Below are 144179 nucleotides of genomic sequence, written 5' to 3'. Positions count from 1 at the left end.
ACTGTTAAGAGAAATGCTGAATATTGACAAACAAGAAAGGAAAAAAACACTGAAGGAGAAGGATGGAGGCTGTTTAATGAATATAAATGGGTTGAGTGTTCTTCCAATCAAATAATTAGAAGAATAGGATTTGTAACTAGAATATTATACTTTGTTATGAGATGGGAAATATGAATTCTATAAAGGTTTGAATAAGGAAAGCTTTTGGTTTCCCAAATATAATTTATTATGAGAAAATTATATGTGACAGAGATATTTTGAACATTGATGGGAAATTAATTTTTTTTAAAAAAGCAGGAAAAACAGGATATTTATTGACCAAATAGATTTTAAGTGCAAATGCAATTAAGATATTTTCTGGCTAGAAAAGATATTATAAACTGACATTATGTATAATACCAGAAAATGTGATGAAGATGTCTATATTTAATTGTATATGTATTAACAGTAACAAGAATTGTATTTGCCCACCAGAAGAAGAGAGGGTCAAGGAAGCACTGGATGATGTAGTATTGGAATTAGACTGAGAAAGTTAGTATCTACCACTGAATTACCAATGGATCCAGACAACATGTTGTTTATTAAGTACTCATGATTGTAAAATTAGAAAATTAATAAAATATGTGTATAAAAAAGGAAATTAGCTCTTCACTAAAGCAATATATTGAGAGTTGGAGAAGTTTGTTTTTTCATTATTCAGCTTTGAGAGATAGTGGAATAATAAATTAAAATAAGGATCTCGAGTAAAATACTTTAGCTTACCTGAATTGAAAGAATTATTAGAATAATAATCATAATAAATACTGTCACCAAAAAAGCCAACACCAAGTAAATAAGGTAGACTTTGCCATATTGTGGAATTTCCTGTCTTGCTGTCTGTAAGGTTAAACAAAGAGAAGCAAAAGCCTTCATGTATTGCAACATTTTCTTCATCCTGACTAATGACATAGTGGACAACTTGTACTCATCAGAATATATCAGACTGTTCTGTAACTGCTTAATTCTCAGATAATGCTGCTAGAATTTGCTTAATTTGAATGTTTTAGCCCATATTATCACACCTATAAAAATTTAGCAACAATTAATCTGTAAACCCATATCTTTAAGTTAGTTTACTAATCCATAATATGTTTTTATCAGGTTTTATTATCTTGAACTTAAGAGCCCTGGTTTATTATTGGTTTACACTTTGCTATACCAGAGGCCCTTACCAATTCATGGTAAACTCAAGGCAAGACAAAAGCAAGTTTCAGAATTTTTGTTCCCCTCCATGCAGTCTTGTAACTTTCCTTAGCAACTTTTCCCCATCAGTTTGGTCTGCTGAATACAAGACAGACGGAAGAGTCTGAGGTCTGTCTGCCAAATCATCCATTATCCCCACAAAACCTGACAAAATACCCATTGGATTATATCAGTCTTATAAATACAAGTTCATAATAAACCCACTTGGGAATTATTAAAATACAGTGAATACGCAAGTAATATATTTTATATAAAATTGTTTACAAAACATTAACTAAAGGCTGCATAAATCACTGACCAAATGTAGTCGTATAAATATAGATGGGAAAAGTACGTATTATTGCTGCTAGGACATGGCAGAAACCATATGTGTCAGGCTAACAAATATTTTTTAAAAGTACTCGACAATTAAGTAAACAAGCGATGATTATTTCTTTATGTGCAACACTGTGTATGGATTATTACAAAAATTTCAATTAAAGTAAGTCTTATTTGGTATTTTTTAAATATAGGTATCCATTGTATATTATTATCCAAGGTTAATTTTCCTATTGCTTAGGAAACCTTTGCCAAATTTAGTGCCAAAACAATTCTTTAGATATTTATTACAATATCCCTTTTGTCCTTTTAAAATAGTGTGTCAAATTTCAAAAGCAGAAATTGTTGATAAATCAGTCAGAGACAATTATTCTTCATCATCATTATCGTCATTGTCATCATCTTGTGCAGGAAACATTTAACTCTACCATTGTTCTGGAAATCCCTTTTCTTTAAAGACCAGTATAAAGATCTTTACACAAAAGAAATTGCAGACTCTTGTGGTTCTTCCAATCCATAAAAAAGCTCCCTTCTCCAGGGGGAGGGGGTAAAGTATATTTAGGCTCACTTACTCCTTTAAAAGCAGTTCTACCAATCCAGATTTTAAAAAACCACATCTTTATATCTGAAATCTCTGATTTAATTCTGATGAACCACGTAATGTTTTTCTTTGTTTACCTTTATGTTATATGCCACTCTCCCCAGATGCTGATCAGCATCTGCAACAACTTTATATATATATACACACGTCACTTTTGCTTGAGAACAGACATGGGAATCATAAGAGAAATGGTGTTCGCACATTACTATAAGCAATCTAAAAGGGCTTTTACTCTAAAAGAGTAACTGCTTTTATAGAAATGAATGTGCAAATAATTTACACCAATTTGGTCTCCTGGAAAAAAAGACACATCTAGGTAATCAAATCTTGGTAAAGCTCCTAAGAGTGCGCTTCTTATGACTACTTATCTAGGTTGCTTTTACCTCATCAGAAGGCTTCTCCATTTTTCTGGAGCTTGCTGTAGGCATATGGTTTACATTTTTAGCCAGCAACAAGTAGAACTTCCACAGAGCAGATAACCTCTCAATTTCTGCTGATTGAATGATTTCTTTCATGATAAGATCCACAGGACAAATTTGGATAGCGTGTTCTTTGCAGTGTGTTTTGATAAAATACATAAACAGGCCAATTATGTTCTTGGAAACCTCATCTGGAAAGATAGTTGCCAACGTTTTTTGCCACTCAGATTCAAAGTCATAATGCAGAAGAAGAAAATTATTAGTGGTTGACAAAAAATCAAATGAAGGGGGAGCAGAGGTGGTTTGTCTATGATGCTCCCAATGTGTCTCATTAAACAATAATATATCAGGTGAGAGTTCATCAGTAGGAATTTGGGAGTTGCTTCCTCCAATTATTGAGTGGCTGAGTGGATTTTCCTTTCTGGATTCCTCAGGCTCAACTTCTTTCTCAATAACTTTCTCTGAGTTTTGTTCACTTGGAGTATTTTCCTTTTTTGCCTGCCCTGTGATTATAATATGTTTTACATGGCTGGGCCTTGCTGATCTGTTGGTGGACTTCAGAACAAAGACCACCTTACCAGCCCCGTCCTTACCGCTATCCTCCACTACAATAGAAGAAGTCAAAGGAGGGAGCTCTGTTGGAAGATGTAAAATGGAGCGCTTTTGTAAGGAATGACCTGATTCTCGATGAAGCCTGTTAAGGGAAGAAATGTGCTGAGGCTTCCCTATTTCTTCAGCCATAGTATGGGAAGTAGGCTTTACTTGCTCTCCGGCCAAATTTCCAGTGGTTTTTGCAAATCCTCGCCTTTTTATTAGAAGCATAAGAAATACATCTTCTCCTGTTGGATATTTTCCAAGCCATTGACCTTTCTGTACTACTTTATAGTGGCTCTTTAACCTTTCCAGATGGCTTTTAATTTTCAAGCTGATTTCACCAGAGGTTTTTGAAATTTCTTTAGCCAATTCCTCTTGGATCGCCAACTCGTGAGTTTTCTCTTCATATTCTGTAATTTTTGCTTTGGGAGCCACCTGTAGCCACCTCTTATGGTTTGGAGGCACTAGTCCCCCTACCCGCTTCCCCCATTTTTCAACTGAAGCAGGTTTCCCTTGCTCTCTGGCAGGTTTTCCAGTGATTGTTGCAAATCCTCGCCTATTTGTTAATAACCTTTAAAAAAGGACTTCTTCCCTTGGATTTTTTCCAAGCAAATTATCTCTCTGTCCTTTTTTCTTATGGCTCTTTAACATTTCCAGACGTCTGTTAAACCTCAGGCTGATGTCACCTGAAGTTTCTGAAATTCCTGTGTCCATAATCAGCATATTATCCACACCTGCAGAATTGGTAGTGTTTCTGCAGTTAATATTTGAAGCTGGGCATGGATCTGTGACTCCATCCAACCTTTTAAGAGATACCAATAGGATCCCAACTAAGAAAAGAAAAGCAGAGATGGCAGCCATTCTATTCTACACATCTCCTTTTGCTCATTTGACCCCAAAATGGATGCCTTAGAGTATGGCAGCAAACATTAGCGGTCACTCTCTGTGGTTACTAAGCAACCACATGTTATTCCATATGGAGGCTGCAGGAGAAGGCCACGACATTTCAAGGGTTCTGTTTGGTTGTTACATCATTTTACCATAATTGCTGATATCATAGAATTGCCAGAACCATGGCAACAAAATAGGTAGTGATCTCTTTTTTAGATAATGAGTTGACTTTATGAGATCATTCAGATATTTGCAATTATTTTTGGGGGGTGAGCATCACAGTGGGAAATATCATACATTTCAATGGGAAATCAGATTGTAAGACCTGGTTGTCATTCTCCAGCTACTAAAACATATTATTGCAAATTACGTAAAGCTAGAAAAAAGGGGGATATTAGTGGAGGGAGGAGGGTAGGAGCACTTAGACTTATATACTGTCCCATAGTGCTTTACAGTACTCTCTGAGTAGTTTCCAATGTCAGCATATTGCCCCCAACAATCTGGCTCCTTGGTTTACTGACCTTGGAAGGATGGAAGGCCTTTGAGCCCTTTAGGATCAAACTCCCAGCTGTGGGCAGAATTAGCCTGCAATAGTGCATATAAGATAAGTAGAAGATAGCAGATAAATTATAAAGATATCTCTGTGCAGCATCCAGCTATCTTCCTTCCACTCAAATTTATTTATTGTCTTTGTGTTACATTACAAGCAGTGGAATTTCGCTTATATGAGTACCATCCCTGGGACAATTATCAACATTGAGAATATTAAAAATGACTACTCGGGAAAAAGAAGCTATAATAGCAAAAAATGACCCTAAATAAGTTAAAATGTTTTCCAGAACAGCTTGTTCTTTAGAATATTAATATTAATAAGGCTAAAACAAGTATGGAGTATTTTTTCTTTAGAAATGTAAGGGTAAAAGTCATGGTCTTAATTAACTACTTTTAAAATAATCTGTAGCCCTGTGTTGTGCTCTGGTGAATGGTTGAAATTTTCCAATTTTTATGAACCCCTGATTGGCTAGAAAAAGGGGTAAATGAATAAATAAATAAATAATATTCTTTGACCGCAAGAGGGAGCTACGAAGATGTTTAACTCTGAGCTGGAGTCTCTAGTCAAATCTTTGAAAAGGTTCATACAGAAAATAATATATCAGTTAGGGGCCAAAGATACTAATTATACAGAGGATATTAAAAAAAGAACAAGAGACACAATTAGGTATAGAAAATCACCATCCTACTGTGCCAACTCTACAAATGCTGTATAATGCAAATGTTGTTGTTAGTTGCGAAGTTGTGTCCGACCCATCACGACCCCATGGACAACATTCCTCCAGGCCTTCCTGTCCTCTACCCTCTTCTGGAGTCCATTTAAGCTCATGTCTACTGTTTCAGTGACTCCATCTAGCCACCTCATTCTCTGTCGTCCCCTTCTTCTCTTGCCCTCAATCTTTCCCAGCATTAGGCTCTTCTCCAGTGAGTCCTTCCTTCTCATTAGGTGGCCAAAGTATTTGAGTTTTAGCTTCAGGATCTGGCTTTCTAAAGAGCAGTCAGGGTTGATCTCCTCTAGGACTGACTGGTTTGATCGCCTTGCAGTCCAAAGGACTCGCAGGAGTTTTCTCCAGCACCATAGTTCAAAGGCCTCAATTCTTTGGCGCTCGGCCTTTCTTTTTTTTTATTGAAAAGTTTTATAAAAGTTACAAAAAATCCCCAAAACCAACCCCCCCTCTCCCTCCCCCACTTCCCAAAGCTGAGTACAGGGTTACAAATATAATAATCATAATCTAACTAACATTAACCAATTATATAAATAACCAAGTTCATAATGCGCTTTAACTCCCCTTTAACATAAATACAAGCAAAATAACAGTATACATAATAATAATAAAAACATAAACAAATTAAAATCCAAATTATTAAACAATACAATATCCAAATTATTAAACAATACTAATACTAAAAATAATAAAATACCATATACTTAAAACTAATAAAAATTCCACTATAATAAACTATTAATAATAATAACAATCTAAAATTTACTCATAGGCTAAATGGAACATTTTAGTCCCATATTTATTCTGAATAAAATCTATCCATCTTCTCCAGACTGAAATGTATCTTTCTTGTGAATGATCCTTCAAATAAGCAGAAATCTTAGCCATTTCTGCTAAATTTGACACTTTAAGTGTCCATTCTTCTATAGTAGGCAAGCAATCCTTCTTCCAATATTGCCCTACCAATAACCTTGCAGCTGTTATCAAATTCAACATTAAGTTAGTTTCTTTAGTATCACAATCTGTAATAACACCCAATAAAAATAATTGTGGAGTAAACTTTATCCTTCTCTTAAAAATCTTTTGAATGTTTGTTTGCATCAAGGAATATTAAAGCCATCTGTTTCCCTGAATGAATTTCTTTGTACTCTAACACATCAAGAATCATTCTTAAATTATTTTTTATCTGACTTTTAGGTAGAAAACCATTTTGGTCTGTATGTATAAATTTGATCAAAAATTTCTTTAGTTTTTCTGCCATTACTGAGGTGAATATTTTATAATCTACATTTAATAGTGATATTGGTCTATAACTTTTTATTTGTGTTAAATAAGAGTCTTTGTGTATTAAAGTAATGTTGGCTTCAGTCCATGTATTTGGTATTTTAGCCTCCAGAAGTATTTCATTACAGTTCTTTCAGGATTGGACTTAATACATCTTGTAATGATTTAGGTAATCCATCTGGGCCAAGAATTTTATCATTTTTTTGCCTTTTTATAGCCTCTATAATCTCCATTATTAATATTTTTCCATTTAATATGTTTTGAATATTCTCTGGAATTTTTGGTAAATCTGCTTTTTTAAAATACTGCTGTATTTTTTCTTTTGGAATTTCCTCTGCCTTATAAAGTATCTGATAATAATCTTTCATAATTTTTTTAATTGTATCATTTTGAAACTGTAATTCACCTTTTGGATCTTGCAGCTTGTTTATCAATTTTTTATCTTTTTCTTTTTTCAGTCTATATGCTAACCATATCCCCGGCTTGTTGGCATTTTCAAAAAAGTTCTGTTTAACCCTTTTAATCTGTTGAGCCATTATTTCCATCTTGGCTAGATTTAATTTATGTTTTATTACCCCCATTTGTTTCTTAAATATTTTCTTTTGTGGATCTATTGGTAATTCTGATTCTAACTTTCTGATTCTTCCTTCAACTTTAACTGTTGTTGTTTCTTTTCTTTATTCTTTTTAGCTATATAAGTTACAGCCAACCCTCTGAAATATGCTTTAGCTGTATCCCACACATTTTAGCTAAATCTATTTTAAAGCTACATTAGCCATATCTTGCAAGTCCAAAGTTACAATGCTCGCAATGCACTTTTAACCATTTGTAATTTCTGATTTTCTAATCTTTGCTTTACATGCAAAACACTCTAACTTTATTATAGAACTTACCTGAATTTTTTTCACTAGCCCTTTCTTTTTTTGTTTACTATCATTAAAGTTGTCTGGTAGAATCTGAGAAGAATAAAAATAAATATCATTAAAATTGTCTGGTACAATCTCAGAAGAATAAAAATAAATCTTGTATGAGAAGCGAAATGTCTTCAAGGAAAAACAAAGAAGTCTAGTTGCCTCTTGGAAAAGCATTTTTGGGGCAATCATGACCTGGATGACTGAGAATTTCCATAGACATCTTGGAGTCCTTGTTATTTAAATGTTGAATTCTGGTAGAGCAGGCATGTCACTCGCGACATCATGTGATGTTGCGTGACGTATCATGACTTTTTCCCCATTGCCGGCAATGGGGTGGACGCAGTTTTGGCATGACGTATCCGGCCCGCAGGCCAGCAGTTTGATATGCCTGTGGTAGAGGAATAATGGCTTCAAAAGTTTGCTAACAAGGGGAAAAGAAATTCCGTGCTCCCATTTCGTCTGTGAAGAGAAATGTTAACAAATATATTTAGAAATAAAGGCTTTAAAGAAGCTAACAATAAACTACTGATAAATATTGCTGAATTAGAAATAATTATTCTCTTTCCAGATCCTAAATATTTAAAAGGTTTCCCAGACCCTGCCCATTTGGAGCAAGGGTAGTAAAGGAAGTTTTGAGTTTTGAGCTCAACCTGCTTGGAAAGAAGATGAGTAGCTCTAAACTCGACCTTCGCTCCTTCCGGCGCGATCTAAAGATGTATCTTTTTGAACAAGCTGGCCTGGCCTGATGGGATGGGGTTGGGTTTTTATTACTTTTAAATGTGTTTGAACTTATTTAAGAGTTCCGAGCACTTTGTTTAATCTTTTTTAATTTTTGTATTCTGTCTTTTTAACATGTTTTGCCCTGTTCACCGCCCTGAGTCCTTCGGGAGAAGGGCGGTATACAAATAAACTTAATAATAATAATAATAACTTTTAAAGCCCAGGGGAGTGAGAGAAATGTCTGTATGCCTGTGTGTGAGAGCAAAAGGAACCTTCTTCCAATCACAGCTGGATCCTTCTCCTTGTATGTCTTTCCTAGCTGCAAAAAGATCTGTTCAACTGACAGACTCTGGAAAGGAAGGGGATTTGGCCAGAGCGTAGGATCTTTTGTTAGGGAAATGGTAGAGGCTGTGTGAAAATGGAACAGAAAAGTGAGAGAGAGAGTTGGACCTGGGCAACCAGCTGGGAAGTCACTGAGCAGGTCTATTGAGTAGGAGGTGTCTGTACTACTGCTGAGGACAGCAGAGGTCCTCCAGACTCTCCTGGGTCTGAAAACCATGAGGCAGGCTGAGAAGGAGGTGCCCATATTACTGTCCAGGAGCAGAGGTCCTCCCAGACTCCTTTTTGGTTTGAAAACCTTAGGCAGAGCGGAAGTTCATAAAAAGACTTAGTTGCCAAGGGACCCGGCAGGGCCAATTGGATCTCTACATCAGAAATAGACACATGGGAAGCTCTAGCTCAAGGGTCAAACCAGGCTCCCCACTAGGAGACTTGCTCATGTCTTGGGATGAGAGGAGAGTGCCTGTATGAAGAAGATACAAGCAAGGAAATTATGCAAAAGATGGAGTTTGCTCAGGGACAAAGCTGGAAAAATCAATTTGGCTAAATAAAGGTACTTAAAAAGAAAAGGAAATATATATAGGAACATTGATTTTTTTTACATCTCTCTCTCTTTTCTATGCAACTTAATATGTTTATTAAGATTTTTGCCTTCCCTAATTTCAGTTAACTGGGATTTATGGTGGGAATGAACAGGATGTGTAAACTTGAGAGTTCTGTTTTCCTTTCTTTTTGTCTTTCTCTTGTCTTTGTATGTATATGTGTGTTAAAGTATTTATCTGTTATATATTATTATTATTATTATTATTATTATTATTATTATTATTATTATTATTATTATTATTATTATTATTTTATTGGATTTATATACCGCCCATCTCCCGAAGGACTCGGGGCAGTGTACAGGGCAGTTAAAACACAATATACAATATACACTACACAAAGTTAAAAATAAATTAAATTAAATTAGCCCTAATAAATAAAACACATTCTAAAAGTTTAAAATTTAAAAATTTAAAATCCCAATCCCTCAGTCCAGGCCAGCAAGCTCAAATAACCAAGTTTTCAGGTCGCGGCAAAAGGAGCGAAGGTCGGGAGCCGTCCGGAGCTCAACAGGGAGTTGGTTCCAAAGGGCAGGCGTGCCCACAGAGAATGCTCTCCCCCTGGGAGCCACCGGTCGGCATTCCCTGACCGACGGCACCCTGATGAGGCCCTCTCTGTGGGAGCGCACAGGACGATGGGAAGTTGACGCTGGCAAAAGGTGCTCCTGTAAATAATCCAGACCCATGCCATTTAGGGCTTTATAGGTCATCACCAGCACCTTGAATCTCACCCAGAAGACAACTGGAAGCCAATGCAGCTCACGGAGCAGAGGTGTTACATGGGAGTATTGGGAAACCCCCATCACAACTCGCACGGCCGCATTCTGCACCAGTTGGAGCCTCCAAGTGGTCTTCAAGGGCAGCCCCATGTAGAGAGCATTGCAGTAGTCAATCCAAGAGGTCACGAGTACTGGGGAAATAAATACCAGAGAACTGGAAAAGAGCTGTTGTGTGGAAATGAATAGATTAACAATGATAATTAAAGATAAGAGTCAGAGTATTATGAAATTTGGGGGAAATTTTACGAGTGGGTGAAAAAGAGAATATGCTTAAAAGATGGCTAACACTAATTTAGATGGAAGAAAAATGAGGAGATAAGGAGGGAGACTCAGGCGACATAGTATTGCATAACCGGAGGTAGTATAAAAATCTATAGAAGTATATACTGAGAAGGTGGGATTTATAGAAATATTGATGTAATAGAAAATTAATGTTATCATACCTAATATAGATATTGAAAATCTAAGGAGAGGAGAGGCTCGGACATTACCCCTGAATTCTATCGGAAGAGGAATGGGAGGGAAGAAAGGAGAGGAGAGAGGGGAGAGAGTAGAGGAGGGGGAAGGAAGTAAAAAGGTTGGAGGAAAAGAGGAGGGGAAGTGGGGAGAAACGGGAGGGGAGTGGTGAGGGAAAGAGGAGAGGAGAGAAAGAAGAGGGAAGTAGGAAAGAAAGGAGAAAGGGCGAAAGAAAGTAGAGAAGAAAAAAGAGAGAGAAGGAGGGTGGATACAGTGAAAGGGAAAATGGACGAGCAGCACCCAAACATACATGTATGTATCTATGTATTGTGGTATATTTGTTGACTTGTTTGTGGAAGAAATGGAAAAATAAAATAAAAATGAATGTATATATATATATATATATATATATATATATATATATATATATATATATATATATATATATATATATATATATATATATATATATATATATATATATATATATATATATATATATATATATATATATATATATATATATATATATATATATATATATATATATATATATATATATATATATATACACAAATATACCGCAATACATAGATACATACATGTATGTTTGGGTGCTGCTCGTCCATTTTCCTGATACCTCCAATTCTACGTGGGGAAAAACCTGAATGACCAAAGATCTACATATAAATATATATGATATATATATGTAGATCTTTGGTCATTCAGGTTTTTTCCCATGTAGAAGTGGAGGTATCAGGGCAACATTTCGACGAAATCTCATCCGTCATCCTCAGGCTGGTGACTTCAGCTTCGTTCTTCTGGGAGAAGTGTGTGATAGTGGCTGTTTTTTCTTCTTTTTTAAACTGCCAGAGGGGGTGTGTTCTGTGAGTGGAGGCTTGGCTGTGTTCTGATGGGGTGGAGGTGTGCTCTGATTGGGTGGGGGCTTAGCTGTGTTCTGATTGGGTGGGAGTGTGTTTTGAATGGGAGCTGTGTTCTGATTGGGTGGGGGTGTGTTTTGAGTGGATGGGCTGGTCTCAGCTGCCAGCCTTAGACCTGAACTGGTGAGTTGTGCTGCTTTTGTTCGGCTCCGTATTTATGGTGGTGCCATGTTTTTATAGTGGGTGTCAGTTTGCTTATTGTGTGGTTTGGAGGGGTTTAAAGTGGCTAATGTTGCAGCTGTAGTTAGGTTTCTGTTTTGTGGTTGTGTGTCGGTATCATTGTGGGTTCGGATTTGCTTTTTGAATGGTTGTGTGGTGGTGATGTCATGTGATGTTATCATGAGTTTGGGTCTGGTATCATTCTTGGTGGTTGGGACTCGTCTGTCAATCAAGGCGGGTTTCCAAATGGCTGGTAGGCGAGAGGTATCATCTCATTTGTTCATGCTGTGGGGGCGTTTTTCTATCTTGATGGCTTCTCTGATTATTCTGTTGTTAAAATGTTCAATTTTGGTGATAGTTCTGGTTTCTTTAAAATCAATTTCGTGTCCCATGGCTTTAAAGTGTTGGAACAGGGATGAAGTTTGTTCTCCCTTTCTGAGTGAGTTCCTGTGCTCTTCAATGCATGCACTTATTCTTCTGTTGGTCTGTCCGATGTATGTGGTGGGGCAGGTGGTGCATGGGATTTCGTATACTCCTTGGTTTTCTAACCCAATTATGTCTTTGGGGTTTCTTAGGATGGTGGATATTTTTCTGTCTGTGCAGAATGCTGTTTTGATGTTGTGTTTTTGGAACCCTCGCTCTAGAAAAATCCAACCACAAACCCAAACTCTGGCTCAGATACGTAGATGACACCTTTGTAATCTGGCCACATGGCAAAGAAAAACTGGATGGCTTCCTCACACACCTCAACAGCCTACACCCCAAAATACAATTCACCATGGAAACAGAAGCTAACAATCAACTTCCCTTCCTTGATGTCTTAGTCTACAAGAAATCCAACGGCTCCCTAGGACACACTATCTACCATAAAAAAACACACACAAACTGCTACCTGAACGCACTCTCACACCACCACCCAGCACAGATCAACTCCATAGCCAAGACACTCATCTCCAGAACAAAACACCTAGCTGATGAACAACACCTAAAAACCGAACTACACACTCTCACTAATGTACTAACAGCCAACGGATTCCAAAGAAACATGATTACCAACTTAATACGAAGAGAGACACCCACAAAAATCCAAGACAGAGAACAAGAAAATGGCAAAGCCCTCCTCCCATACTTAAAAGGGACCACAGACAGAATCAGCAAGATCCTCCAAAAACACAACATCAAAACGGTCTTTGTTTTTCGCCTGGTTCAACTTTCGTGTGACCTACATCCCCAGCGGTCACAACCAGAGGGCAGATGCCCTGTCCCGCAAGCCGGAGTACCTCCGCACCAAGGACCCACTGCCCCCGGGGACGGTGCTGCCTGTGGAATCGTTGGCTGCAGTCCATGAGCCGGTGGACTTGCGGGCTCAGGTGCGTGAGGCACAGCGCCTGGATGAATGGTCGCAACAGAGGAAGGTTGAGGTTGGTCCCGCATTCCCGTGGACTTTGGAGGAGGGTTTGCTGAGATATCGTACCCACAGGGCCGCTCCGAACCCTTGTGATGACACAGTGTCATGACAACCCTGCGGTGGGGCACTTTGGGTTTTTCAAGACCCTCAATTTGGTGACGCGGACCTTTTGGTGGCCTTGGGTACGGCATGATGTACATTTATTTAATCCCATTTATATTTATTTATTTTTATTTATTTATTTAATTGGATTTGTATACCGCCCTTTCCCGAAGGACTCAGGGCGGTTTACAGGGAATTAAAACAAGAAATACAAAAATTAAAAACAATTAAAAAGATTATAACAGTCCCTGAAAGAATAAAAACCCCAATTAAAATTAAAATTAAAATTCTCAGCCTGGGCCAGAGAGCTCGAAGAGCCAGGTCTTCAGGTCCCGGCGGAATGAACGGAGGTCAGGGGCAGTCCTCAACTCCACGGGCAGCTGGTTCCAGAGGGCAGGCGCACCCACTGAGAAGGCCCTCCCCCTGGGCGTTACACAAACTCTTATCATTTATATGAAAGATGTATACCATTTCCCCAAAATAAGACCTACCCAGAAAATATTTATTTATTTTATTTTTATTTATTTTATTATATTTATATACCGCCCTTTCCCGAAGGACTCAGGGCGGTTTACAGGGTGATTAAAACAAAAAATACAAAAGTTAAAAACAATTAAAAATTATATCAATCCCTGAACAAATACAAACCCCAGTTAAAATTAAAATTAAAATTCTCAGCCTGGGCCAGAGAGCTCGAAGAGCCAGGTCTTCAGGTCCTGGCGGAATGAATGGAGGTCGGGGGCAGTCCTAAGCTCCACTGGCAGCTGGTTCCAAAGGGCAGGCGCACCCACTGAGAAGGCCCTCCCCCTGGGTGTTATCCGCTGGCAATCTTTTACCGGCGGCACCCTGAGAAGACCCTCCCTGTGGGAGCGCACTGGACGAAGGGAACTTGATGCTGGCAGCAGGTGTTCCCTCAGATATCCCAGACCCAAGCCATTTAGGGCTTTATAGGTCATTACCAGCACCTTGAATCTCACCCGGAGGGCAACCGGAAGCCAATGCAGCTCGCGGAGTAGAGGTGTTATATCACAACTCGTGTGGCTGCAATATCCCACCCTTCTCTGAAGACTCAGGGCGGCTTACAATCTAAGCACAAATCAATGCGTATGTGACGTCCTGCGTGCCATGCCAACAAGCAAAGGCCACCACGGGTGGCACCTCCTGGCCTCCTCCAACCCTTACCGACGCAAGAGAGACAATGGGGAGCAATCTCCATGGACTTCTTAACAGACTTGCCGCTGTCCTCAGGATTTACCACCGTCCTAGTGGTGGTTGACATGTTAACCAAAATGGCACACTTTATTCCATGTCGTGGGCTGCCAATGGCCTGGACGACTGCCCGGTTGTTCCTGCAGCACGTCTTCCATCTCCATGGCTTGCCAGACAGGGTAGTGTCGGATCGCGGTGTGCAATTCACGGCACAATTTTGGAAAAGCCTGATGGCCGCATTGGAGGTATAGGTGTGCTTGTCATCGGCACACCATCCCGAGACCGATGGGGGTACGGAGAAGGTAATCAGCATCCTGGAGCAGTACTTGCGCTGTTTTGTGAACCAGCAGCAGGACAACTGGGCCGATTACCTCTCCCTAGCGTAGTTTGCCTTTAACAACTCCCAACACACCTCCACCCAGACCACCCCATTCTATGACAACGTGGGGTACCATCCGCGGCTCTTCCCTCTGGCTCCCTCAGATTCCCTGGTTCCCAAGACCCAGGACTTCCTGTCAGAGTTGCATGCAGTCCAACAATTGGTATGTCACCAATTGATCCGGGCCAAGGAGGACTATAAATGGTTTGCCAACCGCTCCCGATGGGCAATGCCACCGCTGGCGGTCGGAGAGCAAGTGTGGTTATCCACGAGGCATCTCCCGACCGACCAACCAGTAAAGAAATTGGATCATCGATATGTCAGCCCATTCCCGATCGAAGCGGTCATCAACCCTGTGGCCTACTGGTTGACCCTGCCATGCTCCATGCGGATCCACCCAGTCTTCCACCGATCCCTGCTGGTCCCCGAAGCCCCTTCGTGTTACCTCCGACGCCCGACAATTCCTGCTCCACTGCCTACACCTGACCAGGACAGATCAGCAGAGTATGAGGTGGCCAGTATTCGGGACTCCCGTTGGCTTAAGGGGCATTTTCAATATTTGGTTGAGTGGAAGGGGTATGGGCCTGAGGACTTCTCCTGGGTCAACGCTTCCGCAGTTCGTGTCCCCGATCTTGTGCGGGCGTTTCACGAACAATTCCCATCTCGACCGCATCCCGACCGTCAGACACGGGGGAAGGGCCCTGCGGTGGGGGATAGTGTTGTGGCCCTGACCCCTGCGCCTGTCCTAACCGAGGAAGAGGACTCTGAGGATGATGGGGAAGAATTGGCAAGGCCTCCCTCACCAGGGCCCTCCTCTCTGGCAAGGCCTCTGTCTCCATCTGGAGGCCGAGAGAAGCAGACTGGGAGTAGCCAGGTTGGGAGGGAGTTCGAGCAGCTGCAGCAATCTAGCAAAGATGAGTCATGGCTAGACCCTCGAGAAAGACGCAGGGCCAAGTGTTTGCAGCAATGCAGGTTGGGTAGGAGGGTCAGGGAGTAGCTGCGTCATTGAGCCACACCCCATAAGGTATAAAGGGAGTGTGGCTGCTCTCAGAACTTTGTGACAAACAATAGTTTAAACAACTTCTGGTGACATCTTTGGAACTCTGCTTCTTGTTTGAAACCCTGGTCTGAATTCTTGGCAACGCTTCTGTACATCTGCTACTGGACTGTTTGCTTGGACGTTATCTCATTCCAGCTGATATTTGAGGTATATTTGCCCCTTTGGCAGCCTCTTCCACCATGACTTCCTTCAATGCATCTTGGAAAGTCAGTTTCTCCATGGCGAATAAGCGCTGCTGTAATTCTCTATTATGCAGGCCACAAACGAGCCTGTCTCTGAGATGGTCTTCCAGGTCAGGGAACTTGCATTGGCGTGAAGCTTGGCGAAGGGCTGCCACAAACTCTGCTGCAGATTCCCCAGATCTCTGCTCATGTTGCTCGAATGCATGGTGCCAGGCAATTACTGAGAGTTTCAGTTCAAAATGTTCCCTTAATTTTTTCTTGAGGTTTGTGTAGGCCACAGTCTCTACACTTGCCGGTGCTATCAGGTTTTCAGTGATATCAAACAAGGTTTGTACAGAGACACATAGTAAGGTTGCCACCTTCAGGCTATCATCTGTGATCTGGTTAGCTCGGAGATAGTTGTCTACTCGGGAGACGTATGAGCTCCACTGTTCCGGATGAGTAATATCGAACTTGTTGAGCCATCCCAATTTAGCCATTTTGGGGAGGCCTCTGAGGTGCTGGTTAATGCCTGTACTGCTGCGATTGGAGCTGTGCTGCACTTTGGGATCCTGGAGACAGATCCCTCAGGTATATCTGTGCCTCCAGTGTGTCTTACTGGCAGGCAGGGCGGGGAGCGTGGTCCCACCAGGCTCTTTACCTGGTCTGACACCCAGTGATTTCAGCGTGCCTCTATTGGTAGGCGGGGGGGTGAGAACTAGGCCTGCCGGGGCTCTTTATCCAGCCTATCACCCAGTGATTTCAGTCTCTTGGTTAGCAGCAGTTCTCTCCTCTGCAGCATCCCACCATCGTCACCACTATTGAGTAGTGGGCTTCAGTAGGCAAGGAGCACACCAGCATAGTTACAACATTATTTATTGACTCAAACTAGAACTGGAGAACTGCAGGCAATTGCCTGTAATGTATACTCTGAACCCACAGGGCCTTAACCAATCACAATACTTGAAAAAACCCACCCAAATATGAATGTTCAAAGTTTCCCTCCAAAACAGTTGGAGTTAACAGTCAGGGTCATCTAAAGGTTAGTTTCATTTTAGCTTCACAAGCAGTTGGAGTTAACTCTTAGTTTTACACATCCTGGTCATTCTCACCACAAATCTCAACTTAGGGGACTCAAATTAGGGAAGGCACAAATCTTAAACATATCACGTGGTTGCATAGAAAGAAAGAGAGAGAAAAATCACTATTCCTATATTTTAATTTCCTTTTAAGTACCTTTATTTAGCCAAATTGGTTTCTCAGCAAAGCCCTGAGCAAAGTCCAATTTTTTACACAAATCTTTCACTTTTTTCTTTTTCAAACCTGCCTAGACAGGGAATTGCCTCCTGTCCCAGGCATCAAGCAAGTCTTCCAATGGGGAGCCTACCATGACCCTCAAGCTAGAGCTTCCCATGTTTCCCTATTCCTGATGTAGGGATTCACTTTGTCTCCACTGGGCCCCAGTGAATTTTGGGCTTCCTAGTGAAGCCCCTTGCCCCCATCTACAGTTTTCAGACCAAAAGGAGTATTGGAGGACTCTGCTTCCCTTTACAGAGTATGGACCCCCTCTCTCCAAGGGAACCCTGCCATCAATTTTCAGATCAAAAAGGGATCTGGGAGGACTGCAGCTGCTCCCCACAGTGAGTATGGGCACCTCCTTCCCTGGCCTTTTCCTTTTCCTGTCTGTTTTTGGACTCACTAAAATCCGGGGGAACCTCTCCTTGCTTCCCAGAGGTATTGACCCCTCCTTTTTTTTCCAGGGCTTTGCTTAGGCCTTACCAGCTGGTTGCCCAAATCCTATTCTCTCATTCATTTTTCCTTTCTATCTCACACAGCCTCTCCCTTCTCCCTAACAAAAGGTCCTGTGCTCTAGCCAAACCTCCATGCTTTCCAGGGTCTATCACTTAAACAGATCCTTTCTGTGGTTAGGAAAATCCAGAGGGAGCATAATCCAACTGTGATTGGGAAAAGGTCTTCTCATTCTCACACACAGACATACACACATTTCCTTTGCTCCTCTGGTCTTCAAAAGTTAAAATTTAGAGGTACCCACATTCTTTCAAAGCAATCCTTGAGCTCAAACTCAGAATTCCCTTTTATTACCCTCGCTCCACATGGCCAGGGTATGGGAAACCCATCCACAGTCACAAGGGGTCTGCTGCTGTCAAGATGGGGCTTACCAGTCTCAGTTCATTGGAGAAGTTAGCTTGGAGCTCCCATCCTGGGTGCCAAATTGTTGAAGGAAAAGACTTCATCAGGGTCCAGTCCAAGCTGGGAATAAACAACATGGAGACTGGTTTAGAAAGAAGGTTGTAGTTTATTGAAGAGGAGAGCCAGACAGAAAGATGGCTCTGGAAGAAAAGAGAGAGCACATTTAGTAGGGAGTGGGTTTTATACCTTCTTGAGCTTTTGTTTGGAATTGTTCCTGTGGCATAAACTTTGACCTGAGTCTCAATGTGCCTTTCTGGTATTCTGATAGTGGATATATTTGTATACCATTTTTTGTTTTCCATAAATATTTAATAATATTTATATTTCAATAAAATATGGAAGAATTGGAAAGAAAACTATGCTTGTTGGCAATGTAAGAACTGATAAAGCAAAACCCCATTCCATGACAAAACCCTCAAATGATGCAACACAGCCTTTCCTGAACAGGTTGTCTTCAGATATGCTGAATTTCAACCCACATAATTTTTAGCTAATACAGCTTGATATTGTAGCTCCATTGCATGGGAAAGAGGCTTGGGGAAATTGGCCCTCCTTTTCATGGAAGCCCCTAGCCCTGGGGGCATTGTGCATCTGGAGGGGTGTATCAAGACTCCGATGCCATCCCAACCTTGGAATCCTCCTCACCTACACCCTATCAGGTTTTCCCTTCCAGGTTGACTCTTACTGCAGATCCTGTCTAATGTCAGGACCCACCCCAATCCACGTTTTAGGAAAGAAGAACTCTTGGAGACAGGATTGTCCAAGCAGGAGCTTTTACTAAAACATAATTGTCAGTGGAAAATTTAGACAGGATCTGGAAACTGTGTTGCAGATTGATACTTTTAAAGTGTTCCCAAGTAAAGCCCCCTCCCTTCAGTCCATTTGGTCAGTCCAGGATCAATTAAAGTTCAGGTGTCAAAACCTTCCATGGGAAGAGGGATCTTCCATGCCCTTACGACATTTACTTCCTCCCCTTCAGATTCTAATTGGAGATACAAACCAGAACCTCTTCCCCCCCTTTCTTTGTTCTTCTCTGTTCAAAGGTTTTTCCCCTGGTCTTTGATGATGGCCTCCAGGCAGGCTGAATAAACAACCTTGCATGGATAGGGATGGCCAATGGATAGGGATGGCCAATTAACATCTTTTCTTCTCCTCCTTGGGAATGGCAGAATCCAGTGAGGGGTGTGAGATTTGGGAGTATACAGATAGGGATTTAGGAATGCAAATCACATGCAGCATTTCCTATATTATTCTTTAATTCTGCTGGAATTGCCAAGTTTAAATCAAGACATGACTAATATTTTCTTTATAGTACAGGTAAAAAATAATATTCATTTTTTAAATTTTTATTTTATTTTATTGAAATCATCCACAACTACATCATAACAATACATCGCAGTGCTTATTAAAATTACAAAACACGATAATAAACATTCTAATGATTTAAACAAATTGCTATTACATTGTATATTCAATCCTTCCCATAACCATCCCTTTTTGTCAACCATTCATACCATGGTCTCCAAGATAGATAATAATCTGTATCCCCCTTATCTTTCAGCAGCATGGTCAGACGATCTGATTCCGCACAGTCAATAAATTTCTTAATTAACAGGTCCTCGGGAGGGCTAACAGAATTCTTCCAGTATTGAGCCCATAATATGCGTGCTGCCGTTAACAAATGCGACATCAAATACCAAGTAGATTTAGTCAAGTTGTCTGGTTTTAAGCCTAACAAAAACGTCTCAGGAGTCAATTTAACAGAATATCCTAAAATCTCATTCATCCATATATGAAGCCAATGCCAATACTTCCTCGCTTCGCCACAGGTCCACCATTGGTGGTAATAAGTGCCTTCTCTTTCTCCACACTTCCAACATGCTGGGGACACTCCCAGAAACATTTTATCCACAGAATTGACCTCTTTGATGTACGATCACTTTAGTGCTAGATGGAAGAGATATTTATTTAGTCATGTTATTTATCTCACAAAAACGCCTTCATCTTTAAGGAATTAGCCTATTAAGAAGGTACTGACATGATGTTTTCATGGACTTGAAAAGATAATTAAATCAGTCCTGCCTTTCCAGAAATATACTGCTGAGTTTTAAGATTATTATTACTGCTAATAATATCATGTTATACACTGATTACATTTAACAAATCACATAGGTCTAGTGCCCTCTTTGCAATTGTTTTGCATTTCTTTTCTTTTTTCTTTTACCTTACTCTTTGTGTTTTATGCTGATCATTGACCAAAATAAGGTTTGGACTGGATGCCTGTACATTTCATTTCTAAAATGCATTTGCATTTGTTTCTGATGTATGTATATTATTTTAATATTTTATTTCTGTCTTCTACCCCACTTGTGTCAAATGCAATGTTGTATTATCTTGGACATTGTCCAAAATCTTTTTTTTTAATAAAAAAGGTGAGCAGACCTGATTCTTGTGGCCTATCTTCACTGAAGAGATTTCCTACATAGAGAAAACTGAGCATAGAGACAGTGTTGGCTGGACTCCCACTCCTGATGATTTAGAACAAATGTTATGCAGAGCCATATGTTTCTTTTAAGTTACTTGACAAAAGAGATAGGAACTAACACAGATTGAAGACATTTTTAGAGAACTCTTAAGGTAAGACCTTGACCTAGTAATAAATGACAGGTAAAGCATTCAGTTAAATATTTCACCAAACTGACAGCACTTTATTTTTACTCTGATTTTTATTTACAACATATTGATTTATTGAAAGCAATACAGGCAGAGGCCAAGAAGTTAAATGCCCTATTCTCCAAGGACTATGCAAGGTTTACTTCCAGCTGCATGGATCAACCAAGTAAGAGCAGAGTGACCAACAGCAAAAATTGAACAGTACAGAAAAAACATGGGGGAAAAGAGAAGATACATAATACCAGTGCAAAGTAGCTTCAGGTCCTAAGAATAGCTATTCCCAGAACAGGAAGAGTCACTTTTCACAGAAGCAGACACCCAACAGTAGGTCAAGAACATGAAGAGCTGGCCCATATATGATGGACACCTACCAATTAAAGAAACTAACAGTACTGCATGAAGTCCTAGCAGCATACATGAACCACCTACTGGCAGCTGGCTCACATCCAAATTAGCTAACACAAGGAAGAACACTATTGATCATGTAAGACCCCCACAAAAGAACATAATTATCCAACTACTGATCATTAACTTGCCGCTCCACAAAATGGAAAGTTCTATCAGTACCAGGTCATAGGACCATAACAGGAAGTACATGACCACAGCTCAAATAAACATTGGGAAAAACATCATAGGTTGAAAGCACTATTTGCTCATAGAGTGGTCTGTCAAGATACATGCATATATGTTTATGCACACACGAATGCATACACACACACTTTAATATATATAATTATATATATATATATATATATATATATATATATATATATATATATATATATATATATATATATATATATATATATATATATATATATATATATATATATTTGTGTAAATTACTAACAAAGAATTTAAAGGGAAACTGAGATGCATTTCTGACTCTTTAGTCTTCATCAGTCAGCTATACCTATATATATAACATTCCTTCATCAATCTCGGATCCTCTATCAGAGGCCTGGGAGCTTGAGGACTCTGTGCAATATCTTAACTATTCCTAAGCACTTCACACTTCTGGACAGAGAGCTCTGTTGTTGTTCCTGGGATCTGTTGGAACCACTCTCCCAGCTAAGGAGTGCTCCTACCATCAATGTGACCATTTTGACTTTCCACATCCTCTGCATTCTCTATTTCTTCCTTCAGGCCCTGATATTTCTCCAGCTTAGAATCATACGGCTGGGAGGGATCTCAGAGATCTTCTAGTCCAATCCCTACTCAAGGCAGGAATCTTATATCATCCCAGTCAATGGTGGTTCAATCTATTTTTGAAAAACGTCCAGTGGTGGAGCACCTACAACCCCAGGAGACAAGTTTTTCCATTGGTCAATTGCTCTTACTATCAGAAAAATTCTCTTTACTTCTAAGTTGTATCTCTCTTTGACAAGCTTCTACCCATTAATTCTTGTCCTTCCATCTGAAGCCCTAGAAATAAGTCAATCTCCTTTTCTTTGTGACAGCTCCATAACTACTGGAAGATAATTATTATGTTCCCCTTGATCCTTATTTTTATAGGCTAGATATACCTAGGTCTTTCAGTCGTTTGTCATATAATTTGGTCTTCAGACCTCTTATCATCTTTGTTGCTCTTCTCTGCAACAAACCCCTTCCAGGGGTTTCAACATTTTTTTTACATTGTTATGACCAGAACCGGAGGCAGTATTCCAAGTGTCGTCTCATCAGTGTAAGGTGTTACTGTTCTGACACATCCACAGCAACAGATGTGAGTAATGTATGTTTATTGTACAACTCTACTTGTTATAGCAATATCCCCCAAAATCCCCCAAGTCATAAACTCTCCACCCAAGCAGTTCATTGAGTAAATCCAAGCACATATGGATGAAGCTAAAGCAGTACATTCTCAAGCAAACACCCCCATAGGGAAACTCCCTGAGGCAAGGTGAAATCCAGATGCAAATCCAAGTCTAGGAAAAGCCAACAAGACAAACCCAAGGATCACAGTGCAAAATTTGCATACAGGAAGCACAAAGTCGAAGATAATGCTCAGGGGGGAAAAAAGGTTGTCTTTGCCAACTGCTCCCTCCCCAATACCTGACTAAATAATCCACAACCTGGTGTTCCTGGTTAAGAGGGACAAGACTGCTTTCTCACAAGGAGCCTCTCTAACCATTTCTGAGCTTTCTGTCTTTCCACTATTTGTGTCTGTTGATCCAGAGGAGGCAGCAGCTGTTACTCATCGGAGGCAACCTTTTGCTGATTGTCAATTGGAGGGAGCCATGCCTCCTTCCTCTTCTTGAGTAGGTAACTGTCCATTGGGTTGATCAAGCCTCCTGTGCCAGATAGATCTGGGACTGCATCCTCACTCCCAAGGTCTCTGAGGACTACTGGGGAACCTAAGTCCCTGTGTTTGAAAACTCCAGTTCCAGCTCATCCTCCTCTCAATCAACATCCAATGGGGCCATCTTGATGCTATCCCTCTGTTGATTGTTATGACTCAGGTTGCTTAGGCAGAGATAGGCTTCAGTCCTTTATTGCTCTGTTGTTAAACTGCCCAGCAAATGGCTCTACAAGAGCCGGTAAGGCTCCACCACACAATTTCCTGAAGGCAGCCATCCACTGTCCAACAAACAAAAGCCAGTAAGCAACAAAACCAATTTGCAAAGGTGGAGAGGAAGTCCAAAGACAAGATGCAACCTCACCAGGCAAGCTCCAGTGTCAATGTCCACAGGGCAACGTAAGTGCACAAGTCCACAAAGCAAAGGCAAAGGCAGAAACAAGAGTCAAGGCTGTGTTTTTTTAAAGTTGGGGGAGTGTATGCCAAAGCAAACAATTATTCTGTCAACTCTACAAATGAGCATGGCTGCAGCCATTTTTCCTATTCATTTTCGGTTGCCACATAAAATGGAGGGAGGAGGGGTTGCCAGGTGTTTCGCTAGTCAAAATAATCTTTTCTCCCATGGGAACTAAGGTCATCAGATGCTCCTGAGACTGCAGGCTGGGCATTGTGTAAAAAGCCTACCAAGATGTATTGGGGAACGTAGTTTCATAGTTTTAGGAGTGGGATTTTTAACTTTGTGTTGGGGACTTGTTTACGGGTGTCTCCAGAGTTGGTTTCACTTTTGATGTGCCGATACTTTGTAACTAATAAACATGTCATGGTTCCAAAACATGAAACCCAGCAAAAGAACTTCAAAGCAAGATTCTTCCTCAAGGAATATTTTATTTAGGAAACAAAGTATCGGCACTACATAGTTAAACCCAAAAACTAAATTCCCTTCCCCAGATACAAAGTAACAAAGTGCAATTCCCACCACTAATAAGCTGTCATAAATCACATTTTCCACTTAGACTAAAGTGCAGGCTTTCTCCCCAGCTCCTCAGCCCACCAAAATGTTATTAGCTCATCCTTGGATTCCCACAAAGCAATGTTATTGTTATGGCTAGCTCAGTTCGAGCTTTCATCTCAGCCCCCTCTTTCTAACTACCAGAAAAAGCATGTTAAAAGAGAAAATGGCTACAATTTCATCAGTTGTCAGAACTGGAACATCCAATGTTTAAAGTCAGGATTGCATAAATGGCGAAAACTAAGATGGCGGACGTGTCGAGCTGAGCTCCGTGAGCTCCGTGAGTTTGGTGTGGTTTGGTGGTCTTGGGGGCGCCCTTGGAGTACATAATGCCTCCATGTTAGGGCTGGATGATCAGACTGACTTGTCATCCCTGTTTTTTGGGGCATCAGTGCCCTCCATATCGGCGAGAGGCAGCTGGAGGTCTGGCCGGGAGATCGTGGCCGTTTTGAAACGCCGCGTCTTGAAACGCCCGATCAGCTGATTTTCAGGCCGAAAGAGCCGTGGCTTGAACCTGCTTGCATCTGTCTGAATTAGACCGAAACGGCCTGAATTTGACCAGAACTGTCTTGTAATGGCTGGAGGAACTGCGGAGGAGGTCTTGCCGGGAGATTGTGGCCGTTTTGAAATGCCGCGGCTTGAAACGCCCGATCAGCTGATTTTCGGGGCAGAAAGAGCCGCGGCTTGAATTGCTTGTATTTGTTTGAACTTAACCAGAAACGGCTTGTAATGGCTGGAGAAACTGCGGAGGGAGTGAATGCTCCAGCCTGGAATATTTAGAATGGCTGGAGGAACCGGATGAACTGTAGCTTAAGTGAATGTTGCCGGAGGAGTCATGGCTTGAAACGCCCCAGTTTTGGGGCAGATAGAGCCACGGCTCCGAATGGCTGGATTAACCAGAGAAACCGCGGCATGGGTGAATGCTGCTGGAGGAGCTGGGATATTTCTATTGACTCCTCGCTTGCTCCTATCTGCTACCTGCTGCTATCTACCCCCCGCTGGTTAAAGCAGCCACTGGAGATCACCGAGGAGAAGATCAGGACGGTGTTGGTCTCCTATGTTGATTAAGATCTGCTGCCTTAAGAGATCTGAGGCAGCTTTCAATCATGGCCTGGAGTTACGGCTTCCATGTTGGGCTGGGCTTGCCTATCACCCATATGGAGTTGGACTTTTGCATGCTGTTTCTCTTGTCCCCCATAGACTCAGGAGGACCCGGGGTGGAGAGTCGCTGTGAGAGGGCGGCTCAGTTTCTTTTTCATCTACAACCTCTCCGGATGTGAGAGATCCGTGAGGGTATGTTCTTTCTCCCTGGATGGGGTTTCCATCTGCCTCCCAGATCAGCCTCGAGGTCGGGGTGAGAGATCGACTGCTGACTGTTCCTGGGGTACCCAGCACAAGTGAGAGTTGTGCTGGACTGGCGGTTTTAGACTCATATACTCCTCCTGATATGACATCATCTTTCAACATCTGACTGCCAATTACCAAACTTACATGGCCAGTCATGGCACGCTTACGTTATTCTGGCACGGACTTATATGACCTCAGGGGTACTCCCCCCTCCTGGGTGCGTCCCGCCTTCTTTTTTACCTTTCCTCTTGTTGGGACCCTGAGAGATGGTCAGGTATGGATTGGTCAGGTATGGATTGGGGTCTCCGGTTTATTGTTAGAAAGAGACCCCTGATCTGTTTTTTAGCAGAATTTTTTAAGGGGTTAAGGGGGAGGGCCAGGTCCGGGATTGATCGCGTAGGGGGGGAGCCGGGGTTAGCTGCCTCCGGAGCTCTGGAGCGGGTCGTGGGATTACCTATTCCCACGTTAGGGAATGGCAGCAGGTGTACAAACAGAGGGCCGTATCGACACCCGGGAGGGCATCTCCACTACTTACAAGCGGCAAGGCGCTCCGACCCTCTGGGTTCGGCCCGAGGTTCCGGGATCGGGGATGTGCAGCCACCTGAGCTCCGGCTGGTGTACTTGAATGCCAGGTCCGTTGTTAACAAGGCTCCTCTCATCCGGGATCTGGTTGAGGGTGAGCATGCGGACCTGGCTTGCATCCCGGAGACTTGGTTGGGCCCAGAGGGTGGTATCCCCCTGGTTGATCTTTGCCCACCAGGTTTCCGGGTACTGCACCAGCCTCGGGCTCAGGGTAGGGGCGGGGGAGTGGCGGTAGTTATGAGGGAGACCTTGTGTCCACAGGAGGCCACCGTTTTTCAGATAGTTGGGTTTGAGTCTCTCCTCCTGAGATGTGGTCCTAGGGCGCAGTTGGGCTTGCTGCTGGTGTACCTTTCACCTAGTCACGCAGCAGCAGCCCTGCCTGAGCTTCTCGATACCATCTCGGGGCTGGTGATTGAGTTCCCAAAACTTATGGTTTGGGGTGACTTCAATCTACCATCCCTGGGAGGATCTTCTGAGTTAGCTCGGGAGTTCATGGCTTCCATGATGGCCATGGATCTGACGCAAGTAATTCATGGACCGACTCATGTGGGAGGCCACACCCTTGATTTGGTTTTTCTATCTGGATGGTGGTTAGATGATCTTGGTGGGGGCTCTCCAATTGTCATGCCCCTGTCATGGACCGATCATCATCTCCTGCGGCTGGTCTTCCATTTTGCCGCTCCTCACCATGGGTGTGTTGAACCAACTAGATGGTTCTGCCCCAGGCGCTTAATGGACCCTGAGAGGTTCCAGGCAGCGCTGGGGTCCCCACCTGCCTCCTCTGCTCACAGCTCGGCGGATGCCTTAGTGGAAGCCTGGGAAAGGACGGCCATGGAGGCACTTGACCAAGTTGTACCCTTGCGGCCCCTGACCCGGTGCAGATCCCAGCGGGCTCCATGGTTTTCTGCGGAGCTCCGGGAGATGAAGCGTCGGAGACGGAGCCTAGAGAGCTGTTGGAGATCCAGCCGATCTGAGTCTGACCAATTGTGACTAAGAACCTATATTAGGTCTTATCTCGCGGCGATAAGGGTGGCGAGGTCTAATCACTTCGCTACCCTTATCGCGTCCACAGATAATTGCCCGGCCGCCCTGTTTAGGGTGACTCGCTCCCTCCTTAATCAGGAGGTGAGGGAGGAACCCTTGCAGGGACATGCCGAGGAGTTCAGTCAACATCTGTCGGACAAAATCGTTCGGATTCGGACCGGTTTGGACTCCGACTGGGCAGAGTCTGACGATCAGGACATGGGTGGTCTTGTCAATGTTATCTGGGAGGAGTTCGATCCTGTGACTCCGGAGGAAGTGGACAGGATTATGGGGAGGCTGAGCTCCACCACGTGTTTATTGGACCCGTGCCCTTCCTGGCTGGTTTATGCGGCCCGGGAGGGGACACGCAGCTGTTTCCAGGCGGTTATATCTGCATCTTTGAGTGAGGGTAGTTTCCTCGCCATCTTGAAGGAGGCGGTGGTGAGACCTCTCCTCAAGAAGCCTGCCTTGGACCCAGCTGTGTTAAATAACTTTCGTCCAGTCTCCAACCTTCACTTTCTTGCGAAGGTTGTTGAGAGCGTGGTGGCGCACCAGCTCCCTCTGGTTCTGGATGAAGCGTATTATCTAGACCCGTACCAATTGGGCTTCAGGCCCAGGTGCAGCACGGAGACAGCATTGGTCGCTCTGGTGAATGATCTCTGGAGGGCTCGGGACAGGGGATATTCCTCTGTCCTCATCCTATTAGACCTCTCAGAGGCTTTCGATACCATCGACCATGGTATCCTGCTGCAGCGTCTCAGGGGATTGGGAGTGGGAGGCACGGTTCTTCAGTGGTTCTCCTCCTATCTCCTGGGACGTTTGCAGTCGGTGTTGGCAGGGGGACAGAGGTCGACCTTGAGGCCTCTCGTTTGTGGAGTTCCTCAGGGGTCGGTCCTCTCGCCTCTCCTGTTCAACATCTATATGAAGCCGCTGGGTGAGATCATTCGTGGTTTTGGAGTTGGGTATCATCAGTATGCTGATGATGCCCAGCTTTTTATTTCGACCCCAAACCACCCCAGTGATGCCCTCGACGTGATGTCCCATTGCCTGGAGGCGGTTCGGGTCTAGATGGGGAGGAACAGGCTTCAACTCAACCCTGACAAGACTGAGTGGCTGTGCGTACCGGCATCTCGGGATATTCAGAATATTCCATCTCTTTCTATGGGGGGTGAGTTATTACCCCCCGTAGATAGGGCTCGCAACTTGGGAGTCCTCCTAGATTCACAGCTTTCTTTAGAAGACCATATAGCAAATGTGACTAGGGGGGCCTTCGCCCAGGTTTGCCTGGTGCGCCAGTTGCGGCCCTATCTAGACCGGGAGGCTTTGCACACGGTCACTCATGCGCTCGTGACCTCTCGTTTGGACTACTGCAATGCTCTCTACATGGGGCTGTCCTTGAGGACCACTCAGAGGCTCCAACTGGTACAGAATGCAGCCGCGAGAGTTGTGTTGGGAGTTTCCTGATACTCCCATGTTACACCCTTGCTCCGCAAGCTGCATTGGCTCCCAGTTGTCTTCCATGTGAGATTCCAGGTGCTGGTAATGACCTACAAAGCCCTTCATGGCATGGGTCCGGAATACCTCAGGGAGCACCTGCGGCCGGCATCAACTTCCCTCCGCCCAGTGCGCTCCCACAGAGAGGGCCTCCTCAGGGTGCCACCGGTCAAAGAATGCCGACTGGTGGCCCCCAGGGAGAGGGCGTTCTCTGTGGGCGCGCCGGATTTATGGAACCATCTTCCGGTTGAGCTCCGGATGGCACCTGACCTTCGCTCCTTCCGGCGCAATCTAAAGACCTACCTGTTTGAACAAGCCGGCCTGGCCTGATGGGTGATGGGTTTGGGTTTTATTGCTTTTTATGTATTTTAACTTATTGTTATAATTTTTGGGCATCTTGTTTAATCTCTTTTAATTTTTGTATTCTTGTCTTTTAACATGTATTGCCCTGTTCACCGCCCTGAGTCCTTCGGGAGAAGGGCGGTATACAAATAAAATTATTATTATTTTTTTATTATTATTATTATTATTATTATTATTATTATTATTATTATTATTATTATTATTATTATTATTATTATTATTATTATTATTATTATTATTATTATTATTATTATTATTATTAAAACATTGACATCCACCACCCCTTACAAAAAGAATAAATCTTGCAATTCAAACAATAGGTTAGGGGTCGCCCCTTGATTTATTAGGGTGCTTTTCATAGAATTTACTAATGAGCCAGTCAGCTTTTACATCACTAGATTTTACCCATGTGGCTTCAGAAAATGGATATCCTTTCCACTGCACTAAGTACTGTAACTTTCCCTTAAAAAGTCTAAAACCGAGAATATGCTTCACTTCATAATGAATCTGTCCAGCCAGAGGGCCAGGTACCTTCTTCGGGGGAGGTCGTAAGGTAGAACCCCAAAAAGGTTTCAGTAGGCTACAATGGAACACAGGGTGGACTTTCCCTAAGAGTCTGGGAAGCTTTAACTCCACCGTGACTGAGTTATTGATTCTTACAATGGGGAAGGGACCTAGGTACTTCGGTCCCAACTTCTTACTAGGCAACTTAAGTCATAAATATTTTGTGGATAAATAAACTTTTTCTCCAACCTGGAATGACCTTTGGGGAGCCCTCTTTTTATCTGCTTTTTGCATGTCTCAGAAGCCTTTTTCAAAGCAATTTTCATTTTGTCCCAAGCCTCCTCCCACCTCCTCACCCACTGATCAAACGTTTGGGAAGCAGAAGGTCCCTGAGGATATTAGGTATTGGGCTGAATTCTTTTCCTGTGGCAACTTTAAAAGGTGGAAAACCGGTGCTGCTGTGAACAGAGTTATTGTAAGCCACCTCTGCAAAAGGGAAGAGGTCAGTCCAGTTTGTTTGCTGATAATCCACAAAGCATCTGAGGTACTGCTCCACCATTGAGTTCGCTTTTTCAGCCACCCCATTCGTAGATGGGTGACAGTCCTTGTGATGAGCCAATTAACTTGAGGAAACCCCTCCAGAACTTGGCTGTAAATTGTACCCCTTGGTCGGTCTGAAAGTATCCACTTTGGCGTGCCATGCAGCCTGTAAATGTGCTTCAGAAATACCTTGGTTAGTTTCTGGGCTGATGGGAGTCCTTTACAGGCAATGAAATGAGCCTGCTTCGAAAAAAGATCTATCACAGTCCAAATTACCAGATTCCCCCTACTTTCAGGTAACTCCACTATAAAATCCATAGCAACCTCTTCCCATAGCTGGGAAGGGTCTGCAACCAGTTGCAATAGTCCAGGGGTTTTTCCTGGAATTTTTTTCATGGTGGCACACACAGCATAGCTCTTGACGTAGTTCTCTATGTCCCGTTTCAAACCCAGCCACCAGAATTGTCAAAGAACCAGATGCAGGGTTTTTAAATAGCCAAAGTGTCCAGCTTGTTTCACATCGTGACTGTACTGGAGAGCGTTGAGGTGGAGGGTTCTGGGCAAATACAACTTCTCCCCTTTGTAAGCCAATCTGTCCTTGCACGTCAAGGAGGTTTGATTGTCCCTGAACCATTGATCGTTGAGGAGTTCCTGTTAATTTCCTCGGCCCAGGGTCTTTGGGGTTTGGGACTCTTGAAAATGGGGTTCTTCATGGTGTTAGTTGAGTAGCAGCTTGTGTTGTAGATATGATTGCTTCATTAACCTCTTCACGCTGGCTCTTGTATTGAGGCAATCTGGATGAAGCATCAGCTAAAACATTTTTTACTCCTGGTATGTACTTCAGGGTGAAATTAAATTAGTGAAAATATTGCACCCACCATAATTGCTTTGGGGACAGCTTGGAGGGAGTTTTCAGTGCTTCTAGGTTTTTGTGATCACTCCATATCTCCAAAGGCACCTTACTCCCTTCCAGGTAGTGCCACCAGTTTAATAGAAACAGATGAATTGCAAAGGCTTCCTTCTCCCACACTGTCCACCTTCTCTCGCAGTCAGTAAACTTTTTCAAGGTGTAGGGACAGGGCTGTGGGACCCCGTCATGGTTCTTTTCCAATAGTACAGCTCCAGCACCAATGTTGCTGGCATTGGCTTGAATCACAAAGGGCTTCCCTGGGCAGGGATGCTTTAGGATTGCAAATAGCAAATAGCCTTTAGAGGTTTTTGAAAGCAGTTTGACAGTTCATAGTCCATGTCAGCGGCTGGCCCAGTCATGGCTTTCCCCAGTTTTCAACAGGTCTGTGAGGGGTAGAGCAATTTCAGCAAACGAGGGGATGAATTGTCGGTAAAAGTTGGCAAACCCCAGAAAGTTTTTGGGGGTTACCACTCGATTATGGCTCTTACTTTACTAGGGTCCATTTCAATGCCCTCACTGGAAACTCTGTAGCCTAAATAACCCAGTCAGGTCTGATTGAATTCACACTTTGAGAGTTTAACGTATAGTTTAGCATTCAACAATTTCTTTAACATTTCTAACACTAGTTTCACGTGGTCAGCCATATTCATGCTGCATATCAGGATATCATCAAGATACACCAAAAACCCCTTGTACATATGTTCGTGTAGCACCTGGTTGATCAGCTGCATGAAGACAGCTGGAGTCCCCTGGAGTCCAAATCGCATAACTTTGAATTGATAGCTCCCCATGGGACAGTTAAAAGCAGTCTTCAATTCAACTCTTTCTCTTATTTTTACTCATTAATATGCCTCTCTTAGGTCCAATTTAGTGAAGATGCTCCCCATTGCTAGGTGGGTTAGTAGGTCCTTCAGAAGGGGGAGGGGTTCTTGTTCTTTATGCTCACAGCGTTTAACCCTTTATAGTCTCCACAGAGATTAAGCAACCCATCCTTTTTCTCTTTAAATATACCGGGAGCCCCACTTGAGATTTGGCCGGCTCAATGAATCCTCTTGTTAGTTTTTTGTTCACATATTGCTGCAGCTCATCCATTTTGAGGGGGATCATGGTGTACATTCTCAGCTTTGAGAGTTTAGCGCCCGGTAATAGTTCTATAGCGCAGTAATTGGACCGATGGGGTGGCAGGACATTGCACTTTTTCTCGCTAAATACCTCCACTAGATCCCAGTATTCGCTGGGGATGAGTGGTTCGCCTGGCTGGGGCATGGTAGCTATCTTTGCTAACTCAGTGGATGGCCTAAACCAGGGGTAGGCAACCTTGGCTCTTTTATGACTCATGGACTTCAACACCCAGAACTCCTGAGCCAGCTGGCTCAGGAATTCTGGGAGTTGAAGTCCACAAGTCATAAAAGAGCCAAAGCTGCCTACTCCTGGCCTAGACCCTCCAGCAATGTCAGCTGAATCAAGAGGGGGTTTGGGCCCTATGGGTAATCTCACAGTCCTCATTCCCTTTTCCTACCAAATAAAAGATTTCCATTTGTCTAACCAGGCTAGACCTAAAGTCACATCCTCAGTCATCTTCGGAGCTACCATGAAGTGAATGAACTCCCAATGTTCACCTATTTCTAAGCGTATAGGCTCTGTCAGTTGTGTGACTAAAGTTCCTCCCATTAAAGAGCCATCTGTTTGTTCAAATCTCACAGGCTTGGAAAGCAGTCTTGCCCGTATACCCATCTTAAGGACAAATGGCAAGCTAATAACGCACCGGGAACATCCTGAGTCCACTAACACTCTCAGATCCACTTGCACACCCGACTTAGGGGCTATGAGTTTGGCAGTGAGAAAAAAAGGTGGAACGGATCGACTCACCATTGGATCATTCTCCCCTTCGTTGTCGCTGTGATAGAAGGGCAGAGTGGTAGCAGGCCCAGCTTGGGCCTTGGTGCTCTCCTGTGTGTGCGATGTGACCTGGGAAATGGGTTCTTGGGTGATCCAGTTTGATTTTTTTTCCACTGGCTGTTGGGCTGCTTTCTTCCTCACCGGTGGTCCTGAGCTGCTTCCCTCCCCCTCTCCTCATGTGCTAGCACTTTTTCTCTCTTTCTCTGCACCGGGTGTCAGGGAGCAGCTGCAACAACTGGGCGGGGAGAGGTCAAAAGCCAAAAGCGGTGCAGAGAAAGAGGTGTCAAGACCAGCTTAAGGGCCAGGGAGGGAATGGGGGAAAAGATCGCTTTTGCCATGATCTTCCTTCTTCTGGCCACTGAAAAGTTTGGCAGCATGGCTTGGCATGGCTACACCGGGAACCTCCAGCGCCCCAGACTTGCAAGTGAGTTTCGGTGCTCCCCAGGTTTTAGTGCAGCAATGGGACACCATCACCCCAGAGGGACACGGGGCCAGGCTGCTCCCCTCTGCCTCTCCACATGCACCAGTGCTTTCGCTCTGTTTCTCTGCACCAGGACTCAGGCAGCAGCTGCAAGAGCTGGGCAGGGAGAGGTGAGAAGCCAGAAGCAGCACAGAGAAAGAGGTGTCGGGATGAACTCAAGAACCAGGGTGGGAATGGGGAAAAAGTAAGCTCTTGCTGTGATCTCCCTTCTGCTGGCCACTGGGAACCCTGGCGGCATGGCTTGATGCAGCCTGCGGGGAAGAGCAGAGGGCTAGTACTAGTAGCGCCAGAAAGAATGAAGCAACTGGGCCAAAGCCGAAAGGATGCTCAGCTGTGGATGTGTCTGGTAGTGAAAGGAAAGTCCAATGAGATTTTTTCTCCATAGGAACCTGGAATGTAAGATCCATGAATCAAGGAAAGCTGGACGTGGTCAAACAAGAGATGACAAGAGTGAACATCGACATCTTAGGAATCAGCGAACTAAAATGGACAGGAATGGGTGAATTTAATTCAGATGACCATCAGGTATACTACTGCGGGCAAGAATCCCTAAGAAGAAATGGAGTAGCCTTCATAGTCAATAAAAGAGTAGGAAAAGCAATACTGGGATACAATCCCCAAAATGACAGAATGATCTCTGTTCGAATCCAAGGCAAACCATTCAATATCACAGTAGTCTATGCCCCAACCACCAGTGCTGAAGAGGATGAAATTGACCCTACAGCACCTTATAGAACTCACACCAAAAACTGATGTCCTTATCATCATGGGGGATTGGAATGCTAAAGTAGGAAGCTAAAAGATAACCGGAATAACACGCAACTTTGGCCTTGGAGTACAAAATGAAGCAGGGCACAGGCTGATAGAATTTTGTCAAGAGAATACGATGGTCATAGCAAAAACTCTTTTCCAATAACCCAAGAGATGGCTCTACACATGGACATCACCAGACGGTCAACACAGAAATCAGATTGACTATATGCTCTGCAGCCAAAGATGGAGAAGCTCTATACAGTCAGTAAAAACAAGGCCAGGAGCTGACTGTGGCTCAGACCATGAGCTTCTCCTTGCAAAGTTTAGGCTTAAACTGAAGAAAGTAGGGAAAAGCACTAGGCCAGTCAGGTATGAATTAAATCATATCCCTGTTGAATATACAGTAGAGGTGACAAATAGATTTAAGGAATTAGATCTGATAGACAGAGTGCCTGAAGAACTATGGACAGAGGTTCGCAACATTGTACAAGAGGTAGCAACTAAAACCATCCCAAAGAAAAAGAAATGCAAGAAAGCAAAATGGCTGTCTGAGGAAGCTTTGCAAATAGCTGAGGGAAGGAGGGAAGCGAAAGGCAAGGGAGACAAAGAAAGATACATCCAATCGAATGCAGAATTCCAGAGAATAGCTAGAAGAGATAAGAATGCCTTCTTTTTTTATTGAAAAGTTTTATAATACATTTTTTAACAAAGCAAAACCCCTCCCCACCCCCTCCCCTCTCCCCAACCCTCCCCAACACCTCCCTCCCTTCCCCCTCCCCCCTCCCCGACTTCCCAGAGCTCAATACAGGGTATAAAAATACAAACAATCATAATCTACCTTATGCAAACAACAATAAAATATTAAATCTAACGCACTTTAACTCTTATAAACTAACTACAAGCAATATTTTTTTTTGCCGGCTCCAAAGATGGTGGACGTGCTGGGGAGAGCTCCGTAGCCCCCAGTGGTAAGGCGTCCCCCCAGGAGCCCCCCAGGGATGTCATCTGACCCCTGGGGTGGGGTCAGAAGTTTGGGCAGATGAGCTGGGCAATTGTGCCACCCGCTGCCTCCCGAATCAGCTGTAGGGGCGCCAGGACATCTCCGCCCCGCCGCCTGGGCCGTTGGCAGCCGTTGTAAATGGGGCCAACGCCTCTGCCCTGCCTCAACTGCTTGATCTACTGCCGGGCGAGGGCGGCGTCTCCGCAGATCAGCTGTGAGGCGGAGACGCCGACAACGAGAACAACAACATCGGCAGCGACAGCTCTCCAGCCCCCAGTCGGATCATCTCTCCCAGGAGCCTAACAGCGATGGTGGCAGTGGCGGCGAGGCGTCTCCGGCCCGCCCCCTAAGCCACTACAGCCATTGCAGCCATCTGAGAGGGGCCGGCAGCTCTGCTCTGCCCCGGCCCCCTGATCGACTCCGGGCAACGGCGGCGTCTCCGAGCGATCAACGGAGGCGCCGCGGACCAGCTGGGTGGCGGAGGCAGCGGCATCGGCAACAACGGCGACGGTGAGAGCTCCGCGGGGCCCTAGTCGGACGTCTCCCCACGGGCCTGAACACCAGCAGAGGCAGTGGCGGTGTGGCGCCTCCGACCCACCCCTGAGCCGCTGCAGCTGCTGCAGCCATCTGGAGTGAGGCCGGCGTCTCCGCCCTTCCTCGGCTCCCTGATATGCCCCTGGGCAACGGCGGCGTCTCCGAAGATCAAGAAAGGCGCCGCGGATCAGCTGGATCAGCTGGGTGGCGGAAGTGGCAGCCGTTGCAGCTACCCTGAGCAGGACCGGAGTCGCTGCTCTGCCTCAGCCTCCTGGCCTGCTCCTAAATAGCGGCGGCGTCTCCATGGGATCAAGGAGACGCCGCAGACCGGCTATGCGGGCCCGATCGACCACCTCCGAGGGGCCTTTGACAGCGGCGCTAGCAGCAACGGCCTGGCGTCTCTGGCCCACCCCCCGAACCGCTGCAGCCGTCTTGAGTAAGGGCCAGCGCCTCGTCCTTCCTCGACCACCTTGACCTAGCCCTAGGCGGCGGCACTTCCGATCTACACCAAGGAGACGCCGTGGACCAGTGGATCAGGGGAGCAGCTATGCAACAGAGCAGCAGCGAAAGCGTCATCAGCGAAAGCTTCTCCAGACCCCGGTCGGCCACCTTTGCCAAGAACCCTCGACGGCAGCACTACTAGACGCGGCGTGGCGTCTCCGGACCACACCCTGGGTGCCGACGATGTCTCCGTGCCGACCTTCAACCAAAAGACGCCACGATGCAGCTGATCAGTGGAGACAGCGGCGACTGGACCACCGAGGCCATCATCATCTTGCCTCTACCAACTCTCAACCCCCCTGCCCACCCTCGCCCCACAGGACATGATGGGCCTGGGTGCAAGCCACGGTGGCAGAGTGGCTTGACCTTACACCTGCAGCCCCATAGAGGTGAGAGCTCTATGGGGTATGCTTCACCCAGAGTGGGTCCTGGACCACCCCCGGAAACAGAGTCACAACCCATCGTGAGAGGATGGGGAGTGGCCTGCTTCTGGGGTTCACCCAGCCAAGTGGCAGTGGCTGGGTGACGGTCCAGATACCCACCTACCCAACTCGACCCTCCTTCCAATTCTCCACCCAGGGGACCGCTTTCCCAAAAAAAAACCCTGTGACTCTATGCTTCTCCAATATTCGAGCACAGACCTACACGCCCTCAGGAGTTCCCCCCTCTCCTGGGTGCGTCCCGCCTACAATACATCGAATCTCGATGACGGGCCCAACCATTGGGCCTCTGAGAGATGGCCAGGCAGGGTCAGGGGCCTCCAGCACAAGTCCAACAAGAGGCCCCTGGTTAAGTTCCTAGCTAAGTTCTTTGTCGGGTTAGAGAGGGGGGCGGGAAAAGACTATGGTTGTTCGGCGAAGGGGGGCCTTCCAACTACCATAGCGCAGGCCAGTTCACGAAGGTGAAGAACGAGGACCAGTCGCCGACAAAGCCCAGTGGCGAGCTGACGAACAGCCAATTCCCAGGATGGTGGGGAACGGCAGAAGGTGCACAAGCAGAGGGCCGTATCGTCACCGGGAGAGTCATCTCCGCTCTGTACAAGCGGTGAGACGCTCCGACCCTCTGTACTTCCCCCGAGGACCCGGGAGCGAAGGTGTGCAGCCTCCTATGCTCAGGCTGGTCTACCTAAATGCCAGGTCCGTAGCTAACAAGGCTCACCTTGTTCGTGACCTAGTGGAGAGTGAGCACGCGGACCTGGCTTGCATCACGGAAACCTGGCTGGGCCCAGAGGGTGGTGTCCCCTCTGCCCGCCAGGTTTCCAGGTGCTGCACCAGCCTCGGGCCCATGGGAGGGGCGGAGGAGTGGCAGTAATCATCAGGGAGACCGTTAGCCCGCGAGAGACCACCGTCCCTCAGATAGCCGGGTGTGAGTCTCTCCTTCTGAGATACAGCCCAGGGGCGCAGTTGGGCCTGCTGCTGGTGTACCTACCACCTAATCGTGCAGCGGCAGCCCTGCCCAAGCTACTCGATGTCCTCTCAGGGTTGGTGGTTGAATTCCCAAAACTCATGGTCTTGGGCGACTTTAACCTACCATCCCTGGGAGGATCGTCCGAACAAGCTCGGGAGTTCATGGCTTCCATGGCGGCCATGGACCTGTCGCAAATAATTTCTGGACCGACTCATGAGGGAGGCCACACCCCCGACTTGGTCTTCTTGTCTGGATGGTGGCGTGATGATATCGGTGGGGGCGCCACAACCGTTACGCCCCTGTCATGGACCGATCATCACCTCCTACGGCTAGACTTCCCCTTTGCCACCCCCCGCCGTGGGTGCACGGTGCCAACCAGATGGTACCGCCCTAGGTGCCTAATGGACCCTGATAGGTTCCAGGCAGCGCTTGGGAACCCACATGCACTCCCTGCTCACAGCTCGGCAGACGCCTTAGTGGAAGCCTGGGAAAGGGCAGCCACGGAGGCTCTGGACCGAGTTGTACCCCTGCGGCCCCTGACCCGGCGCAGATCCCAGCGAGCCCCATGGTTCACCGCGGAGCTCCGGGAGATGAAGCGTCGGAGACGGGGCCTAGAGAGCCGTTGGAGATCCAGTCGATTCGAATCCGACCGATTGCGACTAAGAATCCTCACCAGGTCTTATCTCGCAGCGATAAGGGTGGCGAAATCCAACTACTTTTCCACCCTCATCGCGTCCGCAGATAATCGCCCGGCTGCCTTGTTCAGAGTGACTCGCTCCCTACTGAACCAAGAGGTGAGAGAGGAACCCTTACAGGGTCAAGCCGAGGAATTCGGTCAATATCTGTTGGATAAAATCGCTCGGATTCGAACCGGCCTGGACTCCAACTGGGCAGAGTTGGAGGAACAGGACATGGACAGTCTTGTCGACGTCATCTGGGAGGAATTTGATCCTGTGACTCCGAAGGAAGTGGACAGGATTATGAGGAGGTTGAGCTCCTCCACATGCTTACTGGACCCGTGCCCTTCCTGGCTGGCTTATGCAGCTCGAGAGGGGATACGAGGCTGGTTGCTGGCGGTCATCTCTGCTTCTCTGAGTGAGGGTCACTTCCCCACCGCCTTGAAGGAGGCGGTGGTGAGACCTCTCCTCAAGAAGCCCACCTTGGACCCAACCTCATTGAATAACTTTCGTCCAGTCTCCAACCTTCGCTTCCTTGCGAAGGTTGTTGAGAGCGTGGTGGCGCATCAGCTTCCTCAGGTCCTGGATGAAGCGGTTTATCTAGACCCGTGCCAATCGGGCTTCAGGCCGGGCTACAGCACGGAGACGGCATTGGTCGCTCTGATGAATGATCTCTGGAGAGCCCGGGACAGGGGCCATTCCTCTGTCCTAGTCTTATTAGACCTTTCGGCGCCTTTTGATACCATCGACCATGGTATCTTGCTGCGGCGCCTCAGGGGACTGGGAGTGGGAGGCACGGTTCTGCGGTGGTTCTCCTCCTTTCTCCAGGGTCGCTCGCAGTCGGTGCTGGCAGGGGGACAGAGGTCGACCCCGAGGCCTCTCGTTTGTGGAGTCCCTCAGGGGTCGGTCCTCTCGCCTCTCCTGTTCAACATCTACATGAAACCGCTGGGTGAGATCATTCGTGGTTTTGGAGTAGGGTACCATCAGTATGCTGATGACACCCAGCTTTTCATCTCAACTCCAAACAGTATCAGTGATGCCCTCGACGTGATGTCCCGCTGCCTGAAAGCGGTCCGGGAATGGATGGGGAGGAACAGGCTTCAACTCAACCCGGACAAGACTGAATGGCTGTACATACCGGCAAGCCAGGATACTCAGATCATTCCATCCCTTAACATCGGGGATGAGTTATTACCCCCTGTTAATAGGGCCCGCAACCTGGGTGTCCTCCTAGACTCACAGCTATCCTTGGAAGACCACATAGGAGCTGTGGCCAAGGGGGCCTTCACTCGGGTTCGACTGGTGCGTCAACTACGACCTTATCTGGACCTGGATGCCTTACGTACAGTCACCCATGCACTTGTGACCTCTCGCCTAGACTACTGTAACGCTCTCTACATGGGGCTGCCCTTGAGAGCCACTCGGAAGCTTCAACTGGTGCAAAGTGCAGCTGCACGGACACTTTTGGGGGCCTCCCGATACTCCCATATCACACCTCTCCTCCGTGAGCTGCACTGGCTTCCGGTTGCCTTCCGAGTGAAATTCAAGGTGCTAACAATGACATACAAAGCCCTACATGGCATGGGTCCGGACTACCTACGGGAGCACCTTCTGCCAACATCAACACCCCTCCGTCCTGTGCGCTCCCACATAGAGGGCCTCCTCAGGGTGCCACCGCTCAAGGAATGTCGGCTGGTGGCCCCCAGGGGGAGGGCATTCTCAGTGGGTGCGCCAGCCCTCTGGAACTGCTTGCCTACCAAAATCCGGATGGCCCCTGACCTCCGCACCTTCCGGCGCGATTTAAAAACTTACCTGTTCCAGCAGTCCGGCCTGGCCTGATAGCTCTTGGGGTCTCAGTTGTTTTTACTATTGTTTTTCACTATTGTTCAATCTGTATACCTACCTTACTCTGTACACCGCCCCGAGTCCCTCGGGAGAAGGGCGGTATATAAGAACGAACAAATAAATAAATAAATAAATAAATAAATAAATAAATAAATAAATATAAATATCACATCAATACTTATTCAAATGCTAGGTGAAACTTTTTAGTCCCATATTTATTCTGGATATAATCGATCCATCTTCTCCACTCCACAATATATCTCTGTTGTGACTGGTCTTTCAAATACGCTGAAATCTTTGCCATTTCCACCAGGTTGGAAACTTTTAAAGTCCATTCTTCTATAGTCGGCAGTTCTTCCTTCTTCCAATATTGCCCTATTAAAAGTCTCGCTGCCGTAATTAAATTCAAGATCAACTTAGTGTCCACAACAGTAGTATCCGTAATAATGCCCAGTAAAAACAGTTGCGGACAAAACTTTATCCTTTTCTTAAATATCTTTTGCATATTCCACCAAATTTTAATCCAAAAAGCTTTAACCTTTTTACAGGTCCACCATACCTGAAAATACGTTGCATCTTCACTACCACACCTCCAACATTTGGGCTGGCAGTTCGGATACATACTTGCTAATTTTTAGGATCTAAATGCCACCTATAAAACATCTTATAAAAATTCTCTCTTAAGTTTTGAGCTTGCGTAAATTTTACATTTCTCACCCAAATCTTTTCCCAAGTATCCATTGTAATGACTTCTTGAAAATTCTGAGCCCACTTTATCATACAGTCTTTAACAAGTTCTGTCTCTGAGTCAATTTCTATCAATGCAAGATATATCCTTTTAATATGTGCTTGGCCTTTATCTCTAATTTGCTTTACCAGATTTTCATCAGTCATTGAAAATCCAATTTTCTGGTCTTCTTTCCACCTGGCCTGTAATTTCCCATACTGAAACCAAGTTTGTACAACCTTTTCTTCTCTTAAAATATTATACGGCTTTAAATACCATACATTCCTTTCCAAACTTAAAATTTCCTTGTATGTAGTCACATCATGTTTAAACCCAACACTTATATTTTCTATTGCGTGTTTCGGTATTGCCCATATAGGTATCTTATAATTTAACTTATGTCTATACTTTTTCCAAACTCGCAACAGAGCATGTCTTAAAATATGTACCTTGAACACATTATCCACCTTCTTATCATACAATAAATATGCATGCCAACCAAATAACAAATCATGGCCTTCAAGATTTAGTAATCTCACTTGTGTTAAATTAAACCAATCACTTATCGCTGAAAAAGCAGCAGCATCATAGTATAGTTTAAGATTAGGCATTTTAAGACCACCTCTCTCACGCGTATCCTGCATAATCTTAAATTTAACTCGTGGCCTTTTCCCTGCCCAGACAAATTTATTAATACCCTTTTGCCATTCCTCCAAATTTGAATCCTTTTTAAGAATAGGTATCATTTGAAATAAAAATAAAAATTTTGGCAAAACATTCATTTTCACAGCTGCAATTCTTCCCAATACGGATAATTGTAGTTTTTTCCAACTATCCAATTCTTTTTGAACTTTTCCCCATAACTTTTCATAATTATTTTTACATAACTTTACATTTGAGGGTGACAAATATATCCCCAAATATTTAACCCTTTTAACAATTTCAAATCCCGTTAACTCTTCTAAAACAGCCTTTTGTGATACTGTCATATTCTTAGACATTTTAGTTTTTTGTATGTTAACCTTGAATCCAGAAACTTTCCCATATTGCATTATTATCTCCATCAGTTCTACAACTGAATCTTCAGGCTGAGTTACCGTAACAACCAGATCGTCTGCAAACGCCCTCAGTCTGTAATCCTGATCTCTTATTTGAATTCCCCTAATTTTTTCCGAATCCCATATTTTAATCAATAATATCTCCAATGTTAAAACAAATAATAAAGGTGACAACGGGCACCCCTGCCTTGTACCCTTTTCAATGTTACATACTTCCGTCAAACTATTATTAACTATTATGCGGGCTGTTTGCTTTTGATATAATGCCCTAATTGGTTGCAAAAATTTATCCCCAAAGTTCATTTTATCTAATACTTTTAACAAAAATTGCCAATCCAATTGATCAAAGGCTTTTTCAGCATCCAAAAAGATCAACGCTGCAGGGATCTGATTGTTTCTTTCCAAAAATTCCAACAAATCAACTACATGCCTCACATTATTCTTCATTTGTCTACCACTTATAAACCCAGTTTGGTCACCATGAATTACTTGTTGTAATACCCTCATTAATCTGTTAGCTAAAACCTTAGCAAATATCTTGTAGTCCGTATTCAAAAGTGATATTGGCGTATAATTTTTTGCTTGGGTGACATCCTGGTCTTCCTTCGGAATCAAAGAAATAAAAGCAGTTTTCCAAGACGGGGGCACCCCTCCTCCCATTTGAATTGTCTGAAACAATTCCCTTAATGGCTTTACCATCTCTAACTGTAAATTTTTGTAATACACAGCAGTCAATCCATCCGTACCTGGCGCCTTACCCACTTTCAATTGTTTAATTGCTGAAAAAATTTCTTCCTCAGTTATCAATTGATTCATCTCTTCCTTTTGTTCTTGTGTAAGAACAGGAATATTAGCGTTCATCAAATATTCATCAATATCTGCCTCACTAATCTTATCTCTAGCATATAACTTAGAATAAAAATCAACAAAAGTCTTCTTAATAAGACTCTGCTGATACACTACCTTACCCTTATGTTCTATTCTATCTATATTAGAAGCCCTTTGGTTCTTCCTTAACAAATAAGCTAACCATCTACCTGGTTTATTGGCATTGCAAAAAGTATCATGTCTAGCATACCGTAAGTTAGTTGCCACTTGATCAGCCATCAACTTGTTGAACTGTCTTCTTAATAAATTAATTACCTCTTTAATCTTCACATCCGATGGGTTCAAAATTAAAGCCTTTTCTTTTTCCCTAATTTCATTCTCTAATTCCTTCCTCCTGAATTCCAGATTGCGTCTATATTTGTTATTCAAATATATTAATACACCTCTCATATAAGCTTTACTAGCATCCCAGACCATTTCAATAGAAGTGCCTTTATGCATATTAATTTTTAAAAAAATCCTTCATCTGTTTTTTACATTCTTCCACATTTTCCTGATTTCTAAACAAATTCTCATTTAGACACCAGGAACGCCTATCTCTATTATCTTTTTCTATCTCTAACCAGACTGGACTATGATCAGACATAGTTCTTGGACAAATCTTAATCTTCTTAATCCTAGAAAAGAAATCATTAGTAATTAGTATAAAGTCAATCCTAGAAAAAGATTGATGTCTATCAGAAAAAAAAGTATACCGTATATACTTGAGTATAAGCCGACTCGAGTATAAGCCGAGACCCCCAATTTCACCCCCAAAAACTGGGAAAAGTTGTTGACTCGAGTATAAGCCGATCCGCCGTTCTGCATGCCTCGGAGGCTGGATCCGCGCTCTGCAAGCCTCTGGGATCCTGGGAGGCCTAATGCAAGCACCAGCCCGCCTGCCTCAGGTCTCCCCCACCCCCAGATACTGGGCTTCAGCACAGCTGGCTGTCTTGCCAAAGAGAAACATCTGGGAAGGAAAACCCTGTCTTACCTCTTTCCCAATTCTGCCTCTGCCCTTCCTCCTACCAAGGTGTTCTGGGACTAGTTCCCTAGCCTTTTGGAGCTTTTGGTGTTCGCCCATCAGCTGTCTACGGGGAGGCAACAAAGCTGCCTCTCTAGGCTTTGAGAAAAGGCCCCTTGCACAAAAGGCAGCTTCAGGACGAGCTTCCAAAAACCCTTTCCTTCCTTAACGCCCTCCCCACCTTCCCCCAGAAAGCCATATTTCTTTTTTTTTTATTGAAAATTTTTATTGAAGTTACAATATTATCCCCTCCCCAACCCACCCCAGAACCCCTCCCCCTCCCCCATATTTCTTCAATAACAAAAACATAAAAAGCTGGTTGGGATGTACTCGCTGATTTCCCCCCCCCTTTTTTTAGATGCTAAAACTAAACTCTCCCTCTGCCTTCCAACCAATATCCCTTTTTAAAATCTTACCTTGGCTCCAGATGGAAGAGTAGAGGAACTAAGCTAGTAAGGAGAGAATTTTTTTCTGCAACTTTTTACTCCTGAAGTAGTAGTAGTAGTAATAGTAGTAGTAGGAATAATAATAATAAATCCCTAAAAGTTGTGCCAGAAAATGGAGGACGCTGGGTCTTTGCAAGTTTTAGCTGTCTGTCAGACTGCCTGAAAAGGGCGGCCTTCAGGCAGCCAGGCGGACAGCTAAAGCTTGCAAAGACCCAGCGTCCTCCATTTTCTGGCATAACCTTCGGAGATTACTTTAAAAAAAAAAACAAAAAAAACCTTCAGAGGAAAAACAGCTGCAGAAACATTTTGTCTCCTTGCTGGCTTGGTTCATCTACTCTTCAGCCAGGAGGGAGTCCAAGGCCTAGAGAAGGAGAGCTTTGCAGCATCCCTATGGACAGCTGATGGGCAGACAGCTGAAAGAAGCAGGCAGGCAGGGCGCGGAGGAACGGAGACCTGCAGGTCTCGGACTGCGGTGGCTTGGGAGAGGTGCGCGCGATCCCGGAAGCACCAAAGCCTCGGCCGCGCACAAGTCCTCGGTAAGTTTTTTTGTTGACTGGAGTATAAGCCGAAGTGGAATTTTTCAGCCCAAAAAGTGGGCTGAAAAATTCGGCTTATACTCAAGTATATACGGTAGTCCTTCTCTTGCAAATTTCTTTCTCTCCAAATATCTTGCAATTCCAAATCGTCCTTCATTTCAAAAAAAGATTTAGGCAGTTTAGCATGACTTGGAATACTTTTAAAAAAAACCTCTTGTCCTTTTGTACATCCAAAACACCGTTCCAGTCCCCCATAAAAATGAAAGATTTATAATCCCACTGAGTAATCTTGCTGTGTAGTAAACTATAAAAGTCTGCTTGTTGTTGATTAGGAGCATATAATCCAACCAGAAGTGTTTTCTTGCCTTCTATTAACAGTTCAATTATAACATATCTTCCTTGTTTATCTGCTTCAATTAACTCCGCTGTCAAGGTATTCTTAACATAAACAACCACTCCATTTTTCTTATCCGTTGCGGAGGCAATAAATTGTGTACCCAGTCTTGAATTTAATAAGTACTTTTGATCACTCTAATATGTGTTTCTTGTAAACAAATAACATCATTCTTAAATTGTTTTAAATATTGAAAAACTTTCTTTCTCTTCTGTGGTGAATTTAAGCCATTAACATTCCAGGTTAGAAACTTTGTCGCCATCCTTCGCGACCCGAAGCTTTTGGAGCGCTTCTTCCAACATCACCTGCACTCTCTTAGGTCGCACTCCTCCCACAGCTTCACTATAAGTAAGTTTTGGAGGTGCCATCATGACTTTCTGCTGTTCTTGTTGTGCTCTCGTCTCATTCGTCTCGAAGCAGCATGCGTCATCCTCTGGTCTCTGGCCTCCTCTGATGATACTGAAATTTGATCCACTCCTATAGCTTTCTCATCTATCTGCGTTGTTCCTTCAGCACCTTGTAAATTCTCACTGTGTAATTGAGGCTCTCCCTCACCATTCTTCTTTGTAGATTCCAAAAGTGGTATGGGGACTGCTTTTAAAACATTACTATAAAAATCACGTGCCTGCAAGACTGTAGTAAGATGATGTCTCATGCCTTCATGCATCACCACCATACCCACTGGTATCTCCCATCTGAACTTAATATCACGTCGTCTTAATTCTTGTGCCAAAAAGGCAAATTCCTTCCTTCTCCTTAGGATTCTTGGAGGGATCTCTTTTAAAATCAAAACTTCTTGCTCAGCAATTGCAAATTTAGTATTGTAAAAGGCTTGAATAACCTCATTTCTAATTGCTCTCTTTGTAAAATAAACCACCACATCTCTGGATAATTTCCTTTGTCTTGCAATCCACGAATTAACACGGAAAATTTTGTCTATATCTTCCATAATTGCATCTGCTGGTCGCCCCAACACCCCTTCCAAAGCCTCGGAAACTATTTTCTTCAAATTTTCTTTAGAATCCTCTTTTAAGCCTCTAATTCTCACAGCAAACTCCATCTCATGGTACTGTACCAAGGTCAAGTCACTATCAATTTTATCCACCATATTTTCAGTCTCTGTCATTTTTGCATCTAATCTGATATTATTTTGGCTGAGATCTTCCACTCTCTCGTCCAAGCGCTCTATGCATATAGCCATGCCTTGAAATGCAAGTAAGATGTCTGCCCTTATTTCTGTTAACTTCTCATCCAGAAGCTCTGTAAGCTTCTCATCCATAAGCTCAACTAATTGTTGCGATTGCTTTTTCATAGCCTCTTGCAACACATCCTGCAAGTCTTTAACTGTAAAAGTTGGTACAGGTGCAGGTGCAGGTGCAGAGGGAGGGGGCATTAAAGCTTGTAACGAAGATTGCTGCACCGGAGAAGCCCCCGCGCTTCTAGGAACTTTAGAAGATTTGGCAGCCATTTTCACCCACTATTGCCTGCTACGCACTTTCACTTTCAAACTCCACAAAGTCCATTGAGTTAAAGATCATAAATTCACTTTCACCTGAATCTCCTGTATCGCTCTGCCTGCATCCAGGTTCTCTAAAGTTCTCTCTTGCTGGCAGGGATGGTTGCTGACGCCCTGCTCTGCTCCAAAAAGCCCAGAGCAGAGGCGCCCCGCAGTCCGGAGCAAACTTAGGCTTCGGGGGGCTCAATCCTTCAGCCACCAGAACTTTAGCTCTGGCGGCCCCGGAGAGCTCTACCCCTACCTGAGCGCTCACCCCCTCCTCTTCTCCTGAGGAGCGGGCTTCCGAGCCGTCAAAACAGCTGATCGGCGCTGTTTTCGGCGGCTCTATGAAGGCAGCGGGGCTGACAGCAAGAATGGCTGCCTGCGGCGACGCCTTGCCACCCGGAAGTCCCGAGATAAGAATGCCTTCTTAAATGAACAGTGCAAAGAAATAGAAGAAAACAATAGAACAGGGAGGACCAGAGATCTTTTCAAGAAAATTGAAGAGTTGAAGGGAACGTTTAATGCAAAAATGGGCATGATAAAGGACCAAAATGGCAGGGACCTAACAGAGGCAGAAGAGATTAAGAAGAGATGGCAAAATTACACAGAAGAACTATACAAGAATGAGCTTAATGTCCCTGATAATCACAATGAGGTGGTCACTGACCTCGAGCCAGACATCCTAGAATGTGAAGCGAAGTGGGCCTTTGAAAAGCTGAGCAACAACAAAGCTAGTGGAGGTGACAGTATTCCAGCTGAGCTATTCAAAATCTTAAAAGACAATGCAGTAAAAGTGCTACACTCAATTTGCCAGCAAATTTGGAAAACTCAACAGTGGCCAGAGGATTGGAAAAGATCAGTTTACATTCCAATTCCAAAGAAAGGCAGTGCCAAAGAATGTTCAAACTATCGCACCATTGCACTCATTTCTCATGCTAGTAAAATTATGCTTAAAATCCTACAAGCTAGACTCCAGCAGTATGTGGATCGAGAACTACCAGAAGTACAGGCAGGATGTCGAAGAGGCAGAGGAACTAGAGATCAAATTGCCAACATACGCTGGATCATGGAGAAAGCTAAAGAGTTCCAGAAAAACATCTACTTCTGCTTCATTGACTATGCTAAAGCCTTTGATTGTGTGAATCATAACAAACTGTAGCAAGTTCTTAAAGAGATGGGCGTACCAGACCATCTTGTCTCTTTATAAACCTATATGTGGGCCAAGAAGCAACAGTGAGAACTGGACACGGAACCACTGATTGGTTCAAAATTAGGTTAAGGAGTCTGGCAAGGCTGTATACTGTCATCCTGCCTATTTAACTTATATGCAGAGCACATCATAAGAAAGGCAGGGCTAGATGACTCAAAAGTTGGAATTAAGATTGCTGGAAGAAATATCAACAACCTAAGATATGCAGATGATACCACTCTAATGGCAGAAAGTGAAGAAGAACTAAAGAGCCTTGTGTTGCGGGTGAAGAAGGAGAGTGCAAAACTTGGGTTGAAACTTAATATTAAGAAAACCAAGATCATGGCATCCGGTCCTCTCAATTCCTGGCAAATAGATGGGGAAGAAATGGAGGTAGTGACGGATTTTATTTTCCTGAGTTCCAAGATCACTGCAGATGGGGACTGTAGCCAAGAAATTAAAAGATGCTTGCTCCTCGGGAGGAAAGCCATGGCAAATCTAGACAGCACACTAAAAAGCAGAGACATCACCCTGTCAACAAAAGTGCGTATAGTCAAGGCTATGGTCTTCCCAGTTGCAATGTATGGCAGTGAAAGTTGGACCATAAAAAAGGCTGAGCGCCAAAGAATTGAGGCCTTTGAACTCTGGTGCTGGAGAAGACTCCTGCAAGTCCCTTGGACTGCAAGGTGATCAAACCGGTCAGTCCTAGAGGAGACCAACCCTGACTGCTTTTTAGAAGGCCAGATCCTGAAGCTAAAACTCAAATACTTTGGCCACTTAATGAGAAGGAAGGACTCACTGGAGAAGAGCCTCATGCTGGGAAAGATTGAGGGCATGAGAAGAACGGGACGACAGAGAATGAGGTAGCTGGATGGAGTCACTGGAGCAGTAGGTGTGAGCTTAAATGGACTCCAGAAGAAGGTAGAGGACAGGAAGGCCTGGAGGAACGTTGTCCATAGGGTCGTGATGGGTCAGACACGACTTCGCAACTAACAACAACAATGGTTAATATACACAAATACACAAACACATATTTTTCTCAGGATTAAATAATGAGGCTTTAGAGATGTGTTTATAGATAGGTTATGAGAGGAAGAATATTTTGTATTTTAAGATTTAGGATGTTAAAAATAAGGAATTACAAAACATTTATTTGATTAATGTTAAAATATAGATATTTCTGATAAGTGTTTGACTGGTGAAGGAGTTTTTGGGAGGAGACAAAATGATTAATTTGTAGGACACCATTTGAAGAGATTAAAGATCAAGATTTGTAATATAGATTTGTTTTGTTTCTAATAGCTCTTTGCTATTTTTCTTGACAAAATTCAAATGACAAAGCTTTGAAGAGTTGCTTAAAGATAAGATATGGGAAGAATAGGTTTTTTCTTCTATTTTTAGAAAAGATACTGGGTTGAAAGGAAAGGAATATGAAATTGATTTATTTAAGGTTAAACTATGTATGTTCTTATTTCTGGTAACCATTAATAAACTTTTGCTGATTAAGACAATGTTGAGGGTTTACACAGTAATTTGTTTATAGGTAAGAGATGAAAGAAGAATAGATGTTCAAAATATTAGTAAACTTTTCATTTTCATAATTTTCTTTGTATTAGTTATCTTTGCAATTTTAAACTTTAATAAATTTTATTAAAAACAGTTTGAACAAAAATATGATTGAGCAAAACTGAAACAAATTGCCAATACTTCTGAATTCAAATATTCAATGGATAAAAACAGAGATGGCACTGGACTCAGTCTTTCTTGATATAAGACATTAGTATATATTGTTAAAACTTGGAATGTTTTGTTTCTAATCTATATTTTTCCCCTTTCTTGACTATCTACAGATGTCTTAAGCACATAAATAAATATGATTAAAAATAGAAAAATGAAGGACCTTTTAGGATTAGACTTCTCCACTGGTAAAAATGTCTCTTTTCAAGATTGTGTGTGTGTGTTGAAGGTTTTTTTTAATGTGCATTATCTTAAAAAGATTGGGGGAGCTTGAGGGACGTCCTGTTTGGAAGCGTTGAGGCAAGTTGGAAAAGTCAGTTCTCGGCTTTCCAGCTTGATTTTTTCTTCGTCTAACGACCCTTAAAGGGTCGAAAGTTGCCTTGGAGAGGCAATGAAGTAGGAGGGGCCTTCAGGAGCTCAGATCAGGGGGCACCCGATCAGAGCGAACTGTAAGACCCTCTGCAAAACGAAGATAAAAGGCTGTTTTTTATCGTTAGCCATAGACACCTCCAGCAGGAAGCAGAAATCACAAATCAGAGAAACTCCGACAGCGTGTTGAACCTGGGTGAGTAGATTGTTTCCTTTCCTTCTCTCAGAAGATTATTAATGTTGAATCCCTGATGATAAAAGCTGGAAGGCAAAGACCCCCAGAAGATTTATGAGCAGCGGGTAATTATTTGGGGTGGAATCAGATTCTCTTGTTTAAAAATATTGGACTTGGACATTGATAAATAAGCTAAGGAGGACATCTAGTGGTGAAAAAAAAGAAGAATGGAATTTCTGTAATATTCTTTGTTGATAGAAACGTGACCTTGGAAAGAATAGCTGCAGTAAGATAAGGCTGCTTTGTTATGAGACTGAGTTTCAAAGCTACTTTTACAGAACTGGAATAGTCTAAACGGACACTGTTTTTGCCATAGACTGTAAACCTCAAAATGACTTCATCTAATATTACCAGACTTACAAAAAAACCCTCCTCTGCACCCTCTGTTGGCCAATCCAGCCCTACAACACAGGGATCCATTGAAGCCATGTTACAAAGGGAAAAGACCACAGTTCAAAGTGAGACACAGACTTCATTAAAATTTATTCAGGATCTTATCTTGAAAAACCAAGAGACTGTGGAAAAACTTCGCTTGTAGACACAAGGGAATCATAGAATTATGCAGGCAACATTGGAGAAGTTAAATGAAGAAATGATGGCTATAAAGGAGAAACTTGAATCTCAAAATCAAATGATATTACAAAATCAACAGAAGATATATAAGATTGAAGAAAAAACAGGTGAAAATGACAAAAAAATAGAATTTTTACTACAAGAAAATGAAAAGTTGGACAATGACATTAAAATTTTGGAAATGGCAAACGCGGAACATTATTTGAGATTCCAAAATATTCCTGAACATAAAGCAGAAAATATAGAAGAGGTGATTATTGATATCCTGGAGGAGGCTCTTAAAACAGACCGATCGGATATTTACCTTGAGTTAGATGGGGTTTTTCGCTTCAATTCAAGTTATGCAAGAAGAAATAAATTACCAAGAGAAGTACATGTATGGTTTGCAAGGAAGTCAACAAGAGATGAAGTATTGCAGAAAGCAAGAGATGAACCAATACAATATAAAAACAAAGAAATTGTGGTCTTAAAACAGATACCTAAAAGAATTAGAGATTCACAAAGACAGTACCATTTTCTGACTACGAAACTTATAGCTAAGGGTATAAATTTCAGATGGCTGACACCAGAAGGCATTTTAATAAACTGGAACAATACAAGATACAGACTCGATTCAATTTGGAAAGCAGAAGATTTTGAAGAAAAGAATAGGTCAATTTTGGAGGAAGGAGTAAAAAGAGGCCAAGAGGAAAGTAAGGAACAGAAACAAGTAGAGGAAGAGCAGATCCAAGGAGCAACCGCATCAACAAAAGAACAGGAAGAGGAAGATCTTCAAACGGGGAAAGATGAAAGACCTGCTAAAGAACAAAGATCTACCAGATCGGTCAGACCAAAATATAAGTAATGGAAATGGATAAAGAAAGTGGATTTTTTTCAGTAAATATAAATGGACTGAATTCTCCAATTAAAAGAAACAAGATTTTTAGGAAATTATGGAAACTAAATTTGGATATAATTTGTTTACAAGAAACACACATAAAAGCACAACATCATAAATTGTTGGAATATCCAAAAATTGGAAAACTTTATTATGTTTGTTTACTAGGAAACTTTAATGCAATAACAGATGGAAAAATAGACTATAAAAGTAACAAAACAAAGAAAAATGGTAGAGGAAAACTACCTAAAACATTTTTTGATATGGTGGAGGAAATTGGACTTCAAGATGTCTGGAGGGAAATAAACCCACAAAAATTACAATATACTTTTTACTCAAATAGCCAGACATCTTGGTCAAGAATTGATATGATTTGGATGACTACGGATTTGAGAATGAATGTGCAGGACATTGAAATAGAAATAGGTATATGGGCAGACCATAACCCCTTGAAAATGACCTGGAAAGAAATACAAAAAAGATCAAGATGGACTTTAAATTGTTCTATATTAAAAGAAAAAGAATTTATAGAACTAACAAAAAAAGAGATGGAATTTTTCTTTAAAGAAAATAAAAAGGAAGATACTAAGACACAAAACTTATGGGACACTGCTAAAGCATATTTTAGAGGTATAGCAATATCGTATATGGCAAAGAAAAACAAACAGAGAAAACAGCAATATATATCACTAAGAGAAGAATTTGGAAGATTAGAATTAGAACTGCAAAAGAATCCTCAAAAAAGACTTTAAAAAGAGATATGGAAATGATAAAACACAAATTAAATTTGTTGGATTCAGAAAAAGTGGCAGAACAAATAAAAAGAGCGAAGCAATTTTTTTTTGAAAACTCTAATAAACCGGGAAGATGGTTAGCTTATAAACTTAAAAAACAGAAAGAAAAAAAAATGATACACAATCTGCTGGACGGGGAAGGTTATTTACAATATAAAAATGAAGAAATTAAAAAGATAGTTAAAGAATTTTATAAAGACTTATATGACAAGAGGGAGATTCCAACAGAAAAAATTGAAAAATACTTAGAAAACAGTAACCTTCCGAAGATTCCAGAGACATTTAAAAACATATTAGATGAAGGAGTTACAATGATGGAAATAACAGAGGCTATAAAAAGACAAAAAAATGGTAAAGCTCCTGGTCCAGATGGACTCCCAGCAGAATTATACAAAAGTTTGCAAGAGATATTAAGCGATCCGTTGAAAGATGTTTGTAATGGACTTTTAATAGAAGCTAAAATGCCAGTGACGTGGATTGAAGCAAACATTTCTTTAATACCAAAAGACGACTCAGATCTGACTCAGATCAAGAATTATAGACTGATCTCACTACTTAATGTGGATTATAAAATTTTTACCTCAATAATGGCTGAACGATTGAAAAAATATTTGGTTGAATTTATACATCCAGACCAAAACGGTTTTTTACCAAAGAGACAAATTAAAAGTAACTTAAGAATGATAATAGACATACTGGAATATTACGAATTACATCCAGGGAAACAAATGGCATTAGTATTTTTAGATGCTCAAAAGGCATTTGATAATCTCTCTTGGCAGTTTTTAATTTATCAATTACAAGTAATGGATTTTGGTCAGAATTTTATAAATATGGTAAAAACAATATATAGTAAACAAAGTGCCAAAGTGATTGTGAATGGAGATTGTACTGAAAGCCTTGAAATAAGGAAAGGCACAAGGCAAGGATGTACTCTATCCCCTCTGCTATTCATTTTCACTTTGGAAGTCTTAAATCAAAATATAAGACAAGATATAGAAATTAGAGGTTTGGAGTTAAAAGGTGAAATATATAAATTACAAGCATTTGCTGATGATTTGGTATTTATTTTGGAAGATCCCTTGAAGATGATTCCAAAATTGTGTGAAAAATTGGAACAATATGGTGAAGTAGCGGGATTAAAAATTAATAAAGAAAAAACTAAAATAATAGTGAAAAATGTAACGGATAAGCAAAAAAATCCACTATCAGAGGTGGTAGAGGTACAGATCGTGAAAAAGGTAAAATACTTGGGTATATATTTATCAGCTAAATGCTCAACATTAAAAGAAGACAACTATATAAGACTATTGAAACAAATAAAGTTAGACCTGGAAAAATGTAAGAATTTAAAACTGTCTTTACTAGGAAGGATAGCTACAATTAAAATGAATGTATTGCCTAAGGTTTTATTCTTGTTCCAGACAATCCCGATAAAACTTGGGGGACTTTTTTTTAAAGAGTTGGACTCCTTAGTTCTGAAGTTTATATGGCAGGGAAAAAAAGCTAGAATAAAAAAGAAAATTTTGCAAGATACTAAAGAAAATGGGGTTTTTGGTTTACCTGAGTGGACTTTGTATTATCAAGCATCTGTACTGACATGGGTGAAAGAATGGATAATGCTTAGGAATAAAAGGTTGTTATGTTTGGAGGGACACGATTTACAGTTGGGATGGCATGCGTTTCTATGGTATGGGAAAAACAAAATTCATAGATATTTTCAAAATCACTGTATTAGAAATGCTTTGATAACTGTATGGGGAAAAATCAAAATGAAAATATATGTAAAATTCCAGGGTGGTTATCAACAATTGAAGCTTTTTCACACGTAAATTTGTTAGATTTTGAAAAAACGTGGACATACAAAGGTATTTTAAATATTGATGGGACATTAAAATCGAAGCAAGAATTGGAACATCAGGGTATCAACATGTCATGGTGGGTACATTTACAAATACAAAATAGATATGAAAAAGACATGAAAATGTTTGAATTTTATAAAGAACAAAATGTGTTTGATAAGATATTATTAACTTCTGATGAGAAACTAATTAAAAAGTTGTATAATTTTTTGTTAACTTTAGAGATGGAAAGTGAACAAATCAAAGGGTCAATGACAAGATGGGCGGAGAACTTTGGTTATAATATAGAATTAGAAGAATGGTAAAAATTATGGGAGAGAAATTATAAATTGACAATGTCAACTGCATACAAAGAGAATTTGTATAAAATGTTTTATCGATGGCATTTACCTCCAGCTAGATTAGCAAAAATGTTTAAAAATGTATCAGGTAAATGTTGGAAATGTAAATGTAGTATAGGTACATATTATCATACTTGGTGGACATGTGATAAAGTAAAAGCTACTTGGAGGAAATACATACTTGGCTAGAAAATATATTAGGAGAACATGTAACATTCAATCCTGAATTATTTTTATTAGGTATACTACCAGGAAAGACTAATAAACAAAATACATACTTTTTACATATTATAACTGCAGCAAGAATAAGTTATGCACAATGCTGGAAAAATGAACGAGTACCATCAGAAGAAGAACTAATAAAGAAGATACTGGAATGTGCAGAAATGGACAGATTAACTATGAGATTAAAGGATAAAGAAGAATTAGAATATTATGAAAGCTGGAACTTATTTTATAAATGGTTGGAAAAGAAAACCAAAAAATGAAATTTGTATATGTATTAATGGATTATGAACTCAGCTCACATGTTTTTTGGAAAATTTAACATATGTATGTTAATAATAAGAAAATAAAATAAAATATGAGGGGAAAAAGAATAGAATAGAATAGAATAAATAGAATAGAATAGAATAGAATAGAATAGAATTGTAGAATAGAATAGAATAGAAATAAAGTAGAGCAGAGTAGAATAGAATAGAAATATAGAATTGTAGAATAGAATAGAAAATAGAATAGAATAGAATAGAATAGAATAGAATAGAATAGAATAGAATAGAATGGAATGGAATGGAATGGAATGGAATGGAATGGAATAGAATAGAATAGAAAAACAACTTTGTCACTTTGACTGTACACTAATTGGCATACATTACAATGAAATTTCATTGGGAAAAAATAGAAAAATGAAGGACCTTTTAGGATTAGATTTCTCCACTGGTAAAATGTCTCTTTTCAAGATTGTGTGTGTGTTGAAGGTTTTTTTTAATGTGCATTATCTTAAAAAGATTGGGGGAGCTTGAGCTAATAGCTTATTAATAAATTTACTATCAAATATGCACAAAACTATATACTGTACTTGGCTGCTTCTCATGGAATATAGATAGGTGTAATTCAGTATCACTTTTAGACTTCCAGTTCTGTGCCTGCTATTCCCCTCCATGGAAACATGGTTTCAATCTCAAATATGTCTTCCTCTGCTGTTCATTTGGTTGCACTACATCGATTTCAGTGATGACCAATCATCTCGACTACCAATAAGTATACAGCCATCCATACTTATGTAGATATTTAAGCAACAATTAGGAAGTGGTTTGCAAAAAAAAAAAGAGGCTGAAGCCTGATTATGATAATAAGATACTAGGCTAATACAGTAGTTCAGCTGAAGTCTTGCCTAGGGTGGAGTAGAAGACCAGAAGAGGCGGTGGCGACGCGCAAGTGCTCTATCGGACTTAAGAACTGCCGCCATGGCCGCATTTGCAGCAATCTTGTCCTGGCTGGATTGGTGCAGCTTGTGGATGCTGCTTGTGGCCGCTTCCACTGCTTCCTCTTGGGCCATCGTCGCGGACGAGAACACCGGCAATGAAAGAAGATCTGTACAAGGCCGCGAAACAGATGCAAAAGGGAATCAGCCTGATGAGAAGCATCAACCTCACGATTCCTCATATGGCACTTTCGCCAGCGAGTTTTACGACACGCGCTTCCTCTCCGACGAGGGTGAGAAGCTATCCAAATAGAGGAGAGAGAGCTAGAAGCACTTCAGAAGGAAGGTAGAAGGGAAAAATTTAGGTTATCTAATTTTGCTGGATGCAACGTGCTGCGTCTCTGTTGCTGTTGAAAAGGGAAATGTGGAATTGTCAGCCACCGGCTGCCGTGGGGGAAGGGCACTCCGTATATAACCTTGCTTTTTGGAAAGGCAAGGTTTGGGGAAAGGGGTGAGATAAAATGGGATAGATACATTCGATTCAGTATATAAGGGACAGTATATGATAGCGAGGTTGCCTCCACTTGGGATAAATTGGTTTCACGGAGTGAAGCAAACAAAATGATTTTCTGACAGTTAATCTACCCGATTCCTTTCCCCAGATGTTCAATTTCTAGTGGCTACCATGGAAACAGGCAGTTGGAATGCTGGCATATTGTTATCCTAAAAATATTTTCTGAATCTGAAAATCCAGGGTTGGTTAATAGAACCATTTTGTCAAGAGTAGCATACATCAACTTAAAATTTTAAAATATGAAATGTATGCAGAGTATAAATTACAAGGATTAGGTGAAACTAATATAGAGTGCATGATTTCTCTTCCTGCTTCAATATGGTTCTGACGAATTTATGTTTGTTTGCTCTAAACATAGGGAAAGCCAGTATGCTTAAATTATTGATAATTGTAATATACCTGGGGTGAAAGATTTAATGTGGTATTCTTTTTGACCAATTAGATCCGGAATTTTTACATTCATAAATTTAAGTCCAAAAGGGAAATGATAAAAATTGGGTCACCTTGCCAAATAGGAAAACTTTTGCCAATTATCGGTTAAGTCTGAGTAGATTCTACCATAGATGTATCTTCTACTGGTATAGTACAGGTAGTCCTTGCCTTATAATCACAATTGAGCCTAAAATTTATGTTGGTAAGAGACATTAAGTGAATTTTGCCTCATTTTATAACTTTTCTTGCCACATTTATTACCTCAGTTCCCGCACTTGTTAAAATTAGTAACATGATTAAGTGAATCTGGCTTCCCCATTGACCACTTGCCAGAATGTTATGTTGAAAAAATAATCAGGTCCAGTCCAAGCCAGGAATAAACAAAATGGAGACTCCTTAGGAAAGAAGGTTCTGTTCATTGAAGAACAGAACCAACAGCATGTGGTTCTGGGAAAACTGAGAAAAATGGAGCTGGGAGTGGTGGGTTTTATACCTTCTTTGGGCTTTGTATTTAAGCTTCTTCCTGTTCCTGTGGCTTTGTATTTGAGGCTCTTCCTGTTCCTGTGCCATGTACTTTGACCTGAGTTTGAGTGTGCCCTTTTGGTATTCTTTTTTTTTTATTGAAAAGTTTTACAATACATTTTTTTTAAAAGACAAAACCCCTCCCAACCCCCTCCCCTCTCCCCAACCCTCCCCAACACCTCCCTCCCTTCCCCTCCCCCCTTCCCGACTTCCCAGAGCTCAATACAGGGTATAAAAATACAAGCAATCATAGTCTACCTTATGCAAACAACAATAAAATATTAAATCTATCGCACTTTAACTCTTATAAAATAACTACAAGCAATATAAATATCACATCAGTACTTATTCAAATGCTAGATGAAACTTTTTAGTCCCATATTTATTCTGGATATAATCAATCCATCTTCTCCACTCCACAATATATCTCTGTTGCGACTGGTCTTTCAAGTACACTGAGATCTTTGCCATTTCCGCCAGATTGGAAACTTTTAAAGTCCATTCTTCTATAGTCGGCAGTTCTTCCTTCTTCCAATATTGCCCTACTAAAAGTCTCGCTGCCGTAATTAAATTCAACATCAGCTTAGTGTCCACAATAGTAGTATCAGTAATAATGCCCAGTAGAAACAGTTGCGGACAAAACTTTATCCTTTTCTTGAATATCTTTTGCATGTTCCACCAAATTTTAATCCAAAAAGCTTTAACCTTTTTACAGGTCCACCATATATGAAAATACGTTGCATCTTCACAACCACACCTCCAACATTTGGGCTGGCAGTTCGGATACATACTTGCTAATTTTTTAGGATCTAAGTGCCACCTATAAAACATTTTATAAAAGTTCTCTCTTAGGTTTTGAGCCTGCGTGAATTTTACATTTCTCACCCAAATCTTTTCCCAAGTATCCATTGTAATGACTTCTTGAAAATTCTGAGCCCACTTTATCATACAGTCTTTAACAAGTTCTGTCTCTGAATCAATTTCTATTAATGCAAGATATATCCTTTTAATATGTGCTTGACCTTGATCTCTAATTTGCTTTACCAAATTTTCATCAATCGTTGAAAAACCAGTTTTCTGGTCTTCCTTCCACCTGGCCTGTAATTGCCCATACTGAAACCAAGTTTGTACAATCTTTTCTTCTCTTAAAATATTATATGGCTTTAATTGCCATACATTCCTTTCCAAACTTAAAATTTCCTTATATGTAATCACATCATGTTTAAACCCAACACTTATATTTTCTATTGCGTGTTTCGGTATTGCCCATATAGGTATCTTATAATTTAACTTGTGTCTATACTTTTTCCAAACTCGCAACAGAGCATGCCTTAAAATATGTACCTTGAACACATTATCCACCTTCTTATCATACAATAAATATGCATGCCAACCAAATAACAAATCATGGCCTTCAAGATTTAGTAATCTCACTTGTGTTAAATTAAACCAATCACTTATCGCTGACAAAGCAGCAGCTTCATAATATAATTTAAAATTAGGCATTTTAAGACCACCTCTCTCACACGTATCCTGCATAATCTTAAATTTAACTCATGGCCTTTTCCCTGCCCAAACAAATTTATTAATACCTTTTTGCCATTCCTCCAAGTTTGAATCCTTTTTAAGTATAGGTATCATTTGAAATAAAAATAAAAATTTTGGAAAAACATTCATTTTCACAGCTGCAATTCTTCCCAATAAAGATAATTGTAGTTTTTTCCAGCTATCCAATTCTTTTTGAACTTTTCCCCATAACTTTTCATAATTATTTTTATATAACTTTACATTTGAGGGTGACAAATATATCCCCAAATATTTAACCCTTTTAACTATTTCAAATCCCGTTAGCTCTTCCAAAACAGCCTTTTGTAATACTGTCATATTCTTAGACAACATTTTAGTTTTTTGTATGTTAACCTTAAATCCAGAAACTTTCCCATATTGCATTATTATCTCCATCAGTTCTACAACTGAGTCCTCAGGCTGAGTCACTGTAACAACCAGATCGTCTGCAAACCCCTCAATCTATAATCCTTTTGGTATTCTAATGGTGGTGGGTTAATCCTATTATATTTTAAAGATTATGTCCTGCTTCTCTGGGACTGTTCCTGAAGACATTTTGCTTATGAATAGGTGGCACCAAATCTGCATTTCTAAAAGCTGGTCTGCTTGGGGGAAGGAGACTGGGGGCGGGTTTCTGCCTAAGATTTTTCTCCATTATTTCTTTGGGGAAATATAATATTCTGCCTTTTTTAAATATTCCCCAAAATATTTCCTTCTCTAGGAGGGTGTGTGTGTGTGTGCTGACTTCCAACAATCTCCCCTTTGTGCCATATAAGTGTGGGTGACACACTTTTACTGGCACAAAAATAAGAATTGATCTGGTCAGGGAGACTTAATGGGTGCTTTTATGGGGGTGGGCTTCCAGGATTTTAATGCAAAGGGGAAGTTACTGATAGAGGCAGCAGAAAAAGATTCCTGCAGGGGCTCCCAAAAGGGGAGCTTTCAATCCATGAAGGTTTAGAAGCCAAAGTAAATGTTTGGTTAAGTAGAAAAGAAATTTACAGTGTTCAATATTCTGTGCCAATTCTTTTAGATGTTTGATGTCACTTCCTGTGAGTTTCCAGTCAGGTTTGCCCCAAAATTCTCCACAGCCATGTTTTGCCTTATTAAATAATTAATGCCTGCTCATTTTCAAGGGTTGCTTACTGAGCGTGCCTTAGTTCGTAGTTTAGTGCATCCAGGTTCATTATGTCCAATGAAGGTTAGCCAGTGTGCAAGCCAGGCTATTAATATTTCTTAAATTGCACACAGTAAGCCTTAGGACTCCCACTATGAGTCCACCAGTGCAACATATTCAGGGCTTGGGTTTGGAGATATCTTTCCTGCTACCTCCTCAGTAAGGGCGTATGAATTGTAAATTGCCTGAGGGGACATGGTTCCCTCCCCAATGGAATTTGCAGGAAAGGTATGCATGCAAAGGTCTTAGTGCCACAGAGCAAGAACCAGCCTGGGGAGCTTTATGTTGAGGTAGGTGAAGGGGATTTTCTCTGTGTGTGTGTGTGTGTGTGTCCACGTGCACGAGTGTGTGTGTGCAGCTACTTGCAATACAAACATCCTGAACAAATTTTCCCTCCCATCAGACAGAGGTCCAAGGTGTTCAAAACTTCTTGTGCCAACCACTTCCAAATGCCATCCCTCCATGAATTCATTTAACTGGCTGATTACATTAAGATAAATAAAGAAAAAAGTTTATAAAGAGTTTCTGCCCTCCCCCCATAGTTTTTCCAGTTGTCTTCTGAGGCTTCATGTGGGTGCCAATAGATCCAGGTGCCCTTCCTTTTTCTGCAACTTTCACAGGAATCTGGGCGATATAGGACTTGGGAAGATTTGTTCCACTCTTCTTGCATGGTGACTTTCTAGTGGATGGCTGGATCCAAACCCAATTCCCTGGCTCAAATGAATGGAGGATATCCTCTGCAGACAGCGTCTGTATCAGTGTGCTCTGCTTCCAAAGGCTGTAGAGTCATCTGTGCAGGGCTGAAAGATATGAGAACAGGCCCCACTCCCCGATTTGTGGGTGACTCTCCCAGAAGAGGCATTACTGGTCAGACATGAGGAATGGAAGACAGAGGTTAAGAAATGGAGAAGTAGAATGGGGTGTGTGCGTGTGAATAGCTTGAGGGCACAGTTTGAAAAGATATTAAGTTTAACTTTACAGATGTTAAATAGACAGATGAAATCCACTTAAACACATACAATAAATGCAAGAATGAAACTTTTCTTGTAAAATAGAATTAGAATAGAATAGAACAGAACAGAACAGAACAGAACAGAACAGAATAGAATAGGGGTCAGCAACCTGAAACAGTGAAAGAGCCACTCGGATCCGGTTCCCTCACAAAAGGAAAAACTGGGAGCCACAAAAATTGTGTGCGCATGCACGTACATGCACACATGTGCAGAACAGGGTTTGACTGAAGAGTGGAGCCAAGGCGAGATATGCACCTTCCCTGCATATTTGAATTGATTGGTTGAACTTACTTAGTCCCACTTTTTTTTGGGGGGGACTACACATAGCAGAAGACTGGATGCGGCTCCGGAGCCGCGGGTTGCAGACCTGTGGAATAGAATAGAATAGAATAGAATAGAATAGAATAGAATAGAATAGAATAGAATAGAATAGAATAGAATAGGACCTTGGAGATCTTCTAGTCCAACCCCCTGCTCAAGCAGGAGAACCTATACCATCTCAGACAAATGACTGTCTAGCCTCTTCTTAAAAATCTCCAGTGATGGAGTGCCCACAATTTATGGAGGCAAACTGTTCCACTAGTTAATTGTCCTCACTGTCAGGAAGTTTCTCCTTAATTCTAGGTTGCTTCTCTGATCAGTTTCCAACCATTGTTTCTTGTCCTGCCCTCTGGTGTTTTGGTGAATAATGTGACCTTCTCTTCTTTGTGGCAGCCCCTCAAATACTAGAATATTGCTATCATGTCACCGTGTTTCTTCTTTTCTTTAGACTAGCCAAACCCAAGTCCTGCTGCTGTTCTTCATATGTTTGTCTCCAGGCCTTTGGTCATCTTAATTGCTCTTCTCTGAATTTTTTCCAAAGTCTCAACATCTTTTCTGTGATATGGTGACCAAAATTAGCTGCAGTATTCCAGGTGTGGTCTTAGGGTTTTATAAAGCAGTACTAATACCTTGAGTGATCTTGATTCTATGCCTCTGTTTATACAACCCAGGATTGTATTAGTTTTTTTGGCTGCTGCTGCACATTGATGGCTGACGGTTAAGTGATTGTCCACTAGGACTCCAAGGTCCCTCTCACAGTTACTGTTTTTAAGCGAGGTCTTGCCCAATCTGTACAACTACCTTTGATTTTTCCTGCCTAAATTTAAAACTTTGCTTTTTTCTACATTGAAACTCATTTTGTTGGATAGGGCCCATTGTTCCAGTTTGTCAAGATGTTTTTGGATCCTGAGCTTGTCTTCTACTCCTGCCAGTTTGGTGTCATCTGCAGATTTGATGAGTTCCCCTTCAATTCCCTCATCTAAGTCATTTATGAAGATACTGGGTCTAAGACAGAAATCTTGTGGTACCCCACTGCTTACTTCTCTCCATGTAGATGTAGTGCCATTGAGGACTACTCTTTGAGTATGGTTTGTCAGCCAGCTACAGATCCATCTGGTGGTGATATTGTGTATTCCAGATTTTTCTGACAAGTTTGGGCTTTTCTTAAAAGTACAGTGAGGGGGAAAAAAGAAAACACAGTTCTCTTCATCCTGTTTTGCTGGCCAGGCAAACTAGAGTGTAGGTATTTTTCTTTGCTTTGCTTATTTTAACATTATTTTCTAACACACTTTAAAATTCTTGTCTGTTTGGATTAGAGACATTTAACAGTTACATTTACCTAACATACAAAGACTTTGACAAAGACAAGGGAAGGAGAACAGAAAAGGGAAACAGAACTCTTAGATTTTCAAGTCCTGGTCATTGCTACCATAAATCTCAGTTTAGGGAAGGCAAAAATCTTAGCAAACATATCACTTGGTTGCATAGAAGAGAGATAGGAAGAACCCCCCTCCCAATGCTTGCAAACATTTTGCACGGAGACTGGAAGTTTATGGGTGCCATGATCTTGTGCAGCAGAGATGCTGGAGAGGAGACAGTTGGAGAGGATTTGGGCAAGATCTGTTAGATCTTCACAAGATAAGTGACCTGGTGCAGCAGGATTGGAGGGGGGGGAAAGCAAATGTGGGGAGAATGAGGTATTTCAGTGGGAGGCCTTGGGTGATCTGAAGCAGGTGGCCTGCTCCATTGCTAGGCCCCCCATGGCCTTCCCCACCCTGAGATACCTCATGTGCACTTAATGAACTGCACATTCAATTAAGGAGGGAGTGATTACGTTCAGGCTACACCATTCACTCCTACAAATCCTCATTACGAGTGGAATAGGCAGGCTCCATTGAATTTATAACTCAAGAACTACCTGTAAAAGTTTCATTTTGAGCTATCTCACTGTGCCAGTTTGAACAACTACTGTAGGATTCCACAGACAAAATTCCTGACCAGTGAATTTAAACTTCTCAAAAAGAAACTCTTTTCACGTGGCCCTAAGCAAAACAGTTAACATATTAAAGAGGTGGCAAGCTGAGTAAGAAAAAAATATAATTAGGGAATGCTTGGCTACCTGTTTAAGACTCCAGAATTAGATTAGGTATCTGAGAGTCTTGAAGAAACTTCATTTTTTTTTTCAAGTGACCAGTTTAGTTGAGCATAGGAATGTGGTAGACATGGCAAACATGATACTGTAGTGTCAGTCTTTAAAGGTGGGCATATCAAAGAATGTTACTTCATTGCCAAAGCATATTGTCAGAACCCCTATTTTTCCCTTCCTATTATTCTTTCCCCCTTCATGGATTACTGCCTTGTCGTGGCGAAGGGGCTTGCGTAATTCAATGAAGCTATGAGCTATGCCGTGCAGGGCCACCCAAGACGGACAGGTCATAGCAGAGAGTTCTGACAAAACGTGATCCACTGGAGAAGGAAATGGCAACCCACTCCAGTATCTTTGCCATGAAAACCCTATGGACAGTACCAAAAGGCAAAACGATATGACGCTGGAAGATGAGCCCCTCAGGTCGGAAGGCGTCCAATATGCTACTGAGGAAGAGCAGAGGGCTAGTACTGGTAGCACCAGAAAGAATGAAGCGACTGGGCCAAAGCCGAAAGGACGCTCAGCTGTGGATGTGTCTGGTGGTGAAAGGAAAGTCCGATGCTGTAAAGATTTTTTCTCCATAGGAACCTGGAATGTAAGATCCATGAATCAAGGCAAGCTGGACGTGGTCAAACAAGAGATGACAAGACTGAACATCAACATCTTAGGTATCAGCGAACTAAAATGGACAGGAATGGGTGAATTTAATTCAGATGACCATCAGGTATACTACTGCGGGCAAGAATCCCTCAGAAGAAATGGAGTAGCCTTCATAGTCAATAAAAGAGTAGGAAAAGCAATACTGGGATACAATCCTCAAAATGACAGAATGATCTCAGTTCAAATCCAAGGCAAACCATTCAATATCACAGTAGTCCAAGTCTATGCCCCAACCACCGGTGCTGAAGAGGATGAAATTGACCGGTTCTATGAAGCCCTACAGCACCTTATAGAACTAACACCAAAAAATGATGTCCTTATCATCATGGGGGATTGGAATGCTAAAGTAGGAAGCCAAAAGATAACCGGAATAACAGGCATGTTTGGCCTTGGAGTACAAAATGAAGCAGGGCACAGGCTGATAGAATTTTGTCAAGAGAATACGATGGTCATAGCAAACACTCTTTTCCAACAACCTAAGAGACGGCTCTACACATGGACATCACCAGACGGTCAACACAGAAATCAGATTGACTATATGCTCTGCAGCCAAAGATGGAGAAGCTCTATACAGTCAGTAAAAACAAGGCCAGGAGCTGACTGTGGCTCAGACCATGAGCTTCTTGTTGCAAAGTTTAGGCTTAAACTGAAGAAAGTAGGGAAAAGCACTAGGCCAGTCAGGTATGAATTAAATCATATCCCTGTTGAATATACAGTAGAGGTGACAAATAGATTTAAGGAATTAGATCTGATAGACAGAGTGCCTGAAGAACTATGGACAGAGGTTCGCAACATTGTACAAGAGGTAGCAACCAAAACCATCCCAAAGAAAAAGAAATGCAAAAAAGCAAAATGGCTGTCTGAGGAAGCTTTGCAAATAGCTGAGGAAAGGAGGGAAGCGAAAGGCAAAGGAGAAAAAGAAAGATACGGCCAATTGAATGCAGAATTCCAGAGAATAGCTAGAAGAGATAAGAATGCCTTCTTAAATGAACAGTGCAAAGAAATAGAAGAAAGCAATAGAATAGGGAGGACCAGAGATCTTTTCAAGAAAATTGGAGAGATGAAGTTCAATGCAAAAATGGGCATGATAAAGGACCAAAATGGCAGGGACCTAACAGAGGCAGAAGAGATTAAGAAGAGGTGGCAAAATTACACAGAAGAACTATACAAGAATGAGCTTAACGTCCCTGATAATCACAATGAGGTGGTCACTGACCTCGAGCCAGACATCCTAGAATGTGAAGTGAAGTGAAGTGAAGGATTTCGAAGAGGCAGAGGAACTAGAGATCAAATTGCCAACATACGCTGGATCATGGAGAAAGCTAGAGAGTTCCAGAAAAACATCTACTTCTGCTTCATTGACTATGCTAAAGCCTTTGATTATGTGGATCATAACAAACTGTGGCAAGTCCTTAAAGAGATGGGAGTACCAGACCATCTTATTTGTCTCTTGAGAAACCTATATGCGGGCCAAGAAGCAACAGTGAGAACTGGACACGGAACCACTGATTGGTTCAAAATTGGGAAAGGAGTCCGGCAAGGCTGTATACTGTCGCCTTGCCTATTTAACTTATATGCAGAGCACATCATGAGAAAGGCAGGGCTAGATGAATCAAAAGTTGGAATTAAGATTGCTGGAAGAAATATCAACAACCTAAGATATGCAGATGATACCACTCTAATGGCAGAAAGTGAAGAGGAACTGAAGAGTCTCTTGTTGCGAGTGAAGAAGGAGAGTGCAAAAGTTGGGTTGAAACTTAACATTAAGAAAACCAAGATCATGGCATCCGGCCCTCTCAATTCCTGGCAAATAGATGGGGAAGAAATGGAGGTAGTGACAGATTTTATTTTCCTGGGCTCCAAGATCACTGCAGATGGGGACTGTAGTCAAGAAATTAAAAGACGCTTGCTCCTCGGGAGGAAAGCCATGGCAAATCTAGACAGCACACTAAAAAGCAGAGACATCACCCTGTCAACAAAAGTGCGTATAGTCAAGGCTATGGTCTTCCCAGTTGCAATGTATGGCAGTGAAAGTTGGACCATACGAAAGGCTGAGCGCCAAAGAATTGAGGCCTTTGAACTCTGGTGCTGGAGAAGACTCTTGCGAGTCCCTTGGACTGCAAGGCTATCAAACCGGTCAGTCCTAGAGGAGATCAACCCTGACTGCTCTTTAGAAGGCCAGATCCTGAAGCTAAAACTGAAATACTTTGGCCTCCTAATGAGAAGGAAGGACTCACTGGAGAAGAGCCTAATGCTGGGAAAGATTGAGGGCAAGAGAAGAAGGGGACGACAGAGAATGAGGTGGCTGGATGGAGTTACTGAAGCAGTAGGCATGAGCTTAAATGGACTCCAGAAGAAGGTAGAGGACAGGAAAGCCTGGAGGAACATTGTCGATAGGGTCGTGATGGGTCGGATACGACTTCGCAACTAACAACAAATTATTCTTTCCCCTATTATTCTTTCTCCTCATTTTTGGGTTCTGCCATTCTAATGGGGGGAGGGCGACCTACAATGTACTTCCTTTAATTGTTCCTTGTCTTTGAAGTATCTTTCTTGGGGTGAGAATGGAACATGCCTCCAGCCATTTGCCTTATCTTTGGGTGGAGGGAAGAAGCCGCGGAGAGACCTGACAACCTTGAGAGTGGCACCTTATCGACTCTTTCCCACAATAATTTGACACCTATGGATTGGTTTTGTTTGAACTGACCAGATGGACAGTTGGGGTGGGGTTTGACTGGGCTCTTTTAATCTATTATTTTATGTGGGAAACCCTCAGATCCTGCCTTATTTTCCTGCTGTCAATTTCCAATAAAAGTTCCTGTTGAAACAATGCAAGTTTCAAGAGTTCTGCTTTCTTGGGAGGTCTAACTGAGGCAGGTCCTTACACATATATTAAAAGAATTTTGAAAACCTTTTAGAAATTTCACGGGCCCTTTTTATGATCATGGTAGGGCTGGTATGTGTCTGTTTCTTGCGCTTTCTACTTTCCAATATTGAGAAACCATTTTTCTTTTCCCTCTTTCTTCTCAAGGACTAAACTAGTTTTTTCAGCAATATATTTGTCAATGTTTCCCATAAAATCATAGCAAAATAAAGAGATACTGTATGGGCTAGACCAGGGGTCAGCAACCTGAAAAAAGAAAAGAGCCACTGGGAACCGTTTCCATCACACACAAAAAAAGTGGGAGCTGCGTGCGTGCATCCATGCACGCGCATGCGCAAAAAACGTTTTGCGTCTGTGCAAAACTTTTTTTCTTGCACATGCACGGACGCGCGCGGGTGCCATTTTTTTAATGTATGATGGAACCGGTTGCGCGACGGCGATGGCCCGTCTGCAGAGCTACCGCCTTCGGCAGCCTGCAAACGTGCCGCGGCAGCTTTCCCAAAGAGCAGCACCGCTGCCCGTTCGCGTGGAGGTACGGGCGCGCACCTCTCAGAACGGGCAGCGGCGTCGCTTTTTGGGAAAGCTGCCACGGCCCGTTTGCAGAGCTGCCGCCTTTGGCAGCCCGCAAACGTGCCACGGCAGCTTTCCCAAAGAGCGCCGCCACTACCCGTTCACGCGGAGGTGCACGCGCACCTCTCCAAAGGTTTGGAGAGGTGCGCGCGCACCTCCGCTCGTTCGGAGAGGTGCGTGCACACCTCTGAACGGGCAGTGGCGCCGCTCATTGGGAAAGCTGCCGCAGCCCGTTTGCAGGCTGCCGCCTTCCTCTGAAGGCGGCAGCTGTGCAAACGGGCCGCGGCAGCTTTCCCAACGAGCGGCGCCACTGCCTGTTCGGGCGGAGGTGCGCGCGCACCTCTCCAAAGGTTTGGAGAGGTGCGCGCGCACCTCCGCTCGTTCGGAGAGGTGCGTGCGCACCTCTGAACGGGCAGTGGCGCCGCTCATTGGGAAAGCTGCCGCAGCCCGTTTGTAGGCTGCCGCCTTCCTCTGAAGGCGGCAGCTGTGCAAACGGGCCGCGGCAGCTTTCCCAACGAGCGGCGCCACTGCCTGTTCGGGCGGAGGTGCGCGCGCACCTCTCCAAAGGTTTGCAGAGGTGCACGCGCACCTCCGCCCACCTGCATGATTGTCTGCACAGTCTGATGACCATCCTGCAAGCAAGCAGTATGTCTGTAGTTTGGTATCAACTTATTTTGTTCAAGGAACACTAGAAATATGGTTTTATCACATTTTCAGACAACTCAAAGAGAGATAGAGTTTTGAAGGCAGTCTTCAGGTGGTCTTGAAAAGCTGGAGCAATATGTAGAAACCAGAATGATTATTTCATTGGGAATAAATGTATTATCTATTATTTATTCAGAAAACAATGATGAATGTCATTATAAGAAGGTGAGACTATATTTATATCTCACCTTCATTAGTTTTACAAATAACTCTGGGTGGCAAACATATGTAACAGATCCTCCTCCTATTTTCCCACAACAACAACCCAGTGAGGTGAATTGGGCTGAGAGAAGTCACCCACCTGGCTTTCATAGCTATAATAGAAATCTCAATAAATTAAAAATTAAATTAAATAATGCTAGGTAGCAGCTGCAGTACATTGCTGGCCCATACTCAAGTGGTGATTGCTGTATGTTCTTGTAAGGATCACACGAGATGGCTGGCTCAAGTTGACAGCTTTTATTCGTGAAGAACCAGGCACAGACAGATTTACAGCGCCTACTTTTATACCCCAGCTGGCAGGCTGGCGACCAATCCGAGCCGCGCCGGTTTCCCGCTGCCGGCAAGGACCAATCAGCAGCGGCTAGCTCTGACAGCCCAGAGCTGTCAAGCTGTTTGCCACGCCTGCGCTGTTTTACCTGTGCTCTGACAGCTGAGAGCTGTCAAGCTGTTGCGCCTGCGCATTACCTTAGGCAGCTTTTGACAGCTGTCAAAAGCTGCCACGTGTTCCAGACTGGTTTTACCTCATAACTATTTACATGTAATACATAACCATTAATACATAACATTAATACATAACACCCCTTACCCCTCCCCTGAACTGGAGGGTTACCCTTCTTGGTTGCTTTTATATTGTGTGCCCCATTTGTAGTCTCTTAAATAGGCCGGGGGTTTCTTGGTTCTTATTGAATGGCGGAGGGGTGTTGCTACTATAGGCTCCCCTTCCCCCGGTTCTGGATGCGCAATTGCTTGTCTTGGGTCTGGTTCTGGAGATTCGTGGTTTCCATCGTTAGTTGTGCTTGTTGGGGGGGGTGTTATGCAGGGGGTGTTATTCATTCCAGTGGTGGTGCTCTGTGTTGGAAGTGACTCGCTGTCCTTTTCCCCCACGTTTTGAGTGCTGCGCTGCCGTAATTGGTCGATATGTTGACGTATGTGGCAGTTATTTCCGGTGTCAATTATGTATGATAAAGGTCCTGAATGCTCAATTACAACCCCCTTGAATCCATTTGTTCCCTCCCCCATAGTTTCTTGCCCAAATGGTTTGTCTATTTCCCAAGGTTCTGTACTGAAGGGGCTGTTCCGGTTCTGCTGTTGCCCTGTTGGGGTGTAATCTGTCAAGTCTGGTTACCAGGCATCTCCCCCAACGCAGTTCTGCTGGTGACTTTCCCGTAGCCGTGCAGGGGGTGGTGTGTTGGGCTAGTAGGAATTGAGCTAACCTGCGGTGCCAGTTCCCCGTGATGATTTTCCGTAGTACATCTTTTGTGGATTTCACCATAACCTCAGCCAAGCCATTAGACGAGGGGTGGAACGGAGCTGACATGATGTGCCTAATAGAGTTCTCCATGGTGAAAATTTGGAATTCACGGGAAGTAAATTGGGGGCCGTTATCCGAGACCACTGCATCAGGAAGGCCGTGTGTGGCAAAAAGCCCCCTCAGTACCTGTACTGTGGCAGCCGTAGTCATGCTGCTGACAGGCACGAACTCATGAAGCTGTACATTAATTTTGACTTTAGGTTTTAGTACTTGATGGACCACCAGCGACCCCTTATTCCTCCCTACGTCTTGTACTAGGGACCTAGGGGGCTTTTTTCTATTGGCCGTTGTCAGTCTCATACCTGCAGATGTCACTTCCAGCTCGTGCAGGTTCTCCCGGTTCTGGCTTCAGCATACGGCTCTGAGGTGCCCGGTTTTGCCACAGCCGTGGCATTTGGCACTACGGAAATGGCAGGTAGCTGTGAGGTGGCTTCCCCCGCAGCTGGCACATCTGGGCAGGTTTTCTTGAGGGTTGCCCCTTTGGTAATTGGTGTTTTTGCTGGCGGTTTTGTTGCTCGGCAGGCCCCCGCGGCGGGTCTGGAGTTTTTCAAACCTTCATTGAATGGCATCTTTGGTCAAAACGTTTTCCCCGAAGTCGCTGGGGCCAATGTCATCCTGGTGTACGGACCAGAACGGTCCATTCCCTGGTTGACCGGTTTTTTCATGGTGGCTATCCTCGTAAGCCATGATTTCCATGGTGACCTCGGCCAAACTCAAGGTGGGCTTCACGACCAGCTTCCTTTGCAGTCGTTCATCCTTAAGCCCGATGACTATCTGGTCGTGGATGCGGTCCTCCAGATCCGGGAACCGGCATCTACGTGCGGCATGCCGGACCCTCGCTATGAAGTCAGTGGCTGATTCATCCGGGAGTTGGCACCGCCGTGCGAAGTTTACGCGCCAGAATAGTTCTGATTTAGTCGGCATGAAATGCTTACTGGGTCCATCCATGAGTTCCGCATATGATACTGAGGCAATGGGTTCAGGGCTGAAAAGTCCAACGGCCACGTCGTACATGGCCGGCCCGCTGAGGCATAGGAGTGCCGCTGCCTTGGACCGATCATCCGTGATTTTGTTGACCAGCAGGAACCCTTCGACCTGGCCCCAGTGCGACTCCCAACACTCCAGATGACAAATGTCAAACTCACGGATATGCCCGAGGTTGGCCATACTGTCCCGGTCCTGGGTACTGCTTCGCGAGCGTTTTTGAGGAAGTTGTACTTCCTGCCCTGTGACTACAGCTGTGACTAGCTCTGAGCCGCGGAAGAGATTCTCTTTCCCCGGCTAGTGACTTCAGCTTTGCGAAGCAGTGAATCCCACCTTCGTCGCCAGTGCTGCCTCTTCTTGTAAGGATCACGCGAGACGGCTGGCTCAAGTTGACAGCTTTTATTCGTGAGGAACTGGGCACACAGATTTACAGCGCATACTTTTATACCCCATCTGGCAGGCTGGGGACCAATCCGAGCTGCGCCGGTTTCCCGCTGCCGGCAAGGACCAGTCGGCGGCGGCTAGCTCTGACAGCCTGGAGCTGTCAAGCTGTTCACCGCACCTGTGCTGTTTTACTTGTGCTCTGACAGCTGAGAGATGTCAAGCTGTTGCGCCTGCGCATTACCTTTGGCAGCTTTTGACAGCTGTCAAAAGCTGCCGCATGTTCCAGACCGGTTTTACCTCATAACTATTTACATGTAATACATAACCATTAATACATAACATTAATACATAACAGTGATCCACTAGAACATTTAGATGGGTCTAGGTCTAGGACAATTGGCCATAGCCACCTGACCTCATCCACTTCATTCTGGCTCCCCCACCCTAACTTATTCAACATGGGCATTCGTCCCCAGCTGCTCCTTTCCTCTCTCCTTGCAGGCCCAGGTGCGTTATGGCCTGGCATGCAAGCTCTCCCCAGGGAGAACTAGTGCTGCCTCCCTGTGCTCCACGTTTTCATGCCACAGACCCTCCTTCAGCCCATGGCCTTGGCTTCTTTGACAAGAAGCCCAGCCATCCTCCAAACTCTGCCTCCTCAAGAGCCATGCACCTCCTTGCCTGGGGCTGCTCAGCTGATTGGGCCAAGTTTCACTTGTGTGAGGGAAGCAGCTTTTGCTGGAGCAGCTACTTTTCCCAAAAAAGGAAGGCGAACATGCCTTTAGGATTCCCATACTCTCTTCCAGGCACGCTGACCATACAGGATTGAGGGAGAAGCGAGTCAGGAAGCATGGCCTGCAGGTGTCTCCTCCAGCCTTAACACTCTTCCTCAGCTCCTCTGCACATCCAGCCCCTTTCAGGCCACCCTCTGAGGCTTCCCAAAGCCTTCAAGGGCCAAATGAGCCCAGCTGTTCCCAAATTTTGTCCCAGCTACTGCAAAGGCCACCAAAGGATCAATGTGTGGCTGCCTTGGTCAGCCCATTGGAGTGGTAGGAGGCTGAAGCAGTTGGGCAGCTGAGGTTTGGGTATAGCAATGGGGCATTTGCCGACCTGCATGATTGTCTGCACAGTCTGATGACCATCCTGCAAGCAAGCAGTATGTCTGTAGTTTGGTATCAATCCCTTGGACAGGCAAGTCCTGGGACAGCCTGCTCTGTGGCTTGCTGCCAGCTATCTAGAGCTTTGCTGGCCAGACAGATTGGCAGGCCCATTTGTAAGGGCTGCTTTCAGCCATGTCAGTTTGCCTGTATTTCAAAAATCATCTCAGCCCGCCCATGGAGCCTAGTTCCCTGCTTCTTTAGGAGGGGTTTCACAAGCCAAGGAGGGCCCCAGAGATCAAAGCCTTCTCTGGGGATGAAGACTGCAGTGGAGGTGTCTGGAAAGAAGGCGGATGTCTGCAGCAGGTAGAGGACCAGGGCAGCGCAAAGGTGGATGGGTGAGGTTGTCTCTCCCCACTACCTCAACCAGAGTTCTAAGGGTTAAAGAACTTTGGAAACACTGGGCTTTGGGGCCTTGGGAGACAGTGGCCTCCCACTATGATCCCCAAGGGTTCCTGCATGATAGCGAGGAGGAGCAGCTGGGGTGGAATGCCCACAGTGGGTCAGCTGGGGCAGGGGGCTAGGGTGAAGTGGGTGGGGCTGGGAAGCTTCAGCCAATTGTCCCATTCCTCATCTCTCTCACGGTTACTGTTGTTGAGGTAGGTGCTGCCTATTCTGTAACTATGCATTTGATTTTTTTTCTGCCTAAGTGCAGGAATTTATTTTTCTCACCACTGAGTGGCATCTTGTTGGATAGGGCCCAATGCTCAAGTCTGTTAGGATCCTTCTGAATCTTGAGTGTCTTCCAAGCTTCTGCAATCCCCCCAGCTTGGTGTTATCTGCAAATTTGATAAGTTCCCATTCTATCCATTCTTTTAGATCATTTATGAAGATGTTGAAAAGTACTGGGCCTAAGAATGAACTTTGAGGTATCCCAATGCATGTAGTTGTAATTTCATTGAGGATTACACATTAGTGCATTAGTCTGCCAATTTCAAATCCATCTGCTGGTGGTAATGTCTATCCCAGATTGTTCTATTTTAACAAAAAGTAGGCTGTGACTTACTTTGTCAAATGTCTTATTGAGGTCCAAATATATTATATCCATAGCATGTTGCTGGTTCATTAATTTAGTCACTTTATCAAAGAAGGCAATAAGGTTTGTCTGGTATGATCTGTTTTTAACAAAACCATATTGATTGTATTTATTTGTTAAATTTATTTGCTGCCTATCTTAGTAATCACCTTGTTCATTGGCTTACAAATGCCCTGCTTATTATTTTTTCCCAGTATTTTCCAAGGAATTGATGTCAAGCTGATTGGTGTATAACTTCTTGGATATATCCCCCCCCCTTTTTTGTATCACAACAGTTCTTTTCCAGTCCTTTAGTATTTCCCCTGTGCTATAGAAGCTTTTTAATATTACATTTAGTGTCTTCAATGTTACACTTTCAAAATCCTGGGATGTAAGCTATCTGGTTCAGGCTAGAGAGGTATTTTCTTACTACATCCTTGCCTATTTCAGCTTGTATACCTGCTCTATATTCCTCAGATACTTCACTTGGATGTATCTTGGATGTTTCTCTTCATGTTGACAAAGAACCTTTATAAGATACAATTGTTCAGACAGTTGCAAATATCTGGTAATAGGATTGTGGAAAGAAAAAACTTCATCAGGGTGCAGTCCAAGCCGAGAATAAACAAAATGGACACTGCTTTAGAAAGAAGGTTGTTATTTATTGAAGAGCAGAGCCAGACAGAAACATGGCTTTGGGAAAGCTGACCACATGTTGCTGGGAGTGGTGATTTTTATACCTTCTGGGGCTTTTGAGGTTATTTCCTGTTCCTGTTTGAGGCTTTGTATTTCCTGTGTCATGTACTTTAACCTGAGTCTAAGTGGGCCCTTTTGGTATTGGTGGGTTAATCCTATTATGCTTCCTGTCCTTAGGGGTCTTTGTCTTCCTAATCTCATCAGCTTCTAGCTACCTGGCTCCAATCTTTCTGAATGGATTCTTAACATCTGCATTTCTAAAAGCTGGTTTCTGCTGAGTTTCTGTTTGAGGCTATTAAGAAAAGCTGGCCTTGCTTTTCTGTCTTTAAAATCATTTGGGGAAATATATTCTGCCTTTTTAATATTCCCCAAAACATTTCTTTCTATGGATTCTTCCCACAATCCCCCCCTTTGTCCCATAAGAATGTGGGTGACATACGTTTACTGACACAAGATTAAAAAAAATGATCTAGTCAGGGAGACTTGATAAACAACCTTTAAACTGTTAATGCAAAAGGGGGAAGACCCAAATAGAGGCAGCAGAAAAAGATCCCTGCAGTGGATCCCAAAATGGGGAGTTTCCAACCCATGAAGATCTAAAAGTCAGGGCAAAAGTTCTTTTAGGTGGAAAAGAAATTTATAGTGTCCAATATTCTATGCCAATTATTTTAGATGTTTGATGCCACTTTGAGCTTTCCAGTCAGGTCTGCACATGCCTCCAAAATTCTTCACAGCCATGTTTTTTCTCAGTATATGACCACTGGCTGCCTATTTTCAAGGGTTGCTTACTTCCAGAACCTGCCTTAGTTCTTAGTTTTGTGCATCCAGAGTTTGCACGAGGTTAGCCAGTGTGCAAGCCAGGCTATTAAAGTGCACACAGTGAGCCCTAGGACTCCCACTCTGAGTCCACAGCAGTGCAGCATATTCAGGGCTTAGGTTTTGGAGATCTCCTTCCTGCTACCTCCTCAGTGAGACCATATGAATTGCAAATCTCTTGGGGGGGGAGCTAATTATTCCCTCCCTCCCGTCCTCAGGGAATAGGGCGGTATATAAATATAACTAAATTGCTGGTCAGACCTAGGCATGGGAGAATAGAGGATAAAAAATGGAGAAACAAAATGGGGGGGATAGCTTGCAGGCAGAGTTTTAAAAGGTATTAATACTGCAGTTGCTGATAAGCAAACAAAATGGGGACACCACAGATTAGGAGAAAAGAGAGGCTGGATTCTGGTAAGAGAACAAAAAAAAATAAAAGATCTCACTTCTGAAATTGAACATTTGTAACATGGTAAAGAGGACTTAAGGTCAACAGGTATGGGCACCTCCTTCACCCACTGTCAATTTTCAGACCCAGGAGACATCTGGGAGGACCTCTGCTTTGTGCAGTGGTACAGGCACCTTCCTTCAAATGGGCTTTGTTTACAGGGCCTTACCAGCTGGTTGCCCAAATCTGATTCTCTCACTTTTCCATTCCATTTTCACACAGCCTCTCCCTTTTCCTTAACAAAAGGACCTGTGCTCTGGCCAAATCCCCATGCTTTCCAGGCTCTGCCACTTGAACAGATCCTTTTGATGGTTAGGAAAGGCAGAGGGAACAAAATCCAACTGTGATTGGGAAAAAGGTCTTCTCATTCACACACACAGACATATACACATTTCCCTCACTCCCCTGGGCTTGATAGTTAAAATTTAGACGTACTCACCTTCTTTCCAAAGCAGCCCTTGAGCTCAAACTCAAAACTCCCTTTACCGACGTCCGGGTGGCAAGGCTCCGTTGCCGGCAGCCATTTCGGCTGTCAGCCCCGTTGTTTCCATAGAGCCACCAAAAACAGCAACGATCAGCTGTTTGGCGGCTCGGAAGCCCGCTCCTCAGGAGAAGAGGAGGGGGTGAGCGCCCAGGCAGGGGTAGAGCTCTCCCAGACCGCCAGAGTTGAAACTGGTGGTTGAAGGATTGAGCCCCCCCGAAGCCTGAGTTTGCTCTGGACTTTGGGACGCCTCTGCTCCAGGGCTTTGGAGCAGAGCAGGATGCAGCAACCATCCCTGCCAGCGAGAGTGAACTTTGGATTACTTGGATGCAGGCAGAGCTGTACAGGAGAATGTTGTCAGAGCAAGTATATGAACTTTAACTCAGTAGATTTTGTGGAGACTCTTAAAAGTGAAAGTGTGCAACAGAATTAAGTGGGTGAAAATGGCTGCCAAATCATCTAAAGTTCCTAGAAGCGTGGGGGCTTCACCAGTTCAGCAATCTTCATTACAAGCTTTAATGCCCCCCCCCCGGCACCTGCACCCGCACCAGCCTTGACAATAAAAGATCTGCAGGATGTTTTGCAAGAGGCTTTGAAAAAGCAATCTCAACAATTAGCTGAACTTATTGAGGAGAAGAACACAGAAATGAGGGCAGACATCTTACTTGCACTTCAAGGCATGGCTGTTTGTATTGAACGTTTGGATAAGAGAGTGGAAGAACTTAGCCAAAATAGTGTGAGATTAGATGCTAAAATGACGGATGCTGAAACGGTGATGGAAAAGATTGACGACGATTTATTATTGGTTCAGCATAGAGAGATGGAATTTGCTGTGAGAATTAGAGGGATGAAGGAAGACCCTAAGGAAAATTTGAAAAAAGTAGTTTCAGAAGCCTTTGAAGAGGTTTTGGGGCGCTCAGCAGAAGATATTATGGTGGATATAGATAAAATATTTCGTGTCAATTCCTGGATTGCAAGACAAAGGAAACTACCTAGAGATGTGGTGGTTTATTTTACAAAGAGAGCAATTAGAAATGAGGTTATTCAAGCTTTTTATAATAGCAAATTTGCAGTTGCAGAGCAAGAAGTTTTAATTTTAAAAGAGATCCCTCCAAGAATTTTAAGGAGAAGGAAGGAGTTTGCTTTTTTGGCAGAAGAATTAAGAAGACGGGATATCCAGTTCAGATGGGAGATCCCAGTAGGCATGGTGGTGATGTATGCAGGCACGAGATATCGTCTTCTTACAGTGTTACAGGCACGTGATTTTTATGCCAACATTTTGAAGGCAGTCCCCATACCACTTCTGGAATCCAAAAGGAAGAATGGTGAAGGAGAGCGTCAACCACAAAGTGAGAGTACACAAGGTGCTGAAGGAGTCACGCAGCTGAAAGATGGAGAATTCCAGAAAGTTGCAGGAGTGGATCAGATTTCAGTATCAACGGAGGAGGTCAGAGACCAAAGAATGACACGCGCTGCAGCTAGACGAATGAGACAAGAGCAAGAACAGCAGAGAGTTATGACGGCATCTCAAAAACCTACTTACAGTGAAGCAGTGGGAGGAGCGAGGCCAAAGAGAGTGCAGGTGATTTTGGAAGAGGCGCTTCAAAAGCTTCAGGTCATAAAAGATGGCGACAAAGCTTCTAACCTGGAATGTTAATGGTCTAAATTCACCACATAAGAGAAAGAAAGTATTTCAATATCTAAAGCAATTTAAAAACAATATTATTTGTTTACAGGAAACACATATTCGAGCAGCTGATCAAAAGTACTTGGTAAACTTTAGGTTGGGCACACAGTTTATTGCTTCTGCACCTGATAAGAAAAATGGAGTTGTTATTTATGTTAAGAATACTTTAACAGCAAGTTTAATTGAAGCAGACAAACAAGGAAGATATGTTATAATTGAACTATTAATAGAAGGTAAGAAAACGCTTTTGGTTGGACTATAGGCTCCTAATCAACAGCAAGGAGATTTTTATAATTTACTACACAGCAAGATTATTCAGTGGGATTATAAATCTTGTATTTTTATGGGAGATTGGAATGGCGTCTTGGATGTACAAATGGACAAGAGAGGCCTTTTTAAAAGCACACCAAGTCATGCTAAACTGCCTAAATCTTTTTTTGAAATGAAGGATGACTTGGAATTGAGAGATGTTTGGAGAGAAAGGAACTTGCAAGAAAAAGACTTAACTTTTTTCTCTGAAAGGCATCAATCTTTCTCCAGGATCGATTTTGTATTAATTACTAATGATTTTTTTCCTAGGTTTAAGAAGATCAAGATTTGTCCAAGAACTATATCTGATCATAGTCCAGTATGGTTGGAGATAGAAAAAGATAATGGAGATAGACGGTCTTGGCGTTTAAATGAACATTTGTTTAGATACCAGGAAAATGTGGAAGAGTGTAAAAAACAGATGAAAGAATTTTTTAAAATTAATATGCATAAAGGTACTTCTTTTGAGATGGTTTGGGATGCAAGTAAAGCTTATATGAGAGGTGTATTAATATATTTGAATAATAAACATAGACATAAACTGGAATTTAAGAGGAAAGAATTAGAGGATGAAATTAAGGAAAAAGAAAAGGCTTTAATTTTGAATCCATCTGATGGGAAGATCAAAGAGGTAATTACTTTATTAAGGGGTTAGTTTGATACGTTAATGGCAGATCAACTGGCAATTAACTTACGGTATGCTAGACATAACACTTTTTGTAATGCTAATAAACCGGGTAGATAGTTAGCTTACTTGTTAAGGAAGAAGCAAAGAGCTTGTAATATAGATAGAATAGAACATAAGGGTAAAGTAGTGTATCAGCAGAATCTTATTATTGTTGTTGATTTTTATTCTAAGTTGTATGCTAGAGATAAGATTAGAGATGTAGATATAGATGAATATTTGATAAAAGCCAATATTCCTGTTCTTACGCAAAAACAAAAGGAAGGGATGAACCAATTGATAACTGATGAAGAAATTTTTCTAGCAATTAAACAATTAAAAGTGGGTAAAGCGCCGGGAACTGACGGTTTGACCGCCATTTACTATAAAAATTTACAGTTAGAAATGGTGGAACCATTAAGGGAATTATTTAAGACAATTCAATTGGGAGGAGGGGTACCTCCATTGTGGAAAACTGCTTTTATTTCGTTGATCCCAAAGGAAGATCAGGATGCCACCCAAGCCAAAAACTACAGACCAATATCGCTTTTAAATACTGATTATAAGATATTTGCAAAAATCTTAGCTAACTGACTAATGAAGGTAATGCAACAAGTGATTCATAGTGGTCAAACTGGATTTATAAGTGGTAGACAAATGAATAATGTGAGACACATTGTAGATCTATTGGAATTTTTGGAAAGAAATAATCGGATCCCCGCAGCGCTGATCTTTTTGGATGCTGAAAAAGCCTTTGATCAATTGGATTGGCAATTTTTGATGAAAGTATTAGAGAAAATGGAATTTGGGGAAAAATTTTTATAACCTATTAGGGCAATATATCAAAAGCAAACAGCCCGTATAATAGTAAATAACAGTTTGACAGAACCATGTAATATTGAAAAGGGTACAAGGCAGGGGTGTCCGCTGTCACCTTCATTATTTGTTTTAACATTGAAAATATTACTGATTAAAATACGAGATTCAAATAAAATCAGGGGAATCCAAATAAGAGATCAGGATTATAGATTGAGGGCATTTGCGGACGACCTGGTTATTACAGTAACTCAGCCAGATTATTCAGTTGTAGAATTGATGGAGATAATAATGTTATATGGGAAAGTTTCTGGATTTAAGATAAACATACAAAAAACTAAAATATTGTCTAAGAATATGACAGTATCACAAAAGGCTGTTTTAGAAGAGCTAACGGGATTTGAAATAGTTAAAAAGATTAAATATTTGGGGATATATCTGTCAGCCTCAAATGTGAAGTTATATAAAAATAATTATGAAATGTTATGGGGAAAAATACAAAAAGAATTAGATAGTTGGAAAAAATTACAATTATCTTTATTGGGAAGAATTGCAGCAGTGAAAATGAATGTTTTGCCAAAATTTTTATTTTTATTTCAAATGATACCTATACTTAAAAAGGATTTAAATTTGGAGGAATGGCAAAAAGGAATTAATAAATTTGTTTGGGCAGGGAAAAAGCCACGAGTTAAATTTAAGATAATGCAAGATACGCGTGAAAGAGGCGGTCTTAAAATGCCTAATTTTAAATTATATTATGAGGCTGCTGCTTTGTCATTGATAAGTGACTGGTTTAATTTAACACAAGGGAGATTATTAAATCTTGAGGGTTATGATTTGTTATTTGGTTGGCATGCATATTTATTGTATGATAAGAAGGTGGATAATGTGTTTAAGATACATATTTTAAGGTATGCTCTGTTGCAAGTTTGGAAAAAGTATAGACATAAGTTAAATTATAAGATACCAATTTGGGCAATACCTAAACATGCAATAGAAAATATAAATGTGGGATTTAAACATGATGAGACTACATATAAGGAAATCTTAAGTTTAGAAAGGAATGTATGGCAATTAAAGCCATATAATATTTTAAAAGAAGAAAAGATTGTACAAACTTGGTTCCAGTATGGGCAATTACAGACAAGATGGAAAGAGGACCAGAAAGTTGGTTTCTCGATGATTGATGAAAATTTGGTAAAACAGATTAGAGATCAAGGTCAAGCACATATAAAAAGGATATATAATGCATTGATAGAATTTGATTCAGAAACGGAACTTGTTAAAGTCTGTATGATAAAGTGGGCTCAGAATTTTCAAGAAGTTATAACAATGGATACTTGGGAAATGATCTGGGTTAGAAATGTAAAATGTACACAGGCCCAAAATTTAAGAGAGAATTTTTATAAAATGTTTTATAGGTGGCACTTAGATCCTAAAAAATTAGCAAGTATGTATCCGAACTGCCAGCCCAAATGTTGGACGTGTGGCTGTGAGGATGCAACGTATTTTCATATATGGTGGACTTGTAAAAAGGTTAAAGCTTTTTTGATTAAAATTTGGTGGAATATGCAAAAGATATTTAAGAAAAGGATAAAGTTTTCTCCGCAATTGTTTTTATTGGGTATTATTACAGATACTACTGTTATAGATATAAAGTTGATGTTGAATTTAATTACGGCAGCGAGACTTTTAGTAGCACAATATTGGAAGAAGGAAGAACTGCCGACTATAGAATAGTGGACTTTGAAAGTTTCTAATTTGGCGGAAATGGCAAAGATTTCAGCATATTTGAAAGATCAATCGCAACAGAGATACCTTGTGGAATGGAGAAGATGGATTGAATATATTCAGAATAAATATGGGACTAAAAAGTATCATTTAGCATTTGAATAAGTAGCGGATTTTTATGACATATAATTAGTTAGTAGTTATTTTATTATTATTTTGACTGGAGAGTTAAAGTGTGACAGAATTTAATGTTTTATTATTGTTGTTAGCATATTTTAGATTATGCTTGTTTGTATTATTATACCCTCTATTCAGCTCTGGGAAGTCGGGGGGAGGGGAGGGGAGGGGGGGTTGGGGAGGGGGAGGAGGGGGGGTTTGTATTCAAAAATGTATTGTAAAACTTTTCAATAAAAAAAACTCCCTTTACCACCCTTGCTCCACATGGGCAGAGTCTGGGAAACCCATCCACAGACACAAGGGATCTGCTGCCAGCAAGATGGGGCTTACCAGTCTCAGTCCATTGGAGAGGCTAGCTTGAAGTCCCATGTGGGGTGCCAAATTGTTGAAAGAAAAATATTCATCAGGGTCCAGTCCAAGCTAGGAATGAACAAATGGAGACTGCTTTAGAAAGAAGGATGTAGTTTATTGAAGAGCAGAGCTAGACAGAAACACGGCTCTGGGAAAGCTGACCACATGTTGCTGGGAGTGGTGAGTTTTTATACCTTCTGGGGCTTTTGAGGTTGTTTCCTGTTCCTGTCTGAGTGTGACCTTTAGGTATTGGTGGGTTAATCATATTATGTTTCCTATCCTTAGAGTGTAGGGGCATGTAGATTTTAGGGATCTTTGTCTTCCTAATCAAATCAGCTTCTAGCTTCCTGGCTCCGACCTTCCTGAATGGATTATTACATCTGCATTTCAAAAAGCTGGTTTCTGCTTAGTTTCTGTTTGGGGTTATTAAGAAAAGCTGGGCTTGAGATTTCGGGTTTTGCACCCACAGCGCATGGCCGCACGAGAGCAGACCTCCGCTCCCCATGGCTAGTTTCTTTCTGTTTGGGGGACCCTAGATGGGTCCAAAGTTGCCCCGGACTGGTGACAGTGAAGGAGGGGCACCCGTTGATCATGAAGCGATGGCAATCACTTCATTTGATCTGGGGAAAGCCCTCCAAACCCGACAGGAGAAAGGCTAGCGTGAGATCAGTCTCTAGCCCAAGCTGCTTGCAGCTAAAGTCCCATAGCATGAACCTATTCCAGCGTGCTTGGAATTGGTGAGAATACTGATCTTCTTTCTTCTATCTACTATCTAAATCTTTGAAAAGATCCCCAAAGCAAGAAAACATCCAGAAGTGAAGGGAGGGAAACTATATCCCCATTTCCTTACAGATGGAAGTGGCAAAGTAATATTAAAGGGGGTAAGAAATATATTTAAATTTGATTTAAAATAGTTCAGTCTGGACAAATTTTAGTTTACACATATTCTAATTGTTTTAACATACAATCTTTTAGAGAATCAATGACCTAATAGATTTTTCAATTTTAATTTCCACTAACATTTAGATTTAACGTTTGATATTTATCATTCCCAAGATTTTTAGTATACTCCCAATTCATCTATCACCATTCCTCACAAAATCTAATATTCAAAATACACATCCTGTTTACTTAACTTCTCACCCTCTATGTCAACAAATTAAGGATACAATATGATATCCTTCCTTTTTGCTAATTTTCAGTTGTTTTTTTAAGTAGGAATCAAAATTTATTTTTATTTCAATATTTAATACTTCCTCTCTTCCTCTTTGTATCTGCTATCTCTTGCTTAAACTGATAATTTTTGTTTTTAACATTCCATATAGACCTATTTATTACTTTCAACAATAGGTTTTTAGCTTGTCTACATTATTCATCTTTACATGACCTTTATGCACAAATCAATATTCAAATTAGGTATTAATATTTATACTGCTAAATTTTAATGACCAATTTTTTTTCTTTATCTCAGTTCATAACAATGTATTGTGTTCAACATATACATCTTATCTATTTAAGTACGTTCTGTTTCAGATTTCAATAAGATGGTCGAAACTCCATTCTTCTTAAGTCTTATTCTGGCTTTTTTCCTTTGCCAAATCATCTTCCATGTCCTTGTTTTTGGATCATTGAACCAATCTCCTTGTAATATCATGTATATTAATTGATATTGGCAAAACCATCCAGTCGCCCCCGGTGACAGTGAAGAAGCTGGCTTAGAGAATTTAATATAGCACTCTTGGTATTCTAGCGACCATAACTGAGCCTGTTCATATGGATTCTCAGTACAACTTGATGTGTTTGTAGTGAGCAATTTGATTGATGTAATTGTAGGTGAGATGCTTTATTGTCTTCCCATGAAACTTCTCTATTAATACCTCCCCCTCTTATTTTCTGAATGGGCTGCCACTTTTTAGCAGGCTCTTTAAGTGTTTCCCAGGATCTGTGCTCTTTATCCTCTTCCTTCTCCTGAGTATTGGATTTTCCCAAGTCTGCTGTAAGGACTTTAGTGGGGGTGCCTGTAGCCCAATGCTGTGCTCAGAGAAAACCAGCTATATCTTTTTCCAATGTCTCTACATCATGTTGAATGGTTATTAGTTGTTCAAATATTGACACTACCATTTGCGGTGTGAGGAGGCATTGCTTTGCCATAAACTCTATTGTATTCTCCCATGGTAAGCTCTCCACACTCTGAATTGGTTTGTTGTTAACCTTGTTAGTCTTTTCTCAGTCTCAATACTGGCTGTAGCTGGACTCGTTATTTGTGAAAGTAGCTGGTTATCATTTTGCTCCCCCTCCCCCCAGGTCAGGAAAGTCTAGTATCTGCTGTTTTGTCAGACCTCTTTTCAGGTCCCATTCTAATCTCTCTGGATTGTTGGAAATGAAGGTGGGGATAGTTTTACTTACAAGTCTCTTGCCAGCAAAGTGCTGCTCAATCTTTGGTTGTTTTGCATTCTTCACTGGTGGGAGAGATCCCAGGCTGGTGCCATGGTGCTTCTTTTTTCCCCCATGCCTTCCAACAGCCTAAATTAGCAAGAACTATTGTGCTTTCTGAAAAAAACTGTACTTGAGCCACTCAAAACAGGTTTAAAAATAAGTTTAAAACTAGGTTTAAAAAAGGTTAAAAATGGGTTTAAAAGGTTAAAATAGGTTAAAACGGGGTAGGTTAAAATACAGTGTTAAAAGAAGTTAAAAATACAATGTTAAAAGAGGTTAAAAAGTTAAAAATGAAATAAAATAAAGCTTTTACTTTTGGAGGAGCTCTTTACAGCCTTTGCTGCCTATCCACCATCTTGGCTCCTCCTCCATCAACCTACATTTCCATATTTTAGAGGATTAGCCATCACTTACATGGCAGAAAAGAATAAACAACAACAACAAATGAAGTTAATAGAAGAACTTATAAAATTGGAATCAGAACTACAAAGAGATCCACAAAAGAAAACTCTTAAAAAACAAATGGAGATAATAAAACACAAACTAAATTTAGCAGAAGCTGAAGAAATGGCCCAACAAATTAAAAGAGCAAAACAAAAACTTTTTTGAAAATGCTAATAAGCCGGGTAGATGGTTGCCTTATAAATGGAAAAAAGAGAGAAGAAACTGATAAATAAATTGCAAGATGTGAAAGGCAGTTTTCCAAACAGTTTAACTGTTGTATCATGAATTGCCAGTTTCCATTGACAAAGGCTTTCTGCGTGTCTAGAAAAATTAGTGCCATTTGCTTCCCTGGATGCATTTCATAATATTCCAGTGTATCTAGAATCATTCTTAAATTGTTCTTTATTTGTCTCTTGGGTAAGAATCCATTTTGATCTGGATGTATAAATTCAATCAGAAATCTCTTCAGTCTTTCTGCTATTATTGAAGTGAAGATTTTATAGTCCACATTTAATACAAATATTGGTCTATAGTTTAATATTAAAAAAGGCAAAAGACAAGGATGCCCACTATCTCAATTTTTGCTTATTTTAACTTGGAAGTGCTGAATAGAAATGTCAGACAGGACCTAGAAATTAAAGGAATGGAGATAAAAGACAAAAAATAAAATAAACTACAAGCATGATTTGGTATTTATACTAGAAGACCCACTGGATACAAGCCCTAAATTATTGACAAAGATAGAAGAATTTGGAGAAGTAGCAGGATTGAAAATAAAAAGAGAAAGACTAAAGTGATAGTCAAAAACCTTACAGGATAAACAAAAAAAATCAGCTGTTAGAAAAAACAGACCTCCAAGTAATTAAGAAAGTTAAATACCTAGGGATATATTTAACAGCAAGGTGTTCAACAGTAAAACAAGACAACCATGTAAAACTATTAAAACAAATAAAACTAGATGTCAGAACCCACTTCCTTGTTGGGGGGAGGGGTTGATTCATCCCTTTCTGCATTCTTTCTGTGGGTTCTGTCATTCTCCTAAGGGGGAGGGGGGAGGCCCTATGGGATGCACTATTTCTCCTTTCACTCCTCTACAATGTACCCTCTGCTGTTTCTATCTGCTTGCTCTTTGAACTGGTTTTCCCTTGATGTCAACCTGGGGTGAGAAAGGAATGTGCCTCTGGCCATCTGGCTTATCTCTTGCTGTGGAAGAGAAAGGTGCAAAGACCCAACAATGTCTTCACAGGCATGGGAACGGACTGCATTATCAGCTCCGTTCCCACAGCGGAATTAACACCTGGGGATTGGCTCATTTGAACTATTGGGGTGGGGTTTGCTTGAGGGTTTTTTAACCTATTGATCTGAGCGGGAAGCCTGCTATCGGCTTCTCCTAATAAAAGTTCCTTTTGGAATGAAACTGTTCCAAGAGTCCTGCTTTCTTGGGATGTTTTGAAATGGGTCCTTACATTAGACTTGGAAAAATGGAAAAAAATTACAACTATCAATGTTAGAATAGCGACAGTGAAAATGAACTTCCTACGAAAATTACTTTTTTTATTTCAAACAATACCTATAAAAATAGAGAATTTTTTAATGAGTTAAATGTATCGATTTTGAAGTTTATTTGGCAAGGGAAAAAAGCCAGAATCAGACTGAAAATGCTACAAGAAACTAGAGAAAATGGAGGATTTGGGTTTCCAGACTGGGTTCTATATTATCAAACATCTGCATTCACATGGCTAAAAGAATGGATAACTCTTAGACATAAAGAACGACATGACCTAAAACCTGGATGGCATGTCTTTTTATGGTATGGGAGGAATAAAATTCATAAATACTTTCAGAATCACTACATAAGAAATGCACTGCTTTTACTATGGGAAAAGATAAAAGTGAAAATTTATATGAAAATACCAGGGTGGATTTTGACAACGGAAGCATTTGTTCACCCAAATTTAATTAATTATGAGAAACTTGTGATTTATAGAAACATCTTGAATACCGAAGGAAAATTACAAACTAAACAAGAGTTGGAAGAACAGGGCATTGAGCTATCATGGTGGCCACACCTGCAAATACAAATGAGATATGAGAAAGATGCCAAAATATATGGTTTTTATAAAGACCAGATAGTGTTTGACCAGATACAGTTGCAAGAAAAAGTATGTGAACCCTTTGGGATTACGTGGAGTTTTGCATGAATTGGCCATAGAATGCGCTCTAAACGTCATGTAAGTCACAACAATAGAAAAACACAGTCTGCTTAAAATAATACTACACAAACATTAGCTGTTGTCATGTTTTAATAGAACATAAGATGGAAACATTCACAGTGCAGGGTGGAAAAAGTATGTGAACCTTTGGACTTAATAACTGGTTGACCCTCCTTTTGCAGCAATAACCTCAACCAAATGTTTCCTGTAGTTGCAGATCAGACCTGCACAACGATCTGGAGTAATTTTGGACCACTTTTCTGCACAAAACTGTTTCAGTGTAGCAATATTCTTGGGATGTCTGGTGTGAATCACTCTCTTAAGGCCATGCCACAGCATTTCAATCGGGTTGAGGTCAGGACTCTGACTGGGCCATTCCAGAAGGCGTATTCTGTTCTGTTGAAGCCATTGTTTTGTTGTATTACTTGTATGCTTTGGGTCATTGTCCTGTTGCATCACCCATCCTCTGCGGAGCTTCAGTTGGCGGACAGATGATTGTACGTTTTCCTGCAAAATGTCCTGATAAACTCTGGAATTCATTTTCCCATCAATGACAACAATCCATCCAGGCCCTGAGGCAGCAAAGCAGCCCCAAACCATGATGCTCCCTCCGCCATGTTTTACAGTGGAGATGAGGTTTTGATGTTGGTGTGCTGTGCCTTTTTTCTCCACATAGTGTTGTGTGTTTTTCCCAAACAACTCAATTTTGGTTTCATCTGTCCACAGTATGTTTTGCCAGTAGTGCTGTGGAACATACAGGTGCTCTTTTGCAAACTTCAAATGTGCTGCAATATTTTTTTGGACAGCAATGGCTTCCTCCGTGGTGTCCTCCCCTGTACTCCATTCTTGTTTAATGTTTTCCTTATTGTAGATGTGTCAACAAAAATGTTAGCATGTGCCAGAGATTTCTGTAGGTCTTTAGATGACACTCTAGGATTCTTCTTTACCTCGTTAAGCATTATGCGCTGTGCTCTTGCAGTCATTTTTACAGGACGACCACACCTAGGGAGAGTAGCAACAGTGCTAAACTTTCTCCATTCTGTGGACACATGAACATCAAGGCTTTTGGAGATACTTTTGTAACCCTTTACAGCTTCATGCAAGTCAACAATTCTTGATCGTAGGTCTTCTGAGAGCTCATTTCTGCGAGGCATGGTTCACATCAGACAGTGCTTCTTGAGACCAGTAAACCCAAAACAGGTGTGTGTTTTTAAAGGGCAGGGCAGCTGTCAGCAACACATCCAATATCATCACACTGGTTGGAGTCAAGGTTGGCTCACTCCTGGCTCCAATTAGCTCTTGGAGAAGTCATTAGGCTAGGGGTTCACATACTTTTTCCACCCTGCACTGTGAATGTTTCCATCTTATGTTCAATTAAAACATGACAACAGCTAATGTTTGTGTAGTATTATTTTAAGCAGACTGTGTTTTTCTATTGTTGTGACTTACATGACGTTTAGAGCGCATTTTATGGCCAATTCATGCAAAACTCCACGTAATCCCAAAGGGTTCACATACTTTTTCTTGCAACTGTACTATTGTCATTAGATGAAAAATTGATTAAGAAACTGTATAACATTTTGTTAAATTTAAAGATGAAAGATGAGCAAGTTAAAGAAACAATGATAACACAGGCAAAAAACTTTGGGCACAATGTAGAGCTAGAAAATTGGCAAAATTTGTGGGAAAGAAACTATAAAATAACAATAGCAGCAGCATTATAAAGAAAATCTATATAAAATGTTTTACAGATGGCATTTACCACTGGCAAGGTTAGCAGAAATGTTTAAAAACATGTCTAGCAATTGTTGGAAATGTAGGCAAAAGCCAGGCATGTACTACCACCTTTGGTAGGCATCCCCCCCCCCCAAAATAATCTGGTCAAAAATACATATGTGGTTAGAGAAAATGTTAAGAAAACATGTAGATTTTAAGCCGGAATTATTTCTTTTAGGTATAACTCAGGAAATTATGATAAAGAATGTATATGTGTATATTTAATGTTACCTGTATTGACAGCAGCGAGAATTTTATTTGCACAGCATTAGAAAAATGAAGAAATACCGCCTGAAGAAGAGATAATTAAGAAAATTTTGGACTGTGCGGAAATGGATAGGCTTACATTGAAAATGAAAGGGAAAGAAGATATAGAATACTTTCAAACATGGGATGTATTAAAACGGAGTAGAGAATAGGAATTTGAGATGCATTATCAAGTTAAATATGTGGACTCAGTCAACACATTGTTTACGAAGCACTAAAGATTTGTAATTATAAAAAATTAATAAAATATTTTTTTTAAAAAATAGAATGCTTTCCACACTTTTCAGCATGAACCAATGACAGCTGAAAGAAAATTTTCAATTTTCCTGGCAATGTAAGGGCTGTAATCTGACTGTAAAAATCAAATTATATTATTCTCAGAATTTTTATATGCAAGCACATTTATGAGAGAACAGTGCTGTTTGTGTAAAAAGGACATCAAAGGATCATATGCCCAGAATATCAGATTCCTCCAGATCATAGGGACAGATTTTCACTTTGAACAAGGCTCTCTCTCTCTCTCTCTCTCTCTCTCTCTCTCTCTCTCTCTCGCGCGCGCGCGCGCTCTCGCTCTCTCTCTCTCTCTCTCTCTCTCGCTCTCGCTCTCTGTGTGTGTGTGTGTGTGTGTGTGTGTGTGTGTTTGTGTGTGTGTATGTATATATATATGTATGTATGTATATTCTCTTCAGTATTGCAGATGCTAAGTCATTAAAATAAGCAAAGAAAAAGGCTAACGGCAGGTAATACTGAATAGCAAATTTCCTGGTGTAAAGGGTCTCTTGCTAATAATCTGTCAAGATTAATATACATAATTCACCTTTCTCTATCTTGAGACCTAGGTCAAACACCTGCGGGTCTGTAGCTCTAATTCTTAAGCTCTAATTCTTAATGGCATTAAAAGAACATTGGCAAAAACATTTCTGAATTCTGGCTTTTTAAAAAGACATAATCTGACTAAGAAGAATGTGGTTTGCAGGAAAATGATGGAAAAATGATGTATGAGCAGAAATATAAAGGTCTTAGATCTAAGGGGGATATGAGATGGTTTATTGGTTGTGTACAAACAGACAGTGACCATATTTCATAACAACTAATTTAGATCCTAGATCCTTTAATTTAGAGCAGAGGATTGTATGATGACTTTAAAGTCTTTTCCAATTATCATTCTATGGTTCTTTCATGTAGATTATGAAGAAATGAGAACAGTTTTTATTTTAACATCTGAATATGACACTTTGCAGGGTGATTGCTGACTCCAGTAAGAAACAAAATGTGGGATATAAATTTGATGACTAGATAAAATACAAATTAACATTTTATATTAAATTAAAATGCATTGTATTAAATAATTAATATTTTGATTCTGATTCTTAAAAGGTTATCCATTTCCTACTGCTCCTCCAGTAGATCCATTTGCAAAAATTCGAGCGGATGATTGCGGAAAAACAAAAGGATGCTTTAGGTCAGTATGATACAATGAAAATTTGTTAATTGTTTCTTTTTTAAATAAAACCAATGTGACCTATGAACAAGGTCACTCTATGAATTGTTATATTTTATTAGCAATGACTTATTGTAACTGAGTCCATGTGAAGTTTTCCAGTTGTGGTTCATTTGTTTAGACAACTGAAATGTAGAGTTCGGCATAAATTAAAAAAACTTTCTAAGAATAGAACTATTTGTAAAGAATAGTTGCACTGTATTTTGATATCCACAAAACTTGAAATTTTGAGTGTTTTCCCATAGGGAACAATAGGAACAAGACCCTTGCTACCTTGATGTGTGTCCTAAGTTCACAAAGGTTGAGTAAATTTTTAAAATAGCTACATAAATTAAAAAGATTTTTGGTAAATTGTCTATCTACAGAACTAAAGCACTTGGCTCAGCAGTGGGTTTATTTCAGTAGAGCCTATGAACTACAAAATACCAATAATTGTGGATTTGTTAAAGCTTGCCTCCCCTGTTTCCATTTGGCAAACTGAATGTAAAGTTCATCAAAGAAATAAAGTAACGTTGTGTTTGAATTTGATAATCTGAAAACTCACCATCATAGAAACAGTATTTGCAAAGCCCGTGCACAGTTTATATTTTGACTTGTATAATCTGGCTTGAAAAGAATACTGCAGTCTTCTCTGTCACAGAGAAGAGGGGGTTGACTTATTCTCTAAACACCTGAGGCAAGACAAGAAGTAACTGATGGAAAATTATCAAAGAGAGATCCAATCTAGAATTAAGGCAAAATTTCCTGACAGTGAGAACAATTAATCAGGCCTCCAGAAACTGTGGGTGCTCCATCACTGGAGATTTTGAAGAAGATATTGAACAGCCATTTGTCTAGAATGGTATGGGCTCTTCTGCTTGGGCAGGGGCTTGGACTAAAAGACCTGCAAGTTTTTTCCTTCCAACTTTGTTATTCTGTATTCATCTGAAGACTTCTGGAGAATTCAGAGTTCCTGATAATATATAAATTTTAAACAATGTCAGTGACAGTAGAGATGGCAGATGGAACTATTTTATGGATAAATGTATGGCTTAGAATTTAAAAAGTAGTTATGGAACACAACATGGAATGAAACTCCTGCTTTTGGCCCCATCTTGGAACAATGCTTCATTGAAATATTTTATCCTGAAATTGAAATACTGAAAATGGCCATGTTACGCTCAGAATATGTTTTGTACATCCTTATTAAAATGGTCTAGGATCAGTAATTACTTCTCACTTGAGAATGACTTGAAAGCTTGTTCTGAAAATCTTATTGTTTCCTGTCACCTTACAGAAATGGCTTTTTTCGATCATATCATTATAGTATTAAATTCCATTGCAAACTATAGTTGTCCTGATCTCTGTTGTTCACTTTTAAGCCAATATTCAACTATTTTATTTTGGCATGTGTTTAAACTTAATTTTCATTTCACTGTTTTCTCTTTATTCTTATTTATTTATAGTCTGAATATTAAATGTTATCATGTTTTATCTTGAGTGGGACATTCTCTGTCATAAATCAGGAAATAGCTAATGGTTACTATAAAGAACACTATTAAGGATCAGCAAGACCAACAGCTTAAGGTTGTTCTTTACAGGAATTTTCATAACACAGTAAATTTTATAGAATTTTTAACTAAAAATTTGGGACATGGAGTAACGGTAGTTAAATATAACTAGGACTATTATACCTGAGTTGCAAATTTCCCAATAACTATTAGGTGTCAACAGAGATATTTATGTATTTCTTTCTATCTAGTCATTATCTGGATCGTTGCAACCCCTCAGATGATAAACTTTATGAAAGAAGATATTGGTTGTGTAATTACTGATCTCTGTATAGTATGATCAAACTAATTAATTAGACATACTCCAATGAAGAAAATAACTGCTTTGGATTTGTGACTTTAAAGTACATTTGTTTTCTATAGGTAACACTGACAGTTTTTATACACAAATATAACGATACACTGCCAGCATGGCAGCTATCCCCCATCTTGTGTAGATGGAATACGCTGAACCTCTTTTATTATTATCTCCTTTATTATTATATATGCCCCTGATATATGCAGGAACTTATAAACAATCCTTGACCATCTAAGAGATTATATCAGGTAGTATATGAAGTCATATAAACATGAAATATGTATATTATAAATCACATGGTATATCATATGTCATGCCCATTGGAGCTCACAGAAGGAAACTAATGGCTGAGGAAACAATGGAGAAAGGTTTATATAAAACAGTCTACCCTAATGTCATACTTGAATACATGCATACATAGCTAATATTTCTGTCTGGAACCCTAACAATTACTTCACCTTGGAACTTCAGGCACCAACATCTGCTAGACTCCAACAACTGTGGGACAGTGGTATATGCCTCATCCAGGTAAGGAAGGGAATGGGTGGAAATATGTGGCAATGTGTAAGTGCTATGTTTACATTTTTCATTTCCTTAATTATTGTGATCATTTTTGTCTAATACTTTTTTATTTCCTAATAATGTTCTCCACACATTGGGCAGATACTCACTTCTACAAGCAGGAAAACCCTAGTTGGAAAAACAAGTTGGTCTACACAATGTACTTCAATCCAATGTTCCTGAACATATTTGTTGGATCACAGGCTGAATGCACACAGTGAAATATATAATTATGGCACACAGTATTTTACTACAGTCTTCAAGGAAGAAGGAGTATGTATATTCACAATTACTATACTATTCCCCTTATTCTATAAAATAACCCAATTGGCACTCAAAACTTTTCACTTTCCAACAAGCATTTGTGCAATTATGTTCCTACTATTGCCTCCAGCTTGTTACCTTATCGATATCTCCTTTTGTTTTCCACAGGTGCCATTTTGCACAAGATTGATTCCATACCACACCAGGGGCAGAAAAATGACCAGAAACTGTGACCAGGATGCTTCCAGCTACTTTTTTTAAATGATTTTGTTAAACTGTTTGCTCCAGAGAAATTTGGGTACTTTGAAAACCTCATCACAGATATTTATCCTGTAGTTAAACTATTTATACCACAGAACTTGTACTACAGAAGAAACATTGTGCTCTTTGTCAACCCAGTCATTCAGAAGATTTAGCGAAGTGACTGATTGATGATTCCATTTGTGCCTTTTCCTTTCAGAATATTTGCCATTTTGGATGCTGATCCCCAGAGACTGACACTACTTTATTTATTGTGGCCAATAGCGATTTGAATACTTCCAAATGGGATCTTGATTCAGCTGGCCACAGGAAGGGAATTGCTTAAAAGGCAAAAATATTTTGGGTTCAGGGGCCTTTTGTGGGGGAGCACTGTTGACTTCTGGAGATTGATGGACAGATTCCTGCAGTTTTTTTGGCATGATTTCAGAAGTGGCTTTCCCTTGCTTGCTTTTTAGGATTAGAGAAAGATCACTCAGCTGGTTTCTTGCCTAATGTGGATTAGAATTCATCATCTCCTGGTTTCTAGCCTGATGGTTTAATTATCACACAAAGTTGGGGCTTTCAGATGATCATGGATTCACTCAAAGTGTATAATTATAGTGGCTGCTTTTGGTGCACATGGTATAGTTAGATGAGGATTGGTAGAGGGATTCTTGCTAAGATACTATAGGTATGTTGGATTAACCAAAAAAAGTTTTGTGTTGCTTTGTCATGTTTTGGCTGGGTGAAAAGACTAAAATAAATGGGTGGGTATTCCTTCTGATAGGCTCAAATGTGAATAGATTTGAGTTATTCCTATTTTACATAAAATAATCTTGCAGGATTAGGCTAAATCCCATAGCCAGGGATTTAGTGGTTAAACACCAGGCTAGGAAGTGGGAGATTATGAGTTCTAATTTTGCCATAAGCATGAAAGCCAGTTTGATTACCTTGGTCCAGTCATTCTCTCTCAGTCCAACCTACCTCACAGGTTTGTTGTTGTGAGGAAAATAGGAGGAAGAAGATGCATTGGATTTGTTTGGATTCTGCCTCACAGAATACAGAATACAAACATATAAGTGAATAAAAATTTTAATTTAGCATTTTATTTCCCACAGTGGGCTAATGCCTCCTTAAGTAACACCAGCTGCCTGCAAATAGTGCAGGTTCGCATCCCACCAGGCTCAAGGTTGACTCAGCCTTCCATCCTTCCGAGGTAGGTAAAATGAGGACCCAGATTGTTGGGGGCAATAAGCTGACTTTGTAATAATGCCGCTTGGGGTGTGTGTGAAAGCCCTAATAAGCAGGCATATACATAGAATGAAGGCTACTGCTAAGCTTGTAAGCCGCCCTGAGTCTTCGGAGAAGGGCGGGATATAAATGGAATTAAAATAAAATAAAATAAATAAATAAATAAACTAGATCCCCTGCAATGCTTTCAAAGAGGAGACAGAGACACATTTTCACCCTATTGTTCCTCTTCAATTAATTTTTGGGCCAATGTTATCAACATATACTTATATTTATTACATTCATTGGCCATCCATTTTACCACAGGGTAACTCTGGGTGGATTACAATATTAAAAGGATAAAATTATACATAACCTATACATAATACAAAGTACAATAAATATAAAACTCAACCTTAACTAAAAATGGGGAGGGAGGGAGGGAGTAGGATCAGCAGGAGGGGAAGTGGGATCTGTTATTAATTTGTCAACCATCTCCATTGTGAAGACCTCCCCATTGGAACCTTAAGCCAACTGGCAGAGCCAGGTCTTAAGCTCTTGCAGAAGGTCAGGAAGATTAGAGCCAACCTCACTTGGGGGAGGGGACAAAATGTTCCAAAGAACAGAAGCAATGGCAGAGAAGGCTCTTCTGGACCCCACCTACTGGAATACCCTAGGTCACAGGTCTGCAACCCGCGGCTCCAGAGCCGCACGCGGCTCTTTCAGCCGTCTCCTGCGGCTCCCAGTCCTCTGCCATGTGCAGTCCAAAAAAAAAAAGTGGGACTAAAAAAGTTCAACCAATCAATTCAAATATGCAGGGTAGGTGCATATCTCGCCTTGGCTCCACTCTTCAAACCCTGTTCTGCGTATGCGCGCATGTACGCGCATGTGAACACATTTTTTGCGGCTCCCAGTTTTTCCTTTTGTGAGGGAACCGGTTCCGAGTGGCTCTTTCACTGTTTCAGGTTGCTGACCCCTGCCCTAGCTAATAGGGCCTGCAGCATGCTGCATCTGCTAGCATGGGTGGAGTGACCAATCCTATTGGTCTACTATAGAGAGCGTCCTCTCGTATGGTATTGTGATTTGGTATGCTGGTCTGACAGCCACGGGCAGGAAAGTATTACAGAGGGTATTGAGCACAGCACAAGACATTGTGGGCTGTTCCCTGACACCACTGGATGACATCGCCAGGGCTCGTTGCCTTGGAAGAGTGAGGAAGATTCTCAGGGATGACTCACACCCTGGACGGTATCTCTTTACTCTCCTACCATCCGGTAGGAGATATAGTAGTATAGTCAGCCGTACCAACAGGCTGAAAAATAGCTTTTATCCGTGGGCTGTTAGGCTTTTAAATGGGATATAATCTCTGTGAATTTATGCAGAATTGACTTGGGAGGCCGGTGTGCGGTGTAGTTGGTTCACATGGTGTGGTAGGATGGAGGGTTTGTTGTCACTGTGTGTTGGGGGGAGAGAGCACGGGGGGAGTCTCAGCTAATCTCAATGTACACATGTACTTTGACAATAAAGGTTTATTATTTATTATTTATTATTATAAAACAGTCCTCCAAGTAATGTGGACCCATGTCATTAAGGGCTTTAAAAATGATTGCCAACATCTTGAATAGCACCCAAAGCAAACTGGCAGCCAGTGCAGATCATTGAGCAGTGGTATTACATGGGTCGTTCTTGCTACCCCCAAAATTGTCTACAATGCTACGCTCTGCATCAGCTGTAGCTTCTGAATGCTCTTCAAGAATAGTTCCATTTGGAACATGTTTCAGTAATCTAAATGCAAGATGACTAGGGCTGACATCAACTGAAAATGCCAGGTTTAGAACTTACAGAACTTAGAATTAAGCACATCTGCATAAAACATAAAGTGCTTTATTACAGTTGACAAATTAAGAATAGAATAGAGCTGAAATGGACCTTGGAGGTCTTCTAGTCCAGCTCCTGCTCAAGCAGGAAAACCTATACCATTTCAGTCAGATGACTGTCTAGTCTCTTCTTAAAAATCTCCAGTGATGGAGTGCCCATGAATTCTGAAGGCAAGTTGTTCCACTGGTTAATTATCCTCACTGTTAGGAAGTTTCTCCTTAATTCCAGGTTGCTTCTCTCTTTGATCAGTTTCCAACCATTGTTTCTTGTCCTGCCTGCTGATGCTTTGTGGAGAATAATTTGACCCCTTCTTTTTGTGGTGCCCCGTCAAATACTGGAATACTGATATCATGTTGCCCCTATATCTTCTTTTTACACTAGCCAAACCCAATTCCTGCAGCCGTTCTTCAAATGTCTCCAGGCCTTTGATCATCTTAGTTGCACTTCTCTGAATTTTTTCCAAATTCTCAACATTTGTTTTGTAGTATGGTGACCAAAATTGGTTGCAATATTCCAGGTACCGTATTTTCCGGCGTATAAGACGACCCGGCGTATAAGACGACCCCCGACTTTTAAGAAGATTTTCAAGGTTTTTCGTCTTATACGCCGGAAAATACTTACATGCCCTGCCCTCCCTGTCCGTCGCAGAGGAGGTGAAGGCCCGACTGGCCGCGCCGGCCCTCCCGCTGCTCCCGCGCTTCTGCCGGCCCCCGAGGCGCAGCGTTTCCCGGGCGGCAGGCAGCACCGGAGGGCAGCCGCCACCCTGCCACGGCCAGCGCCCCTCCTGCTTCCCCCCCAGGCCTTGAACTTCTCCCATTGGGTGCAGGGCGGGGCAGCTCCGCCCGCAGCCTCTTTTTTAGAACTCGTGCTGCTTCCCTCTCACTGTCAGCCAAGGTGCGCTCGGCCCGGGCTCCCGGTCCCTCTTCCCGGCCGGCTTCCTGCCCTGCCCCTCATGGAGCTGGACTGGGCGTGCAGCCTCTCGGTGTGGCTGCTTTTCCTGGGCAGCCTGGCGGTGCGGCTCCTGCACTCGGACCTGTTGCTGAGCCGGTGGCTGCTGCTGCGCATGGGGCTGCTGGCCGTCCTGCAGGCGCTGGGCCAGGCCGTCCTGCCGCTGCCCCTCAGCCGCTCACGGCGGCTGCCTGCTGGCTCGTCTCGGCCAGCACCACCCGGCAGAAGCGCATCCCCGCAGGGGGGACAGCAGTGCTGGTGACAGGTGAGTCCGGTGGGCACGAGGCCGACGGGCAGCGCCGCCTTCGCGTGGGGAGAGCCGCCCGAGGCTCCCGCCCAGCCGTGTCCCAGAGCCGCACCACAGATAGCTCGGTTGCGCGGGGCGGCCCGGCTTTGCAAGAACGGGGACGCTCGACTGATTTGTTGTTTTTTTCCGGCGTATAAGACGACGCAGCATATAAGACGACCCCCAGACCTTTGAGAAGATTTTCATGGGTTAAAAAGTCATCTTATACGCTGGAAAATACGGTATGCTTAATAGGGTTTTATAAAGCAGTACCAATACTTCACATGATCTTGATTCTATGCCTCTGTTTATACAATCCAGAATTGTATTAGCTTTTTTGGCTGCTGCTGCACACTACTGGCTCATATTCAAGTGATCATCCAGTAGGACTTCTCTCACAGTTACTGTTTTTGAGCCAGATTTTGCCTAATCTCTACCTATATCTTTGATTTTTCCTGCCTAAATGTAAAAGTTTGTTTTTCTCCACATTAAATATCATTTTATTGGATAGGGCCCATTGTTCAAGTTTGTCAAGATCTTTTTGGATCCTGAGCTTGTCATCTGTGGTGTTGGCTACTCCTGCCAGTTTAGTATCATCTGCAAATTTGATGAGTTCCCCTTCTATTCCCTCATGTAAGTCATTTATGAAGATATTAAAGAGTACTGGGCCTAAGATGGAGCCTTGTGGTAACCTACTGCTTGCTTCTCTCCATGGGGATATAGTACCGTTGAGGACTATTTGTTGAGTATGGTTTATCAGCCAGCTACAAATCCACCTGATGGTGATGTTGTCTATTCTCCCTCTTTCTAGCTTACCAAGAAGTAGTTTGTGGTCTACTTTGTTATCTCATTAAGTTTAAGTCACTCCTTCATACTTATCTTCATAGAATAAAATCTTTTTCTTGTCTAGAGGTTTTACCCAGGAGTTTCTTTTTATCATAGAATCCTCAGGCTTGTTAATGTCCTTAAAGAGAAGGTCCCAAATTTATTTATTTATTTATTTATTTTAATTCCATTTATATCCCGCCCTTCTCCGAAGACTCAGGGCGGCTTTACAAACTTAGCAGTAGCCTTCATTCTATGTATATGCCTGCTTATTAGGGCTTTCACACACACCCCAAGCGGCATTATTACAAAGTCAGCTTATTGCCCCCAACAATCTGGGTCCTCATTTTACCTACCTCGGAAGGATGGAAGGCTGAGTCAACCTTGAGCCTGGTGGGATGCGAACCTGCACTAATTGCAGGCAGCTGGTGTTACTTAAGGAGGCATTAGCCCACTGCTCCACCAAGGCTCTTTTTGTCTTTTTTCCTCAGGCTCTTCTTTCAGTTGTGTTGTGAGTTTTATATTAACACCATAATAGTAAAAGTTAGTATTAGATTCTTCCCAAACTGTAATGTGCTGCTCTGCCTTTTCTGCCTTTTCATCTATTTCTGAAGTTACAACTATTTGTGAAATTGCCTCGGTAGCATCATAGCATTCTCCACATGTTTGCATCTCAGTAATGTCAGAATCCATTTATATCATATTCATAAATGGAATGTTTCAAACATTATCCCATGGATTCTGCCATCTCCCGAAGAGAAGAGGATAGATGTGTATTGAACCGGCAATAGGCATTTCAAAGGAAAGGAGAAGCCTTTTGAACTGGGGAAACAAAAGGGGGGGCTAGCATCTGGGTTTTGTCACAGAAGACAACAATAAACAAAAGGGTCCTAACTTCCCTTTTCCCACGAGATGGATGATACGAGAGGAAGGATGGGGGACTGACCAAATGGGGATTAAGGGGGAACTCTTTATAAGGGTTTACTTCGTGGAAATATTAAGTCCTGTCTCGCCTCCTACAACCAAGCATGTCATAGTAAAGATTCCTTTTGGACTAAGATTTGGCTCCGAGAGTTTTGTCTTCCTAAGACGTGGTTTGGGGTGGGTCCCGACATTAGACAGGACTTGCACTGAAAGTCAACCCGGGAAGAAGAACCTTACCGGGGGACTTTGCAAATAAATATGATGTCTGACGATGAAGCAAGAAGGGAAGGAAGCCCCACGGAGAAGGAGCCTTCCTCCCAGCCGAATTCCCAGAAACATTGGGAAGCTGAAGCGTCATATTCCTCCTGGGAGGAAACGGCGGAGCAGCACGAACGAAAACCCCGGTGGTCGATGGGCGTTGGAAGGAAAAGTGAGTGGGAAAAGGCTTTGAGAGAAGTGACCCTGAGACGGAGCGACCACCAACCGGAATGGAAACAAGAGATGGAGAACTCCCTGCACGCCAGTGAGGAAGAGCGGATTCTGGAAAAAGCTATTGACTTGATGAAAACAACCCTGAGCTCACTAAGGGAGGAGAGAGCTGGAAACCACAACACCTGGGGTCGCAACTGGAGGGGTAACGGAAGGGATCCAACACCTGAAACCCCAGGGCCGTCCAATGGAACAGGAGCCGCTGACTCAGCGGTACCCCCCCCCCCAGACCCACAGACGGGGATCGAGATGAGGAGCGATACACTCTGCAGCGCAGACAACGATCCAGCCAAAGATTCCCACCCCTGGAAGCAAAATTCAAGGGGGAGCCATCACAACTGGGATTTTTCCTAACCCAAGTCCTCAGCTACATGGAAGAGTACGGACGGGACATCCCCAGTGACAAAACACGCATCCGAATTGTGCAATCTGCCCTGGACGGGACGGCTGCAGACTGGGTGGTGAACCTGCATGACTCCAACGCCCCAGAACTCAACGACTTCAACCGATTCATGTCATCCTTGAGGCGACGATTTGAGGACCCTTTGGCTGACCGGAAGGCCCGGGAGAGAATCAAGACGGTATATATAATCCATTTATATCATATTCATAAATGGAATGTTTCAAACATTATCCCATGGATTCTGCCATCTCCCGAAGAGAAGAGGATAGATGTGTATTGAACCGGCAATAGGCATTTCAAAGGAAAGGAGAAGCCTTTTGAACTGGGGAAACAAAAGGGGGGGCTAGCATCTGGGTTTTGTCATGGAAGACAGCAATAAACAAAAGGGTCCTAACTTCCCTTTTCCCACGAGATGGATGATACGAGAGGAAGGATGGGGGACTGACCAAATGGGGATTAAGGGGGGTTAAACCGGGAACTCTTTATAAGGGTTTACTTCGTGGAAATATTAAGTCCTGTCTCGCCTCCTACAACCAAGCATGTCATAGTAAAGATTCCTTTTGGACTAAGATTTGGCTCCAAGAGTTTTGTCTTCATCCTTAGATCACAGCTGGTCCACAAATTGGTCAAAAAATTGGAAAATTTTGTTTAAAGACCTTTCAAGAATATTTCTAATACTCTGTCCATCTTGACTTCCACTTTTAGGATCAGAAAATTTTTGCCACCCACAGCAGAGAAAATCAAGCTACAAGTTAGTACAATATTGGACTAAAATCACAGCATTCATTCTTTATATATCTCCCATCAGCTTTTTTTTCTTCACCACACTTCCTTATTTGGCTTCCCTTAACAGCTCCTTGTTATTTGAGACAAAGAGAAATCCCTAAAATAGCATGAGTCTTCAAAAAGGCACAGAAGACTGTAACTAAAAAAGAGCCTCTTTTTAACTTGGCTTGAAAAGAATAATAGTCTTTGAAGGTGATTAAGAAAGGAAAGGCACTGTAAGGTGCCTCAACTACATCTCCCAAGAAAGCAAACTCTTGAAATAGGCATTGTCTCAAAAGGAACTTTTTATTGAGAGTTTGTGATGGCAAGAGAGCAAAGAAAGGTCTGAGATTTGGTGCATAAAGGATTACATCAAAAAGGCATTTCACAACTCTTCCTCCCAGTGTCCAACTGTCCCAGTAAATTCCATCCAATCCACAGGTGCCATCATGTTATGAGAAGCTGGAGTTTCAGCGGTCTTCTCAAGATCTCTCTTGGTTTCATTTCCCAATGGTCCCAGGCTCCGTTGTCGAGACAAGGCAGATGCTTTCTGCTCACATTCCTCTCAACCAGAGGGAGACCTCTTGCACAGAGCAGAGCAAAGCAAATAATAGTTCACCAAGCAACCATCCAACTCCCAATAGAATGGCAGACCCCAAAAATGCATACATAAGCAAAGCAGGGAAGGATAGGGAAATGGATGAGGTAATGTGTAAATAGAATGCAAAAGCAAGCAAATATAATTGAGGGGTCCTGACATACATCCCCCCAATAGAAAGACAAATCCACCTGTAAGACAAAACCAGGGGGAAAAACCCACAAACATGTTAATCAGATTTGTCAGGATACTTTTCATGAAAATGTCTGAGCAATCTAGGAGCTCTAACATGTTTCTTATAAACCTATTCATTTTGTGACACTGGTAAATCTTTCCAAGCTTCCAAGTATTCTGTTGACCTATGATGCTTGTGAGAATCTAAAATGTCTTTAATTTCAAAATGTTGCTCGCCCTCTACTATGATAGGCAGAGGGGTAGGAGAGGCAGTCGGCCACAATTTAGAGATGACGGCAAGTTTTAACCAACTATAGTGCAACACAGGGTGGATTTGTCTAAAACTCTGAGGGAGCTCCAACTCCATTGTGACAGGGTTAATAATGTGTTTGATGGGAAAGGGACCGATGTACTTTGGACCCAATTTCTTTGATGATTGTAGTGACTGTAAAAACCTAGTGGAGAGATAAACTCTATCCCCTATGTGGAAAGGCTTAGGCTCCATTCTCTTTTTGTCAGAAGCCTTATAGGCTTCTCTGGCTATACTGGTCAGATATTCTGCAATTGATGAAACCAATCCTTAAGGGATGGGATGGCAGGTTCATTACAGGCAATTCAGGCATGGGGATAAAACATTGGCCATTTGCCACTTGGAAAGGAGTAAACCCGGTACTGGAGTGCACTGCGTTGTTATAAGCCACTTGAGCAAACAGTAGTAAATTGGTTCAATTATGTTGCTGATAATTAATGAAACAATGAAGGTATTGTTCTAGAACTGAGTTCATTCGTTCTGTCCCCCATTCGTTTAAGGATGATGAGTAGATGACAGTCCCTGGTCAGAACCCAAAAGTCCAAAAAGGCTTTGCAAAATTTAGAAGTGAACTGAACCCGCCTATCTGAGATAAGGCATTTGGGGGCACCATGGAGATGGTAAATATGCTGTACAAACAATTTGGCCAAAGTCTTTGTGGTTGGGCTTTTCTGACATGGGATGAAATTGACTTGTTTGGAGAACAAATCAGTGACAATCCAAATGACAGTGTTTTTCGTGCTTTCGGGTAACTCCACAATAAAATCCATGGAGATTCCTCTCCAGGGTACTGAAGGCTCACTAATGGCTGCAGGAGGCCAGGCATTTTTCTCTGTCTCTGCTTGGTGGCAGCACAAATAGGGCAACTGGCCACATAGCTTTCAATGTCTTTCTTTAAAGAGGGCCACCAGAATTGATTTTTGAGTAAATGAAGGGTCTTCACAAACCCAAAATGTCCTGCTAACTTTGAATTGTGGCAGGCCTGCATGATTCTCAGTCTCAAGTTTGCAGGTACGTACAGCTTCCCTCCAACCCAGGCTAAGCCCTTTTGCAAGGAGCAGATACTGAGAAACCATTCATCCTCTTCTTTTTGAAATCCCCGAACAGTTCATTAACCAGAGGTGGGGCCCTTTTAGCTTGTGCCCTTGTAGTGGCTGGAGCTGCTAATTGCTGCAGGGAGAGTAGAGGTTTGACCAACTTCACATTGTTATATTGAGGCATGCTCAACAAAGCATCTGCCAGGAGGTTTTGCCCTGCTGGCAGGTAGTGTATGGAGAAGTTAAACCAGTGTGCCTGTTTCGAAGACAGTCTCTTGTTTTTTTTTAAAGTTTCCAGGTTCTTGTGATAGGTCCAATCCACTTCTAAAAAGTGTCTCCAGGTTAGAAGGGCCCATCTTATTGCATAAGCTTCCTTCTCCCAAGCAGCCCAATGCTGCTCAGTCTCAGATAACTTTTTGGAAGTATAGGCACAGGGTTGTAGCTGATCCTGCTGGTTCTTTTGTAACAGTACTGCCCCCACTGCCACATTGCTGGTGTCAGCCTGGATGATGAAGGGTTTTCCTGGTGCAGATGTTTCAGCACCGGTTCCGCAGAAAAAAGTCCCTTCTGTTTCTCAGTAGTGGCTTGACATTCTGCTGTCCACTTTAGTGGCTGGCAAGGCTTCAGCTTCCCCCCTCCCTTAGTTTTTAGCAAGTTTGTGATACGGAGTGCGATCTGAGCAAAGGAGGGTAAACTGCCGGTAAAAATTAGCAAACCCCAGAAAGCTCTGCAGTTGCTTTCTGGGCTGTTAAGGCTCCATTCCATGACTGCTCATATTTTTTCTGGGTCCCTCTCCATGTCCTCATGAGAAATGAGATACTCCGAGTAATCAATTCTATTTTTGTAAAATTCACATTTTGAGAGTTTGGTATACAGTTTAGCAGTCTTTAGGACCACTCTAACCAATTTCACATGCTCAGCTTTGATTTTGGTGTAGATCAAGATGTCCAAGTACACCAAAACTCCCTTATATAGGTGCTCATGGAGGACCTCATTAATCAGCTGCTTAAATACTGTGGGGGCTTCCTGTAGCCTGAATTGGAAGCTACCTAGAGGGCAATTGAAAGCAGTCTTTCATTCGTCTCCCTCTTAATCCTGATATGGCAATAGGCTTCTCGCAGGTCTAATTTAGAAAAAAATCTTCCTTTTGCCAGATGGGCTAACATGTCCCTCATAAGGGACAAGGGGTACACATTTTCCACTGATACCATGTTCAAATATCTATGATCCATGCAGAGGTGAAGAGACCCATCCTTTTTTCCCCTGAATAGAACGGGCCACACTCAGGGCCTAGTATACTGGATAAACCCTTGGGGGTTCCATTTCTTTAATCAAGTTAGCCCTAGTACCAGAACCCATTCCATGCTGGGAACTACAATGAATGCTAAAGTCTCCAAGTGGTTTCCCATAGTTAGTCCCAGGGGCTCGGTTACAAATCTGGCCAAGATGTCTCCTGCTATGGACCCATCAAGGTGGCAGAAAGCAATAGGGTTCTTGAGGTTTCTTAGGGGATGCCCCAATTTTCCAATTAGGTCAGGACTTATCAAGCACCGTATGAAACCCAAGTCCAGCAAAGTGGTTAAGGCCATTTTCCTGCCCTTGCCCGGGATTGTCAGTTCTACGGGCATGGTTATGGGGTCAGTCGGCCCACTTACAAGTGGATTGTCATTGTAATTGCTCTCAAATGTTGCCGACTCATTGTCCGGTGGGGTCGTAGCTCTACCTGTCCCCCCCCACCTTTGGGTCTTAGGGTAGCACCATGACCTCTGAGGACTTCAGGGCCATATTTTTCTAGTGCTGGCTGGATTTGCTGCTTGGCTTCCCACTAGAGGTGTGATCCCATTTTCTAACTGACCTCTTGCTATGGCACTCCGTGGCATGGTGTTCTTCTTTGCCACACTTGAAACAAGCAGTAGAGTGTGGTTGGGTTGTGGAGGTTTTGCCAGACTCTCCCTTTCTCTCAGGCTGGCTCCATCTCCCCGACTTCATAGGATGGTACAGGTTCTGAATTTGGTCAATTTCCACCTCTTTGCCCAGAGGACACCATTCATAGAGGTGGTCAGGTGTCCTGTGGGCCACACAGGCACTGTAGAGGTCATCGTTTAGCCCATCCTGGCAACAGGGTATCAGGATGTCTTCGGGCCAGTTCAGGTAGCAAGCCAAATCTCAAAACTCCGTGTACTCAGCTAGCAGATGAAACCCTTGCTTTACGGTCTTGATACGATCCCTGGCTTTTCAATCTGCTAGGTGATTTTCAAAATGGCATCTCAGTGCGGTCATGAAATGGTTAAAGTTTGGGAGCATTGCATTGTACAGGGTTACCATCCACCTGGCCGTGGTTCCTTCCAGAGCTAGGATGACAACCCGGATTTTGGTGTCATTGTTGGCAGAGACCTCCCATACACTTGCATGTAGGTGAGGAAGTGAGCCAAGAAGAAGCCTAGCTGCTGGGGATCCCCATTGACTGCCAATGGGACCAACTTTGGTCCTCAGGGAGAGTTCTGTCTCTGGGCAGTCATGGGATATGGGCTCTCCAGGGGTTGGCTCACTGCTGTGCTGCTGGAATGGTCTCCATTGTCTGCAGCATCCGCAGCCCCTGCTGCCATCTTCACTACCACTGCCTCTCCTCCTCTGCTGCTGACCTCCTCGGTTAATTCTTCCTCCTTCTCTGGGCATCTCAAGAACTTGGCTTTTAGGTCCTCAAAAGCTTCCACCATGTGATGCATAGCTCGCTTCAGTATTGCCTCCATCAGATCTGAGTGCAGGTCCAGATCTTCTTCATTGGATGGTGGCCCCGTCTTTTCCTTAACCATCCTTAGTCTGATATCTTCTTCTGATTGTTCAGGAATTGCTCAAAATCTTAATTTTAATTGCTTAATATGTGCTTCCAAAATTAATCTCTCATCCAGATCTGCTTCAAACAAAGTGTTTGTTTTCTTTAATTTGTGTTCCATAAGATTCACTCTATCTTTCACCTGTTTGACATCTCTGGTTAGGTGTTGGATTTCCTCCCAGAATTCCTTTGCAAAAACATCAATCTTAGATTTAAGCTTTGATCCCATTGTTTTAATTAATTCATTATTAATCACCCAAAAAGGATTTTAAAATTTCTATATCACCTGATAATCTCTCAGGTTTTTCTGTCTTCTTGCAGGTAGCCATAATTGAAATTTAAAATTTAAAGTTATAGAGATATAGATTTATAGCATAAAATCCAATGGGTTTAATAATGTTTAGTTAAGGGTTAAAAGAAACAACAGTTCAATGATTTTTTGGCTCCCTCTTGTGGTTGATCAACCTTATTATACAAGAAAAAACAAAGCCTCTTTGCTTAGAAGCCCCATGCTGCTAATCCAATCAGAAACAATTGAAATCAAAACTTTTATCATGTTCTCATGGCAAGTATGAAACAACATTCGAGCAGTCCTATTTTTTAAAAAAAACTTATGCAAAATCGGCTAGTAGAAGAATACTAAAGAAGTCTTAAGAATTCTTAAATTCTAAAGAATTTAAGTTCAAAAGTTTCATAGGTAATTTCCATAATGTTTTAGATTCTAGTAGTTTCTAGTTTCTTTGTTTTGTCTTGGATAAACCAACTCCTTCCACTTCACCATCTTAAAATCACAAAGCTTCAAAAATGACAATAATTTCACAAAAAGGAAACTGCAAGCTGCAACTAGGGAAAGCCTCTTTCAGCATGAAAGGTAAATATACAGAAAAACTTGGTGCCTAAGAAATGGTAGCATCCTTTATTATCCTTTATGAACTGGTTTTGCCACAGTGAACTTACATGGTTGCCCCACCCCAGCCAGGGACTCACCACATTACTTCTTCTTCCTCAAAAAGCAATCTGAGTGGGTCTGGCTATTTGGGGGAACAAAAGGGTTGAATTCCAAAGCCTCCCCTTTCCCAAGGAGGTTTCTTCTGGCTTAGTAAGCATTCTAGACCTAAAACTGTGGAGAATCTGTAACAGAGTCCAGAACTCTGCTACATCCAAGGGTGGCTTCTTCTGCCGGAAGTTGATAATGATGGATTTTTCAAGACAGAGAACAAAATGTCAAGAACTGTTGTAAACTGGCATTTTGCAAAAGGGAAAATATTTAATATTTAGAAATGTTTAACTTTTTAGCAAACAAAAAAGTCATGGAAATAGAGACTGACTTGCAAAATGTGTCATATGTTTCAGCTTATGCCCAAAGAAAACCCAAGCTATGTATATATCAAATGTAAACTATTTGAAATATTAGAAGAAAAAGTAATGGGTCTAGAGGCAACTCTAGCCACTCTGAAACTCAATGAACAAAGTGAGAAATCCAAACCTAAACAATAAAACTACACCAAAATAAAACACAATAGGGAGCAAATAGCTTCTAAAAAATGACCCCATATGTGAACATAAAGAAGAAAACTAATACACCCAAATTGAACACAATAGGGAACAAATAGCTTCCGTAAAAAATTAGCCTACATATGTACCTAAAGAGCAAGACCAATGGAAATGTGTCACTTTTAGAAGAAAATAATAACCAAAAGCAAAGCCGCTACTATCTACCCTAGCCCACTCCAATGAACCCCCTCTGGAAATGAACAATTGCTTTCATGGCCTCCCTCTGGAAGAAAACATACAAGCACTCACAAAAGAGCATTCATCAATAGTTTCTTTTTAAAAGGCACAACCCAGTATTCCTGTGACAGGAAAAAAAAACTATTCCAGACTTCCCTAGGAAAAAAAGGTGAATATTGGTGATAGGAGATTCAGTTCTTAGGGGAACAAAAACTAGTCTACAGACCAGGCAGTCAAACTAGGAAAGTATGTTGTCTCTCTGGAGCAAAAATCTAAGATGTAATTGAGTACCTTACTGAAATAATCAGCCCCAGGATTACTACCCTTTTCTCCTAAATGTGGGGACCAAAGACAGAACAATGAATCTGAAAGCAATAATGAGATTACTAACAGCTAGACAAGAAAGTTAAAGAATTAGGTGTTTTCATCTATGTTCCAACAAAAGGCCAACATCCAATGAGGGAGCAAAGGATTTTAGAAATGAACCACTGGTTTAAAAACTGGCGTCATCAACAGAATTTCGGCATCCTAGACCATGGTCTGCATTACTTACATGAAGGGTTACTGGCAAGGGGTGGACTGCATCTCACAAGAACTGGAAAACAAAAAATATTTGGAAAACGACTGGTTCATCTTATTGAAAGGGCTTTAAACTAAACCATCCTAACCAAGCAAAAACACTAGATAACTAATTACATAAGGAGGTAAGGAGTAAAGAGAAAAGAAATTAAAAAAAACCCATAATGAAGTAGAGAATGATGGAAAGGATGGAAATCTCAGTTACAAATAAGAAATATATGCAAGACACATAAAGGACTCAAATGCCTGTATACTGACACTCAAAGTTTAGGAAACAGTCAGGGTGAACTTAAAGCATTAGTACATGAAGATAGATATGATATAGTTGCCATTACTGAAACTTGGTGGGATAAAACTGATGACTGGAATGTACTGATGGAAGGATACAAACTATTCAAAAGAAACAGACCTAACAAAAGAGGAGGTGGAGTAGCATTATATATAAGATCACTACAGCTCTACAGAAATACACAAAACCAAGGATGAAAACATCCTAGAATTCATATGGGTTAGTATAAAATGAAAAAAATGACATTGCTATAGGAGTATACTAGAGGCCATCCAACCAAGTAGAAAAAAAATAGACGAACTCTTTGCTAATCAATTAACAAATGTATGTAGAAAACATACCACAGTAGTAATGAGAGACTTTAACTACCCTGATATCAACTAGGAGACCAACTCTGCAGCAAGTAGGAGATTGAACAGATTCCTAACCAAGTTAGCTGACAGCTTTGTCATCCAAAAGGTAGAGGAACGAACTAGAAGAAAAACTTTACTGGACCTAATTCTTACTAATAGAGAAGAAGTGATAGAGGGAATTGAAGTTGCCGGAACCTTGGAGGAGAGTGACCACATTATATTGGAATTCAATATAATGCAACACAAGCAATAGCATATAATCCAATTAGTGTCTTAAACTTTAAAAATATGATTTTAACAAACTGAGAGAGTCTAAGAAAAATTCCACGGATAAAAATCCTAAAGGGGAAAACAATTCAAGAAGCATGGGAAACATAGAAAAATATGATCATAAAAGCCCAGTACAACACAATACCACTGAAAAATAAAAACAAGAAATCCAAGAAGAAACCAGCATGGTTGCACAAAGATCTCTCTCATAAACTGAAAGATAAAAAGGATAACTACAAAAAATGGAAAGAGGGATATGTAGCCCAAATCTGCAGAGATGAAGTCAGGAAAGCAAAGGTTCAGAATAAACAAAGACTTGCAACAAAAGTCAAAGATAATGAAGTTTCTTTCAACATATAAATAACAAGAAACCAATCAAGGAAACAGTCGGTCCACTAAAAAGGGAAGATGGCAAGGAAGTAGAGAGAAAGCAGAGCAACTTAACTCATTCTTTGCATCAGTCTTCACACAAAAAGAAACTATAGCCCAACCTATCAAAAGCATAACTATAAAAGACAGACTAGAAATAAAAATTAATATAAGCAAGAAAATGGTAAGAGAATATGGTAAGAATATGGTAAGAGAATACTTTCTGATCTTGACAAATATAAATTTATTTTATTTATTTATTTTAATTCCATTTATATCCCGCCCTTCTCCGAAGACTCAGGGCGGCTTACAAGCTTAGCAGTAATGCAGAAATCACTAGGACTTGATGGATTACACTCCAGGGATTTGAAGGAGTTGGCAAAGTTTATCTCAGAACCACTGTACCATATCTTTAAAAAATCCTGGAGCATCAGGGAACTACCATAGGGGGCGGGAAACAGACCCAGGAAATTACAGAGCAATCAGCCTAACATCAATACCTGGGAAGATACTGGAAAAAATAATAATAAAAAAGATCTGTACAGACCTAGAAACAAAGTTATAACTAGTACCACAGGTTTGTTAAAAACAGATCACGCCAATCCAATCTTATTTCATTCTTTGACAAAGTGACTAAATTAATAGACCAATAAAATGTTGTGGACATAGTATAGACTTTAGCAAGGTATTCGACAAAGTAGACCACAACCTACTTCTTGGTAAACTAGAAAAATATGGTATAGATAGCATTATCACCAGATGGATTTGTAACTGGCTGACAAACCATACTCAATGTATAGTCCTTAATAATACTACGTCTACATGGAAGGAAAATAAGCAGTAGAGTACCACAAGGTTCCGTCTTAGGCCCAGTACTCTTCAATATCTTCATAAATGACTTAGATGAGGGAATAGAAGGAGAACTCATCAAATTTGCAGATGACACTAAGCTGGCAGGAATAGCTAATGCCTGAAATAACAAGCTCAGAATTAAAAAGGATCTTGACAGACTTGAATAATGGGCCTATCGAACAACATAAAATTTAATGTGGAGAAAAACAAGGTTTTACACCTAGGCAGGAAAAACCAAAGGCACAAGTACAGAGTAGCTGAAAAACAGTAACTGTGAGAAAGATCTTGGAGTTCTAGTGGACAATCATTTTAACACGAGCCAGCAGTGTGCAGCTAAAAAGCTAATACAATCCTTGGTTGTATACACAGACATAGAATCAATCACATGAAGTATTGGTACCGCTTTATAAAGCCTTAGTAAGACCACACCTGAAACACTGCATCCAGTTTTGGTGACCATATTACAAAAAAGAGGTTGAGACTTTGGAAAATGTGCAAAGAAGAGCAACTAAGTTGATTAAAGACCTGAAGATAAAAACATGAAGAACAGTTTCAGGAATTGGGTATAGCCAGTCTAGAGAAAAGAAGGATTGGGGGGGACATGACAGCAGTATTCCAGTATTTGAGGGACAGCAACAAAGAAGAGGGGGTCAACTTATTTTACAACTTATTTTACCAGACGTCAAGACGAGAAAAGAAACAATGGATGGAAACTAATCAAGGAGAGAAGCAACCTGGAATTAAGGAGAAACTTCCTAACAGAGAGAACAATTAACCAGTGGAACAGCGTGGCTTCAGAAGTTGTGAGTGCTTCATCACTGGAGGTTTTAAGAGACTGGACAGTCACTTGTCTGAAATAGTATAGGGCAGGTGACTTTTTCCCAATTGCTGGAGCTGGGGTGGGCACGGTTTCAGCATGACACATCCGGCCTGTGGGCCAGCAGTTTGACACCCCTGGTATAGGGTCTCCTGCTTGAGCAGGGGATTGGATTAGAAGACCTCCAGGGTCCCTTCCAGCTCTATTCTGATTTACTTATGACTGGTCATCAAATTTCAAGCCATTGCATTGCTCCCATGATCACATGATCATGATTCAGATGTTTGGTAACTGCACTTTCAATAATTGCAGCATTCTACGGACACATGACTTTAATTCACCACCTTTCCTTGGCCTCCCTACATTTGCACAGACCCATGCTCACTTTCTGTCAGCTTCGTCTTCTCACATTGATCTGCATCCTCCTTCCTTCACCCTTCCTGTGATTGCACTGACCCACATCCTCCTCTTGATCACCCTGTGTTTGCACAGTATTGCAGAACCCCTCCCACAAGTCACATACTGTCTGTGCCAGAGATCCAAGGACCTTCCTTAGCCTTCTCTCCTGGAACTCTCACTGCTTCCACTTAAATCATATCTCTTGAAGTTAGGCCAACAACTGGATTGGCCTGGTTTGCTGTTACTAAGCAATGCAATGACATGTCATCATGTTTTATGATTGCATCATTTAGCAACTGCAATCCTAGTCCCAATTGCTGTTGTTACCTAAGGACAACACATGTGAATGCTCCACATTACTTCAAAGTTGCAAGTTTTCTCAGGTAATTGATAGACTTGAAAATATTGTGAAACCTTTCAAAACAGTTAATGTTGAGAATGAGCTCAAATACAATTGTTTTTTTATTCATATTACTCAAAGTAAATTTTTTTGAGGGAATCCATAATACTTAATTTTCTCTTTTAAAAGCCTGTGAAAAATGAATGTTATTTGTTAACTTTTCAGTTTAAGCAGAAAATAGGTGGTCAGTCCTGTTGCAGAAGCCCCTGCCCACAATTCCAACAGCCAAAAAAACAACAGCTAGCTCTGACCTCAGTCTCAATTATATATTTTCTTGTATTGTACTGCATTAGGCTTTACATTACGTTACACATGTAGGGTATGTACAAAATAGAAAATATGCTTTTGAAGCTGAAACAAGTCATTGATTCCAGGAAATTCTCTTGAAACAGTTTAGACTTAAATTAGCAGAAATTTCAGATGAAACAAAATTTGAAGATGCTATAGGGCAGTGATAGCAAACATATGTAATGGGTATCAAAGGTGATGTGCTATGACATTCTGTTTGACATGCTAGCATTTATCAACACCAATTATTCTTGAAAGCACACCTAGTCTTCTGTGATTTTTGAAGACTGCAGAGACCATATGAAAATAGGTGTGCTCTTGTGCAGCCTCCAGAGCCTCTGAAGCTGTCCATGAGATTGTGTTCTTGCATTGCCTTCAGAACCTCTGAAAATTGTGTGAGCACAGGTTTGCCTTCACACAATTTTTGGAGGCTCCAGAAGCTGCATGGGTGTGCTCTTGTGTGACCTCTGGAGCCTCCAAAAATTGCACAACAGCATGGATGCTGCAAAGGCCAGAAAATAGCATTCCTCAAAGCTGCTTCAAGAATGAAGGCCTAGTGAAATCTGGAGCTGTTAATAAGGGCCTGTTAATAGAAAAAGAATACAGCGTGAAGATAAGTGGTACTTATGTTTGGATACATAAAAGCCATTGAAACTAATTTCCAAACAAGATATGGGGACTAAAATCTACAAATATTTTCCTTGACTAAAAAAAATACTTTGAGTTCAACTTGGATGTTCAAAATGAAATGGAAGCCTTGCATATAAAGTATCCATCCGCACATTTTAATCTCAATAACTCATCAGTTTGATCTAGATGTAATAGTCATATAGAACTCTCTGACAAACTGAGGAACAAACTGGAAAAGTATAAACAATGGAAAGAGAAGCATTTAACTAAGGCAGAATACCAGCAAATAGCCTGAAATCTACAAAGATGAAGTCAGAGGAAAGCTAAGGTTTAGAATGAGCTAAGACTTACAACAAATGCCAAAAATAACAAAACGTTTTCTTTTAATATGTGAGGAACAAGAAGAAAGTCAAGGAAATGATTGGTCCATTAATGGGAGAAGATAGCAAAATGATAGGCAGCAGGAAGAAAGTGGAACTGCTAATTCCTTCTTTGTACCTGTCTTCATGCAAAAGGAAAAAATAGTTCAATCTGTCAAAAGCAATTCTGTGGGGAAATGGAACAGGAATGCAAGTCAAAATAGGCAAGAAATTGGTAAGAGAACACCTATCCATTCTAGGCAGTTCAAATCAGATAGTTTACTAGATAATTTACGGTTCAGAAAGACAAAGTAGATGTGATCTCAGGACGACTTAACAAAATCTTTCAGAATTCCTGGGGCACAGGGGAACTACCAGAGGACTGGAAAAGAGCTGACGTGGTTTCAATCTTCAAAAAGGTGAATCCAGAAAGCTACAGACCAGACAGCCTGACATCAATACCTGGGAAAATCCTGGAAGCAATAACCATGCAGCAGATTCATGGAAATGAACAAGGCAATTACCAGAAGACAGCATGGATTTGCTAAAAACAAACCTTATTGCATTCTTTGTCAACTGTCTAAATTAGTGAATCAGGGAGATGCTGTGGATATAATATATCTGGAGATTTAATAAGACATTTGACAAACTAGATCACAGCCTACTTCTTGATAAGGTAGGATAATGTGGAATAGACAGTACCACCATCAGATGGATTTGCAGTTGGCTAACCAAGTGCACCCAGCATATAGTCCTCAATGGAGCTGCATCTACATGGAAGAACATTGGGGTACTTCAGAGTTCTGTCTTGGGCCCAGTGCTCTTCAACTTCTTCATAAATGACCCAGATGAGGAGATAAAGTTAGGGGGGAATTGCAAATACTTTGGAAGATAGATTCAAGATTCAGAAGAAGCTTGACAAACTTCAGGATTGGACCTTATCCAACAAAATGTAGTTTACTGATAAGAAAAGATTTTACACATAGTACAGTTAGTCAACAAAAACCAAATGCACAGATGTAGAATAGGTGGTACCTGGCTCAACAGAAATAACTGTGAGAGGGATCTAGGAGTCCTAGTGGATAATGAGTATGAGCCAACAGTATGCCATAGCTTCCAAAAGGCCAATGCAGTTCTAAGCTGTATCAACAGAGGGATAATATCAAGATTGCATGAAATGTTAGTATCATTTTATACTGCCTTGGCAAGATCACACTTGGAATACTGCATTCAGTTTTGGTCATCATGGTATAAAAGTGATGTTGAGACTCTAGAAACAGTGCAGAAAAGAAGAGCAAAGATGATTATGGGACTGGAGGATAAACTATATGATGAACGGTTGTGATAACTAGGAATGTATAGTAGAATGAAGAGAAGTTCTAACGGCTGTCACAGAGAGGAGATGGTCGACCTACTCTCCAAAATACCTGAGGGCAACACAAGAATTAACCAATGGAAATTAATTAAGGAGACAGCCAACTTAGAAATAAGAAGAAATTTCCTAACAACAATTAATTAGTGGATGACTTGCCTCCAGAAATTGTGGGTGTTCCATCACTGAATGTTTTTAAGAAGTTATTAGACTTGGGATAGTATACAGTATCTTGTTTGAGCAGAGGGTCAGACTAGAAGACTAAAAGAAAAATGCAATAAGGTTTGTCTGGCATGATGTTTTTCAAAATGCCATGTTGGCTTCTAGACATAACTTTGTTTGCTTCTAGGTGTTTCTAGATCTATTGATGATCTTTTCCAGGGTCTTCCCTGGCATTGATATTTCTGGATCCATTTTTCTTCCTTTTTTGAAGATGGGAACCACATGAGCTCTTTTCCAGTCCTCTGATAGCTATTTGATGCTCCAGGATCTTTGAAAAATATGGTGATGTGGTTCCGAGATCATGCCTGCCAGCTCCTTTAGAACTCTGGAATGTCATTCATCTGATCCTGGTGGTTTGAACTCATCTAGGGTGAATAGGTATTGCTTTTTTATTGCAAGTCTTTTTAAAATATTTGTACAGAACTTCAATTGATCCTCTATTCTAGCATGAAGAATGTATCTTTCTCCTCCCTCCCAAATTAGTTCAAAGTGGATTCAAATTGTATTGGAATCTTTTTTTTTAATAGTGCCAAGGCAAGATGGTAGTCTGTGATGAATAAGAGATTTTAGATGAATGAGTGTTCAGGAGAGTTGTAAATTAACATGATGGCTATGGAAAGGGTAAAGGATCTTCTGGTGCTACTGGAACTATTGATGGCTATTAAGGACTGACAAAACAATATGAGTTTTTTGGAGTTGCTGATGAGGAATAGTTTTTCTGGGAGTAGGCAGTATGTAGAGTGCATCTTGTACCACTGAAATGGTGTAGGAACTTAAGAAGATGATGCTGACTGACTTCACCAGATCAGCTCTTTGGTAGCGGCGGCAGCAGTGCTGCTGATCAGTTGTTTTGAGTGGTGCACACTTGCTTGGAGGCACTGCTGATTAGTTCAAATGTCTTGGACTAATGAATGCTTGGTTGATAGCAGTGAGCACTTTTCTAGCAGCACTGAGGGCATCTGCTATTAACAGCTCAGTGGTAGCAGTGGTGGCAACCTGGCTCATTACTGTAGGCAGAGTGCTGGATCAATTGGAAGCCATAAGGAAGCAGCAGTAGAAACAGGATATTGCCCAAGTTGGCTGCTAGCCTGGGTCCTCCAGCAGCAACCTTATCTCTTTCATATGTTATTGGAAGCAAATGAAGGGGAATAGGGGAATAGAAGGCACAGTGTTGTGAAGGCTTTCCTTTTTCCAGAGCTGCCTCCAGTTAGCAATGAGGGGGGAAGAGATCTCATCCTCAGAACTTGCTTTTTGGAATGCGTAAAAATTTGGTTTCTCCCTCACAGTCCTGTTTAATTTCTGCATCTGGGTATTCAACTTTTAGCATATTGATTATATCAAGTTATAAATCTCAGCTCTTGGCTAGCTAAACATTGTTGCGGTGGTTTTGTTGCTTCAGAGACCTGGATGGGAAAGAATAGATTCAGGGTTGATGCTAGCAAGACCAAGTCACCATACATTTTGAACCATCTGGAACGGGAGATATTCCACCTTTGGTCCTGGTTGGGGTTGCATCATCCAGTATTTAATCTGTGCATTTTCTAGACTCATGGCTCCTGTTGATCAACAAGTAGTGGGTATGGAGGTGTTTAGCTAAGACCTTCAGACAGGAAGCAATTGCTCAGTCCTGGGAAAATAGAAGACCTAGGAAAGAGATCAGCATTGCCTTGATCTTGTTGTCTTTAAAAGGGGGTAGTGGAGGTTAGGAGAATACTTGATTGTGCAGAAGCAGACACATTGACCAAGAAGGCCTTTGTTATCTTGTGCAAAGATTGTATCTATTTCTGACTTGGGAGGTCTTGTTCATAATCACTCACTCATGCCTTAATCACTATCTGTTTCAACTTACTGCAATGCTGTGCTTGAAAACCACTAGGAAACTGCAGCAGTGTAATGGCATCTTGGTTTTCCTTTGTATTACATTTGCCTCATATTATGTTACTACTGCTCTGTGAGCTGTACTGGTTGCCAGTGAATTTAAAGTACTGGTTGTCACCTATAAACCTCTTCATCAACCAGTTCTTTGAGCTAGCTTGTTGCATCCAATTCTGCTTACCAAAAAAAAAAAAGATCTGAGACCCTAGAAAGAGTGCAGAAAAAAAGATAAGAGGTCTGGAGACTAAACTATATGATGAACAGATAAAGAAACTATGAATGTCTAGCCTAACAAAGAGAAGGATTAGGAGTGACAATTTATTAGGGTCAATTTATTCTCCATCTAAGGAAGCTATGGGTGGAAGCTGGTTAAAGAGAAAAGCAACCTGGAACTAGGGAGAAATTTCCTGACAGTGAGAACAAATAATCAGTGGAATAGCTTGCTTCCCGGAGTTGTGAATGCTTCATCGCTGGAAGTATTCACTGGAGATTTTCAAGAAGAAAATGGATTTGTACAGGACGGAATAAGGACTTCTGCCTTAGGCAGGAGGTTGGACTAGACTTCCAAGGTCCCTTCCAGCCCTATGATTCTATGATTGTTAAATTGTCAAATATGTATACAAAGTGCTGACAAATGCTGAGTTCAATCAGCTCAGCTCATAGACTAGTAGAAATAACAAGGCAAAGCTGCCTGCAACAGTACCCTTCATGACAGTGGAGATTTTTCCAAAATATTCAAAGCAAAGACATACACTTTGAAACCTACTGTTGCCCAAATTTCCAGAAATAAGATAATATGAAAATGAAATATATTCCAACCTGCAGTATTGTATGGAAGTATTTGGTACAGTGCCTATTGTAAAGTCAAACTGAGGGAATCAACTATTCATGTTCCCCTATTGAAACAACTAAGTTGTTTCAAAGAAAAACATTGAGCATATTAACACATGCTTAAGGACCTGTTGCCTATTAGCTACATCAGGAACCATTAAATTCATCAACAAAAGCATATTGTTGGAAAATAATTATCTTATGTGTTCTAGCACCAAGCTTTAAATTGCAAGGAGCAAAGGCTCTGGACAAATCAGTGTTGGGTCATTATGATTAAGTAATCTCTTTATTGTTATTTGGTGTGTAACTCTTAAAGTTTTCAAGGACTGCACATCAAATAACAACAATAAGGATTCAGCTTTCTGAGTATTTTTGTGGAACAATTTCAAAATAATATTTTAGCAAGTCAGTATTTTTACTTAGTGCTGCTAATTAAAACGGCACTGCTTCTGTTCATAATTTAAATGAAATGAGCCCCTGGGGTCTTCCAAATGATATTTGGGAAGTGATCACTACTTTATTGGAACAACTGACAAGACCACAGAAACAGAAGACAATTTGTTGTATCTATTGTTCCAATAGAGTACTATAGGATTTTACTTTTCTAGCTCTGGTTCCAACACAAATTGTGATCCAACATCTCATTGTTATTCACTATTCAAATTGAATTTAATATACCGACTATGCATTATGTTTTCTTATCAGATATTTTGACTGATTTTGTAGAAATCATATAGACTGGGCACATTTTGTCACACTTTTATTTTCTTCCTGCCCTCAGGGGTCAGGATTCTTTCATAAGCTAATAAATTAAGAACTGATACATAAAGTAGTAAAAAAATAACTAAAACTATAACAAATAATTCAATAAAACCTTAAATAAATGGGGGAAAGGTTTGTAGTACACTAAGTCCAATATTTCCTTGAAATATTGAAATAACTGCCAATTTAATGTTGTTTAGCTGCAAATGCAGATATACTGCAACAGGAAAGTTATTTGAATGGTTTCCATTTCCTTTATCACATGTAGGTATGGTAAACCTGGATGCGCTGCAGATACATGTGACTATTTTCTCAGTTACCGCAGAATTGGAGCTGACATAGAGTTTGAATTGAGTGCTGAAGCTGATGGCTGGGTAGCTGTAGGATTTTCTTCAGATAAGAAAATGGTAAGAATGTGTTCTTTGCTCAAATAATGACTGCTTTTTCTTGGGGGGGAAAATTCAAATTATTATTTGAATAAAGATAATGACAAAATGTAGCAATTTGGTACATGTAGCATTTCTAATGGTGGGACAGAATGACAGAAATGTGATAACCAGTTAAGGATGATAAACAATTTTAAGTAAATATTTTACCTTTTATCCCTAGAAGGTGTTTCACTTAATCAATAAACCTGTTCTTCTTTATAATTTTTGGCCATGGCAAATGTGGTTCTAAAATCAGTTGGAACCTTCTATATTTGAATTTTTTTATGAAAAGAATATATGATTAGAGGGAACCTACTGTTTTTCTTTCAATTCCTTCTTATTTTAACAATCACACATAAAGAATTTCCTTTCTTTATGGAATATTCCTAGGTCTTCCTTCCTTCCTTCCTTCCTTCCTTCCTTCCTTCCTTCCTTCCTTCCTTCCTTCCTTCCTTCCTTCCTTCCTTCCTTCCTTCCTTCCTTCCTTCCTTCCTTCCTTCCTTCCATTTCTATAACTGCCAGTCTCATTAAATGACTCTGGTTAGCTTACAATTCAGAACATATATTAGAATAAAAACATTAAAAACATTTAAAAAAAATAAAAACAGTTAAACCAGTAAAAATATTAAAACCAGCAACAATACTTTAAAATATCCTATTCAAGATGCACAAGTGCAAGATATTTGGTCTGTTAACAATGTAGCCAGGAAAGAGGGCCCTTAGCAGATTTAGCGCCCCAGGCTCGGGAACGTATCCAAATTTTTAAGGCCTTACAAAAGGCTAATAGGGTTGGGGATATTCTAATCTCTGAAGGGAAGATGTTCCATAGAGTAGGGGGCCATTGCAGAAAAAGCTTGCCCGGTCCCAAGCCATGTAGGACTTTATAGGTAACCTTGAATTGCACCAAGAAATATATTGGTAACCAGTGCTGCTCATGTAGGAGTGGCGTTACCTGTACTGTATATTTACTACCCAGGCAGCTGCATTTTGCATCACTTGAAGTTTCTGGAAGGTCTTCAAGGGCAGCCCCATGTAGACTGTGTTACCATAGTTTAACCTGGAGATTATAAGGGTGTGAGTTACTGTGAGCAGGGTTTCCCAGTCCGAGTATGGGAGCAACTGTGCCTCACCTGGAGGTGTGCAAAGGCCCTCCTGACTATCGCTTCCATCTACTTTTTGAGCAGGACCTGTAAGTCCAGAAGGACTCCCAGATTGTACACTGTTTGGGCAGTGCAACCACATCCAGAATCAGAGATGGAAAAACCTTGTCTTCAGGGGGTCCATATACTTAAAGCCACTATGTCTTGCTAGAGATGAGTCAGAGTCCATTTCACTTCATTCAATTCCCAACAGCCTCCAGATACTGACGTAGATATCTATGGAATCACTCAAGGGTATGGAGTATAGATATAAAGCTGGGTGTCATCTGCAAACTGATGATAACTCACCCCAAACCAGTGGATCACCTCACCCAGCAGCCTCATGTAAATGTTAGATAAAGGAGAGACCAGTGTCCTGAGTCATCCCACAAACTAGGGGCTGCAGACTAGATCTCTCTCCCTCTATCAACACTAACTAGAGCTGGCCATGGAGGAAGAAGAACCAGCATAATATAATGCCATCCTCTTCTACTTCCCAGAGCTGGCTCACAAGGATACCATGATTGATAGCATTGAATGCTTCTGAGAAGTCAAGAAGAACCAGGATGGATGCACTATCTCACTCCCAATCCTGACAGAGGTCATCTATGAGTGCTGTCTAAGTCCCAAACCCAGGTCTAAATCTAACTGAAAGGGTTCTACATAATCTATTTCATCCAGAGTTCTCTGAAGCTCTGAAGCAACACAAACACTATCACCACCACCTTCCCTAGAAAGGGAAGATTGAAAACTGGAAAATCTATGCCCGGTAGCTAGGTCATGCAATGGTTCTTTTAAGTAGATCCTTTAAGAGCTTGCCCAGACACACTCAGGCATCCCCTTCCATGAAGCCTTAATTAGCCAAGAAGGATAAGTATCTAATACACAGGAGGTGGCCAGACTAGCAACTGAGAGAGCCCTGTCCATCTCCTCCGACTCAAACTCTTCCCAGATTGGCTTGCAAGATGTAGTCCGCATCACCTCCATAGACACTGCATTGGAGTCCAGCATAGATAAGATAATCTTTATTGACATTTTTTACTCTAGGCACACTGGCACATATTAAAATTGAAATTCTATTGTATGCTTTCAAAAGTGTACATATACATACTTAATGTCAATGCTGCAAACATTGGATGTTTTTGCTTTGACAATATAAAGAGGTAGCCCTTTCCTTTAAATTGTTTTGCTCTTAGAATTAGATGAAGCTGGGGGGAGGAGGAAGAATGTTTTCCCCAGCTGTTTTTAATAAGATAAGAAATGGCACATTACAGAATGGAAGGGAAGCTTTGCCCTTCAAACTGACTGGAGAATGTGATTTATGGCTGGAGGAGGAGGGAATTATGCCAGATATTAGGTGCTGAAAGGGAGGGGAATTCAGATCTTGGGATCCACCATGCTGTGCCGATGCTTTGTTTCACGATTAAGGACTTTTTAGGATAAACAATGCCTGAAAGTTCTTTGAAGTGTTTCGTTAGTCAGAACCATGACATCATGCCAAGATCAACAAACTTTTCAAAACATCTAGGAGTCTTAAACTCCAGTCGCTACCCCTAAACTTAAGTGAAGCTGGCAAAATTTCCAAGACAAGATTTCATCATGAAAAATGGGAAATTGCCTGAAGCAAACAGCCCGGCATCAGCTGCTACCCTGGGGTGGGGGAACGACAGCCAGGATGCCAGGGGAGGAAGAGTTTTTGCAGAATTCCCAGCTGGAGAGAAAACTCAAGCAGCTAGGAGAGCTTATCTGGTTGTCAGGCTGGACCCAGCCCTGTGGAGACACCAGATGCCTCAAGACTGCCTTGCCGCCCTCAAAGATTTCAAAAACAGAATGGTGGAGAGCTACCAGATTGTCTACCACTGAGAATTTGGGTAAGTGGAAAATCCTGTCTGCAGACCAGTCAGTCCTCCAGCCCCAGGAGTCCCCTGCCAGGCCCTCCAGCCACACACAGAGAGAAAACCCCAGCCTGGGGCCCCTGTAGCAATGGGAGGTTTGGGAACCCCTGCAAGTGGAAGGCTAACAACCTCTGAGACTTCCTGTTCCTGTTTACAGAAGAGCAGTTGGAAGATTCGGAATGCTGAACCCTTCAGCTGAAATTTGTTTCTGTAGGGGACCCTAAGGGGCCAGAACCCACCCCAAAGAGGTGGAATGAAGGAAAGAAATCCCAAGGACTTAGGAGAGACTGCAGTCTCCCCGAACGGTCCAGGAGAAGCCTTCCAGAAACCAACAGAAGAAAAGGCTGGCTAACTCCATTGTCCAGCCATAGCTGAAAACAATGGAAGTCACAAGCTTTATATTAAGTGGATTTTAAACAGCATGCCTGAATCTGGGTAAGAATATTGATTTTCTCTACCCTACCTATTTTCCTGAAGAAGAAAGTCCCAAAAATAAGAGATCTCCGGAAAAAAGGAGGGGGTTTCTACTCCCTCCTTTTGGCTACAGGAAGCAGTGAAACTTACCCTTTAGAGAGAGAAAAAAAGACTAGAAAGATCTAAAACATAAGCAAATGCTAACACCTACTGGTGGGTGAGGATTTTTCTCTCTGACCTTCAAAGTTCTTAAAAAGTACAGCTGTGTAAATAAAGTGAGACTAAAAAATCTGAAGCAATGAATACTTCACAGAAGGAAACATATGATAATTGGCAACTATTTCAAAGGACCATGATTTTAAACTACAAAGAAATACAGAACAACTTTGAGAGTATGGATCAACTTATCTCCAACTTAATTTCAATCCAAGAAATTTCCCAGGAAAAGACAGTAGAAATGACTGAACATAATTCTGAGGATAGTGACTTAAAGATGGAACCGTATAAAATAAAAAATCATGATTTAATTCAAGTGGGAGATATTTCAATGCATCCAAGCAACTTTGAAGATAAGGAAAAGAATGAGAAAAAATACTTTACAGAGAAACGAATGATGCAGCAAAATACACTGATTAAGAAAGGTAATGGCCAGAGAAAAAAGATTCAAATGGAAACCAAGAAAATAGATGATGGGACTTATCAGAGAGAATACTTAAAAAAGAAACATTTGTTTGAATATGGCTAAAGAAATGGGAAAACTTTGGAATATATTACTCTTAGAGGAATGAATTTTTTTAACTAATACAATATTTTTTTTCTTTTTCCTTTCTATAAAAAATGTTGAAATGATTTAAACAAAGCAAATGTTTTAGTTATTTAAATGTGACAATAAGAAAAGCATAAAAAATGTGTTTTGAATTAGAGTTAAAGGATTAGATGATTAGATCTATTGAATGAAATGCTTAAAGTTTAAATACCGTATTTTCCGACATATAAGACGACCCCCGACTTTTAAGAAGATTTTCAAGGTTTTTCGTCTTATACGCCGGAAAATACTTACATGCCCTGCCCTCCCTGTCCGTCGCAGAGGAGGCGAAGGCCTGACTGGCCCCACCGGCCCTCCCGCTGCTCCCGCGCTTCTGCCGGCCCCCGAGGCACAGCGTTTCCCTGGTGGCAGGCAGCGCCGGAGGGCAGCCGCCACCCCGCCATGGCTGGCGCCCCTCCTGCTTCCCCCCCAGGCCTTGAACTTCTCCCATTGGGCGCATGGCGGGGCAGCTCCGCCCGCAGCCTCTTTTTTAGAACTCGTGCTGCTTCCCTCTCACTGTCGGCCGAGGTGCGCTCGGCCCAGGCTCCCGGTCCCTCTTCCTGGCCGGCTTCCCGCCCTGCCCCTCATGGAGCTGGACTGGGCGTGCAGCCTCTCGGTGTGGCTGCTTTTCCTGGGCAGCCTGGCGGTGCGGCTCCTGCACTCGGACCTGTTGCTGAGCCGGTGGCTGCTGCTGCGCATGGGGCTGCTGGCCGTCCTGCAGGCGCTGGGCCAGGCCGTCCTGCCGCTGCCCCTCAGCCGCTCACGGCGGCTGCCTGCTGGCTCGTCTCAGCCAGCACCGCCCGGCAGAAGCGCATCCCCGCAGGGGGGAGAGCGGTGCTGGTGACAGGTGAGTCCGGTGGGCGCAAGGCCCTCCCCTCGGGCCAAGAGCTGACGGGCAGCGCCGCCTTCGCGTGGGAAGAGCCGCCTGACACTCCCGCCCAGCCGTGTCCCGGAGCCGCACCAGAGATAGCTCAGTTGCGCGGGGCGGCCCGGCTTTGCAAGAACGGGGACGCTTGACTGATTTGGTTTTTTTCCCGGTGTATAAGATGACCTCCTCTTTTTTGTCTCTCTCTTTTCTCTTTCTACTTTTTTACCTATTGATTAAGAAATATAAAAGTATGAGAGGGCTTATATGGAAAAAATAGAATTAAATCCACCAATGTAAATGTAATTAATTGTTGAGAAAACTGTCACTAGTAAGAATATTTAGAATTTGGGGGAGAAATAAACAGAAACAAGCACGGTAACAGGATTTACGGTAAGGCAACTAAAATGACAAATAGGAATATTGGAAAAACTATATACTTAATTGTTGTTTATCAAAATAATGAGAATTGTTTTAATCTAATGTTTACAAAGAAAAATACTTTGGCAAAAGGGGAAATTAACATATGGAATATAGATTATAAAAATCAGTTGTTAAAGATTGTCTTATAAATGTTACCCAGACAACATACTGTTTACAAATTACTGAATGATTTATGTTCTGTTAAAAAATACCAATCAAATATATACAAAAAAAAGGAAGGCTAACAACCTCTGAGCTTGCATCAACTAATAGAGGCCTTGCAACAACTTGGGGTGATGCAGAAAGTAGGAGAGCAGCAGGGGGAATGGCAACAACCCCCACCCACCCAACAATCAGGTGGGGCCAATGGCAGCTGGAAGTGCAAAAGCCACACTGGGGGCCCCAGCAGACAATGATGATTCCACCCTTCAGAGCAACCTTCGATGGGGACCCAGAAAAGCTGTTATTCTTCCTCAATCAAGTGCACTCACATTTGAACTGCTGAGCCTATCTCTACCCGGACCCAGGCGCCATGGTCAATGTGAGTGCCTCCAGCCTAGAGGAAGAAGCATCCAAATGGCTGAACAATTTATATAATGAGCAAGCCCCCGAATTAGAGGACCCCCATCTCTTCCTCCTAGGGCTGAGAGAAAGATCTGAGGACCCATCCATTGGCCTCAAGGCAGGAGAACAAATCCAAAAAATAAAACAAGCCGGCAGCCCTGCCATGGAGTACGTATGAGAGTTTCGCAAGATAGCAGGTCGAATAGAGGGGTGGCCTGAGCAATCCCTAATCCATCACTTCATTGAGCGATTAGACGACCACCTCTCTCAGGCCTGCATCTATCGAGCAGTACCTAGTACAATGGAAGGGGTGCTCGCCGTCTGAAGTTACTTGGATGTCTTTCCCCAGCAATGCTTTAGCCCACTTCTTTTAATTACATTTATACCATGGGGAGTATAGGGATCCCTAGACACAGAGAGGTAATTTAGGTGCAATCTGATCTAAAGATGCTGCCACTTTGTTATTCCATGCAAGCACCAAGACTTCACCTAGATTTAGCATCAGGCTTTCTGGAATAACCTCAAGTTCCTTCTGAAACCCAACTAGTTCCATTAATTGCCTGGGGGTGTATTGATCCAATAGATGTATCACCATTACAATGAGTTGAGCCCTGGATGACTTGGGCCAGGTCCATGGTTGCTGTGATGGCCATAAACTCCATAGCTGCATCTGACCCCACATTTTAGAATGGCAGGTTGAAATCCGCAAGCATCAAAGTCCAGTGAACTCCACTGCCAGCCCAGCTATTATCCCAATAGACCCCCCATTCCCCAAAACAACCCATCCACCCTCTCCAATAGTCCTACTAGAAGCATAGGATCCAATTCTGGCTAGCATGTCAGCAGTCTCTAGGCTTGTTGGTATCACCATGTAATTCCAAATCAGCTCTTCAAACCTAACCCACACCAGCATTTTTATCCATTGTCTTATAGCTGTTATTGCCCCTGCCACTGTCATCAACTGTCACATTTGAAATCTCTTTTCCTGATCAGAGTAGGACCAAGTTTTGGTGCTTCCCCACTGCCTTTTCTCCTTCACCAGATTTTGCCAGTGTTTTGGCTTGGCTCAGCATCTCTTGCCTCCAAATTTCACCCTGAGAAACTTTTTGATGTTACTGCCTCAGATGATACAAATGCAAAAGTAAATGCAAATGCCATTGGCTTGGCTCAACACCTCTGAGCTCTGAATTACAAGTGGAGGCCCGGATTCAGCATGCCCTTGCTTGTCCCTTCTCCTTCTCCCTACCTCTGGGCCTCAGTTCTATGACTTCAGCCTCAGCTCCGATCTCTAGTTGGTGGCCAGCCCTTGCTGAACTCTCTACTCATTTCAGTGTCAACCAGCATCAGGGCAACAGTTTCGGCCACCAGCCTAACCATTGGGCAGATAAACAAAGAGGATAAATGCAAGGAGTAAAGGTAAAGAGGTAGGTGTGGGATATGGGAGTGCAGTGGGTCAATAGGGGTCCTTCTCATCCACTTCATAGTGGGGAACCCTGCACTTTGCATCCTTCCTTCCTTCCTTCCTTCCTTCCTTCCTTCCTTCCTTCCTTCCTCAATGAAACTAATAAACTTTATCTACAAGGAGAGTATATAGTCAGTGATGTCATGGTCAATATTTAACAACCAGCTCTGATGGCCCCATATCCATTGCCACACTTGATTTCATACAGCTGATCAGTGCACTAAGTGTTGTTGCTTAGTTCTGCTCTCAGCTGGCTCACAAAATTACAGAAAAATTAATAATCATCTCTTATGAGCTAGTATAAGCCAGCTCCAGCCCCATTCTCTCCCATAAAATTTCGTGGCCTTTATTCCACTAGTTGAGAAAATAGCAATTTCCACTTGTTGAGGAAATAGCACTAGTCTATCAACAGCAATTTGACTTGATCTTATTTTGGTTATTATATATGTTGTTAGAGTCAGAAAGTGAAAGTGAAATTCTTAGTTCATTTTTCAATTTAGGGTGGAGATGATGTTATGGCCTGTGTTCATGATGATAATGGAAGAGTCAGAATACATCACTTCTACAATGTTGGTCAGTGGGCAAAAGAAATCCAAAGAAACCCTGCCAGAGATGAAGAAGGTATTTTTGAAAATAATCGTGTCACATGTCGATTTAAGCGCCCAGTGAAGGTTCCCAGGGATGAAACTATCGTAGATCTCCATCTGAGTTGGTACTATTTATTTGCTTGGGGCCCAGCAATTCAGGGTAAGTTCATTTTTTGTTTGGGTGGTTATACTCCTCCTAGAGAAAATCTATGTGGTCTTAAGTGTCAATAACAATTAATGGCACTTAATCAAACCAATCAATTAATTCTTAATTTATGTATTATTACAAAACACACAGCACAGACTAAATTAAACTATACAGTGGTCTTGCATGGTTAAGTTTTGACATGATTATATATTATATTCTATCTTATGAGAGGGAAACACCTGAATAGGATTGCTGGTATGTACTCATAGTAAAACAACCCAAAAATCTGATCTAAGACTGGATATACAAATTGTGCCAAGCTAAAGTGTGATTATGTTATGTTGTGTTATATTACATTATGTATTATAAGTATAATTATATACAATATAATTATATTGTATTATATAAACAATTTCCCCCTGACTCCACCAATAGATGTTTTGGGTAAAAACCCACATTAATCTTCACGAGTAAAGTCTTCTAAACTTACAGGCTGGATTTAGTGGGGAACAATGAGTGGTAGGTCATTGTTTATTTTTTCTTTAATTAAGTTTTATTCATTTATAACATAAAATGTGAAAATACAAAAGCAAATAGTAGGGGACAACAGTGTTGTTGTTAGTTGCAAAGTCGTGTCCGACCCATCACGACCCTATGGACAATGTTCCTCCAGGCCTTCCTGTCCTCTACCATCTTCTGGAGTCCATTTAAGCTCACGCCTACTGCTTCAGTGACTCCATCCAGCCACCTCATTCTCTGTCGTCTCCTTCTTCTATTGCCCTCAATATTTCCCAGCATTAGGCTCTTCTCCAGTGAGTCCTTCCTTCTCATCAGGTGGCCAAAGTATTTGAGTTTTAGCTTCAGGATCTGGCCTTCTAAAGAGCAGTCAGGGTTGATCTCCTCTAGGACTGACCGGTTTGATCGCCTTGCAGTCCAAGGGACTTGCAGGAGTCTTCTCCAGCACCAGAGTTCAAAGGCCTCAATTCTTTGGCGCTCAGCCTTTCTTATGGTCCAGCTTTCACTGCCATACATTGCAACTGGGAAGACCATAGCCTTGACTATACGCACTTTTGTTGACAGGGTGATGTCTCTGCTTTTTAGTGTGCTGTCTAGATTTGCCATGGCTTTCCTCCCCAGGAGCAAGCGTCTTTTAATTTCTTGGCTACAGTCCCCATCTGCAGTGATCTTGGAGCCCAGGAAAATAAAATCTGTCACTACCTCCATTTCTTCCCCATCTATTTGCCAGGAATTGAGAGGGCCAGATGCCATGATCTTGGTTTTCTTAATGTTTAGTTTCAACCCAAGTTTTGCACTCTCCTTCTTCACTCGCAACAAGAGGCTCTTTAGTTCCTCTTCACTTTCTGCCATTAGAGTGGTATCATCTGCATATCTTAGGTTGTTGATGTTTCTTCCGGCAATCTTAATTCCAACTTTTGATTCATCTAGCCCTGCCTTTCTCATGATGTGCTCTGCATATAAGTTAAATAGGCAAGGCAACAGTATACAGCCTTGCCGGACTCCTTTCCCAATTTTCAACCTATCAGTGGTTCCGTGTCCAGTTCTCACTGTTGCTTCTTGGCCTGCATATAGGTTTCTCAAGAGACAAATAAGATGGTCTGGTATGCCCATCTCTTTAAGGACTTGCCAGAGTTTGTTATGATCCACACAATCAAAGGCTTTAGCATAGTCAATGAAGCAGAAGTAGATGTTTTTCTGGAACTCTCTAGCTTTCTCCATGATCCAGCGGGGGACAACAGTAGAAAAAGGGAAAACAAAAATGGTGTGAAGAAAAGGGGGGAAGAAACAAAAGGCATTGACTTCTGACTCTGTTGCAGTAAATCTCAACTTTTTACATTTCTATAGTAGTATGCACTAGCCATTTCTGTATCAGCAAATCAGTCTAATCGGTAAAACCAAAAATCATGATATCATTTTTTTCCACCTGAAGCACAAAGTCCAGAAGCGGTTTCCAAGAAGAAATGAAAGTACTTACGTTCTTTTCTTTTATCAGCACAGCCAATTTGGCCACCTCTGCTAATTCCATCAGCTTTTGTAACCATTCGTCCATGGTGGGAATCGAGGCATCCTTCCACTTTTGTGCATAGAGCAATCTTGCTGCTGTTACCATATATAAAATCAGAGTTCCATTTTTTTTCCCAGTTCTCTGTCCATTAGGCCCAGAAGGAAAGTTTCTGGTTTAATCTTTATGTTCACTTTAAGAATTTTCTCTATTAATATATGAATCCTACTCCAATAGTTCTTCTTCACATGTCCACCATAAATGATAAAAAGTGCCTTCTTTATATTTACATTTTCAACATTCATTTGAAATACCTTTATATATTCTCGATAACATCTGGTGTTAAATACCAGAGATACATCATTTTGTAGAAACTTTCTTTTAGGTTATAACTTAATGTGAATTTTAAACCTTTTATCCACTTATTCTCCCATTGTTCAAACATCACATTATACCAAAAATTTCTTGCCCACTGGATTATACAGTGTTTTACATGTTCATTTTCCAAATTCAATTTTAATAACATTTTATAGACCTTGGCAATTATATGATCATTACTATCACACAGGGTTTCCAATTCACTTTTAGCAAACTCAAAACCATGGCCTTTTTGTCTAGTTTAAATCTTTCCTTCATTTGTTGATATGTAAACCAGTGACAAGCGTGACCTTCTAATTCCAATTCTTCCCTAGACTTGAGGTTGGGGTCTCCAGAACTGAAAGATACTTCTTTACCATATATCCACCAGTCCTGTTTCATCATTTCTTTTCTAAAAAAAGCTTCTTGGCGAGACACCCATAGGGACAATTTCATTTAAAAAACCCTTGTTTTATATTTATTCCAAACTCTTAATATGGCACGTCTAATAAAGTGATTATTAAAATAAACATTCATTTTAACTTTATCGTACCATAAATACCTATGCCATCCAAACCTTAATTCATGGCCTTCCAAATTGAGCAGCCTCTTATTCTGGAGGTTCACCCACTCTTTTAACCAAACCAAACAGCATGCATCAAAATACAATTTCAAATCTGGTACACCCAGACCCCTCTTTCTTTGGCATCTTGCAATAACTTATATTTGATTCTTGGTTTCTTTCCTTGCCACATGAATTTAGAGATATCCCTCCACCTCTGTTTAAATGGAATGTCCTTTGCAAGTATTGGTATTGTCTGGAACAGAAATAGCATCTTTGGCAAAACATTTATTTTAATTACTGAAATTCTGCCCAATAGTGATAAACGTAATTTGTCCCATCTTTGTAAATCGTTTTTTATATCATTCCAAAGAGGTACATAATTATTTTGAAACAATTTTGTGTTTGTATTTGTCAGCATAACCCCCAAATATTTTGCCTTTTTCTCAACCTTGAAACCAGAGCTTTTACTCAATATAGCACCATTCTGGGAGGACATATTCTTCATCAACATTGTTGTTTTCTGTTTATTTATTTTAAAATCTGCTAGAACCCCAAACATTTAATTTCCTCAACATATACTCTATCTTATTTTTTAGGTCCTGTAGAAATATAACCAAGTCGTCAAAGAATACCCTCAATTTGTAAACTTCTTTCTTGATATGTATACCCATTATTCTCTCATGTTGTCTAATGCCTCTATTCAAAACTTCCAGCACCAAAATAAACAACAAGGGAGACAAGGGGCATCCTTGTCTTGTACCCTTTTGAATGTCACATGGATCAGTTAAATCACCATTAATAACAATTTTGCTTGCTGTGATGTATAAATAGCTTTAACTCCTTGAACAAAGCTCTCTCCAAAGTCCATTTCTTTCAGAACTTTAAACATGAAAGCCCAATTTAAATTGTCAAAGGCCTTCTCTGCATCTAGGAATATTGAAGCTGCCTTTTTCTCATTGTGGTATTGTAAGTATTCAGTAATATTCAGAGCAGTCCTCACATTGTCCCCTGACTGTCTTTTTGGCAGAAAGCCAGATTGGTCTTCATGAACCTGTAAAATCTTCTTTAGACTTTCTGCCAAGATTGTGGCAAAGAGTTTATAGTCATTGTTCAATAGTGAAATTGGTCTGTAATTCTTTGTCTTTGTAGGATCCTGACCCTCCCTTGGTAATAACACAATACTGGCTTCCTTCCATGTTTGGGATATCCTTCCCTCCTGAAGTATATCATTCATTATGTTCTTTAGTGGCTGCAGAAATTCCTCCTTGAAGCATTTATAGTACTGACTTGTAAGGTCATCTGGTCCTGGAGCTTTACCTGGTTTCATTTTTTTTAATAGCTTCTGATATTTTGAAGGCTGTTACTGGGTCATTCATAAGTTGCCTCTGGAATTGTGATAACTTAGGTAACCTTTGTCTTAAAAATATTCATCTATTTTAGACCTATATAGCTCCTGTTTTTTATACAAGTTAGAATAAAAAATTATAGAAAGTCTTTTTAACAAGTTCATTATCAGTTATTATCTTATCCCCTTCACAAATTTTCTCAATTATACACTTTCCCTTTCCTTCCTTAATTTATATGCTAATCATCTCCCTGGTTTATTGGCAAATTCAAAATGTCTTTGTTTCACATACTTCATTTTTGTTTCTATTTCTTGAACCATTAACATACACCGTTGTTGCTGTAACAATTTAATTTGATGTGAAAGTTTTACATCCGTAGGTGTCTTTTGCAACTCAATTTCTTTCTGTCTAATCTCATCTAATATGTTTTGCATCTTTTCCAGGGATTTCTTCTTCTCTAGACTATTATACTGTATAAAATAACCCCATATAACACCCTTGCTTGCATCCCACACAGTTGTTAAAGCTGTTTTCCTACCTAAATTATTATCAAAATACTCTTTTAATATCTTTTTACAATCTTTCACAATCACCTCCTTTTACAAAATAGTCTCCATCTATAATTCAACCTCTTTCCTCTAAGTACCAAAAACACTGGTTATGTTATGATCAGAGAAGGATTTAGGTAAAACATCATTCCTTTGAGTTTATCCCAACGAAAGGGGATCTTTCTCTTCTTTAAGATATCAATAAGAAAAGCATAGGTTTTCCTTTTTCTCAAAATTCTTAACAGGATTTCCTTCTGCACAATAATATCCACATTTTCCATTCTCGGTTTTGATTTAAAATGGCAATCCAAAACAAGATTTCTTGTTCTTACAAAGTGAACTAACACATCCCTTGGTAGTCTTCTCATAGTAGCAAATCTGGAGTTTACTCTGAACATGTTATCTATCTCTAGATTCATATTTTTTTTCTTCCCAATTGGTCAGCTGAGTCAGGGCTTTAACCATCCTTAATCTAATATGTTCTCCTGACTGTTCAGGAATAGCTCAAAATCTTAATTGGAACTGTTGTATCTGAGATTGCAAAGTTGCATTTTGGTCCAAATCAGCTTCCAGCAAATTATTTACCTTCACCATCTCATGTTCCAAAAAGTCAGATCTCACTTTCACCTTCTTAATCTCTCCAGCCAAGTGTTGTATTTCACCATGCAGCTCTTTCACTAAAGAATCGATACTTCTTCCCACGTTCTGAATTAACTCATGTGTCTTGGCTATATATTCATCCAAAAATGGTTTTAAGAGCTATAACTCCCCTGATAATCTTTCAGTCTTCTCCATTCTTTTCCTAGTTGTCATGTTTAATATAAAGATAAAGCTTAAAATTTGAAGTTAAACACTTTAAAGTTATAAATTATAACTTAAAATTATTATAAATCCAATTAATTTGCAAAACTAGTAAAAAAAAAGTAATGGTTAACCATATCACAATCTTTTGGCTTCCTCTTGTGGTCACTTATGGTACTGACCGAGGAAAAGAAAAGAATAAAAAGGCACAGTCTGGATCAATCAAAGCTGTTAATCAATCAAAGGTGTTGTTTCACTCTCCCCTCACAGCAAAGCCTCATTTAAACAATCCTTTGTTTTAAGGACAAAAAAAAAGAACAGAGAAATCCACATAATCAATCAGCCATATAGAGTCCTCCGAAGATTTATATCCTTAAGTTTCCAAAATAGTTTCCATAATGATTTCTAGCTTCTTTAGTTTGGCTCGGAAAAACTGATTCCTCCGCACCATTTTTAAAGTTACAAAGCTTCAGAAATGACAATAGTTTCACAAAAAGGAAATGACAAGCTGCAACTAGAGGATGTCTCTCTTGACCAGAAAGGTAATATATTGAGAAATAAGTGTCTTAAGAACTGGTGGTGTCCCTTAATGTCCGAATAAACGGCTGGTTCTTCCACAGTGAACTTGCATGGTTGTCCCACCCCAGCCAGGACTCACCTGATTACTTCTTCATCAAGAAGCAGTCTGATAGCATCTAGCTATTCAGGGGAGCAAGAGGGTTGATTTTCAGAACTTCCCATTTCCCAGGGAAGTTTCTTCTGGCTCAGAAACCATTCTAAGCCTAAAACTGTGGAGAATCTGCAGGAGCTCTCATGAGGTCCTGCTGGCAGGTATTATAATTATGTATGTTGTATTATATATTAAAAAATTCTCCCTGACTCCACCAACAGATGTTTTGGGTAAAAAACCACTTTAATCTTCACGAATAAACTCTTCTAAACTTACAGGCTGGATTTAGAGAGGAACAGTCAATGGTAGGTCATTGTTTAGTTCTCTATCATTTGGAAAAAATATTCTGTGTCTCCTGTTTGCAACTTTTGTTGATTCTAAGTCATTTTTTCACCTAATACCAAGGGAGAGACTGTGGGACAGTATGAAACTTTCCATTATTGATAAAAAAACCTGCTCCTAATTTATTTAGTCACTTTATTCAAATACCTCCCTGAGAATTAGATGTAATCCTTGGGGAAATTTATCCAAAACTGTTCCAATCTATAAAGATGTAAGACAAGATTCCATATTATCTCCACTACTTTCTAATGTCTATTTAAATACAATAATCCAAGTGTTTGCTGTTGCCACCCATCACCTACCTATTCTAGCTGATTGTGCAATTCCAGCATTACTGTATACCAACAATGTACTTATTATGTCCACAGGTGAACATGAGAAAAGTATTTATTCTGTACAGAACAAAAGCTATCAGTATACTATCAGAAATTTACAAACAGTAGACAAACAGGACTCAAATTGAGCAGGTCCACATCTATAAATATCTTAGAAGGCATTCCATTCTTCTCTCCTTACTGGGCAAGTGTTGCACTGTGTACCTCTATAGCTATTGTAAAATTTTACTGCACAAAAGGAATCCATTATATCCCTAGAGCTTGCACGGTTTCCAAACTAAGGTAGTCCCTCAGCTTCTTTGTGGCAACCAAATCAGGGTTTGTTTGTTTTTTACAAAGCTTAATGTTTATTTATTCAAAATAAATTTATTCAAGTCATGCTGATGGTTCCAAAAATATCCAAAATGCCCTTTTATGTATAGAGACAGGTATAGTTTCATTGGACATTAGAGGGTTTTTTAAAATTATCTTCTGTCTAATTCTACTTCCTTTATTTATTCATTTTTGAATATATTTCTGGTAGAAAATGTGTTTTCTACTTCATGTTACTTTTGTCAGAGAAGGATTCAAAAGTATCCTTCCAAATCTCCTAGTTTTGTGTTTTGTACAATATGCTGCACCATTAATTACATTTGGAACATTTTGTAATGCTACAGGAAGACCTCAGCCTACAAAGACAACTGAGTTCAGAATTATGGTCTTAAGCTGTGGCCATGAGGCATCCATGTGATTGTCTTAGTTAAAGTCCTTAACTGCATCGCTCTGTTGAAATCTTTAAGTCATCATGCAAATGGAGTACAGGTGGCCTCAGGAGGTGGGGGGGTTCCTGGGAGGCCTTGCACAGATCCAAACCCATATTGCAATATGACACCAGCTCACATGTAGCCCACTCCAGATCTAGTATTAACTGGTCTAATATTAATTTTTGTGTTAATCCCTGCTTATCTGGCTGCTGATTGCCAGTGAGGAAGTTTTGTGGTCTTTTAACTTTTTGATTGTTTCATGGATGCACTTTTGCTGGTTTTCTGTCTATGCTGTATAGTGCAATAGAGTGGCTGTTGCAGTCCTTACATTATATGTTGTGGATGGTTCCCTTTTTTCCCCTGGGGCTACAAAAACCTATAATACTGTCACATTTTCACAACATTGTCACCTACAATATATACTGTAAGGATATATACACTTTACCATAGTTTCGACTGGAAAACTTTGGGTGTCTGAGACCAAGCTAAGTCCAAAAATGCTAAAGAATACCTGGAAGCCTATGACTTAGCCATCAACAGGCACATAAAGATAAACAATATCTACATATCATTCAAGAGACAATGAAAAACTGAAAGACTAAAACATTTTATGCCAACAATCAACACCCAGATAAGTAAAAATTAAGATCAAGATTGATACTAGACCAAACATCAAGAAGTAAACTATATCTTAATCAAGGAAATACCAATTCAATCAAATTGTAAAGAACAGGAATCATCAAGAATACTCCCACCAATACTGACAGGGTGAATGCCAGAAAGCATGCCCCATTCTCTTCTAGAATTGATGTGAATACGTAGTTGGGTAGTTGGATAATGAAATATCTGAAAGAAAACAACCAAGCTTAGAATGCACCAAGGACCCCACAGTTCAACTACAAATATTCTCCTCTGTTGGTAGTCACACTGTCAGACCTGGCCCAAACTTGATCCTTTAGGAAAGAATTACTCTTGACTCCATATGTAATAAAAAGGTTACTTTTACTAAAAGCTAAATGGTTACAGTAATGCGAAGCTAGAACTAAAGATTTAAGCGTGAAAATCCTTAGGCTAACTTCACCTTCTCAAGCCAAACCCCTCCCCATTGTCCAGTTACCTTTAGAGAAGATTTTTTGGTAACGGTGTCTGTTGTGGTCAATATATGGATAGGTGCTACATTCCATTCCCAGGACCACGGCCTTGAGATGTTTCGGGATGGCACAACTATCACTTTTGGTTTCCCATATCTTGCTTGCAGGTTCCTCTTCTGATTCCCCCCAAGAACCTCTCCCCTGCTTAACATATGGCACCTAAGTGAAGCAGAAAAGTGAGCAAAAGATGGCAGCTCTGACATTCTGCCCCTTTGAAAAGAGCTAAACCTGGAGAGGAGAAAAGAGAAAATGGAAAGAAAAATTAGGAATTATTTAGGCTTGTCTGGATATTGGTTGTGGAAACTCTGAATGAGGCAAGTGGATTTTACATGGGATCTGCAAAGTCGCGTGGTCACACAGAGAGACGGACACTTGAGCTGGGTAGTACTTCTTTATTTAGGTTCAGGAATGAAGCTGGGGACAAAGGGGTTTACCTGGCGTTCTTATACCTGTCCAGGTGAATGGTGACCAATAGATTTGAACCTGGGCTTCCCGCCAGTGCAGGTGGCCAATAGGTTTAAACCCTGGCTTCCCGCCAGAGCTGACCATGCCTGGGCTGTCAATGACTCACTCCGTTCAGGCTTTCCCGCCTAAGCAGTTATTGCCTGGAGCTGTCCAGCCCCCTGCTGCGCTGGCATTTCCTGTGTATGCTTAGCAGCATACACTACAGTGAACTTCTTTACTGACAAAAGATTAGTTTTAAGAACAGGACATCAGGACATTTTTCACAGGTATCTTTCTGGTGACACTCTGGGAAGTAGGATGGTAAAAAAAATAGTCTTTTTAATTCCATTATTTGGCCATTAGCTGTGGTAATTTTTTCTGTTTTATTCTCATCAAGGTGAATAAAGAAATTTCTGTCATTTGTCATGTGACTTGTAGGTCCTGAATCAACGCATCATGCTTGTAAAGATTTGCAGTTTTTGGATTCAGAAGCAGGGAAATGCTTCCATAGAACTAGATATTGGACCACTTTGCAAATAATCAGCCAAGAATTTTGTACGGATGACATCCAGTCAGCAAGAGAGCTATTCTAGGGGGTCTGCCATGGGAGTTTTGGCATAGCCATGAACTCTTGCCCTATCACCACATGTAATGGTGCAAATCCAGTGCTGGAGTGCATGGGATTGTTATAGGCCACCTTCTTGAAAGGGAAGAGGTCAGACGAATTGTCTTGTTGGTAGCTGACATAACAACGGAGGCATTGTTCTAGTACACCATTCATACATTTACAGCCTCCATTCATTTGGGGATAGTGTGAGGAGCTAAGCCCTTGGGATGTTCCCAATAATTTTAAAAATTTGCTCCAAAAGCAGGATGTAAACTGTATGCCTCTGTCAGAGATGATCCTCTCTGGGGCACCCTTGTGGTTGTCGAGACAATGTGTCAGCCAGGGACTACCACCCTCTGGCAAATAGCACAGGGAGAAATTAAGCTAGTGAAAGTACAGCACACACTTCACTTGTTTGGGAGAGACAGCTTTCATGGTATTCTGAGTACCTCTAAGTTTTGTGGTTCATCCACACCTCAAAAGAAATCTTACTATCCTTAAGTAAATATCGCCAAATCATTAGGGCCCAGCATACAGTATAGGCTTCCTTCTCCCACACTGCCCATCTGCACTCAGCTTCTAAGAGTTTCCTAGAAGTGTAGGTGCATGGTTACAGGACCCCTTGGGGTTTTTTGGAGGAGAACAGCCCCTACAGTGACATCACTGACATCCACCTGAATGACAAAATGGCTTATCCAGGTTGGGGTGTTTAAGGATGGACTCTGCAATGAAAATTCTTTTGAGCTTTACAAAAGCTGCTTGACACTTCATAGTACTTTTGAATGATTGACTCAGTCGCAGTTTACTTGCCCCTTTGGTTTTTAGCAAATTGGTGATTGGTAGTGTAATCTGGGCAAAAGCAATGATGAATTGCTTTCTGGAAACCCCAGAAAGTTTTGTGATTGTTTCCTAATGCAAGGAGCTTCCCATTCGAGTACTGCTCACACTTTCTCTGGGCCCACCTCCACCCCTTAGTGCAAGATACCGTATCCCAAGTAGTCCAGTTGCATTAGACAACTTGGTAATGGTGTGCTGTGCTGCACAATTTCTAAAGGACCGTCCTAATGTGCTTAAACTGCTCGTCCATGGTCTTGGTATAAATCAGAATGTTGTCCAGATAAATTGGGACCGCCTTATATAGGTGTTCCTCCAGTACTTCATTAATTAGTTCCATGAAGATGGCAAGGCTCCCTGTAGATCGAGTGGGAAGATTTGAAATTGGAAACACCCCAGCAGGCAGTTCTCCATTCGTCCCCCTCCCTGATGCGAACTCTATAGTAGTTTGGGGAAGATTTTTCTTTTGACAACTGGTTCATCAAGTCTTTCATCAACAGCAAGGTATACACATTTTCCATGCAAACTGCATTAAGCCTGCAGTAATCCTTGCACATTCTAGGAGACCAGACTTTCTTCTCTTGAAACAGTACTAGTGTCGGGCAGCCATGCACACTTTTCCAAGTTGGATGAACCTCAGGCTAAATTCTTGTCAATGAAAGACTGGAGTTTCTCTAACTCTCTGGGTGTCATCGAATAAAGTCTGGCCTTTAGTAGTTTGGCCCTGGGTAAGATCTCTATTGTACAGCCCATGTAATGGTGGGGGGAGGGGAGCACATCCAACTTTCATTTACTAAACACATCCTCCAGTCCCTGGTATTCACTAAGAATAGATAATTGCCTCCTCCTGCTCTTAGCCTGAAGCTGTGTTTTTTTCCCTTTTGCTTTCTTAATAAGCCACAAACGGCTACATTGTTTCACTTTCTCTGTGGTTTCCTGTCCAGAGAATTTTGGGTGGATTTTCAATGCTTTCCTTTTCCAGTCTATGGATGGATTTTGTTTTAGCAGCCATGCCAGTCCAAGTACCATGGGGTGCAGTGGCGTAGCGTGGGGGGTGCAGGGGGGGCCGGCCGCACCGGGCGCAACATCTGGGGGGGCGCCCATTAAGCTCGCCGGAGGGGGACGATTCCGCTTCGCCGAGGGTCGGTGGTAGTGGGGGGACGGCAGCCGGTCAAGCCCGGCCACGCGTCCGATCCCGCCGCCGGCACCGGCACCTCTCTGTCCGCCGACGCCCCGTTGGGATCAGGCCAAGGCGCGTTGGGACGGGGCAAAGAGAAGAGCAGCGCCACTGCCGCCCTTTCCGTGCCGGATTCGCACCCGGGGCCAAAAAAAAAACAAACAAAGGCGCCAAGGAGGGCCTGCTCAGCGGCGCTTCGGAAGGCCCGAGTGGGCTCTGCCGCTTCGTCTCCGCGATCGCGCGCGAAGCCAAGCTGGGGATGGAGGCAGCCGGCAAAGGCTCGGCTTACGAGCCTCGCGGAAGATCAGCCACTCACTTGCGGGAGGGGCGGAGCGGGACGCCACAGTGTCCACGTGGCTCCCCGCCGTGGTTAATCCCCGCTGCACCTGCGGCTGCCATGGCGGGGGAAAAGGAACGGCGGGTTAAGTTTTCGAGGGACGAGTTACTCGCCTTTTTTTATTTCCCTCCACCCCACCCCACCCCACCCCGCTCGCTTCTTTTTCCCCAGGGAATCTGAAGCTACTTTGCGCACATCAAAAGCCTTGAGTATTTGCGGCTGAACTCTGAAAATCGCTGACCCGAAGGCAGCCCTCTCAAAGCACCAATCCAAACGGAAGCGGGGGGGGGCAGAGATTCATTCGCCCCGGCCCACCTTTATTCAGGGAGGCGTGCATCACACACCAATTGTTTTTTATTTAGGGTTTTGATGAACACACAAGGGGAGCAATAGTCGTCCCTGGCATTCCTTTAAGCCAGTGGTGTAGCGTGGGGGGGTGCAGGGGGGCCGGGCGCAACATCTGGAGGGGCGCATTAGATGCATTTTACTTTAATTACATCAGTATTTTCATAACAAACAATACATGTGCTTAGGGGGTAAGGGTTTCTTTAACTAATCTAGTGGAAGAGACTCGAGTGTTAAAATCCACGGGTTGGGGGCGCAAATTACTTGCCTTGCCCCGGGTGCTGACAACCCATGCTACGCCACTGATGGGGTGGTCATGATAAATCAAATAGCCACTTCATGACTCCCCATCTTTACTTCTGTCAGCTCAATCATAAACGTTGCTGGCCTCCCTGCTAGTGAGCCATCTAGCTGTGTGAAAGCTGTTGGGATTTTTAGCTCCTGAAGCTGCAGTCCAAGCTTCTCCACTACACTTGGGTTATTTATTTATTTATTATTGGGACTTATATGCCGCCCTATCTCCCGAAGGACTCGGCGGCTAACAACAATAACATACAATAATACAGAAGTTAAAAGAAAATTAAATTAATGGCCCCTGTAGAATGAATTAAAATTAAAATTAAAATAAGTTAAAAATTAAAGTTAAAAATTAAAGACATAATTAAAATCCCTGTCAGTCCAGGTCAGCCTGGTGGAAAAGGAGTGTTTTGAGACCGCGGCGAAAGGACTGGAGATCTGGGGCCATCCGAAGCTCAGGGGGGAGCTGGATCCATAGGGCTGGCGCTCCCACAGAGAAGGCCCGCCCCCTGGGGGTCACCAGCCGACATTGTCTAGCCGACGGTACCCTGAGGAGGCCTTCTCTGTGTGAGCGCACTGGGCGATAGGAAGTCATTCCCGGCAGCAGATGGTTCTGCAAGTATCCCGGGCCTAAGCCATGTAGGGCTTTAAAGGTAAGTACCACCACCTTAAATCTCACCCGGAGGACAACCGGTAACCAATGCAGCTCACGCAGGAGGGGTGTAATATGGGAGTATCGGGGTGCTCCCATCACTACCCACGTGGCCGCACTCTGCACCAGCTGAAGCCTCTGGGTGGTCTTCAAGGGCAGCCCCATGTAGAGAGCATTGCAGTAATCTATACGGGAGGTAACGAGTGCGTGGGTGACTGTACGTAGGTCATCTCGGTCCAGAAAGGGGCACAACTGACGTACCAGGCGAACCTGGGCAAATGCCCCCCTAGCCACGACTCCAATATGATCTTCAAAACTGAGTCGTGAATCTAGGAGGACGCCTAGATTGCGTGCTCTATCAACGGGAGGTAACATCTCTCCTCCTATAACCAAAGATGGAACCTCTTGGACTAAAAGAAATGCTGGTACGTAAAGCCACTCAGTCTTGGCCAGCAGGACTATTAGTATGTCTTTGCATCCTGAGGAAGCCACTGTTAGCTCTACTTGGATCTTACTAGGATGTTGGGGTCACTTAGATTGTCATCTGTGCTGTCATTGTCCTGATCCACTGGTGGGCCTGTGATTGGAGGACCTTTGCCATCGCTGGATGATGGAGTGAACTCTATGATCTCCACTCCTCTCAAGGCGCCCTCTCTGCCTTTAAACATCGCTTTCACCTTCTTAGGTGTTTCTTGGGCTATGGTGGGGGTCTGGCATTGTGAGGAGCAATCAATTGGTGGCCCTTCTTGCCGCACTGAAAGCACCCATGCTGCATTGCCCTTCCCAAGATACCCCTTCCCATTGTCCAGTCACATTTAGAAAAGATGTTTTAATAATGGTCCCTGTTGTTGTTGGTAGATGGATAAGTGCTGCATTCCATTCCCAGGACCATGGCCTTCAGATGTCTCAGGACAGCATGACTATCATGTTTGGTTTCCCATACAGGTTCCCCTTCTGATTCCCCCATGAGTTCACCTCTCCCTATAAAGTATGACAGATTGGTATCTAAGTGAACAGAAGTGAACAAAAGATGGCAGCTCTGACACACACAGCCTGTCTATTATAATTATCTCCTTGTTTGTAAAGTCCATCCATTTTCTTTTTCCTTTGATGTCAAATAATCAACATTGGCATAAAGTTCTGGTCTATTTCTCTAATTAATTTCATATAACATTAAAAAAACTTTTGCCAATACTAATATTTCAAAATTATACCTTTAACAATCTCAAATATGGTTTTTTAAAAAGGTAACTGGATTGTTTATTCCTTGAGGAAGAAGAAAATGTTTCATGTCTCATCCAAGAAACTTCATCAGTTGTGATTTATTGTATATCTGTTCGTCCATCTGTCTGTCTCTCTTTCTCTCTCTCTCATCTGTCTGTCTGTCTGTCTGTCTGTCTGTGTCTGTCTATCTATCTATCTATAATCTTCCACATTTCAACTCTGCCCATCTCACCTAACAGATTTTGGGAGGCTTACAATTAAAAAGTGAGAAAGAAAATTTTAGTTTTCTTTGTCTTGTCAATATCAGACCAATGATAAGCCAAATGCATGGTACCACTTGTCAGTCATTTACTAAGAAAGGTGTGTATTTTTTAGTTAGATTCAAAGCAGTGAAAAGACGATATTCTTTTACTGAGGAATAATTCAAATCATGAACTAAGTACTTTGTTTTGTCAGTCAATGAGTCCATGTTTTGAAGTCTACTTCTTTTAGGTAATTATATTTTCCCATCATTTATGTATTAAATTTATATGCCCATTTTACTATCAAGTGACTTTGGGTGGTTTAATATGTTATGATGCACAGAATAACTGTTAGTTGCTTAATTGTTATTGTGTATATTCAGACCACCCTGCTGTTCCCCACATGATAACTATACAGGTAGTCCCCAACTTACAGCCACTTGCTTAGCGACCATTCAAAGTTACAACAGCACTGAAAAAGGTGATTTACGACCATTTTCCATACCTATAACTATTGCAGCATCCCCATGATCACATGATCAAATTTCAGATGGTTGGCAACTGACATGTATTTATGACAGTTGCAACCTTATGATAAGTAAAGTCAGTGGGGAACCCAGATTCACTTAACAACCGTGTTACTAACGTAATATCTACAGTGCTTCACTTAACAACTGTGATAAGAAAGGCTGTAAAATAGGCAACCCTCACAACAACTATCGTGCTTAGCAACAGAATTTTGGGCTCAATTATGGTTGTAAGTTGCGGGCTACTTGTATTGCCATATTGATCTTAAGGTTAAGTAGCAATGAAAAACTAAGGCAGTTTAAGTGGACACAAGTATTTAGGCAGTTAGGAGTTGAGTTCCAACCACTTAAGTTCATCAAGAGAATATGCAGAGGTGCAGTTTCCTGCTCAATGTAAATGCATGCAAGATCAATGGGGAAAAAACCCACAATTATATGTAAGCTGTCTAATTAACAGTTTCCATTATTTTTTTCTTTTTAAAATATATATTTTTAGAATTATGAAATACAAAAGAAAAATGGTCTACATTGGATAACAGTTGAATAACAAAAAGAGAAACAACTAAATATAAACAAGACTTAAATACAAACATTCTCAGAAAACTCTCTTCCCTTCCCTTCCATTTATTTCCCTAACCACTAACTACAACTTAGATACTTAAACTTTACATTATACATTAAACATTATTGTTAGTATCAATTTAAATACTTTCATTCATTGTTCTTATTGGTTCCATAACTTTGTTCCAAAAAGCAGGTTGTAAATATTCTAAATTTGCCATGCAATACAATGAATAGTTTGCTATTTATGGCTGAAAAACTTGAAGACTCTGAAAAAGGCAGATAGGAGAAGGGTGTGTGTCTTTGAACTGTAGTGTTGGAGAGTTTTATGCATTCCATGGACTGCAAAAATAACAAAGAAGTTCTAGACCAGCGGTCCCCAACATTTCTGGCTGAGACCAACTGCGGCAAGGGACAGAGGGGATGGTTTCACACATGCACCTGCCACTTGCACAAATGGAGCTTTGTGTGCTTGCATGCTCGTTCACCATTTGTGCAGGCTACTTTCCAATGAGGCACGGCCTGCTACCAAGATGCAGAGTGGTGGTTGGGGACCCCTGTCCTAGACCAAACTTTACCAAAAATACCACTTGAAGCCAAGATTGCTGTCATACTTTCATCATGTCATGAGAGCCGACTCACTCAAAAAGTCAATCATGCTGGAAAAAGGAGAAGGGGCTGCCCTAGTACCCACTGGCTGAACACTATAAAGGATGACACTGGAATGTATGTCTATGGCAGATCTAAAGGAGGCAGTGTGAGGTTGAGGGGCATGGAGAGTCCTAATCCATAGAGTGGCTGAGGGTTGGACATGACTGAATGGCTGACAACGATAATAATGTATAGTATATACAAGAACCATTCCTGCTTAAATTTGGCTAGATTTCTATGATGTATGTAAACTGGCAATCTTTCCATTGCTGCATATTCTCCAATTTTGGTATCCCAGGCTGGTATTGTCTGCACAGTTCCTCCTTTCCAATGTTGTGCCAAATTTACTTGTTG

At 41.7% G+C, this 144179-nt stretch overlaps 1 protein-coding gene across 1 annotated transcript; it reads left to right on the top strand.

Moving 5' to 3' along the window:
• Positions 1-55897: 55897 nt before the first annotated feature.
• Positions 55898-141633, top strand: FRRS1L (ferric chelate reductase 1 like; the record flags this gene model as incomplete). Its single annotated transcript, XM_081343494.1, has 6 exons — positions 55898-56147; positions 90185-90269; positions 92628-92684; positions 118588-118726; positions 126815-127061; positions 141566-141633. 6 exons carry the CDS (start codon positions 55898-55900, stop codon positions 141631-141633), a joined length of 846 nt encoding a protein of 281 aa, XP_081199620.1.
• Between the last annotated feature and the right edge of the window lie 2546 nt (positions 141634-144179).

Source organism: Vipera berus (genome assembly GCF_964194415.1).
Source record: "Vipera berus genome assembly, chromosome: Z".
NCBI classification, from domain to species: domain Eukaryota; kingdom Metazoa; phylum Chordata; class Lepidosauria; order Squamata; family Viperidae; genus Vipera; species Vipera berus.
Note: the sequence above shows the minus strand (reverse complement) of the source record. Positions and strands in the feature narration are given on the sequence as shown.